At 33.7% G+C, this 121,896-nt stretch overlaps 1 protein-coding gene across 1 annotated transcript; it reads left to right on the forward strand.

Annotated features, from left to right (window-relative positions):
• Positions 1-36,536: 36,536 nt before the first annotated feature.
• Positions 36,537-120,534, forward strand: LOC134839406 (TATA element modulatory factor-like). Its single transcript, XM_063854944.1, has 16 exons — positions 36,537-36,658; positions 37,199-37,285; positions 37,358-37,624; positions 50,709-51,931; positions 52,028-52,072; positions 52,154-52,257; positions 54,389-54,544; positions 54,898-55,065; positions 55,938-56,400; positions 56,703-56,902; positions 58,601-58,750; positions 59,245-59,395; positions 114,361-114,432; positions 115,278-115,427; positions 119,177-119,413; positions 120,175-120,534. Exons 1-16 carry the CDS (start codon positions 36,541-36,543, stop codon positions 120,214-120,216), a joined length of 3,633 nt encoding a protein of 1,210 aa, XP_063711014.1. The 5' UTR covers positions 36,537-36,540; the 3' UTR covers positions 120,217-120,534.
• Positions 120,535-121,896: the final 1,362 nt, after the last annotated feature.

Genomic DNA, 121,896 nt, shown 5'->3' on the forward strand with positions numbered 1-121,896 from the left:
AATCCTTGTCACAGTCAATGGCACTGAATTTATAAACAACGAAATTATTACACTATGCCACTTTTATAACATTAAACACAAACCACGTACATCTCACGCACCTTGGACTAATGGATTAGTCAAAGGCATGAACCGTTCACTACAAGAATACCTTAGATATATCATTAATGGAAATGACACACGATATACTGAATGGTCAACAGATGTAAAACTATTCCCACTATCTTATAATTCACAATTATCAACAACCATAGGACTATCACCCTACGAAATGGGTTTCAACCAGAAACTACGGAAACCGATAATGTTCACAGCAAACTCTTCAAAAAATGCACAAGGTTATTGCCAACCCACTAAAGAATCAATAAGTTACAATCTACCACTACATACCCACGATGAAGATCATTTTCATTATCTACAAACTTTAAAATTAGCTTCCAGTACACACACCGAATGGATTTTAAACAGAGACAAAAAACCAAAAAACACAAAGAAACTTACCAGAAAGTAACAAAAAAATATTACAAAGACAAAATAATAATTCTCAAATAAATTCCAGATTTACCCCAGCTACAAACTTAAAAATAGGAACATATGTTTAATTCCGAATTTTACAACACAAAAAGGAATTTCAAAAAAATTACAACCACTCAGAAAATGACCGTATCAAATAATTGATAAACCCATTGATGTAACATAGAAACTTGCAGACTTAAGCAAAAAAGAAATCGTTCAACATCGAAACAATCTTTTACATTATTACCCGAAAGAGTACGCACACCCAGAACTTACTCAATTATACTCTTTTACAGGACTTAAAGTTATTCAAAATAGCTCAGAGCAAAACCAAAATCAAAGCACTGATATGCAGCCCATTCAAACAATTAGATAAAAAAGACAAAGAACTTCCCAAACATATATCAAAAAACGTAAACAACAAAAAATACCTCACACAGAGAGAAAAAAATCAAAAATTAGGAGAAAAAATTATACCCTCAAATCAAAAAGAAAAATTTCCACACAGACAATCATTGCGACTCCGTAATCGGCCACGAAAAGATTACAAAACAGTCATCCCACAATCTAAAATATTTAAGAAAGTTGAATTTCAAAAACCACCTTAATTTAATTAACACTTTCAAAATTCTTTACACAATACATCAAAAGCATACAACTAAACTCACAAAGAGCAAACTCGATATTTACAAATGATGTTTTTTTACTTATCTATAGCTATTTATCTATATTAGAACTAAATGAACCTCAAGGCGATTCACATCTTGACATTTAACTGTACGACAGGAAATACAAATATATTCAAAGTTTTTAAACGCAATCTGAGAAGATCTATCAAGAAATGAAATAACACAACTTGTTAAACACGATTTACAAAAACTCTTAGCATGGTTTATAATCGATTATTTGAGTCACAACCTTGATCTTATTGAACAAGCAAGAAAAAATTATTGACCACAAAATACAGATGATGAAACTGTATTAGCAGAACAATCAAATTATGTTTGTGACCCTGAATGGTCTCATGAATCATTTATTAACATCCCAACAGATAGATCAAGTCAAGCAATTAACACAATCTCTATTCACAAAGATTATGTTAGAGTATATCCACTTACAGTTGACGCAACACCTTTAAATTATAATTCATTCTTCCCTGAAAAAACAGGAAATAAAAGTTTAAATTCTAATTTTATAAATAATGATATTTTGAATGGAACAAGAAATCTAACACAGCAAGATATACAAACCCCATCACATTTTGTAAACGAAGAAATTGTTGAAACAATAAGAACAACAGAAGCACAACGAAGCATTTCACCTATTCAGTCAAATTTCACAACTCCAAAATTAAAAAATCCAACGTTACAACAAACAATCATACAATCAACAGTAAAACCCTCTGTTGCACAAAAAAATTCAAACATGGATTACCAAACGTTTTGACCAGTAACCAAACCATCTTACAAACAACAAACATCGCAAAAAAATAACTTTGCAGAACATAATTACAAAATGTAATTGGACCAAAAACAACAAAACCTAAAACAAATACTCAAATATTTGCACAAAGTCAAAATATACCACAACCGACTTCCTACACAGTAAACTTTCATGATCAACCACGATCCTCACAAGAACAAAACGGAAATTACCCAATTTTTTAACAAAATAAAAATCATACCAATAAATATAATACCAAAAATCAACCTCATTATTATGCACAAAATTTTTTTCCATCAGATGCTGAAAAATACTATATCCAAAATAACCAATAATTTTACTCCAACTAAAGACTTCGTTCTTACAGTATTGAGCAACCAGATATTTTTGAACCATACACACGAAATGAACAAATACGACAACCTAGAAATAACCCAACATCACACAACAAAAAATTTTAACAACAAAATCCAGTCAACACACAATCATACCAACCAACTCAAATGCAAAACGCAATCCCACTGCCATATTATTTACAACAATACGAAATAACAAAAAGCCAACTAACGAAATTCTCTCAAATGCCACATGCCGCAGAATCACTACAAATGACTATGAATCCATACCTAAAGGGTGGATCATCAATAACATCAAATAAACCACTAATTGTATTCACAAGCACAGATCCCGAATACTCTGTAGAAGATTACCTAAATGCAATCACAGCAAACCTAGTTTTAAATATAGGACCTGAACAAGTAAACACGCCACTTCATCAAAATTGGATACAAAGACGCACAGCTTCAATCCAAACAACACATGATGGCGCAGCACAAAAATGAATTTCATTTTAACCTATAGAGAGAAAATCAAATTGCTATAGAAAGAAAATCAGATTGGAAAAGATTCACACAAGAATTCTCAAAAATGTATGATTCAGAAAGAAACAAACAATATCAAAGAGTTTTATCCAATGATATTCGTAGACTATCAAATGAAACAGTTAAACCACTTGCAGTAAGAATGGAAACACTAGTCCGAAAAGCATACTCACTCAATGCTCATGATTACAAAATTACAAAGATAACAGAAATATTAATGATGACTCCTCAATTGCGAAAAATAGCAAAAAAAAAAGAGAGCATCAAATCCTTCCTCAATCCGAGAACCAGATTTAGACTTCAAAAAACTAGTAGATGAACTAGAACAAGCAGAGATCACTATGAAATTAGAAGAAACCGAAAACTTAAAACAAAATTAAGTAAACAACATCCAAACCACTACTTCACACATTAACAATATCAAAGACTCTGATACTGATTTATCCGAAAAAATCACTGAAATTTTGAACACCTACGAGAAAAATCCAATTTTTAAAGGCAAACCATCTTTCCAAAAATGGTGTAATTATTGTTGCGGATACGGACACAGCATTGCTGAATAAAGACAAAAACAACAAGATAAACAAAATAAACCACAAAAATAAAGAGAACCTAAAAAATCTTTTCATCAATACATGAAAAAAGATCAAAATTTACCCAACAAAAACATTCATAGTAATAATAGTTCAGGCAAACCACTTCCAAATAACTCAAATAACTCTAGACAGCAATCACCCTATAATACAAATTATAGAGGACGATCACCATACCAAAGAAATTCATGAAATTTCTCACAAAACAGGTATAGTCGATCACATAGTCGAAGTAGTCAATATCGAAATAACTATTCAAGATCAAATTCATATCAACCTCAATTTTCATTTAATACCAGTTCCCGTTCCAATTCTAGGAATAGAAATTATCCAAACAATCGATCTAGCAACTCTTCATACATTCGATATAGAAATTATTCCAACGATAGGAATAGAAACTATTCAAACAATTGAAATCCTAGATATCAAAATAATCGATCACGCGATTATTCTAACAACAGATCAAAATACAATAGTTATCAAAATAGATCACGCGACAATTCACAGAACAGAAGTTCAAGCTATAACAATAGACAAAAGAACTACTCTCAATCACTACATAGGAATAACACACATTATCAAAATTCACCACAAAATTATAGGAGTAGTACACCTAAACATCAAAGACAAATAAATCAAGTACAATCAACTGAAGAAACTCAACCAGACCCACCTGGTATTGAAAACAACGAAAGCACAGAATTGCAATTAAATCACATAAAATTGCGAGTCCACAGACAGCGAAAGTGACTTAGAAAACACAATTTCGATTAATATGATAAACGTTGAAATGGACCATGAACCTATTATATATGAACAAACGATATATTCTCACATACATCAAAAAACCATGACCAATTTTTTTTGAACTATCATACAAGACCAGTATCAAATAGCACAACAAAAGAAAAATAGAAAAAATAGTAGAAGAAATAAAAGAAGGAAAACCCACTGAATGCTCTAGCACAAATAACAATTATCAAAACTTACCTGAAGAACCACAGGTACAAAAGGAAAACATATGGACAATCCCACTTCTTTTAGAAAGTCCAAAATCCAAACGAATGCAGACACCGGACCTTGAAATAGATTTTCTAATAGATTCTGAAGCACAATCAAATATTATAAACATCCCCACTTGGAATGAAATAAGAATTTTACACACAAAATTATACCCTTCAAATTAACTAGCAGACAAGCAACCGCACAAGGATCAACTTTTAGAAATTATTGAAAAATCCAATTTTTCCTTGTCCCCACTCGAACAATGGAACAAAATAAACTCATGAGCAAACCATTTAAGCAAACTTCCACATCACTGATATTAAACATAATATCATTGGAAGTCCATTTATACCATTTAAATATATACCAACAAAAATATCCTAAATAGTAGAATTCATATAAAAGATAAATACACAATAATGAAAAACCTAGCTTTGACATGTTTTCAAAGAAAAAACAACCAACCACCATTTTTCTCTAAATTTTACTCCATATACAATCAAGAACGAAAACACCTGAAACCACTATCAGGAAATGTGTATAACTTTTCAATCAAACAAGTTCACTTATATGATAAAGAACAAAATAACAACATCTATTTATGTTTGACCATGAATTCAGACCAATTCATAAATTATCGGGGTAACAATTTCATCTATCAAATACATGAAAGACTCGAACTCCGATATGATCTCTTTGTACATCTCTAACAATTCTCCGTATAAAATAACCTTACCTCTAGGACTCTTAGGTTAATGTGAAACTAGCGCAACAATTTCCCCCACAAAAGAAGTAGCGTATAGAATAAACAATACTTTACAACTATTAGATATATGTCAATCAACAATCCTTGATGAAGAACTGTCAAATAAAATTATTTTAAGCAATGAAAAATGAAATACCGATTATTTCATAAAGACACCCTATTTTAAACTGACATTCCAAACATCAAAAAACACGGAAGAACAACAAAAATTTCTAACAATGTTTACTTTTCAACACTCTCAGATAACACAAAAAGAATTCGAACAATTAGCTGACTTATAATTAAGATACCCAAAAGTTTACGCAACATCAAAATTCACCATTACCTTTACCTCTAAAACGTGACGCAATTTTCAGAAAACGACGAGCAAGTAAAGTCCCAATTCACCTGCAAAGAAAAAGTTAACCAATTACTTGAAATACTAGAACAATATGAAATCATCTCTCCAGTAAATAAAGAGGAACAGTCAGAAAGCAACACATTCTTAAACCGCGTCATCATTTTAGCAAAAGGGGAATCATTAAAAATCGTTCTTGATGCAATTTAATTGGCCTATTGAACCAATTCAAGTAATTATCACAAAAATAAACGGTAAATATTTCACAACAGCACACATGAATAGTGCATATAATCAAATGCCACTAAATGAACAATCAAGACGATTAACACAACTCGTTATTGGAACTCAAAAATACGAATTCAACAGATTATTCTATGGATTTTCTATAGGACGAGCAGCATTTTCAGCATTTATAAGTAAAATTTTCAGACCACTAATACTCAATAAAAATGCAATCACTTATTTGGACGATGTTTTTATGCAATCACAAACAAAAGACGAAATGTTCCTTGTCTTAGAAAAATACCAACAAAAAATACTACAGGAAAATATGAAAGCAGCCCCAGATAAATCTCACTTTTTTCTAACACGAGTAAAATTCCTTGGACATATTATAGAAAGAAACACTATAAATTCGTTAAAATCTCAAAATACTCCAACCACCTTCAAATAAAAAAAAACAAGAAATTCTCGGAATGTTAAACTTCTTAAGTAGATACGTATACAAAATGCAATTATACTTAAGACCATTCTATAACATCCTTAGACAACAAAATAATGGACAACAGAACACCAAAAACGCTTTGAAGAAATAAAAACTCTTCTCACTGAACAATTATCAAGCACTATTCCAGATCCCAATCATCCATTCTATGCCATGTGCGACGCCTCAAATTTTGGCATCGGCGCAGCACTGTTACAATCTCACAATGGAACGTTTAAAATGAACCTCATTTACGCAAACTCTAGGCTATTCCCACAAGCTGAACTTAGACTCTCTACACTTATGAGAGAATGCAAAGCCATAACATATACAGTCACAGAATATGAGTTCTTGATACTTGGATCTAAACATTCAACAGTTCTATTTACAGATCATAAACCAATAATCTTTCTTTTTACATAAAAATCAAACCCAAACCATAGAGTTTACAGATTTCAATTAATTTTAATGAAAATTCCAAAGTTGCATATAGTTTGGACAGCAGAAAAAACCTCGCACTACCCGATATTCTCAGAAGAAATACACCACCTGAAATATTATCACGAAAAACTACAGTTGATATACAACAAAAAATAATAAAATTTTTCTTTGAAAAAAAATGAAACATCAGCAAGATTACGATGCAAACATGCAGTAAAAATTGATTTAGACCAATCAATAATAAATAATCTACATCATTTTCAGTTTATCTAGATTGTCAAAACAATCATTACGAAATAGATTTATTAGGAAAATCTACATTCAAACTGATACCATACTCCTCATGGATAAAAAAAAATACACAGCAAAAACCAGTCAAACAAAAATTGTAAAAAAAAAAAAATCTATGTCCTTTAATAGAAAAAGAAAATCTCAATGATAATATCAATTTATCAGGCCCACCAACTAATGATTCAAAATATACAATCAATTGTGTTTTTAACCTTCCTGACCCACTAGATACAATACCTCTATCAAAAATTGAAATTGAAAACATTTTTCTACCAATAACAGAAAAAACAACACTCGCATTGTTACAAAAACATCAAAACCTTGACCCAGTCATCAGGCAACTAAAATCTTGGCACAAGTATAAAACCAAGCCACTTAAAGCCGATACTACCATACTAGGAAACAAGACCCAGCTTAGATATTTCAGAAAATTTAATAACACCACTATCAATGAAAACACAGATATCCTAGAATACCAAACAACTGATATCAAGGAACACTGCTTACCCTTAGGTATGATGCTTACAGCTTTTCATACCTACACACTAAAGGACACTCAGGAGCAGAAAAAACATACTCAAACATTATACAAAATTTTTGTTTCCCAAATGCACCAATTTGGAGAAAAGTATTATGCAACGATTGCATAACATGTCAATTAATTAAACAAACCATACCCAAACCAAAAACAAATTGCTGAAAAACAAGATTTTAAGGCACAAAGTTTATATTTTAATCTTAGAGTTTCTTGTGATACAAAGAACCAATATCACCATCCTCAGAAGGAAACTCATATACAATGGTAATAGTAGATCCATTTACACACTACGTAGCACTTAACCCAGTACCTCATTGTAACGCTCGTTATGCATATACAACACTTTAGTAACACTGGATAGCAAAATCCCGAAATCCGAAATCCTTGTCACAGTCAATGGCACTGAATTTATAAACAACGAAATTATTACACTATGCCACTTTTATAACATTAAACACAAACCACGTACATCTTACGCACCTTGGACTAATGGATTAGTCGAAGGCATGAACCGTTCACTACAAGAATACCTTAGATATCATTAATGGAAATGACACACGATATACTGAATGGTCAACAGATGTAAAACTGTTCCCACTATCTTATAATTCACAATTATCAACAACCATAGGACTATCACCCTACGAAATGGGTTTCAACCAGAAACCACGGAAACCGATAATGTTCACAGCAAACTCTTCAAAAAATGCACAAATTTATTGCCAACCCACTAAATAATCAATATGTTACAATCTACCACTACATACCCACGATGAAGATCATTTTCATTATCTACAAACTTTAAAACTAGCTTCCGGTACACACACCGAATGGATTTTAAACAGAGACAAAAAACCAAAAAACACAAAGAAACTTACCAGAAAGTAACAAAAAAATATTACAAAGACAAAATATTAATTCTCAAATAAACTCCAGATTTACCCCAGCTACAAACTTAAAAATAGGAACATATGTTTAATTCCGAATTTTACAACACAAAAAGGAATTTCTAAAAAAGTACAACCACTCAGAAAATGTGGTTGTACATTACGTCATAGATTTATTAGGAAAATCTACATTCAAACCGATACCATACTCCTCATGGATAAAAAAAAATACACAGCAAAAACCAGTCAAACAAAAATTGTATAAAATAAGATCTATGTCCTTTAATAGAAAAAGAAAATCTTAATGATAATATCAATTTATCAGGCCCACCAACTAATGATTCAAAATATACAATCAATCGTGTTTTTAACCTTCCTGACCCACTAGATACAATACCTCTATCAAAAATTGAAAACATTTTTCTACCAATAAGAGAAAAAACAACACTCGCATTGTTACAAAAACATCAAAACCTTGACCCAGTCATCAGGCAGCTAAAATCTTGGCACAAGTATAAAACCAAGCCACTTAAAGCCGATACTACCATTCTAGGAAACAAGACCCAGCTTAGACATTTCAGAAAATTTAATAACACCACTATCAATGAAAACACAGATATCCTAGAATACCAAACAACTGATATCAAGGAACACTGCTTACCCTTAGGTATGATGCTTACAGCTTTTCTTACCTACACACTAAAGGACACTCAGGAGCAGAAAAAACATACTCAAACATTATACAAAATTTTTGTTTCCCAAATGCACCAATTTGGATAAAAGTATTATGCAACGATTGCATAACATGTCAATTAAACAAACCATACCCAAACCAAAAACAAATTGCTGAAAAACAAGATTTTAATGCACAAAGTTTATATTTTAATCTTAGAGTTTCTTGTGATACAAAGAACCAATATTACCATCCTCAGAAGGAAACTCATATACAATGGTAATAGTAGATCCATTTACACACTACGTAGCACTTAACCCAGTACCTCATTGTAACGCTCGTTATGCATATACAACACTTTAGTAACACTGGATAGCAAAATCCCGAAATCCGAAATCCTTGTCACAGTCAATGGCACTGAATTTATAAACAACGAAATTATTACACTATGCCACTTTTATAACTTTAAACACAAACCACGTACATCTCACGCACCTTGGACTAATGGATTAGTCGAAGGCATGAACCGTTCACTACAAGAATACCTTAGATATCATTAATGGAAATGACACACGATATACTGAATGGTCAACAGATGTAAAACTGTTCCCACTATCTTATAATTCACAATTATCAACAACCATAGGACTATCACCCTACGAAATGGGTTTCAACCAGAAACCACGGAAACCGATAATGTTCACAGCAAACTCTTCAAAAAATGCACAAGGTTATTGCCAACCCACTAAAGAATCAATATGTTACAATCTACCACTACATACCCACGATGAAGATCATTTTCATTATCTACAAACTTTAAAATTAGCTTCCGGTACACACACCGAATGGATTTTAAACAGAGACAAAAAACCAAAAACACAAAGAAACTTACCAGAAAAAAACAAAAAAATATTACAAAGACAAAAAATTAATTCTCAAATAAATTCCAGATTTACCCCAGCTACAAACTTAAAAATAGGAACATATGTTTAATTCCGAATTTTACAACACAAAAAGGAATTTCTAAAAAAAATTACAACCACTCAGAAAATGACCGTATCAAATAATTGATAAACCCATTGATGTAACATACAAACTTACAGACTTAAGCAAAAAAGAAATCGTTCAACATCGAAACAATCTTTTACCTTATTACCCGAAAGAGTACGCACTCCCAGAACTTACTCAATTATACTCTTTTACAGGACTTAAAGTTATTCAAAATAGCTCAGAGCAAAACCAAAATCGAAGCACCAATATGCAGCCCATTCAAACAATTAGATAAAAAAGACAAAGAACTTCCCAAACAGATATCAAAAAACGTAAACAACAAAAAATACCTAACACAGAGAGAAAAAAATCAAAAATTAGGAGAAAAAATTATACCCTCAAATCAAAAAGAAAAATTTCCACATAGACAATCATCGCGACTCCGTAATCGGCCACGAAAATATTACAAAACATTCATCCCACAATCTAAAATATTTAAGAAAGTTGAATTTCAAAAACCACCTTAATTTAATTAACACTTTCAAAATTCTTTACACAATACATCAAAAGCATACAACTAAACTCACAAAGAGCAAACTCGATATTTACAAATGATGTTTTCTTACTTATCCATAGCTATTTATCTATAAGTTTTTAAACGCAATCTGAGAAGATCTATCAAGAAATGAAATAACACAACATGTTAAACACGATTTACAAAAACTCTTAGCGTGGTTTATAATCGATTATTTGAGTCACAACCTTGATCTTATTGAACAAGCAAGAAAAAATTTTTGACCACAAAATACAGATGATGAAACTGTATTAGCAGAACAATCAAATTATGTTTGTGACCCTGAATGGTCTCATGAATCATTTATTAACATCCCAACAGATAGATCAAGTCAAGCAATTAACACAATCTCTATTCACAAAGATTATGTTAGAGTATATCCACTTACAGTTGACGCAACACCTTTAAATTATAATTCATTCTTCCCTGAAAAAACAGGAAATAAAAGTTTAAATTCTAATTTTATAAATAATGATATTTTGAATGGAACAAGAAATCTAACACAGCAAGATATACAAACCCCATCACATTTTGTAAACGAAGAAATTGTTGAAACAATAAAAACAACAGAAGCACAACGAAGCATTTCACCTATTCCGTCAAATTTTACAACTCCAAAATTAAAAAATCCAACGTTACAACAAACAATCATACAATCAACAGTAAAACCCTCTGTTGCACAAAAATATTCAAACATCGATTACCAAACGTTTTGACCAGTAACCAAACCATCTTACAAACAACAAACATCGCAAAAAAATAACTTTGCAGAACATAATTACAAAATGTAAATGGACCAAAAACAACAAAACCTAAAACAAATACTCAAATATTTGCACAAAGTCAAAATATACCACAACCGACTTCCTACTCAGTAAATTTTCATGATCAACCACGATCCTCACAAGAACAAAACGGAAATTACCCAATTTTTTAACAAAATAAAAATCATATAATACCAAATAAATATAATACCAAAAATCAACCTCATTATTATGCACAAAATTGTTTTCCATCAGATGATGAAGAATACTATATCCAAAATAACCAACGATTTTACTCCAACTAAAGACTTCGTTCTTACAGTATTGAGCAACCAGATATTTTTGAACCATACACACGAAATGAACAAATACAACAACCCAGAAATAACCCAACATCACACAACAAAAAATTTTAACAACAAAATCCAGTCAACACACAATCATACCAACCAACTCAAATGCAGAACGCAATCCCACTGCCATATTATTTACAACAATACGAAATAGCAAAAAGCCAACTAACGAAATTTTCTCAAATGCCACATGCCGCAGAATCACTACAAATGACTATGAATCCGTACCTAAAGGGTGGATCATCAATAACATCAAATAAACCACTAATTGTATTCACAAGCACAGATCCCGAATACTCTGTAGAAGATTACCTAAATGCAATCACAGCAAACCTAATTTTAAATATAGGACCTGAACAAGTAAACACTCCACTTCATCAAAATTGGATACAAAGACGCACAGCTTCAATCCAAACCACACATGATGGCGCAGCCCAAAAATGAATTTCATTTTTACCTATAGAAAGAAAATCAAATTGGAAAAGATTCACACAAGAATTCTCAAAAATGTATGATTCAGAAAGAAACAAACAATATCAAAGAGTTTTATGCAATGATATTCGTAGACTATCAAATGAAACAGTTAAACCACTTGCAGTAAGAATGGAAACACTAGTCCGAAAAGCATACTCACTCAATGCTCATGATTACAAAATTACAAAGATAAGAGAAATATTCATGATGACTCCTCAATTGCAAAAAATAGCAACAAAAAAGAGAGCATCACATCCTTCCTCAATCCGAGAACCAGATTTAGACTTCAAAAAACTAGTAGATGAACTAGAACAAGCAGAGATCACTATGAAATTAGAAGAAACCGAAAACTTAAAACAAAATTATGTAAACAACATCCAAACCACTACCTCACACATAAACAATATCAACGACTCTGATACTGATTTATCCGAAAAAATCACTGAAATTTTGAACACCTACGAGAAAAATCCAATTTTTAAAGGCAAACCATCTTTCCAAAAATGGTGTAATTATTGTTGCGGATACGGACACAGCATTGCTGAATAAAGACAAAAACAACAAGATAAACAAAATAAACCACAAAAATAAAGAGAACCTATAAAATCTTTTCATCAATACATGAAAAAAGATCAAAATTTACCCAACAAAAACATTCATAGTAATAATAGTTCAGGCAAACCACTTCCAAATAACTCAAATAACTCTAGACAGCAATCACCCTATAATACAAATTATAGAGGACGATCACCATACCAAAGAAATTCATGAAATTTCTCACAAAACAGGTATAGTCGATCACATAGTCGAAGTAGTCAATATCGAAATAACTATTCAAGATCAAATTCATATCAACCTCAATTTTCATTTAATACCAGTTCCCGTTCCAATTCTAGGAATAGAAATTATCCAAACAATCGATCTAGCAACTCTTCATACATTCGATATAGAAATTATTCCAACGATAGGAATAGAAACTATTCAAACAATTGAAATCCTAGATATCAAAATAATCGATCACGCGATTATTCTAACAACAGATCAAAATACAATAGTTATCAAAATAGATCACGCGACAATTCACAGAACAGAAGTTCAAGCTATAACAATAGACAAAAGAACTACTCTCAATCACTACATAGGAATAACACACATTATCAAAATTCACCACAAAATTATAGGAGTAGTACACCTAAACATCAAAGACAAATAAATCAAGTACAATCAACTGAAGAAACTCAACCAGACCCACCTGGTATTGAAAACAACAAAAGCACAGAATTGCAATTAAATCACATAAAATTGCGAGTCCACAGACAGCGAAAGTGACTTAGAAAACACAATTTCGATTAATATGATAAACGTTGAAATGGACCATGAACCTATTATATATGAACAAACGATATATTCTCACATATATCAAAACCATGACTAATTTTTTTTGAACTATCATACAAGACCAGTATCAAATAGCACAACAAAAGAAAAATAGAAAAAATAGTAGAAGAAATAAAAGAAGGAAAACCCACTGAATGCTCTAGCACAAATAACAATTATCAAAACTTACCTGAAGAACCACAGGTACAAAAGGAAAACATATGGACAATCCCACTTCTTTTAGAAAGTCCAAAATCCAAACGAATGCAAACACCGGACCTTGAAATAGATTTTCTAATAGATTCTGAAGCAGAATCAAAAAATATAAACATCCCCACTTGGAATGAAATAAGAATTTTACACACAAAATTATACCCTTCAAATTAACTAGCAGACAAGCAACCGCACAAGGATCAACTTTTAGAAACTATTGAAAAATCCAATTTTTCCTTGTCCCCACTCGAACAATGGAACAAAATAAACTCATGAGCAAACCATTTAAGCAAACTTCCACATCACTGATATTAAACATAATATCATTGGAAGTCCTTTTATACCATTTAAATATATACAACAAAAATATCCTAAATAGTAGAATTCATATAAAAGATAAATACACAATAATGAAAAACACAGCTTTGACATTTTTTCAAAGAATAAACAACCAACCACCATTTTTTTCTAAATTTTACCCCATATACAATCAAGAATGCAAACACCTGAAACCACTATCAGGAAATGCGTATAACTTTTCAATCAAACAAGTTCACTAATATGATAAAGAACAAAATAAACAACATCTATTTATGTCTGACCATGAATTCAGACCAATTCATAAATTTTTTCGAGTAACCATTTCATCTATCAAATACATGAAAGACTCGAACTCCAATTTGATTTCTTTACACATCTATAACAATTCTCCATATAAAATAACCTTACCTCTAGGACTCTTCGGTTAATGTGAAACTACCGCGACAATTTTCCCCCAAAAGAAATAGCGTATAGAATGAACAATATTTTACAACTCTTAGATATATGTCAATCAACAATCCTTGATAAAGAACTGTCAAATTAAATTATTTTAAGCAATGAAAAACGAAATACCGATTATTTCATAAAGACGCCCTATTTTAAACCGACATTCCAAACATCAAAATACACGGAAGAACAACAAAAATTTCTAACAATGTTTACTTTTCAACACTCTCAGATAACACAAAAAGAATTCGAACAATTAGCTGACTTATAATTAAGATACCCAAAAGTTTACGCAACATCAAAATTCACCATTACATTTACCTCTAAAACGTGACGCAGTTTTCAGAAAACGACGAGCAAGTAAAGTCCCAATTCACCTGCAAAGAAAAAGTTAACCAATTACTTGAAATACTAGAACAATATGAAATTATCTCTCCAGTAAATAAAGAGGAACAGTCAGAAAGTAATACATTCATAAACCGCGTCATCATTTTAGCAAAAGGGGAATCATTAAAAATCGTTTTTGATGCAATTTAATTGGCCTATTGAACCAATTCAAGGAATTATCACAAAAATAAACGTAAATATTTCACAACAGCACACATGAATAGTGCATATAATCAAATGCCACTAAATGAACAATCAAGACGATTAACACAACTCGTTATTGGAACTCAAAAATACGAATTCATCAGATTATTCTATGGATTTTCTATTGGACGAGTAGCATTTTCAGCATTTATGAGTAAAATTTTCAGGTCACTAATACTCAATAAAAATGAAATCACTTATTTGGACGATGTTTTTATGCAATCACAAACAAAAGACGAAATGTTCATTGTCTTAGAAAAATACCATCAAATAATACTACAGGAAAACATGAAAGCAGCCCCAGATAAATCTCACTTTTTTCTAACACGAGTGAAAATCCTTGGACATATTATAGAAAAAAAACAGTATAAATTCGTTAAAATCTCGAAATACTCCAACCACCTTCAAATAAAAAGAAAATTCAAGAATTTCTTGGAATGTTAAACTTCTTAAGTAAATACGTACACAAAATGCAATTATACTTAGGACCATTCTATAACATCCTTAGACAACAAAATAATTTTGAATGGACAACAGAACACCGAAAACGCTTCGAAGAAATAAAAACTCTTCTCACTGAACAATTATCAAACACTATTCCAGATCCCAATCAACCATTCTATGCCATGTGGGACGCCTCAAATTTTGGCATCGGCGCAGCACTGTTACAATCTCACAATGGAACGACTAAAATGAACCTCATTTCCGCAAACTCTAGGCTATTCACACAAGCTGAACTTAGACTCTCTACACTTATGAGAGATTGCAAAACCATAATATAAACAGTCACAGAATATGAGTTGAATGCAGTAAAAATTGATGTAGACCAATCAATAATAAATAATCTCCATCATTTTCAATTTATCTAGATTGTCAAAACAATCATTACGAAATAGATTTATAGGAAAATCTACATTCAAACCGATACCATACTCCTCATGGATAAAAAATAATACACAGCAAAAACCAGTCAAACAAAAATTATATTAAAAAAAGTCTATGTCCTTTAATAGAAAAAGAAAATCTCAATGATAATATCAACTTATCAGGCCCACCAAATAATGATTCAAAATATACAATCAATCGTGTTTTTAACCTTCATGACCCACTAGATACAATACCTCTATCAAAAATTAAAATTGAAAACGTTTTTTTACCAATAACAGAAAAAAAACACTCGAATTGTTACAAAAGCATCAAAACCTTGACCCAGTCATCAGACAACTAAAATTTTGGCACAAGTATAAAACCAAGCCACTTGAAGCCGATACTACCATACTAGGAAACAAGACCCAGCTTAGATATTTCAGAAAATTTAATAACACCACTATCAATGAAAACACAGATATCCTAGAATACCAAACAACAGATATCAAAGAACCCTGTTTACCCTTAGGTATGATGCTTACAGCTTTTCATACCTACACACTAAAGGAAACTCAGGAGCAGAAAAAACATACTCAAACATTATACAAAATTTTTGTTTCCCAAATGCACCAATTTGGATAAAAGTATTATGCAACGATTGCATAACATGTCAATTAAACAAACCATACCCAAACCAAAAACAAATTGCTGAAAAACAAGATTTTAAGGCGCAAAATTAGTATTTTAATCACAGAGTTTCTTGTGATACAAAGAACCAATATCACCATCCTCAGAAGGAAACTCAGATACAATGGTAATAGTAGATGCATTTACACACTACGTAGCACTTAACCCAGTACCTCATTGTAACGCTTGTTATGCATATACAACACTTTATGAACACTGGATAGCAGAATCCCGAAATCCGAAATCCTTGTCACAGACAATGGCACTGGGTTTATAAACAAAGGAAATCATTACACTATGCCACTTATGTAACATTAAACACAAACCACGTACATCTCACGCACCTTGGACTAATGGATTAGTCAAAGGCATGAACCTTTCACTACAAGAATACCTTAAATGTATCATTGATGGAAATGACAACCGATATAATGAATGATCAACAGATCTAAAACTATTCCCACTCTCTTATAATTCACAAATATCAACAACCATAGGAGTATCACCCTACAAAATGGTTTTCAACCAGAAACCACGGAAACCGATAATGTTCACAGCAAACTCTTCAAAAAATGCACAAGGTTATTGCTAACCCACTAAAGAATCAATATGTTACAATCTACCACTACATACCCACGATGAAGATCATTTTCATCATCTACAAACTTTAAAATTAGCTTCCGGTACACACACCGAATGGATTTTAAACAGAGACAAAAAACACAACGAAATTTACCAGAAAGTATAAAAAAATATATTACTTAGATAAAATATTAATTCTCAAATAAATTCTAGATTAACCCCAGCTACAAACTTAAAAATAGGAACATATGTTTAATTCCGAATTTTACAACACAAAAAGGACTTTCTAAAAAATTACAACCACTCAGAAAAGGACCGTATCAAATAATTGATAAACCCACTGATGTAACATAGTAACTTAAAGACTTAAACAAAAAAGAAATCGTTGAACATCGAAACAATCTTTTACCTTATTACCCGAAAGAGTACGCACTCCGAGAACTTACTCAATTATACTCTTTTACAGGACTTAAAGTTATTCAAAATAGCTCAGAGCAAAACCAAAATCAAAGCACTGATATGCAGCCCATCCAAAAACAAATAGATGGAAAAGGCAAAGAACTTCCCAAACAGATATCAAAAAACGTAAACAACAAAAAATACCTAACACAGAGAGAAAAAATTAAAAATTAGGAGAAAAAAATTATACCTTAAGATCAAAAAGAAAAATCTCCACATAGACAATCATCGCGACTCCGTAATCGGCCACGAAAAGATTATAAAACATTCATCCCACATTCTAAAATATATAAGAAAATTGAATTTCAAAAACCACCCTAATTTAAATAACACTTTCATCTCTTGAAGATTTTTTCATGGACCGAACAATTCCTCAAATTTCATGCTCAAAAACCACTTGAACAGACTGGTTCAAATTCAACAAATCAGAAGCTTTTCCGAATCATCCCCTCAATTTTAACATGACTTTCTAGCCAACAAATAACCACCCTCAAGCCAATTTCTAACCATAACTAAAAGACCTCCAGGTCAAAATAAGCAAACCGCTAAACATTGACACCTGAAATAACCTCCCCTATCAAGCAGTACAAAGATCAACAAATTTGTACCAATTTAAACCTCAAAAACCTCTCAGGCAAAAAAATTAAATTAGCCTAAAGAGTAAATTGAACCTGATCATTTAGCCTAAAGTACTCTCGGACACTCCTAAAATCTCTCAGACACCCCAACCATCTAATAAATAACAAAAAAAACACATGGGAGCCCTCGAAACTTCCCTTTTTCAAAAACTGCCGAAATCCATCCCACTTGTCAAAAAATCAATAAAACAATCCGACCACACTTAAATTTCGCCTCGAAAATTAAAAAATAATTCGACGAAGAAATCACTTCTTCAAATGCTCTTTTCTCAAACAGTTGACAAATTTCATAACATACTTTCAAATCTTTTTTCAATTCTTTCCAATTCTTTCAAACCTTGTATAATTTTCATATCCGACATTTTATAAATATTCATCCTCACCATGATAATTTTTTTGCAACTTTTTCATCATTTTTATTCCCTAACCCAAATCTACGTAAACTTCACCAAAATCATTGACCACCTCTTCAGGTACGATATTTCAAATCACTATCTAAATGTTGAAACATCTATTCAGTAGAACAGATGTTTTTCTTCTTTTTATAATATTTCTTACATTTCTGATATCCCTAATAATGACAATATGCAAATGCATAGAAAAGACTATCGTAACCGTCGCATTAGCAACGATACTTCTAATACTTTTTATTGAAGAATATTACAATAAACATAAAATTTCTTCTTAAATAAATAATTTTTGAAAAATTTTCCAAAATTGCTAACCCCCACATCAGTCTCCACCAAAAACATCCCAAGAACCTCCAACAACGCCAACAAATACACTAACAAATTATCCTCAACCATCAACACGCATCTCTTTTCAAGACAATCCAATTACATGTGAAGAAAGACACGCACGATTATCCGAACCACTAGAGCCAGAACTTCGCCAAGCATCACTGAGCAAACCACAATACAAACCAGTATATAACCTATACCCCCTCAACAACAAAATCTTAATAGAACAAGACACCAAAGTCAAAACCAAAACACATTAGAAACAAATCAACAAATTATTCATCCAAGACAAAATAGATATTTGAAAAACCCCAGAGTTCAATTCTACATACCTCATTCACCAACACTAAATCCTTTAAATCTTTCTAGCAGTACAATTCAAAGTACCCCACAGACCCCATCACAATAAAATACATCAAACATCCCATCAGATGATTTAGGTTCAACCCCTACATCTGGCCAAATCAGGGAAAGCCCTTTTAATCCCCCAACCACTACAGAACAACTCCCTTATTGGGTGACTCATGTTTTTCCTCAAAGCGAACCAAAGTTAGTGAATGATCCAATAGACGTTTCATCTGACACATCTTTATCACTACCTGAGTTTCTTTCACTTCCTTCAACACCTTCCTTAACTCCAATTTCACAAACACCTTTCCCTTCAAATTTTCCTACAAATCTCGACGCCAGATATAGAGAAAATTCAACAAATAACATACAACTACGATTAGATTGGAATACATTCGTAGCACCCCTTCCATTATTTGGACAACATAGATTACACAACTGGGCACTGAAAAGATTACAATACCGACAAGACATTCACAAAGATATTCAAGACCATAATATACAAATATTTACACAAGACAACTTGACGTTAAAATTTGAAATCACAAAAAAAATAAATAATATAATTCATCATCCCTTACCCTTAGCCCCTCCAAATAAAACAGCTCAATCTTTACCTCCTCCGTTTATAAACACAGAAATAATCTACAAAAACGATGGATACACAAAAAAGACAATTGGATATATCACATTTTATAACCCATATTCAGGACTATCGTAGACATGTAACTTTTAAAAAATACTGCTTTTTCAGACACTTTTCTCTTTCAATTTTACAAAACCAGATCACAACAATCCTTCCCCTCGAACACACACTATGACTGTGAAGAAAATGAACAAAAAACATTACACAAATATGCACTAAACAAAGTCACTCAATGTGAATCCGAACCACAATCAATCGAAACAACAAATATAATAGCAACAATTTACTCAAAAACACGAGCTACAACACTGATAGGATATAAATTCACAGCGAGATTTTCCGAAAAGAAAGTACATTGTTCCCAAACGGAAACAAGTCTCAAACGGAAACAAAAACAGACTAGATCATGAATCTTTCTATTAAAGTAACATCAAAAGACTATTGCACCTCAGCCCTGACGATTGAAAAAACGAACCTAAACGATTAAAAATCACATCAAACAAAGGTACAACCAGAAAATTGGTAAAATTTCAAGTTTTTCCAGATTCTGCACACCAAGCCGAACTTGAAACATACCAAGGTCATATAAGACTAGATGACAAATTTCCCTTCCACGACCACATGGAAGAATAACTTACGATCTCCATGACAAGAATTGGATACCACACATTGGAATAAACAACCCTTCAAATTGTAAAGCAGATACAAAAAATAAAGCATACCAAGAAATAATGTTTTTTGATTGGAAATAGAACTTGAAAAAATACAACTAACACGTGATTTAAAAGATGAAACTATAATTTATCAAGGAGTCAGACTCCCTCGCAAAAACTACCAAGGATCCTACTACACGCACACAAGGAACAATTGTTTGGTTCCCCGAAGATAGCTGTACCACATTTCAAGTAGCAAAAATACACGCTAGAATGATAAAATTTCACCAAAAATAGTTCAATGAATCAATTCCGTTTGAAGATGTAAACCCTGACCAACTAAGACAAAAAAGTTATAAATTTAGAAACATCCATAATATAGAAAGTAAATTGACACGTTTCCAAATATACCCAGAAACGGAACTAGCATGCAAATACCCCAAACCACTTTACAAAACACAATGTTCAGAAATTCTTGTCGAATACAAAGACTGTTTCGACATGAATACAGGAAAATAAAACTACATCCAATGGCTACATCTCACTCAACCACTGACGAAAACTCATATGTCCCAGTAAAATTATAAAAGAGCACAGGAAGAATTGGTGGAAAATTAAAACCACAAGACATAGACAGTACACGCTTACAAGAACTATCACTTATGAACAACACTCAATTTGGCGCAATCTACTATGACATACACTTAGACATGAAATTAGACTAGACAATAAATAGAATTTTTCAAGAAATGTCTTTGACAGAACTTGGCACACTCCATCAATTATGCGAACTTGAACGCACGCAGTTTTTACAATCAATTGCACTAGCAGTACTTAAAATCCCTTATGCAGGATATTTATTGTCAGGAAACAGATCAAATTTTATTGACTACGAAGTAAACATACTATGGTATTACATTTGTACCAAAAAGTATCACCGTTATATGTTTTTGAAGATAAAAGATGTTATAAAAGAATCCCATTATTCTACAAAAACAAAGTACGTTTTGTTGATACACTCTCCCGCCGAACTTATTTTTGGGATACAGCAGTCCCATGTGGATCAAAAAACAGCCACAATGTAGTAAAATTGAACTCTGACGAAGATAAATACTATCTTCTCACACCTTATCCTACACTAATGCAACCCCTCAAAAAATTTTCACCAGAAAGCATTAGAGCTATTGCACGTAACCCTAATATTGATTTACAATCAATTGGTATTTATTCTAAATCCGACATCCAACATCACATTCGAAAATAACAATTTCAAGAATTACTCACAAAAATGGACACAATACAACGACAATCTATAGATCAAAACCTACGCAAACTTGCAGAAACAGCAGGCTTTTCAGACATATACGCACAAGACTATAGCGGATATTTTAAAGATATAAAAGATTACATTTACTTCAATGGCGAAAAATACAGACCCTAAGATATATAACCAATAAATATTTTTAATTTTGTAAATCTAAAAAACGAACTTCTTGCCTTTCTAGGATGGCACTATTACATCTTAGAAAGATTGACTATATTATACACAATGTTTAATTTTCTGGGATTTCTTTTCTCTCTTAAAAGGAATCTACAATACATGCGCTATACACACACAAATAAACAGACAAGCAAACGTATCATGCATACTTTTTGCAGGATTTTTTGGAAAAATCTCAACATCAATCAATAAAATTCTTTCAGACGCTCAAATAAAAGATTATAATACCAAACTATCAACAACACCAAACACGTATGACGAATCACGAAACAATCCAAATACAACACCGACAGCACCACAATTACAAAAAACCTCAACCATTAACCACCCTCTAACATTAGTACTACGAAATTTTAGAAATATCTCCCTAAATATCTCATAAATTCAAAATCAACTTATCCACAAAGCCCAATTCAACACATAGTAACCCAACAACCCAACATGGAATGCACAAATGAAAAAATTATGGAACAACCACATACCACTAATTTTCGTTCTCAGAACAAACATCCTTTTTTTGCTCACGATGAGCCGCCAATTTGGATCCCTCCATCGATCAATTTCCCACCCAGCCAACCTCCAGAACAATATCCCCATCATCCCACTTTTTGCTTTCCCCCCACCTCAGTCACCTCATCTTAACACTTCATCCAGCGTGGAATCAGATACTAATTCCAACACCACACTTTATAGCACTATCTCCCAATTCAACAATCCGATATCGAAACACCCGACGAATTTGACAACTCTGAACCCAGTCCATCTACATTTTCCCAACCTTCCTTTCAACCCATCCATTCCCAAGTTAAAATTGAACCCTCTTCCCCTCCTTCTCCCATTTCAATTGTTACACCCACATATTCCCCCTTAACCAGTGAGCCATCCGATAACAACGACCAAGATAACACACAAATATCACATGAACTTGATAACTTCATTACACTACAACAACAAGTACAACACCCTCAAACACTAACCATTGACCAACTCTCACGATCTATAACATCATCCAACCCATCAACCCCAACCCCCTCTTCAAATTATACACCTTCCCAAAATCTTCCTCATCAACCCCATCATCTAGTACCAACCGCGCTTATAGAACCTTTAAAAGAAAAATCCCCAATACCCCATTCCCATCTAACCCAGGAACATCCACCACATTTGTCAATCATCCACTTCATACTAATACCAGAGAATTCCTCCAAATTTGTCTACATTTTTCCCTCAATAAACGTACTTCCATTCAGACCCCAATGATGAAAAACCATATTATGTTATCGAACATGTTTTACACCCTACACTTACATGGAAATCTTATTACCACTTTACTAACCCACTATCAATACCACTATATAACACCCCTTATGATAATGAAGTATGTAGCATCCAACTCTATCTTTTAGCAACAGCACTAATCCCAAAACAGTTTACGCAATCAGGTTACAGACAATAACTAACCAAATTCACAGCACCTAGAGGTAAGGATTATTCTATAGATTATCACGCTCATAGCATCATTCGACCTAATGAAGATCTCTTTCTAAATAACGATCCATTCGCTAAACCCCAACTAACTGAAAAATTTTTCATCAAAACCCCATACACCTTCACTCTCAACATCTTAAATAAATATATGACAACGTTACCTCAGCAGCACTACGAAATATTCATGCTTATGATTCATAATTTAATAAATTTCACCACTTTTCACTAACCTTTCATTTCCTCACACCCAAAGAACGTGATTTGCACTGTTCACATTAAGTCATATTACGAACTAAACAAACACATACATACACTTACTACAAATTCATTCAACACCATTACACCCTGAATATACTAGCACGACAACCTCACCATCGATATTTATATATTAACTCTAAATACACGTCACCATTTTTTCTTAACTTCACCTATTGTATTAAAGACACTAACTTACAAGGCACCCTCCGAAATTATGACCCCATTACCCAGTTGTATATCTTCTGTCCCCTAACCAAACTCCTGAATGTAGACGAACCCCGCCCACTAATTACCCCTCACGAATTGCTCCAGCCCGTTGAAGTCCCAATCCTTGATTTTATATGAAACACTCGCTATGATCACAAATTATATAATCTTATTCAAAACACACCGTATGAACAATCACCTGACACTGAAAAACACAACATCATTAAAGCGCTCGAATTGCTTTGGCCACTTCTGCAAACTAAACACATCATTCGTTTGCGAGCTAAACTACTAACCTCACCTGATATCATCCACGATGTTTTTCCCCATGGTTTCTTCGCCGACAATTAGGTAAAATGAATTCAATATTTCACTAATAAATTCAAACAACACTAACCATTATGATTCAATGTTTTCATTTTTCTTTATAGGCACAATCATCAATCATCTACAAAACAAAAAGCAAAAAAAAACTGAAACTCTTCATCAATTCCTAAATTTCTATTTACCTATCTAATAATTGAAGCAATAAAATTCTCCCGTACAAAGCAGTAAATTAATATTTTAACTTTTTTCCCAAAGCAGTAAAAATTCATACAATTGAAAATAAAAATAATCATTTCAACCCCCAAATCAAGCAGTAAACTTCATAATTTTCAGGTAGTAAATTATTACAAATTCTTCATAAATTGCTGATAGCAGTACTAACCTTTTTACAGACGCTTCTTTGTATAGTCTCGCCCATAAATTCTATCCAAATTCGCATTGCTCGCCCACAAACAGTTGCTTAAAATAATGAATTTAAGTTTCAACTTTCACTGATAACAACTCTAACAAGCTTTAACACGTTTCAAATTTACAAATTTTCCTTTAACCCGGCTGAAAAGGAATTATATATTAATCCAAACAAACCAACGAAAGCTTACTAAACACCATAAACCACAACCTAACAGCATGACCAAGAAAAGAAAACCCACGGTACCCAAACTGGATGAACACCAGCTTAAAAGTAGATAAATTATTCTTTTGAAGACTACTTTTAAGACTGAACACAAAAGAACAAAACACCAAAAAGTCGAAAGAGAAACCCAAAACAAACAATTTGATTTTTGAGAAAAAGACATAACTAAAAAACAAAAGAAATCACTAATGATAAAAAATAGCATGAAAAGTTGAATTAAAACAGGGCCCTCTAAAAAGAGAGCACGAAATTAAACCTTCACTTCTGGCTTAACCCACCAAGAGAGGACGTCCTGAGCATGCTCTATAGTCGGCCTGACCCATCGTTTTACATCCCTGCTTTGTGACACCCACGACACTATTTTTGAAGGGAGTTACTCAAGTGTGAGTAGCTCTTAAAAATAACCGAACTAAATAACAACGCTTTTGCGATAAAAACTAATACAAGATCATGACTAAAAAACAAGTTTAACAAAGATTTATATATGTAAATAATACAATGAAATATATAGATAATATACAGCCCAAAGACGAGCAGCAAGGAACTTGACAACCCAATCACACTCCAGTTACGGAATGGAAAAAACCCACCTGACATGCTGCCTACAATCACTACACTCAATGGATTTGAACTACGACTTGGCATCGCAGCAAAGGAAATCCATTGCAAACAGAACAAAGACCGTCTCGATGTTAAAATATACAAACAGTTCCAAGTCACCAGGCACTGCCTCGAAAGACGAACTACATGCCGTTCTCAGACGAGATTGAGAATAAAAATGTTCCTATCTACCAGATCAACACTCATCACAACTGATCAGGATCATGATACGATCTCCCGAAACAACCGTGATGACAATCCTTCTTTCTAATCGGAAAAAAGAATATGCTCGCAACTTCTAAAGAAAGACACCATCATCCATCCTTCACTACAGTAGAAAACTGTAGAACTAAAACTCTGTAAACTCCGGATTGGTGGAACCAGATCTAAACTAGATTTTATTATGGATATTTTTCTGATATTTTATCTCTATAAAATATTCAATACTAACCAATCATACTCCACCAAACTAACAACTCACTTATTTGTAAGTGCTGAAATTACTTGTAGTTTCAATACCAGAACAATTTGAATTAAGCTTAGAATACAGTTGTTCTCATTCTGGAACTAGCTCGCATAAACCGGTGTACACTAGATCTATTGAGACTAGGAGATATAAGAGTAAGATTAAGATTGGTATTAGACTAAGAAGTTGCACGAATCTATCCGGCCGAAAATAAGATAGCGTGACCAGCAGACGGTGTACCCTATCTGAAATTACTCTATGAGTACAGTACAAAAAACATAACTCACGATGATCTCCGCGGACTCTACAAGAAGGTCATGAGGGTTGATGTTGTCCTTTGGACCCACTGCTAGGAAGAATTGACCTATCCAAGATTCCCAGAGAAACGGCGGATTAACAGATGGTTTGGCCAAAAAGGGAGGGATACCTAACAAGTCAGTCCTATCTTCGTTCACAGGAACTGCTGGCTGCGTCATGACATTTGCCAAGAAATAACGAATCAAAACTTAATTGTTTAGTAAGATGTAAATTGATATTGAGTTGAATAGTTGGTTGCAAGAGTTAACGTTAGATACTCAGTATCAATTTGGTGTTTTATCGGTCAGAACTTTAACCGAGGAAATAGAGACAGAAGAATTAAATATACAGCGATGAAAGAAAACAACAGAGTGACCACGCACAGCGTGGCATTCAGTATAGGCCAATCAGTGACCTGGATTAGCGTTAATAAGTATAAGGCTGCAGCGTGGCTGCAAAAAGAACATATTGAAAGCGAGGAACCGAAGGTCACCTCATGACACACTGAGAATGAACAAGATACCTGCTAATGCTCAATGCAAATTAATTCATCTCGCCTTTTTAAATAGTATCAATGACAACTGCACCTGCGATTAAGATTGGTAACCCTGCAGTATTTGAGATTAATATATTAGTTCTTGAAAGAAATGAAAGTAACCGTTTTTCGGATGAACATTACAATCAATGGAAAAAAGTGATTTCATAACTATTTCACTAGATAAAGTGAGTATACCAACGTATCGGATCAAGTGAGTTTAGCAGTATTTCGGATAAAAAGAGCTCTTAACTTAAAGAAATTTTTGCTAAAAAGTAAATTTCAAACGTTTTCGCAACTATGTGCATCGTCAGGATTTTTACAATAAACTACTCTAAATGACGATAAAACATCAATTTACAAATGTTATTTACAATAAATCACATACAATTTGGTTCTAAACCATCATGATAAAAAATTAGCCAATCACAGTTGACCTCTAAATTACTATTAAGATTAAAATACTTTTAACCTCTAAAATTAATTAAACATTTTAAAATTAATTTGTCTGGAAGTTTCTGAGTCATAATTTCGATTTAGACATGTACGTTTTGAATAAAAAACCAAAAATATTTTGGGACTAAATTTTCAGTGTTAACTCCCTGCTCCTAAACTCATCGCGCGTGTTCAAGCCCGGTTTCTCTTTCCTGATATGTATTGCCTCTAGTGTTAGCAATTTTGTTTGGTTGTTTGACCTATCTATAATTTCCCAACTAAGATCTGCGCTATTTCCCTCAAGTTGGCATTGCTGAAGGTGGAGGCCTACCGGTGAGTCTGCTTTCCTATGTTCCTCAATTCTAGTGGTCAAATGTCGAACAGTTTGTCCGACATACGTGGAAGTGCATCCACTACATGACAGTTTATAAACCACTCTTGACTTGAGGTCATTAGAAAATGCTGACTTCAGTGATGGTAAACATGATTGTAGTTTTCTTGTGGTGAAAACCACTTGAACGTTCGTTAATTTTCGTAACCTGTTAGCAAAATATTGGCTCTGGTTACCTCTATATTGCACCATCAGCATTGGGGGCTTTTCATCCTTTGGTGATTGAACTGACAAACCCCTGTCACTATCCAGGGGCTTGCCTTTACCCTCGATGATCTTGCACAAGGCGTCTGAAGCCACCTTTGCGGACCAATTTTCAGGGTACTGATTTGTCAGCCATTGCGCCCTATTAGTTTCCATAGCCTTATCAAATTGCTCCCAGCTAGATGTACTCCTAAAAACCCTGTGTACAGTGCCTTGGATAACACTACGCTTATACTGAGTTGGGGCGCAGCTTCTATAGTTCAGTATAGTCCCTGTATCTGTTGGTTTTTGATACCAACTGCAAGTTACACGCCTATCCTGCGATATATTTATGTTCAAATCCAGGAACGGCAAATTCCCCTCCGAATTAGTTTTCTCTAGAGTGAACTGCAAATTTGGATGAAGAGAATTGGCGGCATCGAGAAGACAACTCGGCTCCCCTCTGACTGTTCTAACAATGTCATCCACATACCTGAGGAACAATTTCACCTGGGGAGTATCCTTCTCCTTGTTCTTAGCTCGGCAGCAGCTTTCACAGTACCAGACTATCTCGGTTATTGATGCGTATACGTCATCGGATATTTTTCCGCATTTTAGATGATACCAGTTTCGGCAACTCTCGCATTCAACCCCCTTTGATCTATATGTGACTTTCCTGCTGCAACATGGGCACAAGCCGTTTTTGTCATTAATTTGCTGTACCCCCGTTCCCACCGGTATTTGTTGTCGTAGAGCAAATTCGTATTCTTTCAGCCATAAGTTTGCCAGAATTACAGCGAGGGACGCTCCCATTGCTAAACCATCAACTTGTACATACCATGAATCATTACACTTGAAATATACTTTGCTGACCGCCATATTCAAAAGCCTTTTCATGGTTGCTCTTTGAATTTCAGGAGGAGACTCCTGGCTGTACAGCTTCTGTAAAGCAATTTCAATTGCCTCCTTCAGGGGAACGTTGGTGTACAAACTTTTCACATCAAGAGATATTATGGTTTCATCCGGATCTAGAGCAATGTTTTCTATTTTTTCTCTAGCCTCTTTAGTATTGGTTTCTATATTTGCTCCATCGATGTTGTCAAAAAACTTCGCAAGCATTTTGTTAAGATTCTCATACGAGCTGCCGGGAAGTGATAGTACAGGTCGTAGGGGTGTCTCATCCTTGTGTACCTTAGCTAAACCGTACAAACGGGCGGGTTGCCCCCCTGTTGATCGTATCTTAGAATATAACTGATCACTTATCTCGTCTCTTTTGTTCATGGCTAGTAACTCTTTGTTAAGTTCTTTCTCAATTTTCAGTATCACCTCATCAGTGGTTGCATCTTTTTTCACAAACTGAGCAGATTGCAACAAGGATTCCAGCTTTGATTCATATGTTTGTTTCCTCATTATGCAAAAACCAACCCCCTTATCAAAAGGCACAGCCAGCAACCCATTATCTTTGAGATATTTCCTCGTTTTTTCAACGGCTTTGTCTCTTGGGGTTTGCCGTACGTTTTTTGCATATGCCTTTGCCGCGGCTTCTATTTCACATAACGTTTCACCAGATGTTTTTTGATTTTTCAATTGTGAGAGGAAAATGTCGATATCCGCCAAAAAATGTGTTTCGTTAAATTTGTCTCTACTTGGATGCTTGGGGCCCATTGATAGCACTTCATATACCCAATCAGGCAGTTCAATATTATCAAGTACCCTAACTGATCGCTCATTTCTCCCCCCAAGAGGTTTATCTTGTCTCTCGGACAGTTTTTCTAACTTTTTTCTATGGTTTTCTGATGTTGTCTTTAAGCTTGCCTCAACTTGCCGCCTCACGAATCGGAAAATGGATGCCCACCACTGTTTGTCAATTTCTTTTTGCACCAGTGATCTTGCTTTCCTTAGCATCTCCTCGTACCTTTTCCTATCCTCATTTGCCCTAGAAGTTTCAGTCCTTAGTAGTTTCAATTGAAAATTATGCACAGCTTGGTCCGAAAAAACCCCGTTCTCGGGGACCCTAAACTTCAAAAAGTCCGGTATTAGATCGTTTTTCAGACATTTTCTCAGAAACTTCAGTCTATGTACAGATACTTGAACTTTTTTAAAGAATTTTAAATAGTCTAACACAATTTTCCAAGTTAGTTTCCTTTTCAAAATTTGTCTGAGCCAAACAGCAGGCAAAAGTACTGTGGTCATTGTTTTGCAGGCCACGAGTAATGAAACTCACAAGGCACAAAGCAAAACAAATCACACTCTTCTCACCCCTGTCTTTGAAGCGCAGACACTTCCTCTGCCCTCAGCTTCTGCTCACGTCTTGCTTTCGCCTTCCTCCTTGTCTGTGATGGTCTCTGTTGTTTGCCCCTGATATTGCCAATCAGCTCTGACAGCCTTTCTTTGTGTGCCACTACCAATCGCAGAGATTTCAGCTCCAAATCAGCACTCTGGTGCAGCTTCAAATATTCCTTGAGCTGCTCCGGGTTGTTTTGCTTGCTCTTGGAGAGTAGTCGTTTTGTAGCTGGAATAATGAGCACCCCTGTGCCGAGAAGCTGACTAAACAAGTCGGGCGTTCCTTCCCTTCTGCAATAAACGATCGCCAATATCTGCTGCTTCTTCGTCTTCAAATAGTTTGTCAGTTCCTCGACACCAGCTGGGCGATAGTTGTTTGTTCTGTGGCTGCTAATGGTGTTGTTCACAACGTCGTGCCACACAACCACTTTTTTCTCCTTCAGTGGACTGTCTTCGAGTAGTCGTCGGAGGTTCTTTCCTTGGTTCAGCAAGTTGTTATTAAGGGATAGGCCAGGAATTGCTGTAACAAGGCTCTCGTATTGCTTTTTTTCCCCTGTGTTAAGGGTGTTGATGCTGTGGAACAGGGAGCTAGCTGCTACAATATGAAACATTTCGGTAACTCAAATAAAAATCGGCCATTTTTTACGTATCGATAAAAAAAAACACTATAAAAATTCTCATTACATTGATGAAAATCATTAAAAATTTTTATACTGGCCCTTTAATGGGAAAACAGTTGGAATTTCAAGCTCTTCGCTTTTTGGTTTATCACGAATTTACAAGTAAAATTGAAGAAATTTTTGCTAAAAAGTAAATTTCAAACGTTTTCGCAACTATGTGCATCGTCAGGATTTTTACAATAAACTACTCTAAATGACGATAAAACATCAATTTACAAATGTTATTTACAATAAATCACATACAATTTGGTTCTAAACCATCATGATAAAAAATTAGCCAATCACAGTTGACCTCTAAATTACTATTAAGATTAAAATACTTTTAACCTCTAAAATTAATTAAACATTTTAAAATTAATTTGTCTGGAAGTTTCTGAGTCGTAATTTCGATTTAGACATGTACGTTTTGAATAAAAAACCAATAAAAAACCAAAAACGGAGCAGCTTACTTGAAGCAGACACAAGGTTGACCTAAATGATCGAAAACCCGGTTTGTGTTTCTGTGACTGGCGCATCGTCGTTTGACTGATGAGAAGTCCACTAGGCAAGGGATGCTAGTTCCAGAAAAACCAATAGAGTGAGTTTCGAATTACCGTGTTGTTCTTCTTCGACTAAAGGCAACAATTCGGGAAAAATTTCGGAAAGTTCATTGATGTGTTTCTTGCAGAATGGTTATCTAACATGCGCACGCTATTCTTTTCACGTGATTGTCAAGTGCCTTCAGGACACGCCACGCGTCCTTCAGGTTTTTCAACTCGTGCTTTTTGATTCAAACTAAATTTCTTTTATGAAACTTGTCCTAATAAAATTGATCCTAAAACTTTAATTAGAACAGTTTGGCCTCAAGCTGCTTCAGATTTGGTAACTCGCTAAGCAGCCAAAGGGTCACTTTTGTTCGAATATATTTGTGAACTTGAGATCATGAAAGAGTGCTTTAGTTGTTGTTAAGTAGTACACATTATCGATAACACGTACAAACAGAGTAAGAAATTCTTTGTATTTCAACCTTGTGAATTAGCTGAGCTGGCATAACTAGGGTCTGTCACTCAGTTGGGAGACTTTGAACTGACTTAAACCAGTATCATGTTACCAGAATACTCTTATCTAAGAACTTTTGGGGTTTAGCTCATCATTGGCTGCAGCATTTAATCATTAAAGTTTTTTTGTGGGGATCGATTAAAATGTAATCCAGCCTTAAGAACGACTAAAACAAATCATAACAAGGATAGCCTGTTACTGTGCAAATAGCACAGAGTGTTCTGGCCCACTTTTTCATATATTCTTTACCAAACTAGTGTTTAGTTTTTAAAGAAAAATGCAGAAACTAATTAGTTTTTGAGGACTGATTAGTTTCATGAACGGAGATTTAACCAGTCTTAGAACTCGTTCCAAATTGGTTGAACTAAGCTTGCTTGCCGTAATTGATTTGTTACAAGGAGCAAAATCTAGCACTTTGCCTTTTGTATGGTGTGTGGTAGTCTGATTTTTGCAAAAATCTCAAACTTAGAAAAAAAAAGTTTATTTTAATTTTCTTAAAATTTAATTCTTCATGTTATTACTGCTCCATAGACCTTGAAAGGCCTCGCCCTGATACTAGCAGTCTTGTTATTTTCTAATAGCCTAGAAACGGTTAAATGTGAAATACAGGCAGAAGGTCGACCTATGGTACACTAACTATCCGGATTGGTCCACTTGATATCGAAAAAGCAAATGACAAATTCGCAAATTTTGGCTGCTAACGCTGGTTTTAAGCGTTTCAACAACAACTATCAAAGTCTTTTCAGCAATAAAATTAAATTAAAACAAGGTCTGTTCAGTTTTCTATCCCTCTTTGAAAGGTAAAAAGGTGTTTTTATCATTTTTTTAGCTCTAAAATAGTTATGGGCATAAAACTACAGGAAAAATGTCAACTTTTGATATTAAACTCAAAATATTGATCCAGTGGTTTTCGAATTATAGAAAAAACCTCAAAGCAATTTTGGCAGTTTTCGGCCACCAGCGTTGAGTGTCGTCATTGTCTTTACTTCCAAATCTCAAGTTTTAAACAACAACAAATTGTTTTTGGTACAAAAATCCTGGGACATAAAACATAAAGGTTTGAGACTCCCTACCTCACCTTCTCGGTCTCAAAATTCTCTGAACAAATTATAAAGCTAGACTGAACCAATCAGAGGTTCCTTGCCCTCCGAGTAGCTCTTGGCGCGGAAACCACTTTACTAAATCGTTCGCTGATCATGATGGTTAAAAACTTGAATATGTTCATCAAAGAGCGCAATAACACACTTAATTATTTTGGACCGGAAACTACACTGCTATGGAAAGTAGAGAAAATCCTTATTGACGACTGACTAACGTCGTGTAATTTAACTCTATGAGTTTTTTAACATCTCGATCTAGCAAATAAGTTTTGTCTATTCCAGAGACCGAGAGCCGTGTTAAGAGCCAAGCAGAGCTTACTTACTTTTTGCTAATTTTCAAGACTACCTCATGGCTGGGTCTCAGTATCCCCAGGTTACGTGGTGATTGTTAAATTCAGGCCTAAAAACTTTCCTGAAAACTTTTTTTGAAGATCCAGTTTTGAAACTATAGGAGTTGGATTGGCTTTTCCTGATTCTCAACTAATCACGTTCCAAGAAAAACTACGATCGAAGTGAGCTTTCGTGTTCGTCGAAGTCTCCAAGCTAGCAGTTTTTGTCAAAGAAATTGGCTGGCTTCCTACTTCCTAACAAGAACACAAGCACGGTGAATGAAAAATACAAAAACCAAAATAAAAAACCAAAAGGAAGACAAGATAGATAATTAGGCAAGGAATGTGACAGGTCAGTAAAAAATTTAGAGGGCATTGATTTGCCAAAATGGGAGCAGAGAATTTTTTATCCCTGGGACCCCAAGCCCGGTTCGGGATGAATTCAATGAACTTTATTTTTTTTGGCTGATGTAGATATATTTTATCCCAACTGAAAAATCAGAACTTAACTTGTATGAGATTGAAACAGCAGGGAACTTCCGCAAATGAAACAGACACAATCCGATTGAAACAGACACCATCCGATGGGGGGTTGAAAAAAGATGGAAAATATTTCAAAAACAACGCTTTTTTAGCAGTAGCAATCGATGTCAGGTATTGTATCGTGAAAAAACAAAATGAAGCCAAAATGCTCTATTTCTTACAGTCAGATCAATTCAAAACAATGAACAAACTTGATTTTTCATGGTGTTGAAAAATGAGATAGACATTAACAAAGCGCTGTTGAGTCTGAAAAAAGACAATTACATAAATGAAAATCTTTACAACAAATTGAGGTCAACAGTTAGTCAACCGGCTCGTTTGTTTGGTTTAGCAGAAGTACACAAAAGAAAAACCACTCTGCCTTGTTCTATCTCTGCCGGAATCAATATGACAACTTGAACAAAACATTGGCAAAGTTTTTTTTTGAAAAGAGGGAGCGAACATAGAAACAAACACACAAGAAGCACGAGAGATTTTTGAGAAGGTTGAATTGGACTGCGACGAGAACATACTTTTTTAGATAATAAAAATTAGTACACTAATGTTCAACTCAAAAAGGCTATCGATATTGCACTCAGAAAATTTTATGAGCAAGAGAAACCTCAAGATATTGCACATAATGTTTTGAAGATACTGCTAAAAGTAGCTATAGGTCGAGTACATTTTAAGTGCAATGATATGTGGTATGCAGAAAAGATTGGCTTTGCTATGGGAAAATTTCTTGTAGTCATACAAGCGAATTTGTGGATGACAGCGTTTGAACCGTTTCAAAAAAAGAGAGTCCCATAATTTGCTAGCCCATCGAAACTCAAGGTGGTTTTCGTCCCGAATTTAGGAAAAAAATTACGCATAGGTGTTGAATGTGAAAACTGGTTAAATTGATTCCATCAAAAATGTAGTAAACGTCAAGAAACTGATTAAAGGAAAAAAACAAATACTGTTTGGTTTTGCTCGTCACGCCGTGAGTTGAAAGAAAGAGACCAACCCTCAGAGGGAATGAAAATTTTTCTGCGAAAAGTGGATGATATCGTGAGAACTGTGAAAGTACATCCGGGAGAAATATTAAACGATGCAAGTAAATTGCATCCATATCCACAGTTCTTACATCAGAAAAGGCTAATTGAAACGCAACTTAACCTTTCGTGACATTAACGTAAGCGTGAACTCACGGAAAATTTTTTGTATCAAAAACCAACTGATAGAAGACAATTGTAATCATTAGGCGTTGCGATCCACTCCAAAAAAACTTAATAGAATGCGCAGTTCGTCGAAGTTTTAGAAGGACTTCAAAAATGAATAAAATTGAAGAGGCCATAAAAGTGAATAAGCAATGGGTTGACAACGATTACCCAGAATCTTGGCCCTAGTTTCATTCAAAAAGTTTTGTGTGAGAGTGGAGGAAAATAGTTTTTGCCTTTTTGACTTTTTGAAAAACTTACGTGTTACGAGTGTTGATATCGAGAGACTGACAAAAACTGACAAAAAAGTTTTCTCCTGCCAGACTGACAAAAAATTTTCTTCAGTGCAGCGTGTCTCCAGCCAGCCACCACCGAAACGTATTCTTGAAGAGAAACATGGCTTTGCTGAACGAGTAAATGGCGCTATCCTATGATTTATTGATACTACGCCTAATAAATAAAGCTTTTTAAAACAATTGTTTTTTGAATTGTAGATAAAAAGTAATCCTAGCGCAATCCAATAATCCGTGCTCTTTTTATAGTATTACTGGTCTTGTCGGCCGTTAAATTTTGTGTCATTGTCAGGTCACGTTTTTTTTCATCAATTCTGTAGCAATTCCGGAAAAGGAGCAAATCCAATTTCCATTCCTGTACTCGGAGTTAACTCAATTCCAATTCTCAATTCCCACGGACGTGTCGGTTTTCAATTCCATCAAAGGTCAATTAGTTGACAACCCTGCCTTATGATGCACTAATGTGCGAAAACGTTCATAGTTTACAGTTTTTCCTTTGCGATAAGCAAGGGTATTGCAATCGTGTACTTGACTTTTTCCCCAAAAACAACTTTGTCCACACTTCTAGAGGAAAATCTCCTCTTCTAGATGATCTTCACTTATCGATTTTAATAACCCGTATCGATTTTATTTGTATGGACATCAACACTTGTCATCTTCTCTTATCATTATCACTTCCTTATCTGGAAAATATCAAGGATTTTGACTGGAATACGTGATGAAGGGACTCCTGACTGTAACCTCGGTTACTATGATACTTTTGACCTTCTGATTACCTAGTTGAGAATAATAATTTAAAAAATCTTCATTTTTGAAACCCTGTGATGCACAAGATGTGCTAAAACGTTTGATATGACAATTTCAAATTCTCATTCTGTCGAAATCAATGAGAAAAGCCCGTAAATATAACGCCAACTATCGTAATTGAATAGAAAATTTTTGGACCATGTGACTTTGTTTTTCAGACATGTAAATGAGTTGGTTTTCACAGAAAGATTGGTCCTCTCTGGCTCAGTCTGCTAAAACAGCTTTGAGTACTGCTCAGAAAACTATCGATCGAGCTTTAGACATTGACGAGGAAAACAAAATTGGTTAGCTATTGAACTTAGTTTTTTCGCTATAAAAGGTTTTGAATGTAATGAGATTAACATAACCGGTTACATAGCAGTAAGTAGACAAGCCCGTATAATTATCTAGTTCGTTAGTTTGCTGCTTTTCCAGTTTTCCCCCTTTCAAAATAACTTTTTATGTTTGTTTTACGAGTTATTACGGCTAAATGCGTGATGTTTCGCTGCAAAGTATGAAGAAGAAATCTGTTATGAATTTGTCGATTTGTTCACCACGCAAAATTTCATAGCATTATGACAACGTTAAATAGACTTTTCAAAATTGAAATTGAAAAGGGTGGAAACTGGAAAAGAGCCTATTTGTCTACTTGCTGATGAGTATGAATACATTGTTGTCTACTTACAAGACCGCACTCCCAACAATTATGACTGCCTTAACCAAATGTAGAATCAGTTTCATCGTTATCTAGAGTCTATCGAAGAGATTTTTAAAACATTTTTTACATAAATCAGAAGGTCACAAGTTATGGTAACCGACAGCTTACCAAGATTGAATTGTTTCAGCTGGTGATCAATGGTCAGTCCCTCAGTCGGTGCAACCAAGCTCCTCAAAAGTTGACACTGATTCCTTCTTTGAAAGTTTCCTATCCCGTATGTTTTCTGGTATAAAGTTCATTTTTTCAATTTTGTTTTTCATTTTTAAAGTATATGGATTGCTTCTAGCACATTCAGCCGATAATTTATCCACCACTCCAACTTTGCGTCCGCCCTCACCTGCCCGTTCATTAAACAAAGAAGCAGCAGAGTCGTCCTCCAGTATCCCAAGACAGAGGCTCTTTTCAGATGGAGGTCATACAGGATCTGCGCAATCTAGTGGAGATGCAGCCAAAGAGATCGAACTTTCATCATCGACGCAAATATCGGACAATACACACCGCCGAGTGAAATCATCCGGCAACGTGTCTACTGGTAGCAGTCAAAAATCTAATGGTAGCTAATATATCTAACTAGCTAAAATTTTAATACCCGACCCGACTCCAAATAAAAAAAAGTAAATTATAAAAGGGGCCCTTCCGTTTAGATACGGTCGTGCACAAGCTGGATAGGGCCCATACCAGCATTATATAAATACATCAATAAACAATATTGCGGGAATTAAGTCAAGTCAGCATTTAATGCATTGTCATTAAAAGTAGTTACTTCAACCGTCCCTCCTCTAGAAGAGCACTAATTGAATTGTCTATGAATTGCGTCTTACGCAGTGATCTGCACCCCCGTATACAAAGGATAGCGCTACTGAGCAGCACGAAGCTTATCTTAGTTCTTATATAGTTTATTGTTTCTGAGTAGCTTTCATGCCTTTTTTCACTAAGTTTTTCAGCTATGCGCTGCATTTTCCGAGTAGCTGCAGGTGCGGCACCACCAGTGCAGCCAAAAGTGAACAGGCAGAAGCTGCTCTGTTTGACTTGTTGAACTCTCTGTTGTTATTTTGAGTTTTTTAGTGATTCGTGGTACTTATAGGAGTCTTTCCTTCGTGAAATTTTTGCATGTGAGTTGAAGACTTTGACATCAAAGAAGGTTCGGCTAAACCTTGAGCCCCATAATCCGTTTGCTTTTACATCTAGTCGAGCGTCTTCATCAGTTGTGGTTGAATTGTTGACAAAGCTCTCGCCTTGCAACGACCGAAGTTTCGGCTCGATTTCAACATCAAAGCAAACCTCGCTCATGAGGTTGGCAAATGTATCTCTGAAATCGTTATGCCTCATGTGGGTGTATCCACCCTTTGCACAGTGAACGGCGTGAGTTAGGTTGAAAGATTGACCACATGCACATGTGAGTGGAATGTTGGTTGGTTCCCATCCATATCTGAGATAATTCGCATCCCGGAATTAGGATTTATTCAGGTTAAAATTATATCTGCTAAGTGGCAGTGCATTTAACCAGTTCGAGGCTCTTTTTTCGGAGGCCAGCTCAGATGCATATTTTTTATTGTCTTTCTGTCGCTCAAGTTGTTCAAAATGTTAGTTGTCTTTTGGTTTTTTCTTTCGGTTTTAGGTGTTTTTATTTTTGCATAGATTTTATCTTGCTCAGATATAGCTGTTAATGGGTCGTATGTGTCTAGAACTGACGATGTTCTAATTGACCATTCTAAAAAATTCTCGTAGGCAGAAGTTGGCTTGATATTTCGACAACTCGTTTCCAGTAATGGGTGGTCTAAATTTTCAGACAAAGAAGCGATGTCTCTAAGTTGATGGCTGATATTATCCTTACCAATTAAATTCGGAATGAGAGTTTCCTGCAGTATCTTCTCGCAGCCCTTTTGTATTGGGGGTAATAATGTTTTCTGTAGTATTGGGGGTAGTTCTAGCTAAAAACGACAATTTTTCTTGTACCCATTTGGTGTAACAGGAGTACACGTTTTGTGGTGATGTTTTCGCGACCTTCCAAGTTTTTTCAGTATTTTATTATGTTCTTGAGTTTCTAAGAAAGTTTTACTTTTAGTCTCGGATCCTATGACAGAACTAAGTACTCTGGCCCCTTTCTTCTTTTCAATTTCGGTATTTTTGAATAGTTTTATCGCCTCATTGTTTTTTTCAAATTTTACAGTGAGCTGGCATTTCGATGCTTTTACATGATATCCGAAATATTTTCCGTGTTTGATAATGTTGTCAAGAACTCTTCGCAGGCTTTTCAAATTTCCGACTGCGTTCCCATCGTCTGCATACCATTTCTGTGGTAGGCTGTTATCGTTGCTTAGTTTTTTTAAAGGTAAAGTGGCTAGCCCGTACATTGCCATTGCTAATGGGTCTCCTTGTTTGGTTCCTTCTCTAGATAGGATAACTTTTCTTTATTTACGAAGAGTTTGGATGGATTAGAGGTTTGTGTAGCGGGCAGTATAGAAGGGCATATATTTGCTATGTTTTTCAAAGCAAGGTTCCGGTTTAGGGAGTTGAATGCATTTCCCGCGTCTATGAGTAATATTGCATCGGAATCTGCTTTCTCGTATTGCTTCCTAAGCGTATGAATTGCACATTCGATTCCACATTTTTGGCCAAGGCACAGTTGGTAATTCGATCCGAGTACCAAAGTTCGCTTTTTAAGCACTTAGTGATCGTTCTACTTATTATTCTGCGGATGACTTCGCCTATGCCTATTAGCATGACTCCTGGGCTTTTATCAAGTGGAATTAGACGACAGGCATTATCTGGTTCAAGAAGCTCATGACTTAGTGTTTCTGTCAATATTTTCTGTGCGATTTTGGCTAGTGTCTTGGATGTTTCAACTGACTGTTGACCAAAGTGCGTTAGTATGCGTCTCCACTCATTTGCATCCAGACCTGAGGGTCCATGAGAACCATGTGTTGTCATGGCAGCCTTCCTAATTTTCTGGGCGTTTTTTTGGTCGAATGTGGATGATTGGAAAAGGATTGTATCTTCGGATCATGATGTTATATGGTTGCTGTTTACTGGCTCCGCGGGAGGGTGTTTCTCGATGAGGATTTGCTCAACAGTTTGACCTTTGACGGTTTCCTCGAACTCCCTTGGAGGTATCAGTTATTTTAGCAACAGCACTCGATATTTTTCCAGTGCTCATTAATTTATTTAATTGCTGCGCTTCAGTTTCTACTTTCTTTTTCTTACGCTTTGCCGAGCGCATTTGAGGTGCTTTTCCCTCGTTAAAAAGGTCGTCCAGTTCGCCCTTATGCCATTGCTTAAGCCTTCTTGCTATAGTTTTGCTGTTCGAACCATCACTCTCCGATTTGGTTTTGCATAGCATGAGGTGAGGGAATATCATTGTTGCGTGCAATGCCTATGTTTTCTTGCGTTTCAATTAACGAGTTGAGGATTCTTTTTAAAGATTCTATAAAGTTAAACCCAATTCTTTTTTTTTGCGAGGATCATGAAGACTGGTTTCCAGTGCACTACTTGGCTGTAGATTGTTCTTATTTTATATTTTAGTTAGGTGTGGGATTTGACCAGGGGTCGGGTCTGGCTGTTACAGTTTCGTTGTTTTTTGCAATGGCAGGATTTTGATCGTTGGTCGAAGGAGCTTGTTGAGGTTGAGTTGGAGGGGCTTGAATGTCATTTGTAGTGTTGTATGTAATCAGGGAGGTGCAGCGATTGCAGCTGAAATTTTTGTTGTGGTGGCTGGCTCGGTTAAGGCCGCTACATTTTATATGCATGTAGGCTGCGTATGTTGTGCACCAATTTCCACGGCCGCGTAGGTCGTTGTTACATATGTTACAATGTGTTTGATCGAACATTATCTGCGGAGAAACGGTATCTTCAGATTATCAAAAGAATTTATAAATAATATAAGCAAAAAAATTGTTAAGATTTAATCATCGAAGATCGAAGTGGATGCCATCTTGGCAGAACATTTGAGGGGTTACATTTAAGTTAAGATTGGGCGAAACAATGAGTATGTGTGGATGAACAATTTTATTAATTAATTTAAACAGCACAGGATGTTGAATGTAGAGTTTGCGATTAACATTATTGTTCTTGGAGCTTTGGATTGTTGTGGGGATAATTAGGGTTTTGGGCTAGAACTTGTTTGTAATTAGGTTGATTAAGTTTTTCCACTTCTGCTCTTTTTTTCTTGGATGCAGCCTAATATGATTGAACCCGGCGATAATGGTAACTGTATTAGGGCGCTTTGGTCTGTATTGTAATACTGTTTCATATAGATCTTGTAGTGTGGCGACGCGGTAAGAGTCGATTGTAGATTTTACTAGAGCTGGTTTGATATATTTTGTCCTTGATGTGCCAATTACAAGCTTCTGTGAGAAGTCAGGGATGCGCCTTGCCGGGAATCGGGGCATCCACCTGAAACACAGACAGCGAAGGCAACGGAGAACCTCTTACGTAGAAAGTTGGGGGATAGTTGGGCAAAGAATGAGTTTAATTTGAATCTAAAAAAAGTGATAGGTAGGAACGGTACAACCTGTGTTGTTGAAGGGTAGTTGCACCTGCTCACTCCTTCTTGCGTCTAGATACGCCAGGGAAGCTTCACTCGCCTACGGCTGGGACGGCGAGATTTGGTAAGATAATCAGAAGAGGAAAGCCCAGCGCGCATATGATTTGAAAGCGCACAAGCGGTAAATTTGAGCAAAGACTATTTAATTAGTTTATCACAACAATTAGGCTAACTGACTCCAAATGGACGAATTTCAAACTGACTCCAAATGGACTAATATTGATTTTGAGACTATGAGTTTCTCTATGAAAGGGATTGTTTCCTGGCCTTAGCTAAGAGTACCAAGTTGCTTTCGGGCACAAGTAACTGAGTGACCCACAGTAATTAATTGGCTTTTCAATTGAACTTATAACCGGGTACTGGACTTTTTTCCCGTAAGTAACTTTTGGACTTCTGATCAGTTAGTTTCCTATTTATCCAATTATCTCAAATCGTTTTTTAGTTAACAGTAATGAACGCAGTGAGTACTCTTACATAGATTTTGGCGATGTTTTCAGTTTGTTTTTTGAGGAAACTTTTTGTTTTCCTAGCAAAATCAGCTACCATAAATAACCATCGGTTAGGCTGAGTGGTATAACATATTAAAGCCCTTTCAGTCCTGATTGGAAGGACATTAAAAGTTCAAAAAAGTTTTTCCAGTGTCGAGAAAAACCGGTTTGAAGTTTTTTGATTTTCGTCTATTTTCGAGCGAGTGAGCAGGCTTACATTAGCTTATTTATGCGTAATTTAAGCCTTGAAAATTTAGTTTTACTCAAATAAAGTTAGTTTTTGGAGTTTTTAGCTTCATCTTAGGAATCAAAAATCTGGGAAAATTTTTCGAAAAAAAATTAATACTTTTTGATTTTTTGTTTTTCTTGTTATTTGTCTTCAAAAGCTGTTGTCCAATTTGCACATTTTACAATGACTGACGAAAATACCTAAGCTCTATTTTTTCGCTCAGATTCATTTATCAGACCACGCCGGTTGCACAGTAACCGGCTATTCTTATTCCTTTTAGTAAATGGAAGGCAAACTCCACTTCCGAACAGCAACACTGTAGAGGTCACGAAAAACGTGATTGACTTCGTTTTTCGAAAGTGGATTTTTGTTTGCAGAGTTCCCAGCGGAACAAAAAAAAATTACCCATTGATCCAGTATTCTCAAATTGGGTTAATTTAATCAAAAAAGCACCAGTCATTAATTTAAAATTTAATAGTCGAAAGTGGACGTTTTTTCAAAAAACGAGTTAGTTTTTTTTTCTGTTTCCTTGCGGTCATTGCTCTTTTCCGACTATCAGTTGGCTATGTTCAAAAAAATGTCAATCATAAATTGCTCATAGAGCTTTGAGGGCATGTCTAACTCATTTTGAGATTAATGCGGTTTAATTTTCCTCTGTTATTTGTTTGGTCTGGTTAATTTAAATCAGCACTGTATTTAATCAAAAAGAATCAAAAGTTCCGAACACGAAAAAGTAAAACTAAAAAAATTTGCGCCGTTTTTTTTTCGTGGTTTTGACAGATTATCTGACCGAAAGCCTAGAATTTTGATAGTAATTGTAAACTAGGTATATTTAGTAAAAAAAAATTGCCTCCATATTAAAATATAGGATGAAAAAAATCCAAAATGCCTGCAGAATTTTTTGCAGAATATACATATGTCCTAAGAAGGCACTAAAAGAAGTTTCAAAAAGTGATTTTATGGATTCTACTAAGTTATCGCGGCATTGCTTGATTTATAATAAAACAATTTTAAGCCTATTAAAATCGCTTTATCCGCTCGAAATTGGACTAAAAATTAGTTTTGACGTGTTTATCTTATCTTGTAACTGAGAAATTTTTTGGAAGTTTTTAAGGGCGTTCGAATCACGGCTAAAAGGGTTTGAATATGATCTATCACTCGACACATTCTGATGATTATTGGCGTTTTCAATGGTCGGAACAAATATCAGATTTCTAATGTCTTAAAAAAACAAATGACTCTGCGTAGTATTTATCAGCTTCATTATCTATGCTGCGAGTTTTGACTATAACTTTTGTATGTCTATTTCTTAGTTCATTTTTGTAAGGGTTTCTTAATTTATTTTTGTGCTCATTAAGTTTGTCATACCCGTAGGTATGCGTAATGTTTAATATTGAATCCGAACGGATTGGCGAGCTAATTATGAACGAGACTAAGACGTAAATAAGACAACTGAATCATAACTGTTTATTTTTATTTTCTGTTGGCAATTCACTAAGCTCATTGTTTAGCCTTGTCTTTCAGGGTCACTTGACCAGCTCAACGCAGTGAGCCCAATAAATAACTATACATAATATATATTGCCAATCCGGCCGGATGACATTCCCCCTCCTAACAAAAAATAAATATGTATATATATCAAATTTGAGTTTTACGTCCCCTTAGGACCTGAGTTTTACGTCACCGTGGGACTGGAATGACTTTGAGTTTTACGTCACCGTGAGACTGGATTGAGTTTTTTATTGTTTCTCTGTTGCTATTTGCTCCTCTTTGTTCCCCTTTCTTCTCTTGGTGCTCTTCAAAGTCATTCGCTTCCTCCACATTCTGTACATTCATCACCGACAGTACTTCCAGGTCCGTAGTTGATTTTTCAGGGCTATGCGCAGGGGATACCTGATCTACTATTTTAGTCGTGCTGGTTTGATCTTTCGGGCGAACGCATCTAGAAATGTTAGGCACGCTTGGTATTCGGGTGACTTTTCATGGAAACCCATCTCTGTGATGAGGTTTTTTAGGCTAGGTGGCATCTGATCTGGTGTTTTCGTTTCTTGGCTGCTTGTTCGTCTATCGGTAGGTGAATCAACGGAGAATTTCTTAGTAGGCGATTGTAGAGTGTCCTCTACTGCATTTATGGGAATTGGGTTTCCCAATGCACCGGCAAGTGTGGACGGACTGTCTGGATCTAGTCGATTTTCGTGTCGGTTTTGATTGTAGTTGCTTAGACTGATGTTGTTTTGACTCCGGTGTTGCCTTCTGGCTAACCCTCTTGGGTGACGGAGCTAAATTTTCGGACATGGATGATCTCGAATCAGTTGTTGAGCCAGAAGTGGCCGCACGCTCTTTTTCTCGTCTTTGATCCGATTGGAACTCCATCACTCGTGTCGGCGTTTTTGAAGTCGGGCGTCCCCCAGTTCTTTTCCCCGTCGCTTTCCGTTTTGATGGGCTGTTTTTTTTTCGTGTTAGCTTCACGGGTAGACCTGAAGCCTCTTCTTTAAACATCGGGTGTCGTGGTGCACTCGGGTTTTCTATATCTAAAAAACGTAAACAAGGACTAGTTCTCCGAGCGGATTCATATGCCACGTAATCACTGAGCGTTGAGGGGCGACATGGACCATAAATTAGAGGGTTAGGTACGAATGCAAAACCACTGTTTCTTAGTAGCCGTGGTTGTTTTCCTTTTGTTTAGACCCACGCCGTATGTGGTGTGTAAGTTAGGTTTTTTCCATCGATCGTTTTGTGTTTTTGTTCAAAAGTTTTTGGGACTTTCAATTTCGTAGCCAATCCAATTGTTTTTCTTGCTACTTGCTCCGCCTTCTTTCTTATTATTTGATCAGGTTGCTGTTGTATCCCTTTATATCATAAATTTAATCTTTCTTTTCTAGTGCTACCGCTTTTCTAGTTTTCACACCTGTTGTGGTATGTGGTTGATTGTCCACAATTCCAGTGTTCTCAGCAACAATTGGCTCTGGTATTCTGAGTTTGATGCACAGTTCTTCCTCTGACCACTTCTGCAGGTCGTGCATTATTTCTTCTGGGTGAGTCAGATTTTTCCGATCTAAACAAGCGTGTTTAGCGTTCTCCCAATTTAGATTACTAGGTGATCTATTAGTCGTTATATTCGAAAGTGGTGTGTTAGATTTCCGGCCGATATGTGCTTCGAAAGGTGTGATTTTAGTCACTCCGTGCGGAGTTATTCTTTACGTTTTGATTATTTCTGCCACGCTCGATGCAATTTTGAACGGTGCACTTCTTGGATCAATTCACATGACGCCGAGTAGTCGTTTCAATGTTTGTATCAATCTTTCTACGACAACAATGGATCTATGGTCGTCTACCGGTGCAAACAATAGCTTTGTTGTTTGATTTACAGAATAGTTGAAATTTTTTAGCGCGAATCGTTTGAGCCTGATCGCACCTTAACCGGCGAGGTACTTCATTATTTGAAATGTATCGTTGCATAAATTTTAATGCAACGTCCACTTTTGTGTTTGAAACTACCTTAGCCGTTGGGAATTTTGACCATTTATCTACTGCCACTAAAATGTAAGCGTCTCTACTTAACTCGTCGGGGAGCGGTCCCGCAAAATCCAGTTGGACTTCTTCATTTGGTTCAACTACAGGTTCCATTTGGAAAGAATGTTGCTTACCGATAATTCATTTTAAGTTTTTATCTTGTTGTGTACGTTCTCGACATCTTAACGCCATTTGTACTACTGTCCTGTGTATATGCGGGAACCAGATATTTTGGCAGAGATCGAGCATGGCCGCAGAACCGGGATGCGTGAGATGTAGGCTGTCCAGCACCGTTTGCCTGAGTTGCGTTGGTAGGACTATGCGGTCGTCGATTAAGAGGCAGTCGTCTTTCACATGCAGACGATTTCATATGTTGTACCAGTATCCGCCAGACGACAATTTGAGTGCGTTCCAGTCCCGTTTTCGTACGAAGTTGACAAGCGGTCTTAAATTCTTGTCCTTTCGGGTGGCCGCTGCGATGAAGTTAACCCCCAACACTTTTTGGAGTTTTCTTCTATAGAGTGGTGTATCGTCTTCTTCTGTGTTGATCTCCCTGTCGATTGTGGCGAAAATTTCGTTCACGATGAGATTGTGGCTAGCCTCCAATTGAGTTGTTGTCATAGTGGGAGGTTCGTTATTTGGTTGGAGTTCTTGTATACTGACGTTAGGGTCCACACGGCTTACGCAGTATCCGTAAGTTTCCTTTGTTTCGATTGAAAGATCCGTTTGGAGGATTACATTAACTGGCATAGTTGTTGTTTGCGTGGCAGTTGTTGAAGTTACTTTCATTGTTGGCGGCGTTTTCCCACTAGATCCCTCTGTTGAGTCAGTGAACACAATTTTTGGCAAGGTTGCTGGTTTTCGTTTATGTTCTTTCTTGCGTCCTTGACGGCGTCTGGTTTTAGTTTCACGTCTGATTGTTTTTTCTTTGGTGGTCTTCTATGCCAAGGCGGATCAGATAGGCTCTCCTCTCTAACTGACTCTCCTTGCCATTGGTATTTGTTTGTGTGTTCTCTTGTTGAACCTCGTTCTTCTTTCTGTTCTTTGAGTATGAATCCTCCTGTAAATTCTGTCATAATTTGTTTTCTCATTTTTTCTGACCGTCTTTCGTTGAGTTGATTTGTGCGATTTATATCGCGAGCTTTTTAATTTTTTGTCGTTGACTGAATTTGAGAATGGGTTGTGAGCGAATGATTCGGTTTTGCTTTGGATCAGGTTTGAGTGTTTGACCGCTTATGTAATGACTGCTATGATCATAATGCGATTGAAGTATTGGTTGGTTTAATTTCGTCCCTTTTTTTCCTCGCGTTTTTTGATCAGCCGATAGGGCGCTAGTTTCCTATTGGCTAATTGGTTTAAAATTCATTTGTCAATCATTTCAAAATTGTTAACGAATGAGTTGATTGACGCCACAACAAATTCCTCATCGTACGCGCTGGGGGGTGTTGCAATTCAACCAGATTTCGGGATATATAGTCAACTAATCCCATTTTGCTCCCTGCCAGATGTTTGATATCGAAGTTAAAAGGGATTAATCGGTCAATCCATCTTGAGCCTACTTTGACTTGTCTTGGATCTTTCACTGGCGTTTAAAGCACTGATCAAAGCTTGATGGTCGGTAATTACCGTAAAGTTTTTTTCGTAAAGATAATATTTGAAGTGCTCAATCGCCCACACGACCCCCAGGAGTTCTAACTCATTTACTGAATATTTTTCGTCTAACGAGTTAAGGAATCTTGATGCCTACGCGATAGCCTCCCACCGCTCGTTTGTGTTTTTTTTCTAATGCTGCGCCGATTCCGTATGTAGATGCATCGCAAAGTACTCGTGCGTCGAGGTTTTGGTAAAAGTGTTTGTTTTGTGTAATTTCTGTGACAAACTTTTTAATATTATGGAATGCGGAATCATGCTCCGACGACCAAATAAGTGTTTTGTGTTTGCCTGTATTCTTAAGAAGGGGACGGAGTGCTGCCGCGGCCTGTGCCAAATGTGGGATGTACCTTGTAAGATGATGTATTGATCCCATGAAACTTTTAAGTTGTTTAAACGTTTTAGGTGGAAGTTTTTCTATTGCGTCTGTTTTTCTTGAAAGGGGGGTAGTTCCTTCACTATCTATATGAAATCCAAGCCATTCAATTTGTTTGCATGCGAACTAACACTTATCCTATGATATTGCGAGGTTTTCTTCATCCAGTCTGTGAAGAACTTTTTCCAGTGTTTCCTTATGTTTTTCTATCGATCCTTTTGTGATGATCAGAATGTCATCTAAATACGCGTAAGTATTTTTACAATTGGTTATTGTAAGATCGATCGCTTTCTGAAATTCTGCCGGCATGTCTGTCAGGCCGTAGAACCCAGTTTCGAACTGAAAAGTTCCCGTGGCATTTCCCCCTATGAGACTAAAATTACATTGTTCTCTCGTTTTCTTATCCAACGGAATTTGTGAATATCGTAAATCAAGGGAAGAGAATAGCGTTTGTTCTTTCGTATCAGATTTTTTTGTTTGCGATGTTATCGAGTAAAAGATCAATAATTGGAATTTGATACTTGTTTTTGTGAATGAACCTGTTAAATTTCTTAGAGTCCAGCGCAAGTATGACTGTTTGGTCTTTTTTACTGTTATTACGATCGTACTGATAAATTGTTTATCAGAACACTTTTCCAAATTTATTATATGATTTTGGTCGATTAGTTTGTTGAGTTCGTTTTCCACTCTTTCTTGTAGATGAATCGGAATACGTCGACCCTTTTATTGAATCGGTGTAACGCCCGGGATGAATTGTGTTTTCTTTACATGATTTTTTGTTTTTCCAATTCTCACGCATAAGTTTTCGAAGTTTTTTCTTACCCAATGTTTTATACCGGGGTTTGATGTGTTTTCTTCTGTTATAATCAACCTTTGCTTATGCTGTGGTTGTTCTTGAATTAATTTTATACCGATGCTTGAGAGTAAATTACGGCCGAAAATGTTGGCCTTTTGGCCGTTGACCACGATAAATGGAGCCGACTGGATAGTCCACCCACCGGATTCTATTGCTAGGATTAGTCGTCTCTTCAGAATAATAACTTTTCCTTTATAGCAAGCTAGATTTCGTGCGGTATTTTCCGGCGGGATTTTTTTTTAATAGTAGTTTTATCGTTTTGATGTATTCGACGTGCCGTAGTTTCATTTAGGAATGAAATTGGACTCCGTGAATCCGCAATGGCAAGAATTTCCTCGGATTTTGTTTTTAGTTTCACAATATGTCCATTTAAATCTTCCTCACTCATTTTCGCCGTTTGTTTAATTTCGAATGAATCTGAATTTTACAAAATGGAATAATTATCTCTTTGTAATTCCTCCCAACCGTTTTGTGACGTGAAATCTGCGAAAGCCACTGGGTCATTATCCTCGTTGTCCTGGTGCTGGCTTTCATTTTCATCTCGTGATTCATTATCAGCGTTATTTTGATGAAATTTTACATGATTCAGCGACATACCTTTGCAAAACGTCCGCGTTTTGCACATTTCGTGCAAATTTGATCTCGGGCTGGACATGATTGTAAATGGTTTGGGCTAAACGGATTTCCTTATTTGTAGCATTATTTTTGTGGAGCGTAATTTTGTGTACTTCTGTTTTGATTTCCCCTTGTGTTTTTATTTTGTCTTCCCCCCGAGTACTTTCCTCTATTGTTGTTCTGAAAAGGAGATGAAAATCCGCCACGTTGAATGTAACGCATTGGCTCTTGCTTGATCGCAACGGACGAATTTGTTCCGATGGGGTTTAACTTCATAGTTTTGCTATGTTCAAGCCCTTCTCGCGTCTCATTGCATATTCATATGCTTCTTGTGTTCTTGTTTCAGCCAGTAATTCCTCGGCGATTTTTTCATTGTTCATGTGGGCGATGAACATATCACGAACCCATTCATTTTCCCTATCTCCACAGTCTGCGCGGGACGCTAACTACTAGATCCGCGTGTAATTGTTCTAGTGTTTCATTTTTTCTTTGTTTACGGCAGATAAAGTTGTATCTTTCGAATGCTATGATTCTATGGGTAATAAAAATTTCTTCTAATACCTGTATTAGCTGTCTTGTCATTGTCGTCTGTATATTTAGCCCTGGTCGCTTCTGTTGGACCTGTCTCTGACCTTCCATGCCTAGGCATAGAAATAGGTAGCTTCGCTCTCTCGCATCCGCTTCGTCCCAGTTTACGGAGTTACACATAACGCCTTTGTCTCTTGCTTTGTGGTAACTATTCTCACAATTTACATTCTTTTCTTGGTTTCTTACATCTCTATTTCTCCGTTGTGCGTCCGTTTCTCCCTGTATCTCGACTTCCAAAATTGGTTCAGATGGCAGAGTAACCTCAGGTTTCTCACGTAGTAGATTTCGGATCTCTATTCCGTCTTTTGCGAAAACCGCGAGCTCTACAAGTGCCAACCACTTACTCCATTCTAGTGGGGGCTCTGCTGATGCTTTCTCCCAGAACGAGTTTATATTGAGAGGGTTTTTCGCTGATCCTGCTGACTGCGCCATGTCATACCCGTAGGTATGCGTAATGTTTAATATTGAATCCGAATGGATTGGTGAGCTAATTATGAAAGAGACTAAGACGTAAATAAGACAACTGAATCATAACTGTTTATTTTTATCTTCTGTTGACAAATCACTAAATTCCTTGTTTAGCCTTGTCTTTCAAGGTCACTTGACCAGCTCAACGCAGTGAGCCTAATAAATAACTATACATAATATATATTGCCAATCCTAATAAATAACTATACATAATATATATTGCCAATCCGGATGACAAAGTTCATAGGTTAAGTTATCAAAGATTACTCAGTGAGTTTTTTAAGCTCAGAAGTGCATTGATATTATTTTAGGCATGTCTTCAGCTTCCGAATCTATAGAAGTCTTGTCATTTCTATCATCAGAGAAAATGGGCGAATCGTACTATCAAGATTTTGCATCTCCGCCCAAGCTCAACGTGCTCCACAAAGCGCTAAAACACGGAGACGGATCATCTTCCAGTTCTGGAAATAACCAGCACTCGCCTAATAGTGGTTCAGACTATGGTGTAGAGGAATCTGCGTCACCTTCAGAACCTGGGGACTCAGAAATTCCTCTTAATGAACATGAACCCAGTGAAGAAGCACCCGTTGCTGAACAACGCAATATACATCAAAACGAACAAATATCTGTAAATGTTTCGTCCGAACGTTTAGGGTCCTCAAATACGGAAGTTACAAATAGTTCCCAAACAGTTCAATCGTGGTTAATGGTCACAGACTCAACGGCCAGCACCATCTCAACAAGTAGTACTGTGGTCTCTACCAGTCCTACAGTGTCCGCCTTTCAACCCGATCTGCTTCCGGTTAACAGCGATGAGAGCATTGCGACATTGGAGCCAGTAGCCCAAGATTTATATTCTTTTCATGGTGATCATTCTGAAAACAGTGGCAGTTCAACTCTAGAGATCAGAGCCATAACACCACCAGATATCCAGCAAATGACATCACATTATAATCCAACACCAATGTCTGATTCTCTGCAACCCTTGCCTGACGTGCAATTAAACACATCGTTCAATCAAAGTGAAGACGGTGAGACTGTTGTTCAGATTCCAGACTTGACAAATAGTTCCAGAGAACGACCGGATATTTTTCCATCTGAAGAGGTGCCTGGAAGTCCAAGACAGAATCAGGCAGTTGATTTAGTAGTTCAAGAATTGGATGTCATAAGTGCAGTGGATCAGAGCTCTGCGCGATTGAACGAAGAACTAGCAAATAACGAAGAGTTACTCCGGGCGGACGAAAGAGTGGACACAGCACCCAACGCGATTGACGTTGTAGTTCAAGAGTTAGACGTCGTCCAAGGCATGGATCTGCCGTCTAGTAATGCTATGACATCATTAGATATTTTGCCTACAAATATGGAACCTGATTTAACCAGAGGCGAAGATGGAAGTAGATATCGAGAAGAAGAAGTTTCAGCAAATGAAATTGCGATGCAACAGATAAGTATTTTGAATGAACTTCCAGCTGCTACAATGGATCGAACCGGATCCGCCAATGCTTCAATGCACTCGAGCTCACCTGAAAACCAGGTGAGTTAATCTGTAGTATGAATAGTATAATCATATGCATGTCTAAACCAATTCAAAAATAATTGTGACGGCTGAATAAAGTTAAAGGTGTTTTAGCTGAGAGAAGGAGAGCGAACTGCAATAATCGACGAGTTGTTAGAGGTATGCGTAATTTAGACTAAAACTCATCGAAGTTTGACTCGGATATCTGAAGTATCCTATATATCATTGCTTTGATAATAGAAGATCCAGAGTCTGGAGGAAACTGTGCATGCCAGAGAGCATCAGCTGATATCTGTGAACAAGAGGGCAACTGATGCACAAGAGGAGAACGAAGAGCTGAGAAGGTAAAATGATTATCGATATTTATGTTCTTAATGGAACGGACAGTTTGGGTTAAAATTAGTTCCAACTCTTCACACTTGCGAAAGCAAGAGTCTTGTAATCGGGAACAAGACTTTTCCCCCCGTAAACAACTTTTCTTATAAATTTAACTTGATTTATTTTTACATCTTAACAATTTCCTGGTTCTTGTGCACTTGGAATAGAGTTAATGCCGTCGTCTTTGTACCCTAAGGTGCGGGGTTCGAATCCCGGCCGGATGTTTTTTTCAGTATGTATGCGATTGATTTTTTTTTCGGTAAAAATTGATTTGTCTTGACTTTCGTTTATTTGCTCAAGTTTTGTCGGCTTAATTGCCACTTGCTGATTTTTCTGATGCTGTAAGCAAGTATAATGGTTGTTGAAAGTGTTGTTTATTGTAGTTTCAGAGGGACTTGTAATTTTTTAAAGTGGTATTAAAAATTCTTTTTTTTTTTCGGCTCAACTGGTGTCTGCTCTAAAAATGTTGTTTTGTTTCCGCTTCGTAAGTTTTGTTCCGCTGCCAAATTAGAGTTCAAATGTCTTGCTTGTTATGCTTGCCTAGAATTCCTGTTTGCTAAAAACAAATGTTATGAAAATGCATGGGATTGGGTTTTATTTTTATTTTTTTTTCTGAGACGCTTTGGATTTTTTCACTTTTAGCAAATTTTTTCTCGAGACTAGCAGTAGAAAGAATGAAATTCACCTGTGTGTCTGCATAATTGGCTAGTCTGTTTTTACTATACCCCTCTTCTGTCCACAGCTTTCGAAAAAGTCAGTGAGGAATATTTGAACCATATTTTTGGTTTTTTCTCTTTTTATTTTTCTAGAAAATCAACCTCGCAAATCTGTAATTGTAAGTGAAATGGAAATAACGGGTTGTGGGAAGCTCCCCTGCATTATCGGCTCTTCATAAATTATTTACACAAAAAAAGATCGCTCTCGGAAAAGCCATGTACTATATATTCTCAAAAACTAAATTCCCATATTTAAGATTTTTTTGGTTCAATCCAAAGAACTGGTTATGTAAAGCTGCTCTGTGTACGCGACTACACCTAAATTTTTTTGCACAAAGTTATGGCCCTCGGAAATGTCAGTTTTGATTTTTTAACCGTTTTTTAAAACACTGACTTTTCTCGAGAACTACCATCCCAAATCGGAGTTTTTGGATTCATTCCAAAAAACGGAATGTGGGAAGCTCTTTTGCATCAGCTACTACGCCCAAATTTATCTAACGCAAGGCTATGTTACTGGGGAAGTTTTTGATTTGCTGACCGTTTCTTGGACTTTTTAGACGCGATAATTATCCTGCCAAATTTGATATCAAAGGCTTAATCGGAAAAACAAGTTGTTGTAAGCCTGCTCCATAGTTGGCTACCCCAACTTGACCGTTTTTTTGGAATTTTTTGACTTAACTCGAAAAGTACTGTTCCAATTTTCATGTTAAGTATTCAATCCCGCGGAATAAAAACTTTACCTAGTTGGGTTCATGTTATCAAAAAAAGCGATAATCATAAATTGTTCTAGAAATTCAAAGAGCTTAAAAGGCATCTATTTTTTTCTTTGAAATTCGAAATTTTTTCAAGAAAGTCAGTGTTCAGGGTTTACTTGCGTTCATTAATCTTTTCTAATCTTCGATTGGCTATGTTTTAGAAACTTTTTAGATTTTTAAAAATTCACTACAATCTGAGATGAAAATTTCAATCGAAAGAACCGGTCGCGAGAATTTTTCTTGCTGAAGCGGAGAAAGTTTTGTAAAAGAAAATTCCAATATCTCAAAAATTTTGACTCCTCTCACTTATTTTATTAGAGAAGCAATTACAGGTTTGGGCGAAGTCCAATTTTTGAAATGACGTATTGCGTCTCGCATCAGTAGTAAAAAAAATTGACAGCATCAAATACGTACCTCCAGCTTCAGCTGGCCCCCGAGTTGTCTTATTTTTTCAATGTTTTAGTTTTTTGATCGATTTAAGTTTTTTTTTGTGTTTTTGTTGCCTCTGTTGAGAAGTTTTTGGCAGAACTCAATTTGAAAGGGCTTTTTTATCCTTTGCTTTCCGAAATTATTCAGCTTGAGATAGTGTTATGGTCTGAATTAATGGCTGAATGTCGTTTTTTCAGTCAGCTGGAGATGCAGTTTCAGAGGCTGGACGAGGAGACCAGTAGGTTGAATGAAGCACACCAGCTGGAGCTGAACACAGTCACCATCAAGTACAACTCCAGCCAGCAGAGACTGAAGGAGCTGGAGAAACAGATGCACGACTTCAAAACTGCATCGTAAGCAAATTATGGTCATTACAGACGACATGCTGAGATTAGAATACTCAATTATTAATAGACTAATAAGACAGGCCAATCTTTTCTATGAAAGTATTAGTTTGATGGTCTGCTTGACAAGTTCATTTAGAGGTCGTTGAGTTTTAAGGAATCGGCTGACTGACAGAAGCGCTGTTTTATAGTATCAGAGTTGCGGCAAAGGGTCGACAATCTCAAGTTACCGCGGTATTGAATAAAACTTTGAGGGTTTGCGTAAATAAAATTAATTCATAACCACTAGTGGCTGGCAAGATTAATGATGAAGTCAGTTGAAGTGAATGGAAGTCTTGACAATTAGTGAATTCTGCTGTCAGGTCTTTCTCGGCGCAGCTGCAGGCGTCGTTGAGTCAGAAGGATGCGATGATTGAGGAGATGAGGGCTGAAGGTGAGAAGTTGGCCCAGGAGGAATACAAGAAGAACAGTCTCATCAAGAAACTCAAGGCCAAAGAGAAAGAACTGCAGACCAGTCTGGACAAAACCAAGTAAGAATGTTGTTTTGCAAGTCTTATAAGAGTCGATGAACGCAGTGGTTTTTTTTCAGGAAAAAAGTTTTTAAAATGCTCTAATAACTACAGGTATGCATTCATACATGTTAATGCATTTATGAATGCACTTAGGTATATATATTCACTTTTTGGTAAAATGTTAAAATAGGTGGTGATTTTGAGTATAGTGCATCTATCAAATTAGAACTATAATGCATAAAGTAGTCCTTTTATTTTCAATCAATATTTTCATGCTACGAAGATAGTTTTTGTAAATACGTTACTCTGCCAGATAAAGATTTATTTAAAAGTTCAAGTTTTACACTTTTGCCAAACATATGGCTTTTGAAATTAATTATAAATCGTGTTCGAAATATATAAATAAGCGATCCAGCTATTTAACTTGAACCTGCCACCTTTTGTAATATATCACCCACTTTTTGAATTAAATTTAAATGCATCTGCTGAAAATTAGTTAAATTTCACTGTCCAACTACGAACGTGGAATTGGCGAGAAAAACGTGAACTAGTTTCGAAAATGGATTTAAATTTTCGGATTTCCCATCAGAATAATAAATTTACCTATTGATCCAATTTTCTCAAATTGGGTTTAATTTATCAAAATAGTGTCAATCAAAAATTTTCCTCGAAATGCAAAGATCTTTAAGATATATATATTTTTTGAATTCGAATGTTGGCTATTTTTAAATGATTGTTCATTTTGATTTAAATGATTGTTCATTTTTGAGTGCTATCTTTTGAGGTCAAACAATTGGTCCTTCAATTTGATTTCAATTTTTACTAGGCGTTTTATTCCATTGCAATCACCCCCTTTGTTATTAATCGTATTCCATGTTCTTTGCTTTAAGACAAAATCTGGATGATAAGACGAGCGAGTTAACTTCAGTTACAGAAAGCTTCACTAAGCTACAGCAGAAAGTAGCCGAACAGCGAGACACCATCACCCAAATGAATGCCACGATGACCAGAAACGAGTCACTTCTCAGTAAAAAGACGAACGAAAACGACGAGTTGGTGGAGAAAACAAGCGCGCTACAAAATAATTTAGACTCAGTGTTCCGAGAACTGCGTGAACTGCAACAGCAAATGGCAGATAAAGACGCCAAATTTGCGCAGTCACAAGCAGTGGTTAATGAGGAAATACTGCAGGAGAAAGAGGAATTGCTGAGGAGTCTGCAGTGTAAGTGGGAGGAGGAGCGGGAACTGTTGAGTCAGCAGGTGCAGGATGCAAACACGAGTGTGGCGAGGATGGAACAGGCGGCAGCTAGGAGGGAGAATCTACTCAAGGATGAGATCAAGGACCTCCAGATGGTGAGAGACTAATCTGGTATTGTAGGGTCCAGATAAAGAGGTTCGCGTTCAACTTGAGACATGAGTGAACGTAATGCTGGTGCCATTTATGACAACTTCACTAAAGTGGAGTTGAGATTTATGTCTCTCTCGTGTGATGGAATTTTATGTCTCTGTGGTGTGATGAATAGTTCAAGAAGTATCCTCAATTTAGTAATTCGTAATTTTAGCTACTTAAGTAGATGTGTCGTATCTCATTCACTTGTATTTAATGCAAGTTGATTGATGCTTAATAAACGTATCAAACTCGATGTTGCTTGTAGAGATTAGAGGAAGAAATGCAGCGAGGTCAGGGGTTAAGTGAGGGCGTCTCTCAGGCGACACAGCCTCTGTGGAATCAGATATCGAGGCTGCAGCGTCAGCAGCAGGATCAGCAGTCGCAGTGGAGTCAACTGGAAAAGAACTATCTCGACAGACTGGCAGAGGCCGAGTCACGTGCGGGGCAAGCAGCCGAATCAGAAAGGTATGTGACGTGAATACATAGCATATTGTTTTGGAATAAAAAGCTTTGTCTTTGCTTTTAGGAATACTGTTAGAATAAAAACGACCTCGGCTAAAGTTTTGGTAATCAAAATTACTGCCTATATCTTGTTTAAGAGTAATGAACGTAGTGAGTACTCTTATATAGGTCTTGCTGATTTTTTTTTGTTTTTAAGGAAAAAGTCTTAAGATTTGTTCACGCTCAGTTTTGATTTTTTGCGGTTTGACTCATGATTTCTTAAGTTCATTACATTTCCATTGTTTACGCAAGCATAGCTTGTGTTATAGAATGAACTATCTTTTTTTCCAAACTAAGTCGCAAATATTACTGCGATGCAATTGTTGCGGCAAAATAATTTCATGTTGAAAATGTTAATTTTGATCCAGGTATTAAGTAAAACCAATGCTAAGGATATTAACACCGACTATTATTTTACAAATAGCACTTTAGCTTCAAGGTATCATGGATGTGTAGCCTGGAGGTAGGGAAGGAGACCAGCAACAAAGTAAGAGGATTCGAATTTGGGCAGGGTCGGATGTTTTTAATGAACTTTTTTTGTATACTAGATAAAATTGAGGCATGTTAAATGGTAAATTCCTGTTTGATTAAAACAGGTATTCTGAAAATGTTTGAAATTGGGTTTTTTTTAACACAAAAAGTTATGGCCCTCAGAAAACTCAAATTTTCAGTTTTTTGACCGTTTTTTTTTGAATTTTCATTTGACTTTTCTCAAAACTACCTTTCAAAATCTAAGATTTGAATTTTAATCGAAGGGGAGGGTTGTAAAAAGCTCTCATGCACAAGCGATTACTCTCAAATTTGTTCATCCAAAAAAAAATAACCCTCGGAAAAGTTTAGGCATCTCTCAAACTAACAAGCTCTTGTAATCACTTCAGTTGTTAAGAAAATTGAAGTAATTAATGAAATTATCAGACTTTAAAGTCATTATATTGGGATTTATTTTTTTTTGCTATAGGTATGTTTTTGAAATTACCCTTGTCCTTTCGCATCAATACAAAAATTTCAAAAATTATCAAACAGATATTGCCAGCTGTAGCTGGCCTCTAATAGGTTTTTTTTTCAAATTGTATGGTACTGCTAAAGCGTCATAATTGGCTTGCGTCACTTAATAATTATGTAGACTCATAATTGGCTTGCGTCACTTAAGTTTTACTCGTTCAGTTTTTCCCAGTATCATTATCGGTAATAGTTTTGCTTGTGTATGCGAAGTGCAACTTTGCCACTCAGTAAACGGAAAGGAAACTCCTCTATCGAACAGCAAAGTTGTAAAGGTCACGAAAAACGTGATCGACTTCTAATTTCGAAAATGGAAATTAATTTTCAGATTTCCCAGCGAAATAAAAGTTTTACCTATTGATCCAGTTTTCTCAAATTGGGTTAATTTTAACAAAAAAGTGTCCATAATAAATTGTTCTAGAAACTGAAAGAGCTTTAAAGGCCATTTAATTTTTTCTTCGAAAGTCAAAAGTTGAAGTCGTTTTTTTTTCAGTTTTTTTTTCAGTCATAACTCTTTTCCAACTGTCAGTTGGCTATGTTTGAAATTACGCGATGAAGCTCAAAATCTTTTCGATTGAGTGTTTGTGTCTTAAAATGAGGAGGAAGGCGTTGAAAGGGGTTATTGATACAACTGAATATTTTGTTTTATATTGGCGTGAGTAGGATTGCAACCGAGAGTGCAGTGGAGCTGAAGATCAAAATGTCCTCTTTGGAAGCGCAGCTGGCCACGGTGAGGTCGGAGCATTCGAAGAGTGTAAAAATTAACGAACAGAAGGACTCCGATTTAGAGAGACTCAGGGAACAAGTGGCCACGTAAGTTTTTCAGCAAAAAAGTATGATTAGCGCACTATCTTTTTGTATCAGTCGCGCTCTTTTTGCTGTAAGGAGAAATAAACGAGCCGTGTTTTCATGAAGCGGACCACTGGGCACCCAAATGGCCCCTTATTATTGTATTTTTGGATGAAACTCATTTTTAATTGACCAAACCCCTTTAGAAATTGAGAGCACCTTAAATCGTAATTTACGCCAAATTTGATAAGGGAAGCGCGCACCGAAAAACATTTTTTTTTGTCGGCGCCTTCAAAAAGTGTTCATAAGAGCATACAGGCTTAATACTTTGCTTATAGTATTTTAAAAGATCTAATTAATTCGGTTAGACCTAAAAAAAACTTCATATCGTTTGATTTTTAAAAATCTTTATTTTACCCTCAAAAAATCCTAGATCTGCCCCTAAATATTTGTATTGTGAGATCAAATTATTCTTAAATTGACCGCTAAAGGATGGCAAAATGTTGACTGCATATCAGGTTGAAAGAGGAGTTGGTCGTATCGAACGAGAAAAGTGCAATGGTGGAGAGGCAACTGAGTGTTGTGCAGGCAGAGATGGACTGTGAGAAACAGGCTCTGGAACAAGTCAAGAGGAAGTGTAGGACACTGGATGAGCAAAACAGAGAAATGGTAGGACTTCATTACATCGCCTTATATAGCATTTTTAAGGGTTCTGAAAGCAGGGACTCATATTACAGTAAAGCATTTGAAATGAACGAAAACTTGTTTCGATGATTTCAGAAATTCCAAGCATAGATCAACTGATCAAGCATGATCAAATGTGTTGATTTTCCGAAAGTAATGGTTCTGAAACACATGTTTTTATCACATGTTTTTTAAAATGGCCGTAAGTTATGTTGATTTGGTGAATACTTGGTGACTGCAGATGATTAGCTTGTGTTATAGTGTGAACTCTCTTTTTTTTTCAACCTAAGTCGCAAATATTGTTGCGACAAAATATTGTTGGTACAAAATGTGTTTATTTTGATCAATAACCAGCTATTAAGTACAGCCAATGCTAAGGATTTTAACACAGACTATTATATTACAAATAGCACTTAAGCTTCAAGGTATCATTAATCTGCAGCGTAGAGGTAGGGAAGGAGACCCGCAACAAAATAAGAGGGTTCGAACCTGGGAAGGGTCGGATGTTTTCGTTTTTAATGAAGTTTTTCGTATACTAGTTAAAGTGTGTCCACTATAAGTTGAGACATGTTAGTTGGAATTTTTTTTCAATTTGACTGGTACTGCTAATGCGTCATAATTGGCTTGCGTCTTGCGTCACTTAGCAGTTATGTAGACTAGGCCTTTCACGACTTTGCCTTTCACTCATTTTATGTCCTGATATTTCCATGGTTGTTCATAGATATTTTAAGTTTGATTAAACTTTCTAACACTGTGATGATATAAATCCAAGCATAGATGAACTGATCTCCTGACGATTTTGTTGAGCTGATAAACTGTTCAAAATTGGATTCTCTTTTCGAAACTGCCGGGTTGAAAATGTGTTGATGTTCTTAGAGGAATGTTTTAACTCAATTTTTTTTTTACAAGCTGTAACTTTTTTGATTTGATCAATACTTGTGTTTTTTATAATAACAAGTCCTAAGAAATATAAATTGATCTTCACGATTCAGTTTTGTGAAAGGTTTACCATTTGTGGATCGAACGTTTTTGTTAGTGACTGTTGCGATTTTGCCTTTCACTCATAATATGATCTGATGTTTTCATGGTTGTTCCTAAGTTTTTCAAGTTCTAGACAATTCTAGCGTTGTGATGAAATAATTTCAAGCGTATATCAATTGATCTCCTGACGATTAACTTTAACTGATGTTTTTTTGTGGTTTTGATTTTTCAAGGTACTTGTTTGCAAGTTTGTTACGGTTGATATTATTTCCTGTGTTTTCGGGACACCCATTGTTTGAGCGATTTTTAAATCAGATTCCAGTTTTTTTGTGTTGATGGTCTTAAAAGAATGTTCTTACCCTACTTTTTTACAAGCTGATAAGTTCGCTGATTCGGCCAATACTTGTTTTTTTGATAATATTAAGTCCTAGGAAAGATAAATTGATCTTCATGGTTCAGTTTTCCGAAAAATTTAACCATTTGCAGGTCGAAAGGTTTTTTAGTCACTGTTGCTATTTTGTCTTTAAATTAATATTTGTCCTGATGTTTCAATGGTTGTTGATAAATCATTCATTAATTTTACTAACACGGTGATGATATAACTTCAAGCATAGATCAACTGATCTCCTGACGATTAAATTGAACTGATTCTTTTTTTGTGATTGTGATTTTTCAAGGTACTTGTTTGCAAGTTTGTTACGGTTGATATAATTTCCAGTGTTATCGGGACACGCCTTGTTTGAGCGATTTTTGCATCAGATTCCAGTTTTTTTTTTGCTTACACTTACTGTTTTTTAGTGTTATTTCCACGCATGCAACCACTGATTCCCGGAAATTTTGTTTGATCTGATGGAAGTTTGAATTGTCTTGTTTATTTATTTGATTCATTTCATGGGTATATTTTTTATCTCAGCGGTTTTTGAAATGTCTAAATCTCAGTCTTTTTGAAATGTTTTTTTTTGTCAATTTTATTGAGCTGATCAAATGTTGAAAGTGGTTTTTTTTCCGAAACTGCTGGGTTGAAAATGTGTTGATGTTCTTAGAGGAATGATTTTATTTCTACTTTTTTTCAAGCTCTTAAGTTTGCTGATTTGGTCAATACTTTCAAAACTTGTTTTTTTGATAATAACAAGTCCTAGGAAAGATAAATTGATCTTCATGATAGTTTTCCGAAAGGTTTTACCATTTGTTGGTCGAACGGTTTTTTTAGTCACTGTTGCGATTTTGTCTTTCACTTATTATTTGTCCTGATGTTTCAATGGTTGTTCTTAAATAATTTATGTTTGATTAAACTTTCCAACACGGTGATGATATAAATTCAAGCATAGATCAACTGATCTCCTGACGATTAAAAAGAACTGATTTTTTTGTGATTGTGAGTTTGCAAGGTACTTGTCTGCAAGTTTGTTACGGTTGATATTATTTCCAGTGTTATCGGGACACGCATCGTTTGAACAATTTTATAATCAGATTCCTTTTTTTTTGTGTTGATATTCTCAGAGGAATGTTTTTACCCTACTTTTTTACAGGCTCTTAAATTTGCTGATTTGGTCAATACTTGTTTTCTGATAATAACAAGTCCTAGGAAAGATAAATTGATCTTCATGATAGTTTTCCGAAAGGTTTAACCATTTGTATGTCAAACGGTTTTGTTAGTCACTGTTGCGATTTTGTCTTTCTCTAATTATTTGTCCTGATGTTTCAATGGTTGTTCTTAAACAATTTATGTTTGATTAACTTTTCTAACACGGTGATGATATAAGTTCAAGCGTAGATCAACTGATATCCTGGTGATTAAATTGAACTGCTTTTTTGTGATTTTGATTTTTCAAGGTACTTATTTGCAAGTTTAGTACTTTTGATTTTATTTCCCGTGTTTTCTTAGAGGATTGTTTTTACCCTTCTTTTTTACAAGCTCTTAAGTTTGCTGATTTGGGCATTACCTGGTTTCTGATAATAACAAGTCCTAGGAAAGATAAATTGATCTTCATGATGCAGTTTTCCAAAAGGCTTTACCATATGTAGGTCGAACGGTTTTTTTAGTCACTGTTGCGATTTTTCTTTCTTTAATTATTCGTCCTGATTTTTCGATGGTTGTTCTTAAATATTTTTTATGTTTGATTAAACTTTAACAATGTGAGGATATAATTTCAAGCATAGATCAACTGATCTCCTGACGATTAAAATGAACTGATTTTTTTTCTGATTTTGATTTTTCAAGGTACTTGTTTGCAAGTTTAGTACGGTTGATATTTTTTCCCGTGTTTTCGGGACACGCATTGTTTGAATGATTTTATAATCAGATTCCTTTTTTTTGTGTTGATATTCTCAGAGAAATGTTCTTACCCTTCTTTTTTACAAGCTCTTAAATTAGCTGATTAGGTCAATACTTGGTTGATGATAATAACAAGTCCTAGGAAAGATAAATTGATCTTCATGATGCAGTTTTCCGAAAGGATTTACCATTTTTAGGTCGAACGGTTTTTTCAGTCACTGGTGCGATTTTTCTTTCATTAATTATTTGTGCTGATGTTTCACTGGTTCTTACATAATTCATGTTTGATAAAACTTTTTAACACGATGGTGATATAATTTCAAGCATAGATCAACTGATCTCCTGACGATTAAATTGAACTGATTCTTTTTTTGTGATTTGGATTTTTCAAGGTACTTGTTTGCAAGTTACGGTTGATATTATTTCCCGTGTTATCGGGACACTCATTGTTTGAACGATTTTTAAATCAGAGTCCAGTTTTTTTTTGTGTTGATGTTCTTAGAGGATTGTTTTTACCCTTCTTTATTACAAGCTCTTAACTTTGCTGATTTGGTCAATACTTCAGTAATCTGCAGCGTAGAGGTAGGGAAGGAGACCCGCAACAAAATAAGAGGGTTCGAACCTGGGAAGGGTCGGATGTTTTCGTTTTTAATGAACTTTTTCGTATACTAGTTAAAGTGCGTCCACTATAAGTTGAGACATGTTAGTTGGATTTTTTTTTTCAATTTGACTGGTACTGCTAATGCGTCATAATTGGCTTGCGTCTTGCGTCACTTAGCAGTTATGTAGACTAGGCCTTTCACGACTTTGCCTTTCACTCATTTTATGTCCTGATATTTCCATGGTTGTTCATAGATATTTTAAGTTTGATTAAACTTTCTAACACTGTGATGATATAAATCCAAGCATAGATGAACTGATCTCCTGACGATTTTGTTGAGCTGATAAACTGTTCAAAATTGGATTCTCTTTTCGAAACTGCCGGGTTGAAAATGTGTTGATGTTCTTAGAGGAATGTTTTAACTCAATTTTTTTTTACAAGCTGTAACTTTTTTGATTTGATCAATACTTGTGTTTTTTATAATAACAAGTCCTAAGAAATATAAATTGATCTTCACGATTCAGTTTTGTGAAAGGTTTACCATTTGTAGATCGAACGTTTTTGTTAGTGACTGTTGCGATTTTGCCTTTCACTCATAATATGATCTGATGTTTTCATGGTTGTTCCTAAGTTTTTCAAGTTCTTGACAATTCTAGCGTTGTGATGAAATAATTTCAAGCGTATATCAATTGATCTCCTGACGATTAACTTTAACTGATGTTTTTTTGTGGTTTTGATTTTTCAAGGTACTTGTTTGCAAGTTTGTTACGGTTGATATTATTTCCTGTGTTTTCGGGACACCCATTGTTTGAGCGATTTTCAAATCAGATTCCAGTTGTTTTTTGTGTTGATGGTCTTAAAGGAATGTTCTTACCCTACTTTTTTACAAGCTCATAAGTTCGCTGATTCGGCCAATACTTGTTTTTTTTTTTGATAATATTAAGTCCTAGGAAAGATAAATTGATCTTCATGGTTCAGTTTTCCGAAAAATTTAACCATTTGCAGGTCGAAAGGTTTTTTAGTCACTGTTGCTATTTTGTCTTTAACTTAATATTTGTCCTGATGTTTCAATGGTTGTTGATAAATCATTCATTAATTTTACTAACACGGTGATGATATAACTTCAAGCATAGATCAACTGATCTCCTGACGATTAAATTGAATCGATTTTTTTTGTGATTGTGATTTTTCAAGGTACTTGTTTGCAAGTTTGTTACGGTTGATATTATTTCCAGTGTTATCGGGACACGCCTTGTTTGAGCGATTTTTGCATCAGATTCCAGTTTTTTTTTGCTTACACTTACTGTTTTTTAGTGTTATTTCCACGCATGCAACCACTGATTCCCGGAAATTTTGTTTGATCTGATGGAAGTTTGAATTGTCTTGTTTATTTATTTGATTCATTTCATGGGTATATTTTTTATCTCAGTAGTTTTTGAAATGTCTAAATCTCAGTCTTTTTGAAATGTTTTTTTTTGTCAATTTTATTGAGCTGATCAAATGTTGAAAGTGGTTTTTTTTTCCGAAACTGCTGGGTTGAAAATGTGTTGATGTTCTTAGAGGAATGATTTTATTTCTACTTTTTTTCAAGCTCTTAAGTTTGCTGATTTGGTCAATACTTTCAAAACTTGTTTTTTGATAATAACAAGTCCTAGGAAAGATAAATTGGTCTTCATGATAGTTTTCCGAAAGGTTTTACCATTTGTTGGTCGAACGGTTTTTTTAGTCAGTTGCGATTTTGTCTTTCACTTATTATTTGTCCTGATGTTTCAATGGTTGTTCTTAAATAATTTATGTTTGATTAAACTTTCCAACACGGTGATGATATAAATTCAAGCATAGATCAACTGATCTCCTGACGATTAAAAAGAACTGATTTTTTTTTGTGATTGTGATTTTGCAAGGTACTTGTCTGCAAGTTTGTTACGGTTGATATTATTTCCAGTGTTATCGGGACACGCATCGTTTGAACAATTTTATAATCAGATTCCTTTTTTTTGTGTTGATATTCTCAGAGGAATGTTTTTACCCTACTTTTTTACAGGCTCTTAAATTTGCTGATTTGGTCAATACTTGTTTTCTGATAATAACAAGTCCTAGGAAAGATAAATTGATCTTCATGATGCAGTTTTTCGAAAGGTTTAACCATTTGTATGTCAAACGGTTTTGTTAGTCATTGTTGCGATTTTGTCTTTCACTAATTATTTGTCCTGATGTTTCAATGGTTGTTCTTAAACAATTTATGTTTGATTAACTCCTCTAACACGGTGATGATATAAGTTCAAGCGTAGATCAACTGATATCCTGGTGATTAAATTGAACTGCTTTTTTGTGATTTTGATTTTTCAAGGTACTTATTTGCAAGTTTAGTACTGTTGATTTTATTTCCCGTGTTTTCTTGGAGGATTGTTTTACCCTTCTTTTTTTACAAGCTCTTAAGTTTGCTGATTTGGGCATTACCTGGTTTCTGATAATAACAAGTCCTAGGAAAGATAAATTGATCTTCATGATGCAGTTTTCCAAAAGGCTTTACCATATGTAGGTCGAACGGTTTTTTTAGTCACTGTTGCGATTTTTTTTTCTTTAATTATTCGTCCTGATTTTTCGATGGTTGTTCTTAAATATTTTTTATGTTTGATTAAACTTTAACAATGTGATGATATAATTTCAAGCATAGATCAACTGATCTCCTGACGATTAAAATGAACTGTTTTTTTTCTGATTTTGATTTTTCAAGGTACTTGTTTGCAAGTTTAGTACGGTTGATATTTTTTCCCGTGTTTTCGGGACACGCATTGTTTGAATGATTTTATAATCAGATTCCTTTTTTTTGTGTTGATATTCTCAGAGAAATGTTCTTACCCTTCTTTTTTACAAGCTCTTAAATTAGCTGATTAGGTCAATACTTGGTTGATGATAATAACAAGTCCTAGGAAAGATAAATTGATCTTCATGATGCAGTTTTCCGAAAGGATTTACCATTTTTAGGTCGAACGGTTTTTTCAGTCACTGTTGCGATTTTTCTTTCATTAATTATTTGTGCTGATGTTTCACTGGTTCTTACATAATTCATGTTTGATAAAACTTTTTAACACGATGGTGATATAATTTCAAGCATAGATCAACTGATCTCCTGACGATTAAATTGAACTGATTCTTTTTTTGTGATTTGGATTTTTCAAGGTACTTGTTTGCAAGTTACGGTTGATATTATTTCCCGTGTTATCGGGACACTCATTGTTTGAACGATTTTTAAATCAGAGTCCAGTTTTTTTTTGTGTTGATGTTCTTAGAGGATTGTTTTTACCCTTCTTTATTACAAGCTCTTAACTTTGCTGATTTGGTCAATACTTCAGTAATCTGCAGCGTAGAGGTAGGGAAGGAGACCCGCAACAAAATAAGAGGGTTCGAACCTGGGAAGGGTCGGATGTTTTCGTTTTTAATGAACTTTTTCGTATACTAGTTAAAGTGCGTCCACTATAAGTTGAGACATGTTAGTTGGAATTTTTTTTCAATTTGACTGGTACTGCTAATGCGTCATAATTGGCTTGCGTCTTGCGTCACTTAGCAGTTATGTAGACTAGGCCTTTCACGACTTTGGCTTTCACTCATTTTATGTCCTGATATTTCCATGGTTGTTCATAGATATTTTAAGTTTGATTAAACTTTCTAACACTGTGATGATATAAATCCAAGCATAGATGAACTGATCTCCTGACGATTTTGTTGAGCTGATAAACTGTTCAAAATTGGATTCTCTTTTCGAAACTGCCGGGTTGAAAATGTGTTGATGTTCTTAGAGGAATGTTTTAACTCAAGTTTTTTTTACAAGCTGTAACTTTTTTGATTTGATCAATACTTGTGTTTTTTATAATAACAAGTCCTAAGAAATATAAATTGATCTTCACGATTCAGTTTTGTGAAAGGTTTACCATTTGTGGATCGAACGTTTTTGTTAGTGACTGTTGCGATTTTGCCTTTCACTCATAATATGATCTGATGTTTTCACGGTTGTTCCTAAGTTTTTCAAGTTCTAGACAATTCTAGCGTTGTGATGAAATAATTTCAAGCGTATATCAATTGATCTCCTGACGATTAACTTTAACTGATGTTTTTTTGTGGTTTTGATTTTTCAAGGTACTTGTTTGCAAGTTTGTTACGGTTGATATTATTTCCTGTGTTTTCGGGACATCCATTGTTTGAGCGATTTTTAAATCAGATTCCAGTTTTTTTTGTGTTGATGGTCTTAAAGGAATGTTCTTACCCCACTTTTTTACAAGCTCATAAGTTCGCTGATTCGGCCAATACTTGTTTTTTTTGTAATATTAAGTTCTAGGAAAGATAAATTGATCTTCATGGTTCAGTTTTCCGAAAAGTTTAACCATTTGCAGGTCGAAAGGTTTTTTTTAGTCACTGTTGCAATTTTGTCTTTAACTTAATATTTGTCCTGATGTTTCAATGGTTGTTGATAAATCATTCATTAATTTTACTAACACGGTGATGATATAACTTCAAGCATAGATCAACTGATCTCCTGACGATTAAATTGAATCGATTTTTTTGTGATTGTGATTTTTCAAGGTACTTGTTTGCAAGTTTGTTACGGTTGATATTATTTCCAGTGTTATCGGGACACGTCTTGTTTGAGCGATTTTTGCATCAGATTCCAGTTTTTTTTTTGCTTATGCTTACTGTTTTTTAGTGTTATTTCCACGCATGCAACCACTGATTCCCGGAAATTTTGTTTGATCTGATGGAAGTTTGAATTGTCTTGTTTATTTATTTGATTCATTTCATGGGTATGTTTTTTATCTAAGTGGTTTTTGAAATGTCTAAATCTCAGTCTTTTGGAAATGTTTTTTTTGTCAATTTTATTGAGGTGATCAAATGTTGAAAGTGATTTTTTTTCCGAAACTGCTGGGTTGAAAATGTGTTGATGTTCTTAGAGGAATGATTTTATTTCTACTTTTTTTCAAGCTCTTAAGTTTGCTGATTTGGTCAATACTTTCAAAACTTGATTTTTGATAATAACAAGTCCTAGGAAAGATAAATTGATCTTCATGATAGTTTTCCGAAAGGTTTTACCATTTGTTGGTCGAACGGTTTTTTTAGTCACTGTTGCGATTTTGTCTTTCACTTATTATTTGTCCTGATGTTTCAATGGTTGTTCTTAAATAATTTATGTTTGATTAAACTTTCCAACACGGTGATGATATAAATTCAAGCATAGATCAACTGATCTCCTGACGATTAAAAAGAACTGATTTTTTCGTGATTGTGATTTTTCAAGGTACTTGTCTGCAAGTTTGTTACGGTTGATATTATTTCCAGTGTTATCGGGACACGCCTTGTTTGAGCGATTTTTGCATCAGATTCCAGTTTTTTTTTGCTTACGCTTACTGTTTTTTAGTGTTATTTCCACGCATGCAACCACTGATTCCCGGAAATTTTGTTTGATCTGATGGAAGTTTGAATTGTCTTGTTTATTTATTTGATTCATTTCATGGGTATATTTTTTATCTCAGTGGTATTCGAAATGTCTAAATCTCAGTCTTTTTGAAATGTTTTTTTTTGTCAATTTTATTGAGCTGATCAAATGTTGAAAGTGGTTTTTTTTTTCCGAAACTGCTGGGTTGAAAAATGTGTTGATGTTCTTAGAGGAATGATTTTATTTCTACTTTTTTTCAAGCTCTTAAGTTTGCTGATTTGGTCAATACTTTCAAAACTTGTTTTTTGATAATAACAAGTCCTAGGAAAGTTAAATTGATCTTCATGATAGTTTTCCGAAAGGTTTTACCTTTTGTTGGTCGAACGGTTTTTTAGTCACTGTTGCGATTTTGTCTTTCACTTATTATTTGTCCTGATGTTTCAATGGTTGTTCTTAAATAATTTATGTTTGATTAAACTTTCCAACACGGTGATGATATAAATTCAAGCATAGATCAACTGATCTCCTTACGATTAAAAAGAACTGATTTTTTTGTTATTGTGATTTTTCAAGGTACTTGTCTGCAAGTTTGTTACGGTTGATATTATTTCCAGTGTTATCGGGACACGCATCGTTTGAACAATTTTATAATCAGATTCCTTTTTTTTGTGTTGATATTCTCAGAGGAATGTTTTTACCCTACTTTTTTACAGGCTCTTAAATTTGCTGATTTGGTCAATACTTGTTTTCTGATAATAACAAGTCCTAGGAAAGATAAATTGATCTTCATGATGCAGTTTTTCGAAAGGTTTAACCATTTGTATGTCAAACGGTTTTGTTAGTCACTGTTGCGATTTTGTCTTTCACTAATTATTTGTCCTGATGTTTCAATGGTTGTTCTTAAACAATTCATGTTTGATTAACTTTTCTAACACGGTAATGATATAAGTTCAAGCGTAGATCAACTGATATCCTGGTGATTAAATTGAACTGCTTTTTTGTGATTTTGATTTTTCAAGGTACTTATTTGCAAGTTTAGTACTGTTGATTTTATTTCCCGTGTTTTCTTAGAGGATTGTTTTTACCCTTCTTTTTTACAAGCTCTTAAGTTTGCTGATTTGGGCATTACCTGGTTTCTGATAATAACAAGTCCTAGGAAAGAAAAATTGATCTTCATGATGCAGTTTTCCAAAAGGCTTTACCATATGTGGGTCGAACGGTTTTTTTAGTCACTGTTGCGATTTTTCTTTCTTTAATTATTCGTCCTGATTTTTCGATGGTTGTTCTTAAATATTTTTTATGTTTGATTAAACTTTAACAATGTGATGATATAATTTCAAGCATAGATCAACTGATCTCCTGACGATTAAAATGAACTGATTTTTTTCTGATTTTGATTTTTCAAGGTACTTGTTTGCAAGTTTAGTACGGTTGATATTTTTTCCCGTGTTTTCGGGACACGCATTGTTTGAATGATTTTATAATCAGATTCCTTTTTTTTGTGTTGATATTCTCAGAGGATTGTTTTTACCCTACTTTTTTACAAGCTCTTAAATTAGCTGATTAGGTCAATACTTGGTTGATGATAATAACAAGTCCTAGGAAAGATAAATTGATCTTCATGATGCAGTTTTCCGAAAGGATTTACCATTTTTAGGTCGAACGGTTTTTTCAGTCACTGTTGCGATTTTTCTTTCTTTAATTATTCGTCCTGATTTTTCAATGGTTGTTTTTAAATATTTTTATGTTTGGTTAAACTTTAACACGGTGATGATATAAATTCAAGCATAGATCAACTGATCTCCTGACGGTTAAATTGAACTGATTCTTTTTTTGTGTTTTGATTTTTCAAGGTACTTGTTTCAAGTTTGTTACGGTTGGAGTTAGTTCCCGTGTTTTCGGGACACTCATTGTTTGAGCGATTTTAAATCAGATTCCATTTTTTTCTGTTGATTTTCTTAGAGGATTGTTTTTACCCTACTTTTTTACAAGCTCTTCAATTAGCTGATTAGGTCAATACTTGGTTGATGATAATAACAAGTCCTAGGAAAGATAAATTGATCTTCATGATGCAGTTTTCCGAAAGGATTTACCATTTTTAGGTCGAACGGTTTTTTTCAGTCACTGTTGCGATTTTTCTTTCATTAATTATTTGTGCTGATGTTTCACTGGTTCTTACATAATTCATGTTTGATAAAACTTTTTAACACGATGGTGATATAAATTCAAGCATAGATCAACTGATCTCCTGACGATTAAATTGAACTGATTCTTTTTTTGTGATTTGGATTTTTCAAGGTACTTGCTTGCAAGTTAAGGTTGATATTATTTCCCATGTTATCGGGACACTCATTGTTTGAACGATTTTTAAATCAGAGTCCAGTTTTTTTTTGTGTTGATGTTCTTAGAGGATTGTTTTTACCCTTCTTTATTACAAGCTCTTAACTTTGCTGATTTGGTCAATACTTGCTTTCTGATAATAACAAGTCCTAGGAAAGATAAATTGATCTTCATGAATCAGTTTTCCGAAAGGTTTTATCATTTGTAGGTCGAACAGTTTTCTTAGTCACTGTTGCAGTTTTTCTTTCACTAATTATTTGTGCTGATGTTTCAATGGTTCTTAAATAATTTATGTTTCATTAAACTTTCTAACACGATGATGATATAATTTCAAGCATAGATCAACTGATCTCCTGACGATTAAATTGAACTGATTCTTTCTTTGTGATTTGGATTTTTCAAAGTACTTGTTTGCAAGTTTGTTACAGTTGATATTATTTCCCGTGTTATCGGGACACTCATTGTTTGAACGATTTTTAAATCAGAGTCCAGTTTTTTTGTGTTGATGTTCTAAGAGGATTGTTTTTACCCTACTTTATTACAAGCTCTTAATTTTGCTGATTTGGTCAATACTTGCTTTCTGATAATAACAAGTCCTTAGAAGAATAAATTGATCTTCATGATTCAGTTTTCAGAAAGGTTTTATCATTTGTAGGTCGAACGGTTTTCTTAGTCACTGTTGCGCTTTTTCTTTCACTAATTATTTGTGCTGATGTTTCAATGGTTCTTAAATAGTTTGTTTGATTAAACTTTCTAACACGATGATGATATAAATTCAAGCATAGATCAACTGATCTCCTGACGATTCAAAAGAACTGATTTTTTTTGTGATTTTTCAAGGTACTTGTTTGCAAGTTTGTTACGGTTGATATTATTTCCAGTGTTATCGTTACACGCATTGTTTGAACAATTTATAGTCAGATTCCTTTGTTTGTGTTGATATTCTCAGAGAATGTTTTTACTCTACTTTTTACAGGCTCTTAAGTTTGGTGACTTGATCAATACTTGTTTTCTGATAATAACAAGGCCTAGGAAAGATAAATTGATCTTATGATGCAGTTTTTCGAAAGGTTTAACCATTTGTAGGTCAAACGGTTTTGTAAGTCACTGTTGCGATTTTGTCTTTCACTAATTATTTGTCCTGATGTTTCAATGGTTGTTCTTGAATAATTTATGTTTGATTAAGTTTTCTAACACGGTGATGATATAAGTTCAAGCGTAGATCAACTGATATCCTGGTGATTAAATTGAACTGATTTTTTGTGATTTTGATTTTTCAAGGTACTTGTTTGCAAGTTTACTACGGTTGATAGTATTTCCCGTGTTTTCGGGACACGCATTGTTTGAATGATTTTATAATCAGATGCCTTTTTTGTGTTGATATTCTCAGAGAAATGTTTTACCCTACTCTTTTACAAGCTCTTAAATTTGCTGATTTGGTCAATATTTGGTTGATGATAATAACGAATCCTAGGAAAGATAAATTGATCTTCATGATGCAGTTTTCCGAAAGGTTTTACCATTTGTAGGTCGAACGGTTTTTTCAGTCACTGTTAGGATTTTTCTTTCATTAATTATTTGTGCTGATGTTTCAATGGTTCTTAAATAATTCATGTTTGATCAAACTTTTTAACACGATGGTGATATAAATTCAAGCATAGATCAACTGATCTCCTGACGATTAAATTGAACTGATTCTTTTTTTGTGATTTTTGATTTTTCAAGGTACTTGTTTGCAAGTTTGTTACGATTGATAGTATTTCCCGTGTTTTCGGGACACTCATTGTTTGAGTGATTTTTAAATCAGAGTCCAGTTTTTTTGTGTTGATGTTCTTAGAGGATTGTTTTTACCCTTCTTTATTACAAGCTCTTAATTTTGCTGATTTGGTCAATACTTGCTTTCTGATAATAACAAGTCATAGGAAAGATAAATTGATCTTCATGAATCAGTTTTCCGAAAGGTTTTGTCATTTGTAGGTCGAACGGTTTTCTTGGTCACTGCTGCGATTTTTCTTTCACTAATTATTTGTGCTGATGTTTCAATGGTTCTTATATAATTTATGTTTGATTAAATTTTCTAAAACGATGATGATATAAATTAAAGCATATATCAACTAATCTCCTGACGATTAAATTGAACTGATTTTTTTGTGATTTTGATTTTTTTAGGTACTTGTCGGCAAGTTTATAACGGTTGATTTTTTCCCCGTGTTTTCGGGACACGCATTGTTTGAACGATTTTATAATCAGATTCCTTTTTTTGTGTAGATATTCTTAGAGGATTGTTTTTACCCTACTTTATTACAAGCTCTTAATTTTGCTGATTTGGTCAATACTTGTTTTCTGATGATAACAAGTCCTAGAAAAGATAAATTGATCTCCATGATTCAGTTTTCCGAAAGGTTTTACCATTTGTAGGTCGAGCGGTTTTTTCAGTCACTGTTGCGATTTTTCTTTCATTAATTGTTTGTGCTGATGTTTCAATGGTTCTTAAATAGTTTGTGAGTGATAAAACTTCTTAACACGATGGTGATATAAATTCAAGCAAAGATCAACTGATCTCCTGACGATTAAATGGAACTGATTCTTTTTTTGTGATTTTTGATTTTTCAAGGTACTTGTTTGCAAGTTTGTTACGGTTGATAGTATTTCCCGTGTTTTCGGGACACTCATTGTTTGAGTGATTTTTAAATCAGAGTCCAGTTTTTTTGTGTTGATGTTCTTAGAGGATTGTTTTTACCCTTCTTTATTACAAGCTCTTAATTTTGCTGATTTGGTCAATACTTGCTTTCTGATAATAACAAGTCATAGGAAAGATAAATTGATCTTCATGAATCAGTTTTCCGAAAGGTTTTATCATTTGTAGGTCGAACGGTTTTCTTGGTCACTGCTGCGATTTTTCTTTCACTAATTATTTGTGCTGATGTTTCAATGGTTCTTATATAATTTATGTTTGATTAAATTTTCTAAAACGATGATGATATAAATTAAAGCATATATCAACTAATCTCCTGACGATTAAATTGAACTGATTTTTTTGTGATTTTGATTTTTTTAGGTACTTGTCGGCAAGTTTATAACGGTTGATTTTTTTCCCGTGTTTTCGGGACACGCATTGTTTGAACGATTTTATAATCAGATTCCTTTTTTTGTGTAGATATTCTTAGAGGATTGTTTTTACCCTACTTTATTACAAGCTCTTAATTTTGCTGATTTGGTCAATACTTCTTTTCTGATAATAACAATCCTAGGAAAGATAAATTGATCTCCATGATTCAGTTTTCCGAAAGGTTTTACCATTTGTAGGTCGAGCGGTTTTTTCAGTCAGTGTTGCGATTTTTCTTTCATCAATTGTTTGTGCTGATGTTTCAATGGTTCTTAAATAGTTTGTGAGTGATAAAACTTCTTAACACGATGGTGATATAAATTCAAGCAAAGATCAACTGATCTCCTGACGATTAAATGGAACTAATTCTTTTTTTGTGATTTTGATTTTTCAAGGTACTTGTTTGCAAGTTTGTAACGGTTTATATTTTTTCCCGTGTTTTCGGGACACTCATTGTTTGAGCGATTTTGAAATCAGATTCCAGTTTTTTTGTGTTGATGTTCTAAGAGGATTGTTTTTACCCTACTTTATTACAAGCTCTTAACTTTGCTGATTTGGTCAATACTTCTTTTCTGATAATAACAATCCTAGGAAAGATAAATTGATCTTCATGATTCAGTTTTCCGAAAGGTTTTATCATTTGTAGGTCGAACGGTTTTCTTAGTCACTGTTGCGATTTTTCTTCCACTAAATATTTGTGCTGATGATTCAATGGTTCTTAAATAAATTATGTTTGATTAAACTTTCTATCACGATGATGACATAAATTCAAGCCTAGATCAACTGATCTCCTGAAGATTAAATTGAACTGATTTTTTTTATTTTGATTTTTTAGGTACTTGTTTGCAAGTTTATAACGGTTGATATTATTTCCCGTGTTTTCGGGACACACATTGTTTGAACGATTTTATAATCAGATTCTTTTTTTTTTGATATTCTCAGAGGAATGTCTTTACTCTTTTTTATTACCAGCTCCTAAGTTTGCTGATTTGGTCAATACTTGTTTTCTGATAATAGCGATTCCTAGGAAACATAAATTGATCTTCATGATGCAGTTTTCCGAAAGGTTTTACAATTTGTATGTCGAACGATTTTTTTAGTCACTGTTGCGATTTTGTCTTTCACTAACTATTTTTCCTGATGTTTCAATGGTTGTTCTTAAATAATTTTTGTTAGATTAAACTTTCTAACACGGTGATGATATAAATTCAAGCATAGATTAACTGATCTGACGATTAAAAAGAACTGATTTTTTTTCTAATTTTGATTTTCTAGGTACTTGTTCGCAAGTTTAGTACGGTTGATATTATTTATATTATTTATAATATATTATAACACGGATTGTTTGAACTATTTTATAACCAGATTCCTTTTTTTGCGTTGATATTCTCAGAGGATTGTTTTTACCCTACTTTTTTACAAGCTCCTAAGTTTGCTAATTTTGGCAATACTTGTTTTCTGATAATAACAAGTCCTAGGAAAGATAAATTGATCTTCATGATTCAGTTTTCCGAAAGGTTTTATCATTTGTAGGTCGAACGGTTTTCTTAGTCACTGTTGCGATTTTTCTTCCACTAAATATTTGTGCTGATGATTCAATGGTTCTTAAATAAATTATGTTTGATTAAACTTTCTATCACGATGATGACATAAATTCAAGCCTAGATCAACTGATCTCCTGAAGATTAAATTGAACTGATTTTTTTTTTATTTTGATTTTCTAGGTACTTGTTTGCAAGTTTATAACGGTTGATATTATTTCCCGTGTTTTCGGGACACGCATTGTTTGAACGATTTTATAATCAGATTCTTTTTTTTGTTGATATTCTCAGAGGGATGTCTTTACTCTTTTTTATTACAAGCTCCTAAGTTTGCTGATTTGGTCAATACTTGTTTTCTGATAATAGCGAGTCCTAGGAAACATAAATTGATCTTCATGATGCAGTTTTCCGAAAGGTTTTACAATTTGTATGTCGAACGATTTTTTTAGTCACTGTTGCGATTTTGTCTTTCACTAACTATTTTTCCTGATGTTTCAATGGTTGTTCTTAAATAATTTTTGTTAGATTAAACTTTCTAACACGGTGATGATATAAATTCAAGCATAGATTAACTGATCTGACGATTAAAAAGAACTGATTTTTTTTCTAATTTTGATTTTCTAGGTACTTGTTTGCAAGTTTAGTACGGTTGATATTATTTATATTATTTATAATATATTATAACACGGATTGTTTGAACTATTTTATAACCAGATTCCTTTTTTTGCGTTGATATTCTCAGAGGATTGTTTTTACCCTACTTTTTTACAAGCTCCTAAGTTTGCTAATTTTGGCAATACTTGTTTTCTGATAATAACAAGTCCTAGGAAAGATAAATTTATCTTCATGATGCAGTTTTCCGAAAGGTTTTACCATCTATAGGTCGAACGGTTTTTTTAGTCACTGTTGCGATTTTTCTTTCTCTAATTATTTGTCCTGATTTTTCAATGGTTGTTCTTGAATATTTTTTTATGTTTGATTAAACTTTAACACGGTGATGATATAAGTTCAAGCATAGATCAACTGATCTCCTGACGATTAAATTGAACTGATTTTTTTGTGATTTCGATTTTTCAAGGTGCTTGTTTGCAAGTTTAGTACGGTTGATATTATATCCCGTGTTTTCGGGACACGCATTGTTTGAACGATTTTATAATCAGATTCCTTTTTTGTGTTGATAATCTCAAAGGAATGTTTTTACCCTACTTTTTTACAAGCTCTTAAGTTTGCTGATTTGGTCAATATTTGATTTCTGATAATAACTAGTCCTAGGAAAGATAAATTGATCTTCATGACGCAGTTTTCCAAAAGGTTTTACCATATGTAGGTCGAACGGTTTTTTTTAGTCACTGTTGCGATTTTTCTTGCATGAATTATTTGTGCTGATGTTTCATTGGTTCTTAAATAATTTATGTTTGATTAAACTTTCTAACAGGATGATGATATAAATTAAGCATAGATCAACTAATCTCCTGACGATTAAATTGAACTGATTTTTTTCTGATTTTGATTTTTCAAGGTACTTGTTTGCAAGTTTTTTACGGTTGGAGTTAGTTCCCGTGTTTTCGGGACACTCATTGTTTGAGCGATTTTAAATCAGATTCCATTTTTTTCTGTTGATTTTCTTAGAGGATTGTTTTTACCCTACTTTTTTACAAGCTCTTAAGTTTGCTGATTTGGGCAATACTTGGTTTCTGATAATAACAAGTCCTAGAAAAGATAAATTGATCTACATGATGCAGTTTTCCAAAAGGCTTTACCATATGTAGGTCGAACGGTTTTTTTAGTCACTGTTGCGATTTTTCTTTCACTAATTATTCGTCCTGATTTTTCAATGGTTGTTTTTAAATATTTTTATGTTTGGTTAAACTTTAACACGGTGATGATATAAATTCAAGCATAGATCAACTGATCTCCTGACGATTAAAATGAACTGATTTTTTTCTGATTTTGATTTTTCAAGGTGCTTGTTTGCAAGTTTAGTACGGTTGATATTATATCCCGTGTTTTCGGGACACGCATTGTTTGAACGATTTTATAATCAGATTCCTTTTTTGTGTTGATAATCTCAAAGGAATGTTTTTACCCTACTTTTTTACAAGCTCTTAAGTTTGCTAATTTTGGCAATACTTGTTTTCTGATAATAACAAGTCCTAGGAAAGATAAATTTATCTTCATGATGCAGTTTTCCGAAAGGTTTTACCATCTATAGGTCGAACGGTTTTTTTAGTCACTGTTGCGATTTTTCTTTATCTAATTATTTGTCCTGATTTTTCAATGGTTGTTCTTGAATATTTTTTTATGTTTGATTAAACTTTAACACGGTGATGATATAAGTTCAAGCATAGATCAACTGATCTCCTGACGATTAAATTGAACTGATTTTTTTGTGATTTCGACTTTTCAAGGTGCTTGTTTGCAAGTTTAGTACGGTTGATATTATATCCCGTGTTTTCGGGACACGCATTGTTTGAACGATTTTATAATCAGATTCCTTTTTTGTGTTGATAATCTCAAAGGAATGTTTTTACCCTACTTTTTTACAAGCTCTTAAGTTTGCTGATTTGGTCAATATTTGATTTCTGATAATAACTAGTCCTAGGAAAGATAAATTGATCTTCATGACGCAGTTTTCCAAAAGGTTTTACCATATGTAGGTCGAACGGTTTTTTTTAGTCACTGTTGCGATTTTTCTTGCATGAATTATTTGTGCTGATGTTTCATTGGTTCTTAAATAATTTATGTTTGATTAAACTTTCTAACAGGATGATGATATAAATTAAGCATAGATCAACTAATCTCCTGACGATTAAATTGAACTGATTTTTTTCTGATTTTGATTTTTCAGGGTACTTGTTTGCAAGTTTTTTACGGTTGGAGTTAGTTCCCGTGTTTTCGGGACACTCATTGTTTGAGCGATTTTAAATCAGATTCCATTTTTTTCTGTTGATTTTCTTAGAGGATTGTTTTTACCCTACTTTTTTACAAGCTCTTAAGTTTGCTGATTTGGGCAATACTTGGTTTCTGATAATAACAAGTCCTAGAAAAGATAAATTGATCTTCATGATGCAGTTTTCCAAAAGGCTTTACCATATGTAGGTCGAACGGTTTTTTTAGTCACTGTTGCGATTTTTCTTTCACTAATTTTTCGTCCTGATTTTTCAATGGTTGTTTTTAAATATTTTTATGTTTGGTTAAACTTTAACACGGTGATGATATAAATTCAAGCATAGATCAACTGATCTCCTGACGATTAAAATGAACTGATTTTTTTCTGATTTTGATTTTTCAAGGTACTTGTTTGCAAGTTTAGTACGGTTGATATTATTTCCCGTGTTTTCGAGACACGCATTGTTTGAACGATTTTATAATCAGATTCCTTTTTTTGGTGTTGATATTCTCAAAGGAATGTTTTTACCCTACTTTTTATAAGCTCTTAAATTTGCTGATTTGGTCAATATTTGGTTGATGATAATAACGAATCCTAGGAAAGATAAATTGATCTTCATGATTCAGTTTTCCGAAAGGTTTTACCATTTGTAGGTCGAACGGTTTTTTCAGTCACTGTTAGGATTTTTCTTTCATTAATTATTTGTGCTGATGTTTCAGTGGTTCTTAAATAATTTATGTTTGATTAAATTTTCTAACACGATGATGATATAAATTTAGGCATAGATCAACTGATCTCCTGACGGTTAAATTGAACTGATTCTTTTTTTGTGTTTTGATTTTTCAAGGTACTTGTTTCAAGTTTGTTACGGTTGGAGTTAGTTCCCGTGTTTTCGGGACACTCATTGTTTGAGCGATTTGAAATCAGATTCCATTTTTTTCCTGTTGATTTTCTTAGAGGACTGTTTTTACCCTACTTTTTTACAAGCTCTTAACTTTGCTGATTTGGTCAATACTTCTTTTCTGATAATAACAAGTCCTAGAAAAGATAAATTGATCTCCATGATTCAGTTTTCCGAAACGGGTTATCATTTGTAGGTCGAACGGTTTTCTTAGTCACTGTTGCGATTTTTCTTTCACTAATTATTTGTGCTGATGTTTCAGTGGTTCTTAAATAATTTATGTTTGATTAAATTTTCTAACACGATGATGATATAAATTCAAGCATAGATCAACTGATCTCCTGACGGTTAAATTGAACTGATTCTTTTTTTGTGTTTTGATTTTTCAAGGTACTTGTTTCAAGTTTGTTACGGTTGGAGTTAGTTCCCGTGTTTTCGGGACACTCATTGTTTGAGCGATTTTAAATCAGATTCCATTTTTTTCCTGTTGATTTTCTTAGAGGACTGTTTTTTACCCTACTTTTTTACAAGCTCTTAACTTTGCTGATTTGGTCAATACTTCTTTTCTGATAATAACAAGTCCTAGAAAAGATAAATTGATCTCCATGATTCAGTTTTCCGAAAGGGGTTATCATTTGTAGGTCGAACGGTTTTCTTAGTCACTGTTGCGATTTTTCTTTCACTAATTATTTGTGCTGATGTTTCAGTGGTTCTTAAATAATTTATGTTTGATTAAATTTTCTAACACGATGATGATATAAATTCAAGCATAGATCAACTGATCTCCTGACGGTTAAATTGAACTGATTCTTTTTTTGTATTTTGATTTTTCAAGGTACTTGTTTCAAGTTTGTTACGGTTGGAGTTAGTTCCCGTGTTTTCGGGACACTCATTGTTTGAGCGATTTTAAATCAGATTCCATTTTTTTTCTGTTGATTTTCTTAGAGGATTGTTTTTACCCTACTTTTTTACAAGCCCTTAAGTTTGCTGATTTGGGCAATACTTGGTTTCTGATAATAACAAGTCCTAGGAAAGTAAATTGATCTTCATGATGCAGTTTTCCAAAAGGCTTTCCCATATGTAGGTCGAACGGTTTTTTTAAGTCACTTTTGCGATTTTTCTTTCACTGATTATTCGTCCTGATTTTTCAATGGTTGTTCTTAAATTCTTTTTATGTTTGATTAAACTTTAACACGGTGATGATATAAATTCAAGCATAGATCAACTGATCTCCTGACGTTTAAAATGAACTGATTTTTTTTCTGATTTTGATTTTTCAAGGTACTTGTTTGCAAGTTTAGTACGGTTGATATTATTTCCCGTGTTTTCGGGACACGCATTGTTTGAACGATTTTATAATCAGATTCCTTTTTTTGCTGTTGATATTCTCAAAGGAATGTTTTTACCCTACTTTTTTACAAGCTCTGAACTTGATGATATGGTCAATACTTGATTTCTGATAATAACAAGTCCTAGGAAAGATAAATTGATCTTCATGATGCAGTTTTCCGAAAGGTTTTACCATTTGTAGGTCGAACGGTTTTCTTAGTCACTGTTGCGAATTTTCTTTCACTAATTATTTGTGCTGATGTTTCAGTGGTTCTTAAATAATTTATGTTTGATTAAATTTTTTAACACGATGATGATATAAATTCAAGCATAGATCAACTGATCTCTTGACGGTTAAATTGAACTGATTCTTTTTTGTGATTTTGATTTTTCAAGGTACTTGTTTGCAAGTTTGTTACGGTTGGAGTTAGTTCCCGTGTTTTTGGGACACTCATTGTTTGAGCGATTTTAAATCAGATTCCATTTTTTTCTGTTGATTTTCTTAGAAGATTGTTTTTACCCTACTTTTTTACAAGCTCTTAAGTTTGCTGATTTGGGCAATACTTGGTTTCTGATAATAACAGGTCCTAGGAAAGATAAATTGATCTTCATGATGCAGTTTTGCAAAAGGCTTTACCATATGTAGGTCGAACGGTTTTTTCAGTCACTGTTGCGATTTTTCTTTCACTAATTATTCATCCTGATTTTTCAATGGTTCTTAAATATTTTTTTATGTTTGATCAAACTTTAACACGGTGATGATATAAATTCAAGCATAGATCAACTGATCTCCTGACGATTAAAATGAACTGATTTTTTTTCTGATTTTGATTTTTAAAGGTACTTGTTTGCAAGTTTAGTACGGTTGATATTATTTCCCGTGTTTTCGGGACACGCATTGTTTGAACGATTTTATAATCAGATTCCTCTTTTTGGTGTTGATATTCTCAAAGGAATGTTTTTACCCTTCTTTTTTACAAGCTCTTAAGTTTGATGATTTGGTCAATACTTGATTTCTGATAATAAGAAGTCCTAGGAAAGATAAATTGATCTTCATGATGCAGTTATCCGAAAAGTTTTACCATTTGTAGGTCGAACGGTTTTTTTAGTCACTGTTGCGATTTTTCTTTCACTAATTATTTGTGCTGATGTTTCAGTGGTTCTTAAATATTTTATGTTTGATTAAATTTTCGAAAACGATGATGATATAAATTCAAGCATAGATCAACTGATCTCCTGACGGTTAAATTGAACTGATTCTTTTTTTGTGATTTTGATTTTTCAAGGTACTTGTTTGCAAGTTTGTTACGGTTGGAGTTAGTTCCCGTGTTTTCGAGACGCTCATTGTTTGAGCGATTTTAAATCAGATTCCATTTTTATTCTGTTGATTTTCTTAGCGGATTGTTTTTACCCTTCTTTTTTACAAGCTCTTAAGTTTGCTGATTTGGGCATTACTTAGTTTCTGATAATAACAGGTCCTAGGAAAGATAAATTGATCTTCATGATGCAGTTTTGCAAAAGGCTTTACCATATGTAGGTCGAACGGTTTTTTCAGTCACTGTTGCGATTTTTCTTTCACTAATTATTCATCCTGATTTTTCAATGGTTCTTAAATATTTTTTTATGTTTGATCAAACTTTAACACGGTGATGATATAAATTCAAGCATAGATCAACTGATCTCCTGACGATTAAAATGAACTGATTTTTTTTCTGATTTTGATTTTTAAAGGTACTTGTTTGCAAGTTTAGTACGGTTGATATTATTTCCCGTGTTTTCGGGACACGCATTGTTTGAACGATTTTATAATCAGATTCCTCTTTTTGGTGTTGATATTCTCAAAGGAATGTTTTTACCCTTCTTTTTTACAAGCACTTAAGTTTGATGATTTGGTCAATACTTGATTTCTGATAATAACAAGTCCTAGGAAAGATAAATTGATCTTCATGATGCAGTTATCCGAAAAGTTTTACCATTTGTAGGTCGAACGGTTTTTTAGTCACTGTTGCGATTTTTCTTTCACTAATTATTTGTGCTGATGTTTCAGTGGTTCTTAAATATTTTATGTTTGATTAAATTTTCTAAAACGATGATGATATAAATTCAAGCATAGATCAACTGATCTCCTGACGGTTAAATTGAACTGATTCTTTTTTTGTGATTTTGATTTTTCAAGGTACTTGTTTGCAAGTTTGTTACGGTTGGAATTAGTTCCCGTGTTTTCGAGACGCTCATTGTTTGAGCGATTTTAAATCAGATTCCATTTTTATTCTGTTGATTTTCTTAGCGGATTGTTTTTACCCTTCTTTTTTACAAGCTCTTAAGTTTGCTGATTTGGGCATTACTTAGTTTCTGATAATAACAAGTCCTAGGAAAGATAAATTGATCTTCATGATGCAGTTTTCCAAAAGGCTTTACCATATGTAGGTCGAACGGTTTTTTAGTCACTGTTGCGATTTTTCTTTCTTTAATTATTCGTCCTGATTTTTCGATGGTTGTTCTTAAATATTTTTTGTTTGATTAAACTTTAACAATGTGATGATATAATTTCAAGCATAGATCAGCTGATCTCCTGACGATTAAAATGAACTGATTTTTTTTCTGATTTTGATTTTTCAAGGTACTTGTTTGCAAGTTTAGTACGGTTGATATTTTTTCCCGTGTTTTCGGGACACGCATTGTTTGAACGATTCTATAATCAGATTCCTTTTTTTGGTGTTGATATTCTCAAAGGAATGTTTTTACCCTACTTTTTTACAAGCATTTAAGTTTGATGATTTGGTCAATACTTGATTTCTGATAATAACAAGTCCTAGGAAAGATAAATTGATCTTCATGATGCAGTTTTCCGAAAGGTTTTACCATTTGTAGGTCGAACGGTTTTCTTAGTCACTGTTGCGATTTTTCTTTTTTTAATTATTCGTCCTGATTTTTCAATGGTTGTTCTTAAATATTTTTTATGTTTGATTAAACTTTAACACGGTGATGATATAAATTCAAGCATAGATCAACTGATCTCCTGACGATTAAAATGAACTGATTCTTTTTGTGATTTTGATTTTTCAAGGTACTTGTTTGCAAGTTTGTTACGGTTGGAGTTAGTTCCCGTGTTTTCGGGACACTCATTGTTTGAGCGATTTTAAATCAGATTTCATTTTTTTTCTGTTGATTTTCTTAGAAGATTGTTTTTACCCTACTTTTTTACAAGTTCTTAAGTTTGATGATTTGGTCAATACTTGATTTCTGATAACAACAAGTCGTAGGAAAGATAAATTGATCTTCATGATGCAGTTTTCCGAAAGGTTTTACCATTTGTAGATCGAACGGTTTTCTTAGTCACTGTTGCGATTTTTCTTTCACTAATTATTTGTGCTGATGTTTCAGTGGTTCTTAAATAATTTATGTTTGATTAAAATTTCTAACACGATGATGATATAAATTCAAGCATAGATCAACTGATCTCCTGACGGTTAATTTGAACTGATTCTTTTTGTGATTTTGATTTTTCAAGGTACTTGTTTGCTAGTTTCTTACGGTTGGAGTTAGTTCCCGTGTTTTCGGGACACTCATTGTTTGAGCGATTTTAAATCAGATTCCATTTTTTTTCTGTTGATTTTCTTAGAGGATTGTTTTACCCTACTTTTTTACAAGCTCTTAAGTTTGCTGATTTGGGCAATACTTGGTTTTTGATAATAGCAAGTCCTAGGAAAGATAAATTGATCTTCATGATGCAGTTTTCCAATGGCTTTACCATATGTAGGTCGAACGGTTTTTTTTTGTCACTGTTGCGATTTTTCTTTCACTAATTATTCGTCCTGATTTTTCAATGGTCGTTCTTAAATATTTTTTATGTTTGATTAAACTTTAACACGGTGATGATATAAATTCAAGCATAGATCAACTGATCTACTGACGATTAAAATGAACTGATTTTTTCTGATTTTGATTTTTCAAGGTACTTGTTTGCAATTTTAGTACGGTTGATATTATTTCCCGTGTTTTCGGGTCACGCATTGTTTGAACGATTTTTTAATCAGATTCCTTTTTTTGATGTTGATATTCTCAAAGGAATGTTTTTACCCTACTTTTTTTACAAGCTCTTAATTTTGATGATTTGGTCAATACTTGATTTCTGATAATAACAAGTCCTAGGAAAGATAAATTGATCTTCATGCTGCAGTTTTCCAAAAGGCTTTACCATATGTAGGTCGAACGGTTTTTTTAGTCACTGTTGCGATTTTTCTTTCACTAATTATTTGTGCTGATGTTTCAGTGGTTCTTAAATAATTTATGTTTGATTAAATTTTCTAACACGATGATGATATAAATTCAAGCATAGATCAACTGATCTCCTGACGATTAATTTGGACTGATTCTTTTTGTGACTTTGATTTTTCAAGGTACTTGTTTGCTAGCTTGTTACGGTTGGAGTTAGTTCCCGTGTTTTCGGGACACTCATTGTTTGAGCGATTTTAAATCAGATTCCATTTTTTTTCTGTTGATTTTCTTAGAGGAATGTTTTTACCCTACTTTTTTACAAGCTCTTAAGTTTGCTGATGTGGGCAATACTTGGTTTCTGATAATAACAAGTCCTAGGAAAGATAAATTGATCTTCATGATGCAGTTTTCCAAAAGGCTTTACCATATGTAGGTCGAACGGTTTTTTTAGTCACTGTTGCGATTTTTCTTTCACTAATTATTCGTCCTGATTTTTCAATGGTTGTTCTTAATTATTTTTCATGTTTGATTAAACTTTAACAAGGTGATGATATAAATTCAAGCATAGATCAACTGATCTCCTGACGATTAAAATGAACTGATTTTTTTCTGATTTTGATTTTTCAAGGTACTTGTTTGCAAGTTTAGTACGGTTGATATTATTTCCCGTGTTTTCGGGACACGCATTGTTTAAACGATTTTATAATCAGATTCCTTTTTTTGATGTTGATATTCTCAAAGGAATGTTTTAACCCTACTTTTTTACAATTTCTTAAGTTTGATGATTTGGTCAATATTTGATTTCTGATAATAACAAGTCCTAGGAAAGATAAATTGATCTTCATGATGCAGTTTTCCGAAAGGTTTTACCATGTGTAGTTCGAACGGTTTTTTTTAGTCACTGTTGCGATTTTTCTTTCGCTAATTATTTGTGCTGATGTTTCATTGGTTCTTAAATAATTTATGTTTGATTAAATTTTCTAAGACGATGATGATATAAATTCAAGCATAGATCAACTGATCTCCTGACGGTTAAATTGAACTGATTCTTTTTTTGTGCTTTTGATTTTTCAAGGTACTTGTTTGCAAGTTTTTTACGGTTGGAGTTAGTTCCCGTGTTTTCGGGACACTCATTGTTTGAGCGATTTTAAATCAGAATCCATTTTTTTCTGTTGATTTTCTTAGAGGATTATTTTTACCCTACTTTTTTTACAAGGTATTAAGTTTGCTGATTTGGGCAATACTTGGTTTCTGATAATAACAAGTCCTAGGAAAGATAAATTGATCTTCATGATGCAGTTTTCCAAAAGGCTATACCATATGTAGGTCGAACGGTTTTTTTTAGTCACTGTTGCGATTTTTCTTTCACTACTTATTCGTCCTGATTTTTCAATGGTTGTTCTTAAATATTTTTTATGTTTGATTAAACTTTAACACGGTGATGATATAAAATCAAGCATAGATCAACTGATCTTCTGACGATTAAAATGAACTGATTTTTTTTCTGATTTTGATTTTTTCATGGTACTTGTTTGCAAGTTTAGTACGTTTGATATTATTTCCCGTGTTTTCGGGACACGCATTGTTTGAACGATTTTATAATCAGATTCCTTTTTTGGTGTTGATATTCTCAAAGGAATGTTTTTACCCTACTTTTTTACAAGCTCTTATATTTGATGATTTGGTCAATACTTGATTTCTGATAATAACAAGTCCTAGGAAAGATAAATTGATCTTCATGATGCAGTTTTCCGAAAGGTTTTACCATTTGTAGGTCGAACGGTTTTCTTAGTCACTGTTGCGATTTTTCTTTCACTTATTGTTTGTGCTGATGTTTCAGTGGTTCTTAAATAATTTATGTTTGATTAAGTTTTCTAACACGATGATGATATAATTTCAAGCATAGGTCAACTGATCTCCTGACGGTTAAATTGAACTGATTCTTTTTTTGTGATTTTGATTTTTCAAGGTACTTGTTGGCAACTTTGTTACGGTGGGAGTTAGTTCCCGTGTTTTCGGGACACTCATTGTTTGAGCGATTTTAAATCAGATTCCGTTTTTTTCTGTTGATTTTCTTAGAGGATTGTTTTTACCCTACTTTTTTTAAGCTCTTAAGTTTGCTGATTTGGTCAATACTTGGTTTCTGATAATAACAAGTCCTAGGAAAGATAAATTGATCTTCATGATGCAGTTTTCCAAAAGGCTTTACCATATGTAGGTCGAACGGTTTTTTTAGTCACTGTTGCGATTTTTCATTCTCTAATTATTCGTCCTGATTTTTCAATGGTTGTTCTTAAATATTTTTTATATTTGATTAAACTTTCAGACGGTGATGATATAAATTCAAGCATAGATCAACTGATCTCCTGACGATTAAATTGAACTGATTTTTTTTTTCTGATTTTTATTTTTTAAGGTACTTGTTTGCAAGTTTAGTACGGTTGATATTATTTCCCGTGTTTTCGGGACACGCATTGTTTGAACGATTTTTTAATCAGATTCCTTTTTTTGGTGTTGATATTCTCAAAGGAATGTTTTTACCCTACTTTTTTACAAGCGCTTATATTTGATGATTTGGTCAATACTTGATTTCTGATAATAACAAGTCCTAGGAAAGATAAATTGATCTTCATGATGCAGTTTTCCAAAGGTTTTACCATTTGTAGGTCGAACGGTTTTCTTAGTCACTGTTGCGATTTTTCTTTCACTTATTGTTTGTGCTGATGTTTCAGTGGTTCTTAAATAATTTATGTTTGATTAAACTTTCTAACACGATGATGATATAAATTCAAGCATAGATCAACTGATCTCCTGACGATTAAATTGAACTGATTTTTTTGTGATTTTGATTTTTCTAGGTACTTGTTTGCAAGTTTAGTACGTTTGATATTATTTCCCGTGTTTTTGGGACACGCATTGTTTGAACGATTTTATAATCAGATTCCTTTTTTTGGTGTTGATATTCTCAAAGGAATGTTTTAACCCTACTTTTTTACAAGCTCTTATATTTGATGATTTGGTCAATACTTGATTTCTGATAATAACAAGTCCTAGGAAAGATAAACTGATCTTCATGATGCGGTTTTCCGAAAGGTTTTACCATTTGTAGGTCGAACGGTTTTCTTAGTCACTGTTGCGATTTTTCTTTCGCTAATAATTTGTGCTGATGTTTCAGTGGTTCTTAAATAATTTATGTTTGATTAAGTTTTCTAACACGATGATGATATAATTTCAAGCATAGGTCAACTGATCTCCTGACGGTTAAATTGAACTGATTCTTTTTTTGTGATTTTGATTTATCAAGGTACTTGTTTGCAACTTTGTTACGGTTGGAGTTAGTTCCCGTGTTTTCGGGACACTCATTGTTTGAGCGATTTTAAATCAGATTCCGTTTTTTTCTGTTGATTTTCTTAGAGGATTTTTTTTACCCTACTTTTTTTAAGCTCTTAAGTTTGCTGATTTGGGCAATACTTGGTTTCTGATAATAACAAGTCCTAGGAAAGATAAATTGATCTTCATGATGCAGTTTTCCAAAAGGCTTTACCATATGTAGGTCGAACGGTTTTTTTAGTCACTGTTGCGATTTTTCATTCACTAATTATTCGTCCTGATTTTTCAATGGTTGTTCTTAAATATTTTTTATATTTGATTAAACTTTAAGACGGTGATGATATAAATTCAAGCATAGATCAACTGATCTCCTGACGATTAAATTGAACTGATTTTTTTTTTCTGTTTTTTTAATTTTTTAAGGTACTTGTTTGCAAGTTTAGTACGGTTGATATTATTTCCCGTGTTTTCGGGACACGCATTGTTTGAACGATTTTATCATCAGATTCCTTTTTTTGGTGTTGATATTCTCAAAGAAATGTTTTAACCCTACTTTTTTACAAGCTCTTAAATTTGATGATTTGGTCAATACTTGATTTCTGATAATAACAAGTCCTAGGAAAGATAAACTGATCTTCATGATGCGGTTTTCCGAAAGGTTTTACCATTTGTAGGTCGAACGGTTTTCTTAGTCACTGTTGCGATTTTTCTTTCGCTAATAATTTGTGCTGATGTTTCAGTGGTTCTTAAATAATTTATGTTTGATTAAATTTTCTAACACGATGATGATATAAATTCAAGCATAGATCAACTGATCTCCTGACACTTAAATTGAACTGATTCTTTTTTTGTGATTTTGATTTTTCAAGGTACTTGTTTGCAAGTTTAGTACGGTTGATATTATTTCCCATGTTTTCGGGACACGCATTGTTTGAACGATTTTATCATCAGATTCCTTTTTTTGGTGTTGATATTCTCAAAGGAATGTTTTTACCCTACTTTTTTACAAGCTCTTATATTTGATGATTTGGTCAATACTTGATTTCTGATAATAACAAGTCCTAGGAAAGATAAATTGATCTTCATGATGCAGTTTTCCGAAAGGTTTTACCATTTGTAGGTCGAACGGTTTTCTTAGTCACTGTTGCGATTTTTCTTTCACTTATTGTTTGTGCTGATGTTTCAGTGGTTCTTAAATAATTTATGTTTGATTAAGTTTTCTAACACGATGATGATATAATTTCAAGCATAGGTCAACTGATCTCCTGACGGTTAAATTGAACTGATTCTTTTTTTGTGATTTTGATTTTTCAAGGTACTTGTTGGCAACTTTGTTACGGTGGGAGTTAGTTCCCGTGTTTTCGGGACACTCATTGTTTGAGCGATTTTAAATCAGATTCCGTTTTTTTCTGTTGATTTTCTTAGAGGATTGTTTTTACCCTACTTTTTTTAAGCTCTTAAGTTTGCTGATTTGGTCAATACTTGGTTTCTGATAATAACAAGTCCTAGGAAAGATAAATTGATCTTCATGATGCAGTTTTCCAAAAGGCTTTACCATATGTAGGTCGAACGGTTTTTTTAGTCACTGTTGCGATTTTTCATTCTCTAATTATTCGTCCTGATTTTTCAATGGTTGTTCTTAAATATTTTTTATATTTGATTAAACTTTCAGACGGTGATGATATAAATTCAAGCATAGATCAACTGATCTCCTGACGATTAAATTGAACTGATTTTTTTTTTCTGATTTTTATTTTTTAAGGTACTTGTTTGCAAGTTTAGTACGGTTGATATTATTTCCCGTGTTTTCGGGACACGCATTGTTTGAACGATTTTTTAATCAGATTCCTTTTTTTGGTGTTGATATTCTCAAAGGAATGTTTTTACCCTACTTTTTTACAAGCGCTTATATTTGATGATTTGGTCAATACTTGATTTCTGATAATAACAAGTCCTAGGAAAGATAAATTGATCTTCATGATGCAGTTTTCCAAAGGTTTTACCATTTGTAGGTCGAACGGTTTTCTTAGTCACTGTTGCGATTTTTCTTTCACTTATTGTTTGTGCTGATGTTTCAGTGGTTCTTAAATAATTTATGTTTGATTAAACTTTCTAACACGATGATGATATAAATTCAAGCATAGATCAACTGATCTCCTGACGATTAAATTGAACTGATTTTTTTGTGATTTTGATTTTTCTAGGTACTTGTTTGCAAGTTTAGTACGTTTGATATTATTTCCCGTGTTTTTGGGACACGCATTGTTTGAACGATTTTATAATCAGATTCCTTTTTTTGGTGTTGATATTCTCAAAGGAATGTTTTAACCCTACTTTTTTACAAGCTCTTATATTTGATGATTTGGTCAATACTTGATTTCTGATAATAACAAGTCCTAGGAAAGATAAACTGATCTTCATGATGCGGTTTTCCGAAAGGTTTTACCATTTGTAGGTCGAACGGTTTTCTTAGTCACTGTTGCGATTTTTCTTTCGCTAATAATTTGTGCTGATGTTTCAGTGGTTCTTAAATAATTTATGTTTGATTAAGTTTTCTAACACGATGATGATATAATTTCAAGCATAGGTCAACTGATCTCCTGACGGTTAAATTGAACTGATTCTTTTTTTGTGATTTTGATTTATCAAGGTACTTGTTTGCAACTTTGTTACGGTTGGAGTTAGTTCCCGTGTTTTCGGGACACTCATTGTTTGAGCGATTTTAAATCAGATTCCGTTTTTTTCTGTTGATTTTCTTAGAGGATTTTTTTTACCCTACTTTTTTTAAGCTCTTAAGTTTGCTGATTTGGGCAATACTTGGTTTCTGATAATAACAAGTCCTAGGAAAGATAAATTGATCTTCATGATGCAGTTTTCCAAAAGGCTTTACCATATGTAGGTCGAACGGTTTTTTTAGTCACTGTTGCGATTTTTCATTCACTAATTATTCGTCCTGATTTTTCAATGGTTGTTCTTAAATATTTTTTATATTTGATTAAACTTTAAGACGGTGATGATATAAATTCAAGCATAGATCAACTGATCTCCTGACGATTAAATTGAACTGATTTTTTTTTTCTGTTTTTTTAATTTTTTAAGGTACTTGTTTGCAAGTTTAGTACGGTTGATATTATTTCCCGTGTTTTCGGGACACGCATTGTTTGAACGATTTTATCATCAGATTCCTTTTTTTGGTGTTGATATTCTCAAAGAAATGTTTTAACCCTACTTTTTTACAAGCTCTTAAATTTGATGATTTGGTCAATACTTGATTTCTGATAATAACAAGTCCTAGGAAAGATAAACTGATCTTCATGATGCGGTTTTCCGAAAGGTTTTACCATTTGTAGGTCGAACGGTTTTCTTAGTCACTGTTGCGATTTTTCTTTCGCTAATAATTTGTGCTGATGTTTCAGTGGTTCTTAAATAATTTATGTTTGATTAAATTTTCTAACACGATGATGATATAAATTCAAGCATAGATCAACTGATCTCCTGACACTTAAATTGAACTGATTCTTTTTTTGTGATTTTGATTTTTCAAGGTACTTGTTTGCAAGTTTAGTACGGTTGATATTATTTCCCATGTTTTCGGGACACGCACTGTTTGAACGATTTTAATAATCAGATTCCTTTTTTTGGTGTTGATATTCTCAAAGGAATGTTTTTACCCTACTTTTTTACAAGCTCTTAAGTTTGAAGATTTGGTCAATACTTGATTTCTGATAATAACAAGTCCTAGGAAAGATAAATTGATCTTCATGATGCAGTTTTCCAAAAGGCTTTACCATATAGAGGTCGAACGGTTTTTTTTAGTCACTGTTGCGATTTTTCATTCACTAATTATTCGTCCTGATTTTTCAATGGTTGTTCTTAATTATTTTTTATATTTGATTAAACTTTAAGACGGTGATGATGTAAATTCAAGCATAGATCAACTGATCTCCTGACGATTAAAATGAACTGATTTTTTTTCTGATTTTTATTTTTCAAGGTACTTGTTTGCAAGTTTAGTACGGTTGATATTATTTCCCGTGTTTTCGGGACACGCATTGTTTGAACGATTTTATCATCAGATTCCTTTTTTTGGTGTTGATATTCTCAAAGAAATGTTTTAACCCTACTTTTTTACAAGCTCTTAAATTTGATGATTTGGTCAATACTTGATTTCTGATAATAACAAGTCCTAGGAAAGATAAACTGATCTTCATGATGCGGTTTTCCGAAAGGTTTTACCATTTGTAGGTCGAACGGTTTTCTTAGTCACTGTTGCGATTTTTCTTTCGCTAATAATTTGTGCTGATGTTTCAGTGGTTCTTAAGTAATTTATGTTTGATTAAATTTTCTAACACGATGATGATATAAATTCAAGCATAGATCAACTGATCTCCTGACGGTTAAATTGAACTGATTCTTTTTTTGTGATTTTGATTTTTCAAGGTACTTGTTTGCAAGTTTAGTACGGTTGATATTATTTCCCATGTTTTCGGGACACGCACTGTTTGAACGATTTTAATAATCAGATTCCTTTTTTTGGTGTTGATATTCTCAAAGGAATGTTTTTACCCTACTTTTTTACAAGCTCTTAAGTTTGAAGATTTGGTCAATACTTGATTTCTGATAATAACAAGTCCTAGGAAAGATAAATTGATCTTCATGATGCAGTTTTCCAAAAGGCTTTACCATATAGAGGTCGAACGGTTTTTTTTAGTCACTGTTGCGATTTTTCATTCACTAATTATTCGTCCTGATTTTTCAATGGTTGTTCTTAATTATTTTTTCTATTTGATTAAATTTTAAGACGGTGATGATATAAATTCAAGCATAGATCAACTGATCTCCTGACGATTAAAATGAACTGATTTTTTTTCTGATTTTTATTTTTCAAGGTACTTGTTTGCAAGTTTAGTACGGTTGATATTATTTCCCGTGTTTTCGGGACACGCATTGTTTGAACGATTTTATATTCAGATTCCTTTTTTTGGTGTTGATATTCTCAAAGAAATGTTTTAAACCTACTTTTTTACAAGCTCTTAAGTTTGATGATTTGGTCAATACTTGATTTCTGATAATAACAAGTCCTAGCAAAGATAAACTGATCTTCATGATGCAGTTTTCCGAAAGGTTTTATCATTTGTAGGTCGAACGGTTTTCTTAGTCACTGTTGCGATTTTTCTTTCGCTAATAATTTGTGCTGATGTTTCAGTGGTTCTTAAATAATTTATGTTTGATTAAATTTTCTAACACGATGATGATATAAATTCAAGCATAGATCAACTGATCTCCTGACGGTTAAATTGAACTGATTCTTTTTTTGTGATTTTGATTTTTCAAGGTATTTGTTTGCAAGTTTAGTACGGTTGATATTATTTCCCGTGTTTTCGGGACACGCACTGTTTGAACGATTTTAATAATCAGATTCCTTTTTTTTGGTGTTGATATTCTCAAAGGAATGTTTTTACCCTACTTTTTTACAAGCTCGTAAGTTTGATGATTTGGTCAATACTCGATTTCTGATAATAACAAGTCCTAGGAAAGATAAATTGATCTTCATGATGCAATTTTCCAAAAGGCTTTACCATATAGAGGTCGAACGGTTTTTTTTTAGTCACTGTTGCGATTTTTCATTCACTAATTATTCGTCCTGATTTTTCAATGGTTGTTCTTAATTATTTTTTATATTTGATTAAACTTTAAGACGGTGATGATATATATTCAAGCATAGATCAACTGATCTCCTGACGATTAAAATGAACTGATTTTTTTTCTGATTTTGATTTTTCAAGGTACTTGTTTGCAAGTTTAGTACGGTTGATATTATTTCCCGTGTTTTCGGGACACGCATTGTTTGAACGATTTTATAATCAGATTCCTTTTTTGGTGTTGATATTCTCAAAGGAATGTTTTACCCTACTTTTTTACAAGCTCTTAAGTTTGATGATTTGGTCAATACTTGATTTCTGATAATAACAAGTCCTAGGAAAGATAAATTGATCTTCATGATGCAGTTTTTCAAAAGGCTTTACCATATGTAGGTCGAACGGTTTTTTTAGTCACTGTTGCGATTTTTCATTCACTAATTATTCGTCCTGATTTTTCAATGGTTGTTCTTAATTATTTTTTATATTTGATTAAACTTTAAGACGGTGATGATATAAATTCAAGCATAGATCAACTGATCTCCTGACGATTAAAATGAACTGATTTTTTTTCAGATTTTGATTTTTCACGGTACTTGTTTGCAAGTTTAGTACGGTTGATATTATTTCCCGTGTTTTCGGGACACGCACTGTTTGAACGATTTTATAATCAGATTCCTTTTTTTGGTGTTGATATTCTCAAAGGAATGTTTTTACCCTACTTTTTTAAAAGCTCTTAAGTTTGATGATTTGGTCAATACTTGATTTCTGATAATAACAAGTCCTAGGAAAGATAAACTGATCTTCATGATGCAGTTTTCCGAAAGGTTTTAACATTTGTAGGTCGAACGGTTTTCTTAGTCACTGTTGCGATTTTTCTTTCACTAATTATTTGTGCTGATGTTTCAGTGGTTCTTAAATAATTTTTGTTTGATTAAATTTTCTAACATGATGATGATATAAATTCAAGCATAGATCAACTGATCTCCTGACGGTTAAATTGAACTGATTCTTTTTTTGTGATTTTGATTTTTCAAGGTACTTGTTTGCAAGTTTGTTACGGTTGGAGTTATTTCCCGTGTTTTCGGGACACTCATTGTTTGAGCGATTTTAAATCAGATTCCATTTTTTTCTGTTGATTTTCTTAGAGGATTGTTTTTACCCTTTTTTTTACAAGCTCTTAAGTTTGCTGATTTGGGCAATACTTGGTTTCTGATAACAACAAGTCCTAGGAAAGATAAATTGATCTTCATGATGCAGTTTTCCAAAAGGCTTTACCATATGTAGGTCGAACGGTTTTTTTAGTCACTGTTGCGATTTTTCTTTCACTAATTATTCGTCCTGATTTTTCAATGGTTGTTCTTAAATGTTTTTTGTGTTTGATTAAACTTTAACACGGTGATGATATAAATTCAAGCATAGATCAACTGATCTCCTGACGATTAAAATGAACTGATTTTTTTTCTGATTTTGATTTTTCAAGGTACTTGTTTGCAAGTTTAGTACGGTTGATATTATTTCCCGTGTTTTCGGGACACGCATTGTTTGAACGATTTTATAATCAGATTCCTTTTTTTGGTGTTGATATTCTCAAAGGAATGTTTTTACCCTACTTTTTTACAAGCTCTTAAGTTTGAAGATTTGGTCAATACTTGATTTCTGATAATAACAAGTCCTAGGAAAGATAAATTGATCTTCATGATGCAGTTTTCCGAAAGGTTTTACCATATGTAGGTCGAACGGTTTTTTTAGTCACTGTTGCGATTTTTCTTTCATTAATTATTTGTGCTGATGTTACAATGGTTCTTAAATAGTTCAGGTTTGATTAAACTTTTTAACACGATGGTGATATAAATTCAAGCATAGATCAACTGATCTCCTGATGGTTAAAATGAACTGATTCTTTGTTTGTGATTTTGATTTTTCAAGGTACTTGTTTGCAAGTTTGTTGCGGTTGGAGTTAGTTCCCGTGTTTTCGGGATACTCATTATTTGAGCGATTTTAAATCAGATTCCATTTTTTTTCTGTTGATGTTCTTAGAGGATTGTTTTTACCCTACTTTTTTTACAAGCTCTTAAGTTGTTGATTTGGGCAATACTTGGTTTCTGATAATAACAAGTCCTAGGAAAGATAAATTGATCTTCATGATGCAGTTTTCCGAAAGGTTTTACCATATGTAGGTCGAACGGTTTTTTTAGTCACTGTTGCGATTTTTCTTTCATTAATTATTTGTGCTGATGTTACAATGGTTCTTAAATAGTTCAGGTTTGATTAAACTTTTTAACACGATGGTGATATAAGTTCAAGCATAGATCAACTGATCTCCTGACAGTTAAATTGAACTGATTCTTTTTTGTGATTTTGATTTTAAGGTACTTGTTTGTAAGTTTGTTACGGTTGAAGTTAGTTCCCGTGTTTTCGGGACACTCATTGTTTGAGCGATTTTAAAATCAGATTCCATTTTTTTAGTGTTGATGTTCTTAGAGGATTGTTTTACCCTTTTTTATTACAAGCTCATAACTTTGCTGATTTGGTCAATACTTCTTTTCTGATAATAACAAGTCCTAGAAAAGATAAATTGATATCCATGATTCAGTTTTCCGAAAGGTTTTATCATTTGTAGGTCGAACGGTTTTCTTAGTCACTGTTGCGATTTTTCTTTCACTAAATATTTGTGCTGATGTTTCAGTGGTTCTTAAATAATTTATGTTTGATAAAACTTTCTAACACGGTGATGATACAATTTCAAGCATAGATCAACTGATCGCCTGACGATTAAATTGAACTGATTTTTTTCTGTGATTTTGATTCTTCAATGTACTTGTTTGCAAGTTTGTTACGGTTGATATTTTTCCCGTGTTTTTGGGACACGCATTGTTTGAGCGATTTTAAAATCAGATTCCTTCTTCTTTAAGGTTTTGGTTAAGCTTTTTTTTTAATGGTTAAGCTTACTTTTTCTTTAATGTTATTTACACGCATGCAACCACTGATTCCTTGAAATTTTGCTTCATCTGATGGAAGTTTGAGTTGTCCTGTTTATTCTTTTGATTCTCAGTGGTTTTTGAAATGTAAAAAATCTCAGTCTTTTTAAAATGGTCCTTTGTCAATCAGTTAATTTGGATATGATAAAAAGGTTCGTGTTGATGATGATAGAAATCCAAGCATAAATCAACTGATCTCCTGACAATTTTTTTTGAGCTGATGGAAAGTTCAAAAGTGATATATTTTCCGAAACTTCTGGGTTGGAAATGTGTTGATGTTCTTAGAGGAAAGTTTTTACCGTACTTTTTTACAAGCTCTTAATTTTGCTGATTTGGTCAATTCTTGTTTTTTTTTTATAATAACAAGTCCTAGGAAAGATAAATTGATCTTCTTGATTCAGTTTTCCGAAAGGTTTTAACCATTTCTAGGTACAACGGTTTTGTTAGTCACTGTTGAGATTTTATCTTTCACTAAGTATTTGCCTGATATTTCAATGGTTGTTCTCAAATAATTCATGTTTGTTCAAACTTTCTAACACGGTGATGATATAATTTCAAGCATAGATCAACTGATCTCCTGACGATTAAATTGAACTGATTTTTTTGTGATTTCGATTGTTCAAGTTACTTGTTTGTAAGTTTGTTACGGTTGATTTTATTTCCCGTGTTTTTGGGACACCCATTGTTTAAGCGATTTTTAAATCAGATTCCAGTTTTTTTTTGTTGATATTCTTAGAGGAATGTTTTTACCCTACTTTTTTTCAAGCTCTTAAGTTTGCTGATTTGGTCAACACTTTTTTTTGATGATAAGAAGTCCTAGGAAAGATAAAATGATCTTCATGATTCAGTTTTCCGAAAGGTTTTACCAACTGTAGGTCGAAAAGTTTTGTTAGTCAATGTCGCGATTTTGTCTTTCACTAATTATTTGTCCTGATGTTTCAATGGTTGTTAAATATTTTGTTTAATTAAGCTTTCTAACAAGGTGATGATACAAATTCAAGCATAGATCAACTGATCGCTTGACGATTAAATTGAGCTGATTTTTTTCTGTGATTTTGATTCTTCAAGGTACTTCTTTGCAAGTTTGTTACGGTTGATATTTTTCCCGTGTTTTCGGGACACACATTGTTTTAGTTTTTTTTTTAAATTAGATTTCAATATTTTTGGTTAAGCTTTGTTTGTAAAGTGTTATTTCCACGCATGCACCCACTGATTCACTGAAATTTTGTTTATCTCATGGAAGTTTGAATTGTCTTGTTTATTCGTTTGATTCATTTCATGGGTTTTTTTAAATCTCAAAGGTTTTAAAATGTCAGAATCTCAGTTTTTTTTAAATGGGCTTTTTTGTCAATCATTTGTTTTGGATATGATAAAAAAGGTTTGTGTTGATGATAGAAATCCAAGCATAGATCAACTGATTTCGTGACGATTTTTTTGAGCTGATGAAATGTTCAAAAACGATTTCTTTTCCGAAACTGCTTGGTTGAAAATGTATTGATGTTCTTTGTGGAATGTTTTTACCCTACTTTTTTACAAGCTCTTAAGTTTGGTGATTTGGTCAATACTTGTTTTTTGATAATAACAAGTCCTAGGAAAGATAAATTGATCTTCATGATTCAGTTTTTCGAAAGATTTTATCATTTGTAGGTCGAACGGTTTTGTTAGTCACTGTTGCGATTTTTCTTTCATTAATTATTTGTGCTGATGTTACAATGGTTGTTTAATAATTTATGTTTTATTAAACTTTCTAACACGGCGATGATATAAATTCAAGCATAGATCAACTGATCTCTTGACGATTAATTTGAACTGATTTTTTTTCTGTGATTTTGATTTGTTACGGATAATTTCCAGTGTTTTCGGGACACGCATTGTTCGAGATATTTTTCAAATCAGATTTAAATATTTTTGGTTAAGCTTTGTTTCTAAAGTGTTATTTCTACGCATGCAACCACTGATTCCCTGAAGTTTTGTTTCATCTGATGGAAGTTTGAATTGTCTTGTTTATTCGTTTGATTCATTTCATGGGTTTTTTAAAATCTCAATGGTTTTAAAATGTCGAATCTCAGTTTTTTTAAAATGGGCTTTTCTTTGTCAATCAGTTATTTTTGATATGATAAAAAGGTTTTTGTTGATGATGATAGGAATCCAGGCATAGATCAACTGATCTTCTGACAATTTTATTGAGCTGATGAAATGCTCAAAAAAGGATTGCTTTTCCGAAACTGCTTGGTTGAAAATGTATTGATGTTCTTAGAGCAATGTTTTTACCCTATTTTTTTTACAATCTCTTAAGTTAGCTGATTTGGTCAATACTTATTTTTTGATAGTAACAAGTCCTACGAAAGATAAATTGATCTTCATGATAAGTTTTGCGAAAGGTTTTACCATTTGTAGGTCGAACGGTTTTGTTAGTCACTGCGATTTTGTCTTTCACTAATTATTTGTCCTGATTTTTCCATGCTTGTTCTGAAATAATTATGTTTGATTAAACTTTCTAAGACGGTGATGATATAAATTCAAGCATAGAATAACTGATTGCCTGACGGTTAAATTGAACTGATGTTTTTGTGATTTTGATTTTTCAAGGTACTTGTTTGCAAGTTTGTTACGGTTGATTTTATTTCCCGTGTTTTCGTTACACGCATTGTTTGAGCGATTTTTAAATCAGATTCTTGTTTTTTTTTGTTTAAGCTTACTGTTTCTTTAGTGTTATTTCCACGTATGCCACCATTGATTCCCTGATTTTTTTTTCTGATGGAATTTTGGTTTGTCATATTTATTCTTTTGATTGAATTCTTGGGTAGTTTTTTCTCAGTGTTTTTTGAGTTTACTTTTCAAAATGGTCTTAGTTACTTTTGGTATGATCAAAAGGCTCGTATTGATGATGATAGAAATCATAGGTATGATGATAGGATGATAGGTTTTGATGATCATAGGAAAATGTTTTGATGTTCCTGAGGATGTTCCTCTTTTTAACCAGTTTTTACATAAAGTAAGTATATTGTTGGTCAATACTTATTTACTGATAATAAAAAGCCCTAGAAAAGATTATTTGACCTTTTCCGAGTTCAGGCGATCGTTGGTCAATATTGTTGGTCAATACTTATTTACTGATAATAAAAAGCCCTAGAAAAGATTATTTGACCTTTTCCGAGTTCAGGCGATCGAGTTCATCTATTCGTTGGATTATCAACATCGCTGAAGAGAAAATTAACATATTTTACGGCCCACCAAAAAATTACTGACAGAACAGTTTCTTCGTATCACAAGAACATTACTTAAAGGCCAACAACTTGAATGTAAACAATTATTCACAAAATAGAAAACAATCAAATTTCTTCTAGCTCAGTTAAATCACTGTGATGATATAAATTTAGGCATAGATCAACTGATCTCCTGACGATTTTATTGAGCTGATAAAATTATCGAAAGCAAATTCTCTTTTCGAAAATGCCGTATTGAACATATGTCTGTGTTCCTGGAGGATTGTTTTTGAGACATAGTTTTTACAGTTTTTGGCTAGATTTAAATTGTTTTGATTTCGTGGATACTTGTTTTCTGGTGATAATAAGTCCTAGGAAAGATTAATTGATCTTCACATCTCAGTTTTCTGAAAGGCTGTAACAATTTAGGTCCAAATTTTTTGTTAGTGACTGCTGCGTATTTGCCTTTCACTAATCATTTTTGCTGATCTTTCCATGGTTGTTCATAATTTTTTTTAGTTTGATTAAACTTTCTAAAACTGTGATAACATAAATTCAGGCATAGATCAACTGATCTCCTGACGATTTAGATGACCTAATAAAATGTTCAAAAGTGATTTCCCTTTTCGAAAATGCCGTATTGAACATATGTGGATGTTTCTGGAGGAATGTTTTGAGACATAATTTCTACACTGTTTTTGGATGGCTTTAAATTGTTTTGATTTGGTGGATACTTGTTTTCTGGTGATAATAAGTCTTAGGAAAGAGTAATTGATTTGCCTTACTCTGTTTTCTGAAAGGTTTCACCGTCTTTATTTAATGTTTTGTGTGATTGACTGTTGCAATTTTGCCTTTCACTAATTGTTTGCCCTGATGTTTCCATGGCTCTTACTGAATTTTTTTAAATTTGATTAAACTTTCTCACACTGATGATGTAAATAAAAGCAAAGATCAACTGATCTCCTGACGATTTTAATGAGCTGATAAAATAATCAAAAGCAATTTGTCTTTTCAAAAATGCCGTATTGAACATATGTCTGTGTTCCTGGAGGAATGTTTTTGAGACATAGTTTTTACCAGTTTTTGGATAGATTTAAATTGTTTTGTTTTGGTGGATACTTGTTTTCTGGTGATAATAAGTCCTAGGAAAGATTAATTGATCTTCACATTTCAGTTTTCTGAAAGGCTGTACCAATTTATGTCGAGCTTTTTTGTTAGTGACTGTTGCGTATTTGCCTTTCACTCATTATTTTTGCTGATCTTCCCATGGTTGTTACTAAATATTTTTAGTTTGGTTAAACTTTAACACTGTGATGTTATAAATCCAAGCATAGATCAACTGATCTCCTGACGGTTTTATTGAGCTGATAAAATGTTCAAAAGTGATTTCTCTTTTCGAAACTGCTGGGTTGTAAATATATTGATCTTCTTAGAGGAATGTTTTCACTCAAATTTTTTTACAAGCTCTAAGTTTGTTAATTTTGCCAATATTTTTTTTTTATAATAACAAGTCCGAGGAAAGATAAAGTGATCTTCACGATTCAGTTTTCTGAACGGTTATATCATTTCAAGTCGATCCTGTTTGTTAGTGACTGTTGTGATTTTGCCTTTCACTCATTATTTGTCCTGATATTTCCATGATGGTTCATAAACATTTTAAGTGTGATTAAATTTTCTAACACTGTGATGATATAAATACAAGCATAGATCAATGGATAATCTGACGATTTTTTTGAGCTGTTAAATTATTCAGAAGTGATTTCTCTTTTCGAAAATGCCGTATTGAACATATGTGGATGTTCCTGGAGGAATGTTTTTGAGACATAGTTTTTACACAGTTTTTGGATAGATTTAAATCGTTTTGATTTGGTGGATACTTGTTTTCTGGTGATAATAAGTCTTAGGAAAGAGTAAATTATTTGCGTTACTCTGTTTTCTGAAAGATTTTACCATCTTTATTTCAATGTTTTTTGTGATGACTATTGCGATTTTGCCTATCACTAACTGTTTATCCTGATGTTTCCATGGCTGTTCCTAATTTTTTTTTAGTTTGATTAAACTTTCCAACACTGATGATATAGTTACAAGCCTAGATCAACTGATCTCTTTTCGATTTTAGTGAGCTGATATAATGTTCAAAAGTGATTTCGCTTTTCGAAAATGCCGTATTCAACATATGTTGGAGTTCCTGAAGGAATGCTTTTGAGACATCGTTTTTACACAGTTTGTGGATAGTTTTAAATTGTTTTGATTTGGTGGATACTTGTTTTATGGTGATAATAAGTTCTAGGAAAGACTACTTGATCTTCACATTTCAGTTTTCTGCAAAGCTGTACCATTTTAGGTCGAACCTCCCTGTTAGTGACTGTTGAGATGTTGCTTTTCTCATTATATATCTTGATGTTTCCATTGTTGTTCCTAAATATCTTTGTTTTGATTAAACTTCAACACTGATATTATAAATCCAAGCATAGATCAATTGATCTCCTGACAATTTTATTGAGCTGATAAAATGTTCAAAAGTGAATTCTCTGTTCGAAACTGCTGGGTTGAAAATTTGTTGATGTTCTTAGAGGAATGTTTTTACTCAATTTTTTTACAAGCTCTAAGTTCGTTAATTTAGCCAATACTTGTTTTTTGACAATAACAAGTCCTAGGAAAGATAGTTATCTTCGATTCAGTTTTTGAAAATTTATATCAGTTTAGGTCGATCCTTTTTGTTAGTAACTGTTGCGATTTTGCCTTTCACCCATTATGTGTCCTGATGTTTCCATTGTTGATCATAAATATTTTTAGTTTGATTAAACTTTCTAACACTGATGATATAAATCCAAGCATAGATCAACTGATCTCCTGAGGAATTTATTGAGCTGATAAAATATTCAAAAGTGATTTCTCGGTTCGAAATTGCTGGGTTGAAAGTGTGTTGATGTTCTTAGAGGGATGTTTTTACTCAATTTTTTAACAAGCTCTAATTTTGTTATTTTGGCCAATACTTGTTTTTTTGATAATAAGTCCTAAGAAAGATAAGTGATCTTAACGATTCAGTTTTTTGAAAGGTTATATCATTTAAGGTCGATCCTTTTTGTTAGTGACTGTTGCGATTTGACCTTTCACTCATTATATGTCCTGATGTTTCCATGGTTGTTCATAAATATTCTTTGTTTGATTAAACTTTCTAACACTGTGATGATATAAATCCAGGCATAGATCAACTGATCTCCTGACAATTTTATTGTCCTGATAAAATGTTCAAAAGTGAATTCTCTGTTCGAAACTGCTGGGTTGAAAATTTGTTGATGTTCTTAGATGAATGTTTTTACTCCATTTTTTTACAAGCTCTAAGTGCGTTAATTTGGCCAATACTCGTTTTTTTATAATAACAAGTCCTAGGAAAGATAGAGTGATCTTCAGGATTCAGTTTTTGAAAGGTAATTTCATTTAAGGTCGATCATTTTTGTTAGTGACTGTTGCGCTTTGGCCTTTCAATCATTATATGTCCTGATGTTTCTATGGTTGTTCATAAAAGTTTTTAGTTTGATTAAACTTTCTAACACTGTGATGACATAAATTCAGGGATAGATCAACTTATCTCCTGACGATTGAATTGACCTAATAAATTGTTCAAAACTGATTTCTCTTTTCGAAAATGCCGTATTGAACTTATGTTGCTGTTCCTGGAGGAATGTTTGTGAGACATAGTTTTTACACGGTTTTTTGATGGCTTAAATTGTTTTGATTTGGTGGATACTTGTTTTCTGGTGATAATAAGTCCTAGCAAAGAGTAATTGATCTGCCTCACTGAGTTTTCTGAAAGGTTCTACCATCTTTATTTCAATGCTTGTTGTGATTGTCTGTTGCGGTTTTGTCTTTCACTAAATGTTTGTACTGATGTTTCCTTGGCTGTTTTTTAATTTATTTTAGTTTGTTCAAACTTTCTAACACGTGATGATATGAATCCAAGCATAGATCAACTGATTTCCTGAAGTTTTTGTTGAGCTGAAATGTTCCAATGTGATTTCTTTTTCCAAACTGCCGGCTTGAATATGTGTTGATGTTCCTGAAGGAATGTTTTGACCCAATTTTTTTCAAGCTATAAGTTTGTTGATTTGACCAATACTTTTTTTTACTAATAACAAGTCCTTTATAATAAGAATAAACTGATATTCACGGTTCAGTTTTCTGAATGGTTATCTTTTTAGGTCGATCCTTGTTGTTAATGACTGTTGCGAATTGGCCCTTTCACTCATTATGTGTCATGATGGTTCCATGGTTTTTCCTAAATAATTTCAGTTTGGTTAAACATTCCAACCTTGTGATGATATAAATTCAAGCATGGATCAACTGATCTCTTGGCGATTCAATATAATTGATGAGCTTTTTTGTGACTTTGATCTTTGAACGTGCTTTTTAGTGCCAATTTGTTGGGTTTACTATCATTACCACTGAATTGGAAAGCGCATTGGTTGAGCATTCTTGTATCAGATATCAGCAATTTTTTTGGTTAAAAGCTTCTTGTTTCGATTTTGTTACTTCCACGCATGCAACAACTGAATCCCTGAAAATTGGTTAAATCTGATAGATTGTTGAAATATCAGTTTTGTTCTTTTGATACCATTTATGGGTGAGTTTTGTTCTTTTGACACCATTTATGGGTGAGTTTTTTTTTATCTGTGTTGTTTGAAATAATTTTTTCGTTAAAAATTTTTTTTAATTGTCCATCAGGCTATTTTGATTTGGTAAAAACGTTTGGTTTGAATGAATGGTTTTACTTTCTTTTACATAATCGTAAGGTAAGTCGAGTGGGTCGATACTTGTTTGCTGATAATGGTAAGTCCTAGAAAAGATAAATGATCTTCACTATTCAGGTTTCAGAAAGGTTTTTACCATTTTTAGGTCGAAATTTTTTGTTAGTGACTGTTACGATTTTGCCTTTCACTCAAATGTCCTGATGTTTCCATGGTTTTTCCTAAATAATTTTAGTTTGTTTGAACTTTCTAACACTGTGCTGATATACATTAAAGCGTAGATCAACTGATCTCCCGACATTTAATTTTAGTTGATGATTCAAATTGATTTTGATTTTTCAAGGCACTTGTTTGCAATTTTGTTAGGGTTAATATCAGTTCCTGTATTTTCGGGACACGCGTTATTTGAACAATTTTGTATCAGATTCCAGTGTTTCTTTTTTGGTTTAGCTTTCTAGCTTTCTGTTTTTTTTTAAAGTTTTTTAAGTTTCCACGCATGCAACCACTGATTCATTGAATTTTTCTTTTATCTGTTAGAATTTTAAATTGTCAAGTTTTATTTGATTCAATTCATGGGTCATTTTTTTATCTGTGTTTTTGGAGTTTCTTTTTAATAATGTTCTGTTCTATGTCAATCTTGTTTTTGATATGATAAAAAAGTTCGTGTTGATGATGATAGGAGTCCAAGAGTAGCTCAACTGATCTCTTGGAGATTTTATTGAGCTAAAGAGTTGTTCAAAAGTGATGTGTTTTCCGAAACTGCTGGGTTGAAAATGTGGTGATGTTTTAAGAGGAATGTTTTCACCCAATTTCTTTTACAAGTCTAATTTTGTTGATTTGGTCAAAACTTATTTTTTGATAATAACAAGTCCTAGGAAAGATGAATTGATCTTCACGATTCAGTTTTCCGAAAGTTTTTACCGTTTGTAGGTCGAACCTTTTTGTTAATGACTGTTGTGTTTTGGCCTTCACTAATTGTTTGTCCTGGAGTTTCCATGGTTGTTACTAATTTTTATTAGTTCTGTTTCACTTTCTAACGCTGATGATGTAAATCCAAGCGTAGATCAATTGATCTCCTGATAATTTTATGAAATTTGAATCGTCATTTTGATTCTTTGGATACCAATTATTAGTATTTTTTTCATGTCTGTTTGTCCACATGAATTTTTAATTAAAAATGTTCTTTTCTTTGTCCGTCAGTTTTCATTGATACGCTAAAAAGTGTAATTTGATGATGATAGCAATCCAAGCCTAGATTAACTGATTCCTTGGCAATGTTATTGAGCTGATGAAATGTTCAAAAGTGATTTTTTTTAAATAGCCAGTTTGAAAACGTGTTGATGTACTTGAAAGAATGTTTTTTGAGACATAGTTTCAACGCAGTTTTTTTAGATAGCCGTAAGCTATGTTGATTTGGCGAATACTTTTTTGTGATGATATTAAGTCCCAGGAAAGATAAATTGGTCTTCACTGAAAATTTATATATTTTCTTGGTCGAATCTTACGATTGTCACTACTACGTGTTATATGTCATGAGGTTTCCTTGGTTCCTACATAATTTTGGTTTGATTAAATCTTTCTAACACTGTGATGATATAAGGTCAAGCATATATCAACTGATTTCCTCCTGCCGAGTCAATTAAACTTATTAATTTTTTCTGTAGTTTTTTTAAATTTCAAGGAACTTCAGCGCAAGTTTGATAGGGTTACCATTATTAACTTTTTTTGGACACACATTCTTTGAGCGGTTTTGTTTTCGGTTGAAAAATTTTCGGTTGAAAAACTGATCTCTTGGCGATTCAATATAATTGATGAGCTTTTTTGTGACTTTGATCTTTGAACGTGCTTTTTAGTGCCAATTTGTTGGGTTTACTATCATTACCACTGAATTGGAAAGCGCATTGGTTGAGCATTCTTGTATCAGATATCAGCAATTTTTTTGGTTAAAAGCTTCTTGTTTCGATTTTGTTACTTCCACGCATGCAACAACTGAATCCCTGAAAATTGGTTAAATCTGATAGATTGTTGAAATATCAGTTTTGTTCTTTTGATACCATTTATGGGTGAGTTTTGTTCTTTTGACACCATTTATGGGTGAGTTTTTTTTTATCTGTGTTGTTTGAAATAATTTTTTCGTTAAAAATTTTTTTTAATTGTCCATCAGGCTTTTTTGATTTGGTAAAAACGTTTGGTTTGAATGAATGGTTTTACTTTTTTTTACATAATCGTAAGGTAAGTCGAGTGGGTCGATACTTGTTTGCTGATAATGGTAAGTCCTAGAAAAGATAAATGATCTTCACTATTCAGGTTTCAGAAAGGTTTTTACCATTTTTAGGTCGAAATTTTTTGTTAGTGACTGTTACGATTTTGCCTTTCACTCAAATGTCCTGATGTTTCCATGGTTTTTCCTAAATAATTTTAGTTTGTTTGAACTTTCTAACACTGTGCTGATATACATTAAAGCGTAGATCAACTGATCTCCCGACATTTAATTTTAGTTGATGATTCAAATTGATTTTGATTTTTCAAGGCACTTGTTTGCAATTTTGTTAGGGTTAATATCAGTTCCTGTATTTTCGGGACACGCGTTATTTGAACAATTTTGTATCAGATTCCAGTGTTTCTTTTTTGGTTTAGCTTTCTAGCTTTCTGTTTTTTTTAAAGTTTTTTAAGTTTCCACGCATGCAACCACTGATTCATTGAATTTTTCTTTTATCTGTTAGAATTTTAAATTGTCAAGTTTTATTTGATTCAATTCATGGGTCATTTTTTTATCTGTGTTTTTGGAGTTTCTTTTTAATAATGTTCTGTTCTATGTCAATCTTGTTTTTGATATGATAAAAAAGTTCGTGTTGATGATGATAGGAGTCCAAGAGTAGCTCAACTGATCTCTTGGAGATTTTATTGAGCTAAAGAGTTGTTCAAAAGTGATGTGTTTTCCGAAACTGCTGGGTTGAAAATGTGGTGATGTTTTAAGAGGAATGTTTTCACCTGTTCAATTTCTTTTACAAGTCTAATTTTGTTGATTTGGTCAAAACTTATTTTTTGATAATAACAAGTCCTAGGAAAGATGAATTGATCTTCACGATTCAGTTTTCCGAAAGTTTTTACCGTTTGTAGGTCGAACCTTTTTGTTAATGACTGTTGTGTTTTGGCCTTCACTAATTGTTTGTCCTGGAGTTTCCATGGTTGTTACTAATTTTTATTAGTTCTGTTTCACTTTCTAACGCTGATGATGTAAATCCAAGCGTAGATCAATTGATCTCCTGATAATTTTATGAAATTTGAATCGTCATTTTGATTCTTTGGATACCAATTATTAGTATTTTTTTCATGTCTGTTTGTCCACATGAATTTTTAATTAAAAATGTTCTTTTCTTTGTCCGTCAGTTTTCATTGATACGCTAAAAAGTGTAATTTGATGATGATAGCAATCCAAGCCTAGATTAACTGATTCCTTGGCAATGTTATTGAGCTGATGAAATGTTCAAAAGTGATTTTTTTTAAATAGCCAGTTTGAAAACGTGTTGATGTACTTGAAAGAATGTTTTTTGAGACATAGTTTCAACGCAGTTTTTTTAGATAGCCGTAAGCTATGTTGATTTGGCGAATACTTTTTTGTGATGATATTAAGTCCCAGGAAAGATAAATTGGTCTTCACTGAAAATTTATATATTTTCTTGGTCGAATCTTACGATTGTCACTACTACGTGTTATATGTCATGAGGTTTCCTTGGTTCCTACATAATTTTGGTTTGATTAAATCTTTCTAACACTGTGATGATATAAGGTCAAGCATATATCAACTGATTTCCTCCTGCCGAGTCAATTAAACTTATTAATTTTTTCTGTAGTTTTTTTAAATTTCAAGGAACTTCAGCGCAAGTTTGATAGGGTTACCATTATTAACTTTTTTTGGACACACATTCTTTGAGCGGTTTTGTTTTCGGTTGAAAAATTTTTCGTTTCGGTAGTGTTAGTTCCACGCATGCAACAACTAGCTCTCTGAAATTTGATTTTATTTGATGGAGTTTTGAAATGTCGTTTTGATTCGTATGATAGCATTTAGTTTTCTTTCTTTTTTGTGTTTGATCAAATGAATTTTTCCTTAAAAATGTTCTTTTCTTTGACCATCAGTTTTTTTGATATGATAAAAAGGTTTTTTATCGATAATGATAGCACTCCAAGTATAGATCAACTGATCTCCTGGCGATTCATTTTAACTTGATATTTTTTTGTGATTTTTATCTTTCAAGTTACTTGTTTGCCAGTTTGTTAGGCTTACCATCATTATTTTTTGACACGCTTCCTTTGAGCAATTTTGTGTCAGATTGCGGTGTTTCTTCTTGGTTGAATTTTTTTTGTTCTTTTGATACCATTGATTTGTCTTTTTTTTTCACCTCAGTGTTTGTTTTAAAATTGTTCTTTTCTTTGTTTGAGATGATAAAAATATTTGTATCGCTGATGATAGCAATCCAAGCATAAGTCAAATAATCTCCTCCTGGCTTTTTAATTCAGCTGAAATGTTGAAAAGGGGTTTCTTTTTTCAAAGTTTCTGTGTTGAAAATGTGATGTTCCTGAAAGAACGTTTTTACGAGAAATAGTTTCAACAGAGTTTTTGTAGATAGCCGTAAGCTATGTTGATTTGGCGAATACTTTTTTGTGATGATAATAAGTCCCAGGAAGTCCCAGGAAAGATAAATTGGTCTGCACTGAAAATTTATATATTTTCTTGGTCGAATCTTACGATTGTCACTACTACGTGTTATATGTCATGAGGTTTCCTTGGTTCCTACATAATTTTGGTTTGATTAAATTTTTCTAACACTGTGATGATATAAGGTCAAGCATATATCAACTGATTTCCTCCTGACGAGTCAATTAAACTGATTAATTTTTTCTGTGGTTTTTTTAAATTTCAAGGAACTTAAGTGCAAGTTTGATAGGGTTACCATTATTACCTTTTTTTGGACACACATTCTTTGAGCGGTTTTGTTTTCGGTTGAAAAATTTTTCGTTTCGGTAGTGTTAGTTCCACGCATGCAACAACTAGTTCTCTGAAATTTGATTTTATTTGATGGAGTTTTGAAATGTCGTTTTGATTCGTATGATAGCATTTAGTTTGCTTTCTTTTTTGTGTTCGATCAAATGAATTTTTCCTTAAAAATGATCTTTTCTTTGACCATCAGTTTTTTTGATATGATAAAAAGGTATTTTATCGATAATGATAGCAGTCCAAGTATAGCACAACTGATCTCCTGGCGATTCATTTTAACTTGATATTTTTTTGTGATTTTTATCTTTGAAGTTACTTGTTTGCCAGTTTGTTAGGCTTACCATCATTATTTTTTGACACGCTTACTTTGAGCAATTTTGTGTCAGATTGCGGTGTTTCTTCTTGGTTGATTTTTTTTTGTTCTTTTGATACCATTGATTTGTCTTTTTTTTTCACCTCAGTGTTTGTTTTAAAATTGTTCTTTTCTTTGTTTGAGATGATAAAAATATTTGTATCGCTGATGATAGCAATCCAAGCATAAGTCAAACAATCTCCTCCTGGCTTTTTAATTCAGCTGAAATGTTGAAAAGGGGTTTCTTTTTTCAAAGTTTCTGTGTTGAAAATGTGATGTTCCTGAAAGAACGTTTTTACGAGAAATAGTTTCAACAGAGTTTTTTTAGATAGCCGTAAGCTATGTTGATTTGGCGAATACTTTTTTGTGATGATTATAAGTCCCAGGAAAGATAAATTGGTCTGCACTGAAAATTTATATATTTTCTTGGTCGAACCTTACGGTTGTCACTACTACGTGTTATATGTCATGATGTTTCCATGGTTCCTATATAATTTTGGTTTGATTAAATCTTTCTAACACTGTGATGATATAAGGTCAAGCATATATCAACTGATTTACTCCTGACGAGTCAATTAAACATTTTTTCTGTGGTTTTTTTAAATTTCAAGGAACTTGAGTGCAAGTTTGTTAGAGTTATCATTATCACCTTTTTTTGGACACACATTCTTTGAGCGGTTTTGTTTTTGCTTGAAAAGTTTTTCGTTTCGATAGTGTTACTTCCACGCATGCAACAACTAGTTCTCTGAAATTTGATTTTATTTGATGGAGTTTTGAAATGTCGTTTTGATTCTTATGATAGCATTTAGTTTTCTTTCATTTTTGTGTTTGTTCAAATGAATTTTTCCTTAAAAATGTTCTTTTCTTTGACCATCATTTTTTTTGATATGATAAAAAGGTTTTTTATCGAAAATGATAGCACTCCAAGTATAGATCAACTGATCTCCTGGCGATTCATTTTAACTTGATATTTTTTTGTGATTTTTATCTTTCAAGTTACTTGTTTGCCAGTTTGTTAGGCTTACCATCATTATTTTTTGACACGCTTCCTTTGAGCAATTTTGTGTCAGATTGCGGTATTTTTTTTGGTTGAAATTTTTTTTTTGTTCTTTTGATACCATTGATTTGTCATTTTTTTTTCACCTCAGTGTTTGTTTTAAAATTGTTCTTTTCTTTGTTTGAGATGATAAAAAGATTTGTATCGATGATGATAGCAATCCAAGCATAAGTCAACTAATCTCCTGGCATTTTAATTCAGCTGAAATGTTGAAAAGTGGTTTCTTTTTTCAAAGTTTCTGGGTTGAAATGTGATGTTCCTGAGAGAAATAGTTTCAACAGAGTTTTTTTTAGATAGCCGCAAGATATGTTAATTTGGTTAATACTTTTTTTCTGATAAGAATAAGTCCCAGGAAAGATAAATTGATCTTCAAGGTTCAGTTTTCTGAAAGTTTTTACCATTTCTAGGTCGAACCTTACGATTTTCATTTCTACTTATTACATGTCCTGATGTTTAACATGGTCCCTTAATAATTTTAGTCTGATTAATTCTTTCTAATACTGTGATGATAGCAATCCAAGCATAAGTCAACCAATCTCCTCCTGGCATTTTAATTCAGCTGAAATGTTGAAACGTGGTTTCTTTTTTCAAAGTTTCTGGGTTGAAAATGTGATGTTCCTGAAAGAATGTTTTTACGAGAAATAGTTTCAACAGAGTTTTTTTAGATAGCCGCAAGATATGTTAATTTGGTTAATACTTTTTTTCTGATAAGAATAAGTCCCAGGAAAGATAAATTGATCTTCAAGGTTGTTTTCTGAAAGTTTTTACCATTTCTAGGTCGAACCTTACGATTTTCATTTCTACTTATTACATGTCCTGATGTTTAACATGGTCCCTTAATAATTTTAGTCTGATTAATTCTTTCTAATACTGTGATGATATGAATTCAAGCATAAGTTAACTGATCTGATGGTTTTTAAATTGATGAGAGTTATTGGTGATTTAGGTTTTTCTAGGTGCTTATTTGCATGTTTATTAGTGTTTCATTTGATAGCCGTGCTTTTGGGACACGCCTCAATTCAGCAACTTTGTTGCAGATCAAGTGAATTTTTTTGACTGAAAGTTTCTTGTATCGAAGCTATTACTTCCATGTGTACGTCAACTGTTTCATGAAAATTGAACATATCTGATGAATTTTTAAAATTTCATGTTTGTTTTTTTTATACCGTTTATTGGTGATTTTCGTGAGGTTTCTGTTAGCAGCGTTTTTTAAAAGCTGATGGAAGTTTTTGTTACTAATATTGGTCTTGCAACACGAAGGGTTAACGATTCTGTTTTTAATTCGCAGTAACGTTTTTATTCAAAACTTTTTGTCTCGATTTTGTTAATTCCATGCATACACATCAACAGATTCTCTGACAATTGAATTTACTTGATCAAATTTCGAAGTTTCGAAATTGTTTTGCTGATACTGTTCAACGGAAAGTTTCACGAGTTTTCTGTAAACAGTGTTTACTTTATGCGAATAAATCAATAATTCTTTCCTTGTATTCGGCCGTTAATTTTTTTTTGATATGATAATAACGTTTATTTCGTATTTCGGTGATAATAGCTAATTCAGCAACAGATCATGTAATCTGACAGTTTTGGCTGTTGGAATGTTTAAATTGTTTTTTTTTCATAGCAAATGCTTGATTGGAACTATACCGATGTTTCCATAGTTATGTTTTTTGAGAGACCCAGTTTTTGCGAATTTATTTCGATGGCGATTTACTGTCCAAGCAAAGAAAAATTGATCTCCTGTCGATTCGTTGTTCAGAAAGGTTATAGTTATTTTAGGTTGTACCTCATTATTTCGAAGTGTGGTGCATCTTTGCCTTGTACTATTTTAGAGTCCTGAATCATTCTTAGCATTTTGGTTTTCGTGATTTTCCGTTAAGGTTTTTGGTTTCCTTTACGTTTCTGTCCTGCTGGTGATTTCTATATCAAGCATGGATCAACTGATCTTCTGTTAATTTGAGTGGTTTTGTTTCAATTTGCCGTATTTTTTGTAATTCTTTCCTTGTATTCGGCCGTTAATTTTTTTTGATATGATAATGTTTATTTCGGTGATATTAGCTAATTCAGCAACAGATCATGTAATCTGACAGTTTTGGCTGTTGGAATGTTTAAATTGTTTTTTTTTTCATAGCAAATGCTTGATTGGAACTATACCGATGTTTCCATAGTTATGTTTTTTGAGAGACCCAGTTTTTGCAAATTTATTTCGATGGCGAATTACTGTCCAAGCAAAGAAAAATTGATCTCCTGTCGATTCGTTGTTCAGAAAGGTTATAGTTATTTTAGGTTGTACCTCATTATTACGAAGTGTGGTGCATCTTTGCCTTGTACTATTTTAGAGTCCTGAATAATTCTTAGCATTTTGGTTTTCGTGATTTTCCGTTAAGGTTTTTGGTTTCATTTACGTTTCTGTCCTGCTGGTGATTTCTATATCAAGCATGGATCAACTGATCTTCTGACAATTTGAGTGGTTTTGTTTCAATTTGCCGTATTTTTTTATAAAAGTTTTTTGATTTCGATTTTGTTAGTTCCATGCATAGACCAACTAAATCCCTGAAATTTGAATTAAATTGATGGGAGTTTTAGTGTAACACAATTAATTTTTTGATACCAGTAATTGGCTGATTTTTTTTGTCGTGTTTTTGAAATGAATTTTTAATTTGATTTTTTCTGTTCTTCGGCCATCAATCATGTTGATATAATAAAACAGTTTGTTTCGATGATGATAGCAAATCCCAGCATAGATCAACTGCTCTCTGCTGACGATTTAATTGAGCTGTTAGAAATTTGATTTTTTCTATTTTGTGAATAATTGTTTACATTTAAGTTGTTGGCCTTTAAGTAATGTTCTTGCGATACGGAGAAACTGTTCTGTCAGTAATTTTTTGGTGGGCCAAAAAATATGTTAACTTTCTCTTCAGCGATGATTATAATCCAACGAATAGATGAACTCGATCGCCTGACGATGCATTTCATCTGAAACGTGCTCGTTGATTTTTCCTTCGTCAGTAGTGGATCAATATCATTTTAGGTGTTGCGTCTAAAAGAAACGGAAAATGGATACAACGGAAAATATACGTCTCAACAGTTCTCGCCAATATCAGTTAGTATTTCTCATTCAGTATCTTTCAGTAAAAAAAATTATATGCGCCATCCATCTTTGATCGGAGTTTAGTTTCTTTCGAAGTTTTTCTTTTATTTCTCCTTCGACATTAAAGCGCTTAAGTATTATTCGGCATTAAAGCTCAGAAAATATCTTTCTGAAAATGTATGTTGAAGCTCTGAAAATATCTCTTGAAGTGTTTCTCTTTTTTCTTTTTTGGCATTAAAGCTCTGAAGAGTTATGTTTTTTTCATCAAAAAGTAATTTGTTAATTTTTTTTTCAATGAAAAAGTCTTTAGTTTATTGCTCAATTTTGATTTTTACCGGTTTGACTTTTGATTTCTTTTTTAAGTTCAATTCATTTGCGTTGTTAAAATGAAGGCAAAGACCACTATCGAACAGCAAAAGTGTAAAGGTCGCTAAAAACGTGATGGACGTCTAGTTTCGAAATCAGTTTTTAATGTTCAGATTTCTCGGCATAATAAAAACTTTACCCATTGATCCATTTTTTCAATTTGGGTTAATTTTATCAAGAAACCACCCATTTAAACTGTTCTTGAAATTTAAAGAGCTTCAAGTGCATGTATTATTTTCTTTGAAACTCGAAAGTAGAAGTTTCCGAAAAACAAGTCAGTTTTTCTTCTATTTTCTTGCGTTCATGACTAGTTTCCAACTGTCTGTTGGCTAGTTTTTCTGTTTCAGTCGAAGTAGTACTCCCAAAATGGAGAAAACGGTTTTATTTGTGCACAAGGGTTGTTATTTTCAAAAGCTTGATACACATTTTGGAGGTCATAATTATTGGAAGTATCTTAGAAGGACTTTTTCTTGAATCTTTGTTGTTGATAGTCTACGCCTCCTGAAAAGACCCCCAATGCTCTGGTGAAACCTAACTCAAGTAACACTGTGGGGAGCAATGTGAACTCGCGCACCCTGTCTTCCTGGGAGTTCCTGGAATCACAAGTGAAACTCAAAGATGGAGAAGCATCGGCTCTGCAGGTGAGTTTACTAAGTGAAGGGTTTTTTTTCATGGTTCATATCTGTGGTCAACATTGTTCGTTTATCCGTTCTTATACGAAATTATTTCCATTAGTGCATACACCTTTTGCAGAGCTCAATTGTCGTTCGTACCTAATGAATCAACTAGGCTTAATAATCAGAACAAAATAATTTCAATCTAATCTAATAGTATTTTATTTGAAAGAAAATTAAGCAAAATTGTTGACTGAAGATAGATTGGGTTGATTCTTTTAGACGTAAAGGTCTGTTTTCAAGCGACTCAAGCAAAAAAAAGTGAATCTAGCGTTATGCGAGCATTGCACAGTTTGTAGCTGCTCGAAAATTCAAATTTTCTGATCGAGTTACAGAAATCGAAAGAAAAACAATCTTAGAAAAAGTAAGCTGTTTTACTATATAGTTTCATCGCCTCAGATTTTCAAACTTGATAAAAACTTGGAGCCAATTATCCACGATATAATTTTCTTGAAATTGTGGTTAAAATGTTGATATGGTTTTTGCTGTCTATTTGAAAAATTCCTATTACTCGGTTACACATTTGCCTCATTTTTATGTTGGAGATCTCATGTAGTTTTAGTGTTTATTCAAGGTTAATTTTTGTTCGTGATGCGTCTAAACTGCAGATTATTTATGTCGGTGTTGTTGATTGTATTATCATTTTTTTCACAATCCATCCTCATGGATTTTTTAAATTAGTTTCAGAATTTCGTATTCCTTTACCTTTACTCGTAGTTCCTTTACCGTGGATGGTAGGAAGTTTTACTCGTAGTGCCTTTACCGAATCTGTCCTCTCGTTCATTATCATTAAATATTATTTCAAGTAGATCCGGAAGTTTTTCTGACGTGTTTTACGTAAAAGTAATTGATGTCATAGCAGTCTGAGCTAGCCGTACTAATTTTTGAAATATGAACAAACTTTATAATCTCTTGATGATGTTTTGTAAAGAACATTGATTTTAATTGCTCTGAAACGGTAATGGGCATTGAACCGGTACTCCTGATAGTTGCAAATTATTTATTGAATTATTGAACAGTTTCGCACGTTACAAATTTACTGGTTTGTTATTTCATTTAATTTCCTTGAAAGTGATAAGAATAAAGTCCGGCAGTTTTTTCGGAAGTTATGTTTAATCTGTTTTGATAGTAATTTCGTTTTTGTCCGTTACTGTTTTTGACAAACTTTCATTGCTTTCGTAGGCTATCAGATCCGTCTTTTAGTTTGAATTTTTAGATTGGTTTATTGATAATTTTTTTATTTTTTTTTTGCGGCAGTTCTTTTAACTTCTTTGTCTATCCACTTAGTTTTGTTTACTGTTTTTTTTCTGGAAAATTACTGTTAATCGCATGTTTTAATGTGCAGTTGATATTTATCAAATATGTATCAGTAGCATGGTTATTCCTTTGGAATTCATTCCATTTCTTTTATGGTTCGTGTTGTATAGCGAATATCAATTTTTCGCTTGTATATAGTTTGCTCAAGTTATTCCATGACCGCAATAATGCAATAATGGTCAGAAACATCGGTTATAAATTTTTTTATCGAAATTTTTATGGATGAGAAAAACTGATTTTTCATAGTCGCAAAGTTCCATTTCACCGTGTGGCTCGTTTTTTTTTTAATCTCAAGACGAGATTTTTTCCTTTCATTTTTTGTGTTAACTTTGTTTTTTGAGAAATATGTATTAAAGTCGCCACAAACATCATATTCAGCTGCTGGGCCAATAAGGATACTGTCAAGATGGTTTTCCTGTTTGTTAATAGTTTCGTCTGTAACAGAAATTGGTGGTATATAAGCAACTGTTACCTTTTTTTTATTACTAGTAATATTGCTTCATATTAATTGTATCGAATTGTCCTTGGTTTCTTTTTAATGTTTTGTTTCCATTTTATACATACAGAGCCACGCATCTACCCTCTTTTCGGAGCGAGAGCAGCCTTTCAGTTATTGGTCGCCATTTAAATTTGAGTTAGTTTTAGATTTTTTTCATAACCACGTCTCAGCGAGGAAAATTGCTGTTGTTTTGAATTACGGCCTTTCGGAGAAAATTTTTCTTTCGTCTTATAGTAATTATTATTTTTCAAAAGTTCAAAACTGGGTTAAGTTGTCAAATCATTCTGTGATCATGGCACTGGACTTATTAAAATAGTACTAAATATATTAAAAACCATTTTATTGTGAGTTCATCAGGTTTTCGCTTTGTCCGAGTCAAAATATTTCATTTCTTTGAACAATCTATTATATCTATCATATATTTAATTGCGGGCTTTACTATCTCACCATGTTTAAGCTTTTTCAACGTATTATTTTTGGATGTTTAACGAAAGAATTTTTACACGTTTAAGCTATATCGTATATTGCAATGGTTAAGTTTTTTTTCGATTTTCCAGTTTGAATTTACTGGTTATTCCACCGAGTTTAAAATAAGCAGGCCAATAGTGGGACGCTGCCAGGATTCCCCAAGGGGTTGCGAATTTGGCCTCCAATTAAGAATGCTCAAATCCTTTCAGTGTACGAGTGCGACGATTTCTTTTATTTTTTTCTCCAAAATTTTCAGTAAACACAAATTACAAAATAATTTACAAAACATAAAATTACCAACCCTGTAGTTGGGTCCTGTCAGTGTACTCTCAAGGATTGCGAATCTTGTCTCCAAATGTGACGGCTCAAATCCTTGTAGTTTCCGAGATATGACGTTTTTTGTGATTTTTTTAAACATTTTTCAGGAAACTTAAACGAAATTTTTTTTCTTCAAAATTTCAAATTTTCAAACATTATTTGGGGGCTATCAGAGTACTCTCAGTGGTTGCGACCAACCTTGCTTCCAATTATGACTGCTCAAATCCTTGTAGTTTTCGAAATATGAATTTTTTGTGATTTTTTCAAAAAATTTTCTGGAAACTTAAACGAATTTTTTTTCTTCAAAATTTCAAGTTCTCAAACATGTAGTTGAGGGCTATCAGAGTACTCTCAGAGGTTGCGAACCTTGCCTCCAATTATGACTGCCCAAATCCTTGTAATTTTCGAGATATGACGTTTTTTGTGTTTTTTTTTTTCAAAAATTTTCAGAAAACACAAATAACAAAATATTTTACAAAACTTGAAATTCGCAACCCTGTAGTTGGGTGCTGTCAGAGTAGTCTCTAGGATTGCGAATCTTGTTGACAAATGTGACGGCTGAAATCTTTGTAGTTTAGTTTTCGAGATATGACGTTTTTTGTGATTTTTTCAAAAAATTTTCAGGAATTTCAAACGAAATTTTTTTCTTAAATGTCAAATTCTCAACCCTGTAGTTGGGGGCTATGAGATTACTCTCAGGGGTTTCGAACCTTGCCTCCAATTATGACTGCTCAAATTCTTGTAGTTTTCTAGATATGAACTTTTTGTGATTTTTTCAAAAAAAGTTGCGAATCTTGCCTCCAAAAATAACTACTCGAATATTTGTAGCTCTCGATATTTGACATTTTCGGGATTTGACGGAAAATTGGAATTACAAAAAAGTTTATAATTTGAAATTACCAACCCTGTAATTGGGTGCTGTCAGAGCACACTAAAAGCCTGCAGATCTGGTTTCCAATATATATGTGGTTTTTCATGAGTTGTCAAAAATTCGAAGCACCGGAGGTGCGTTACACGCTAGTTTTTTTTAGCTTAGAACAGTAAATGTTCAGTTGCTAAATTTGTTACAAACTATCGATAAAAACGATAAAATTGTGTGCTGTTTTTGTACAAGACGGAGCTGCGGAGGCTGGAACAGCAGAACGTTAGTTTGCGGGAAGACTTCGTGCGCCTTTCGAATGAGAGACACGTGTGGGAGGGGGACAAGGATACCCTGGAGAGACTGAGGGGGGACTTAGAGGAGCTACAGGGGAGGTATGAGACTCTGCTGACCATGTATGGGGAGAAGGCAGAGGAGGTGGATGAGCTGAAGATGGACTTGACAGACGTGAAGGTCATCTACAAGGCACAGGTACATTGATACTGGAGAAGGTATAGTACTAGTAGTGTGCAAATTGGTTTAAAAAAAAGAGAAACAATTGTAACGGCTGGACGAAGAAAGAGAATTGCAGTCTGGCATAATTTATGAATGAAGTGTAATCTAATCATAGAGAAGATCAGCATCGGGCGAATATAATGAGAGCTTGTTTTTGAGGAAGGTTTCAGCAAGTAGTTTTGGCAATGAAAACATGTCAGCAAGGTTGCTTGGGTTTTTGTCTTGGTGATTCATCTCTCCACTGAATTCTGAAAAGGAGGAAGTTTTCAGGCTATATTATGGAATAACAATAACGCATGGCAGCTAAGTAGCAGGAAGAGGAAAAAAGTAAATTTTGGGTCGTAAAAAGTACTTTTCTAAATTTTCAAAATTGCCAAAAAAAAATTTGTGCAGAAAGTTTCAATTTCGGTATTATTTACGCTAAAACAAATACTTTTGCACATTTTCCATAAAAGTATTTTGACAGTCATTTAGTTTTCGCTTTTACAGACTAAAAAGTCTTTCGACTTTGCATGATGTTATAGGAGAAAGGAAATTTTACCCCAAACTCGAGGTCGGGGTTGTTTTCTAAAACTTTTTGCAATTTACCAGCTGCCTCTGTAGTTTCCGAACTTACTTTTTTCCGCTCCCTGCTAAGTAGTATAGCTGTAATCAGTTTCATGTGGAATACCTGGTCAATTTCTGTATCATAAATTCCAATTGATTTTCAAAGTTAGCTTTATGAATTTGAATTTCAGATCGAGGACCTTGTGAAAAAACTTGCTCAGCAGAAGGCGTAGCGCTGTAAAAGAATAATCCATATCAAATGCAACCCATGATACAAAGAGAAATGTGGAATATATTAAACAAATACAAACTCATTTTTAACTCATGTTTTCGACGTAAATTGTTAATGATTATTCTCATTTCTTTGTTCAAAGGTGCTAATAGTACAATAAATTGTAACATTTTGTGATTGTGTTATATATCAAATGTAGCATTCTAGAGAAATCGAACTTCTATATGAATGAAGTAGGAACGGGTTCAAAATCGCACATCATTTGTATTTGATTTGAGGTTTGTTGTGTCCGTATTTGCTGATTATAGAATTAATATTTAGTTAGCAGTTTTTCAATTCAAGTCAATTGAAATCAAAGTGTGGAAAACAACAAGTTAACACAGTTGATGCGTATTTAATTCATGAACTGAACAGCAAAAAAGATATTGGTTTCACATGATAATAATTAAAATCCCATTTCAGAAATTTTCCAACTAGATAAATTTCGCGAAATTTCACGTAATTGGGTCTAATATATTCTAATTTGGGATCTTGTTAAGTATTCCCCCCATGGCACCTTGTAACGAATCTCCCCCTATGAAAAATTGAACAGTTAAACACAGAATTTTGTACCGTGTTAACTAATTCTTCCTATTGCAATAAGAAGGAAATAGTTAATAAGAGCCCTAATTTTTTACATGCAAAGCTAATCTAGTGAACTTAGGTGTATTACATTCAGGGTTGGCAGAAAAAAAACAACTGGTGTTTAAAGCAGGTTTTAAACATTGTTTTAAACAGGCGTTTTTTTCACGTGTTTTTTTTTGTGTTTTTTTTTTTTCAAGTTTAGGTTTGAAATGGATTAACTTCACACATGCCTGCAATAATTTGCTGCCGTCTGCTGCGTGATGTTTCGATGACGCATGAACATCTAATTGGTCACATGTATCTGCAGTGTTGGCGCGCTTTGCAGTGAATTTCACGCCTAAGCCGCGTTATATAGACGGCTCGATTGTTGTCACGTCTGGATATTCAAATGCGCATTTCTATTATTTTTGTGCATTTTTTTCTCACGAGAATATAGAAAAAAAACACGTTTTGAAAAAAAAACAGTGTTTTAAACGTTTTTTTTGTTTGAAACGTTTTTTTTCTAAAAAAAACACTTTTTTGCCAACCCTGATTACATTCCAAGTTATTACATGCAAATTAGAGAGTTAGTGCGTTTTAAAACTTGTGCATCCGAATCTTTGCCTCTCGCTCGTGTTTGCGAAGCTGCAGCTTCGCCTCTGTGTATAAAAATTGCGGACTGATTAGGCCATGAAGAAATCTGGTCTTCATAATTAACCTTGAAAAGCCACTCAGTACTCCATAAAAATTAATTGAGTCTCGTGAGCTGGGGGAGGGGGGTTGTATAAGGGAAAACTTAAGTACTGATCATCTGATAAGTAAAATTTTTCAAACTCGTCTTTCGCATATATTTCAATAGTAAGTTTAAGTGTCACTGAACGAAGAAATGGCACTTATTTAGGTCATGCTGTTTCTTTTGATTTTATTATCAAAAAAGTCTTGAAAGTTGTTCAAGCTCAAGTTTGATCTTCTGCTGTTAGGTTGAATTTTACAAGTTCGATTGAGTTTCATTTGCTATATGGAAAGCAAATAACCCTGTCCAGTAGCAAAAGTGCAATTGGAAAGAAATTTATCTGAA

This window comes from Symsagittifera roscoffensis, chromosome 2 (assembly GCF_963678635.1).
Source record: "Symsagittifera roscoffensis chromosome 2, txSymRosc1.1, whole genome shotgun sequence".
Classification (NCBI taxonomy): Eukaryota; Metazoa; Xenacoelomorpha; order Acoela; family Convolutidae; genus Symsagittifera; species Symsagittifera roscoffensis.

What these genes read in the sequence shown, in the direction of transcription:
- LOC134839406 (XM_063854944.1), top strand. Translation starts at nt 36,541, where the DNA reads ATGAGTTGGTTTTCACAGAAAGATTGGTCCTCTCTGGCTCAGTCTGCT. An exon ending in ACCAGTCTGGACAAAACCAA is followed by an intron (nt 55,066 to 55,937) that starts GTAAGAATGTTG and finishes CTTTGCTTTAAG; the next exon opens with ACAAAATCTGGATGATAAGA. An exon ending in CAAGCAGCCGAATCAGAAAG is followed by an intron (nt 56,903 to 58,600) that starts GTATGTGACGTG and finishes TGGCGTGAGTAG; the next exon opens with GATTGCAACCGAGAGTGCAG.